Here is a 132,501-nt window from a genome sequence, read left to right on the forward strand (position 1 = left end):
GATATTGGGTCTCGCGCACTTTGCCAGATCAAACGGTGAGGTTTTCGGTGCCATCTTGTCCCCTTAGCACAGCTCTAATGAGAAAGAAAATTCCACGAACTGGGCGAGTTTGTCTCGATAATGCGAAATGAAAAATAATCTCCAACCTTTTTTGATCTTTCTCCGCAGTGCCTGACTTACCTGCAAGGCAGGAGTTTGCGGAGACTGCCGCTAGATTCAATTGCGAGGTTTTTAGCTCGCCTATTATCAGTGCGATTGTTACCACCCGTGACTTACTAGTAGCGAGTGATGCTTAACTTGGCGACACTTCGGCATCTCGAATCAAGGGATCCGATCTACCTCGTACTGGTTCCCAGTGGATCTCGGTACCGTACCTCGTAATAGTTATACACCTTGATTTGGAAAGTAACCATGGCACAACACATGGGAGACTCCTAATCTTCCATCTTGTCTAATTGCTAGACGCACGCCGCTGAGCTCACTCTGAATGGGCTGGGGCAAATTTACGCCAGCTCTTTGCCTGCCCTGGCATACTTGCACCGAGTTCATACTTTGTAGGCCACAAGCTTTTTCATGCTCGGCGCCAGAGCACCGTTTTATGCTCCCCTATGTCTTTATCACTTACAAAAAAATAGATTCCTCCCTTCTTTCCACCAGGCTTTGATCTTGGTCCGTTGACGTGACGCCAGGCTACCCAATATTACACAGTGTGTCGCAGCGTTGCTCCCAAGCACCCGTTAGCTGCTATGACTACTATCAAATGCTGTTGCCAGTCCAAAAAGCTTTGAAAAAGAAGAAAGGTAAAAAATGGTGACCTGGTGTTCATGTCGGTGGTGCTTCATCGCCAACGTCTCGAGGTGATCCCCCCTAGTATCACCTTCAGTGCACGGCCGTGACAGGCTGGTACTGAATCTCGACCAAGTGATCGCAGCCAGGTACCTAAGATCGCCGATGATCAAATCCTCCGTCTTTTTCTTCCCTTCGTCTCAGCACCAGCAGAGCCTCCCGGTGTGACAGGAGCTGGGTTTGCTTTGGCGGAGTCTGGCGGTCCCTGGCTCACATCTTCGGCTGATAGTTTGACGATCCGGAGCTCCATCAAGTCTTGATACTCGGTATTTCCGAGGCATTCGCGTAGTGGCATTTCAGGAAGGGACTGAAGCTTCGATTGAGCGTTATCCGCTCTCCTTCTCCACTCCTTGTGTTTGTCTTCCCATGTCTTTAGAGATTTGGTGACCTTGATAGCGAGATCTTGTCCACTTTCGTCTCTATTCCTATCGTAGTGATGTGGGAAATGCCAAACAAAACGGGAATCCTGATCTTTGGGAATGGTGAAACACCGCTCTTTTTCGCTTGGATTCTCCAGAAACTCACGTACAACAGAGCAATGAGGACAATTTGTCCGATCACACTTGCCTATGTCGTCGGGTAGGGACCAATTATGCGGTTTTGGGGGCTCCTTCTCCACCGCCCTCTCAATATATGTAGGGATAGCTTTGGCGTAGAACAGAGAAGCCTCAAGGGGCTGAATTTTGGTGATGTCGACCAGATCCTGCAGGAGTGGAATAATGAAGCGGTCAAGGTCGTCTTGCTGGATTGTCGCAGTGTCATTTGCAATCTTTTCAAGTAGCTGTCCCGCCTCAGACAAATCTTCTCCTGAAAGTCGTCGATAAAGAGACACGACGACAGCGACGTCCTTCTTGCTTAATTCGTCACGAATTTACCAAGAGGACTCTGACCACGACGAAAATGGGAAGTCCTCATGCTGAAGTCTCGACTTCCTATATGACGAAAATTGGTGCAACTGAAAGGAAGACATAGCTGCATCAAAGATGGGCGAAAGAAGATGTTCCACCACGTCAGATTTTTGAGCCGTTTGAGCGTAGCAAAGGGTCTCCACGAAGAGCGCGCTTACGAAGGCTGTCTCGTTCACAAAGCGCCTAAGGAAGGTATCCATGCTATTTGAGCGAGAGTTAGCCAACATCCTAACAAGGACAACATTAGGCCTCAGTCAAGGAACTCACCATTTCCAGAGCCTTGCATCCCCATAGGTATCCATGATCTGAACCACAGCTCCCGCATCCTGGGGAAGAACTTCTGTGATCGAATTCAAAGCCTTGCAAAGGGTTTCCACCGCCCATTGGTGAACGGCGCTCTCTAATCTTCCTCGAGAGTCAGGTTCAGCAGAGCCAGATCTTACACCGGAGCGGAATGCTCGAAGGCCACGATCAACTAGGTGCAGTTTCGAAATCCGAGAAAACGCTTTCGTGGAACTGGAATATCTTAGTGGAGGGTGTAAACCGGTTTACAGGCAAGCTTACAAGTCTTTCGTTTTATCGAATCCCAGCATGGCAAGGTTCCAGAAGGTGGACTTGTCGAAGCTTTCCTCCACAGCATCAAGGGCTGTATTGGCTAGCTCAAGGTTGTCGATTCGTAGTAACTCTATCGCTGTGGGGCCCAAGAAACCATCTTTCTGGCGACTGTCTCGATACCGCATTTGAAGATGCCTGTTGCATGTCTGTTCAATCATTTCACGAAAGAGGGAATGTTCACCGTCGTTCTGACCCTTGAGGTTGACAAACAGTCGATCAAGGAACTTTGAGTAGTGTTCAAGCTTATAACCACTACCAAGGAGGAACCTGGTCATCTGGTCTCGACGAACAATGACAACGACCTAGACTGATTGTGAGTACTAGGTCGACTTCAACTCGGCGCAGGACGTACAGCATCATGGTAAATTTGGAGAATTTCAGCATACTGATTGCCCAAGTGTTCGCCTCCCCATTGTTCGTCACGGTCACGGTTTGCATAGACAGATTGCTGGACGAGGCAGTCATCCGATATCTTCAGGGAATCTTGAAGCTTCGTGCCCAGTAGAGTGACAACATTATTTAGGCAGAGCTCTTCGTCCCCTTCTTCCCTGCAATCCTCGTCATTGCTTCGGCTCACAGTCAGTTGCAGCCGGGATAGGAAAATACAAAAGCGACCATTTGACTGGCAAGCTCGTTCAAGCTGAGAGCAACGGTAATAGTCGTCACCTTTCAGACAGTTTAATCGAAGCCCTGCGCCGGTATACTTGTGTTCAAGGACATAACACATGAACTGTGGTTGGTCTTGCATGGAATACCATTCGGTGAGCACCCGGTCGATGTTGGATTGCTCAACGTCCAGTACAGCAGCTGAGAGTTGACGTGGAACAGTGGCGTTGATGAGGTTGTATGTTAGAACGAATCGACAACCTGATTTAACTGGCAATATCTGTTCCAATGAGTTGCAATACAAAACCTGATCGCTGTAATGCCCTTACCTCATGTGATACATCACTATACCTTCAAAGACCAATTAGCATGAGAATATGTTGGATGAGGTGCCGGGATTACCAAGCCAAATAAGAGACACCGTAAGAAGACCACTTGTCTGTCTCGAGAATTGTCTCTTCTTCTCCATGAATCAAGCGCACTGCGCCGCCAGTGTGCTCCGACGGTAGGCAAACGACCAGGGTTCCAAACATGTTCTTGGTCTTCTCCGTACTACACGAGGTTAGTAACTCTGTAAATTGTCAGGCTTCGCACTCGGGACGTACTCTTTGTGAGGTTTGAAGAAGGCCCCCTCCTCATACACCAATAGTTTGTAAAGCTCAGCTTGTACACTGCCAGCACCCCCAGGTATACCCAAGCCGTTGGAGACATGTTCGAGAATCTGTTCAAGCCAGGTATCCCAACCTTTGTTTTCGAATGACAACCCTTTTCCGTCGATCTCCCAAGTCTTCCTCACCGTCTCATCCACCAGCGTCTCCCCTCCCTTGCCAAAAGGTGCTTGACGGCTCACTCGAATAAGAGCATTGGCATCTTCACGAGATAAGGGTAGTCTGATAGGACCGACACCTTTGACGGCCAGACCAGGAAGAATGTGCTCGACGTTGTGGTCAGATGTTGCGAAAGACCCCGAGCTATGTATTCCACGAAGACAACCCCGGATTTGAGATCTCAGGGGGTCGTAGGGTTGCTCTTGCTCTTGCTCTTCGTCGGAGTTATATTCGGAGCCATACTCGTAGCCATCTTCGGAGCTCATGGCTGCGAGTGACAATATCAATGCACGCCTTGGACTGGTGAATAACCAGGAGTGAATGAGAAAAAGTGAGAAGAAGCTTGCGGGTCAGAATAGAGGGAGAGGAGAGGAGAAGATGGGATTTTGACGGCATGAGCAGGAAAGCTGTTTGTTTCAGGGACCGAGACATTTAACAAAGCGATCATATCCACATTCCACATTTCACATTTCACATTCTAGTGTATGGTTCAAGGAAAATAATTTGTACATGGACGGGCCCACGCATCAGTCGCGACCTGTTGTTTGGTGTTTGATCCTTTCTAACCAACCAAAGCAAGTGATCAAGTTTGACAGCCAGGCAGCCGCCAGGCAGAATCAGGCAACCTCGTCGCCAAGGTCCTGTCACGTCCAGGCCGGGATGGTGAAGCCATTACCTAGGTTAACTATAGTGGATGGTGAGTTATCGCTTTGATCGAAAGATCAAGTCATCTCTAGTGGATAGATGACTTCCTTAGACCTCTATCTACGCTCACCTTGTCACATTCCAGTGCTGAACCAATACGCAGTCAGCAGTCTTTCACGACAATTTCACCACTTAAATACCCATCAGCATGTACAGTAGAATTTTAAGGGTTGTGACATACGGTCATATCACAGCCTGTCGTCAGCACGAGACTGGATATGATGATAGTGCCAGGCGAAGAGAGATAGGGGACACTTATGCACTGGGCTGGGCGTTGCCATCTGGCCTGGACCAACGTGGTAAAGGACAATTTGTGAAGATTTTATCATGAGCATGTCAAGTACCTCAGTGTCACCTTAATCTGCAGTGAATGACACACTGACACTTGAAAAGATAAGTTTACTTTCTGTTGGTAGAGATAGGTTCTCAGGGTATATAAACCACACAGATTCTTGCCCACGTTTCATCTTTTATCATAAACACAATAGACATTTCTGTCGCTGGCAATCAAACAACTTCTCAACACGGCAATTGCTCTCAGCCGTATCGAAACTTCGTCAACATGGAACTCATCTTGCTTCCGGTCCTCCTTTTCTTGCTGGCTCTCGCCAATGCCACGGCAATCCCCTCATCTCTCTTGGGTGTTGAGACCATTGTCGATCTGGCAAGACGCAACGAAACCTCTGGCTCAGCTGCACTCGCCGATCCTCTCACCTTCAACATCAGTCCTAACGCCGCCGGTCCTCCGTGCGGAATGACCTGGGAAGTCAACATCAATGTCAAGTCTCGTGGCTCCATCGGCGATACCAGCACCTCCTGCAACGCCTTGTACAACTATGTCACCTTGCCGTCCTCGTCCGTTCCTCAGACCATCAGCAAGGATGTCAACTTTGTTTACCTCTGTCCTGACACACCCACACCGATAGTCCCTGAGGGGTACGGGTACCGCGACATCAAGTTCATCGTCAAAGGAGGGTCAGATTTCCCGAGCACTCAGAACACATTCTTGGCTCAGTTGCAGGTCTTGAACATCAACGACAGTCCAGAGACGGATATGAACATGCCGGTTAAGATTGGATACACCGTCACCAACACTGCGGACCCGTTGAAGCAGCTCAATTTGCAGTACATCTATTGTGGTTGATGTCCCACCAGCAAGGATAGACACGACCAAAGGCAGTGAAGACACAGAAGCAAAGTTTTGAGTACAACTTGGAAATCTTTCAACGGGCAAAGGAAGCGAAAATGCATACAACCTCGAAGCACTGGATCAATAGGTCCTTTTGCTAGGGGTACATAGCTGGTGACATGAGCTCGAAACTGGCGTTGACTAGACATTACAGTGGATTTTCTGATTGCGCAGTCTCGGCCGGCAAAGCGAAATAGATTTGCATCAAGATCGATGGCTCTTTCGATGAATACTGTTCGATTCATGTTCATGCTTATCGTAGATGGACGTCAACAATAACTAAGGTGCTAGGCAAGCTATTTGTAATTAATAGGTGATTTCAACGCCCTCCGCACGGGAATGTCTTCCGATCGCCCCAACCACAGCCGTAAATTTCGCATATCGTGTTTCTCCGCATCTTCCTTTTGTCTGGCCTTCGACACTCCCTCTTCACGCACCCTCGATACACCTACACTCCTTTAGAGCATCCCCTTGACATACCCGAGGGAGCTTTATCATGGCAGACCGAAAATCCGCTTACGGCACCGCTGCCGCCTCCGACACCGACTTCCGCCGCACCTGGGATCGCAGCGAATACGAAGCAAAGGCGAAAAAGGAACAAGAAGAACGTCGGGAAGAAGCCAAAGCGCGCTATGAAGCCAAACTCGAGGGCAAGAAATGGCACAAGCCCGTGGATTTCTCCTCCCTGGAGTCCACGACTGCGCGTGGTTCGAGGTTGGACGTGGCGAGCATGGTCGGAAAGAGCACGATTGTACCTGCAGGCGCGGGAGTCGGGAGGCGGGGAAAAGGTGCAGGATTTTACTGCGAAGCCTGTGATTTGACATACAAGGACAACGTCCAGTACATTGAACATCTGAATTCGAAGCAGCACCTGATCAACACGGGGCAGTCGGGACAGGTGAAACGAGCGACGCTCCAAGATGTTAGGGAGAGGTTGGAAATGCTCAAGGCGCGAAAGAGGCAGCAGGAAGAAGAGGCGAAAATGTTGGGCGAGCTCGACATTCAGGCGAGGATCAAAAAGGCTGAAGAAATTGACGCGGCAGAGCGAGAGGAGAAGAGAAGAAAGAGGAATGAAAAGAGGAGGGCGGCCAAGGAAGACAAGGGCGTCAAAAAGGAGGATGAGTGGGAGGGACGGCTGGGAATCATCTCTTGACCTGAACGGCATGAAGCCATGCATCGAATGCTATTTCATGGCAGATCATATTCCGCATGATGGTCACAATGAGGAACGGTCTCCTCAACGGCCACTCGACCTGTATTGAGTGCGTCCACCTCGACCGCACTGTCACCAGTCCTTCTCCGAATCAAAAATGTACAAGCGGACAAAGCTATCAGCAACGATTCGGCGCCGTCTTTGCTACAGCATCTGAGTTGGGCTCCATCGAAAGGAATCCTGTTTGATGGAGCGGGTGCCCGCTTGTCCACAATCACACGGCTGGAGTGTGTTTTCCTTCACCAAGTCCTTAAAAAGAATGAGAGGATACGAACTCGCAGCATGAAGCACGACAAAAGTCGACCACACGAATCACTCATTTGCGTTGGGTACATCGCTATCCAAGGTATAGATGTCTCCTACGCGGCAGGGGATCCCCGAAACCAACGACTAGGCTATTTGACTGCGGTCAGGACTCCTGCAAGTACCCCGACCGCGTCATCAAACATCAAACTCCAGACTAATGTCCTCTTGGCAGTTAAAGTCTCGTGTGACAATGTCTCGGGCACGAGGATTGTGGACCGTAGCCTTGCCGAACAAGCAGCGCCGCCTGCTGCGGCTCATGAGAACATCGAACCTGAATATCCTGACGTCATTGGCTGGATGTTGGATCCATCATGGATCGATACAGCCTCGCCGAACAACACGACAGAACCTTTGCAAATACCAATTACCACTCTATGAGAGACGTACCCAACAACCTATAGGCGAACCCTCAATTTTACAGGGTTGCGCTATGTAGAATTGCAGCTTTTTCAATGACCAAAACAAGAGAAACTGTCAAAACTGCTTGGCAGCATCACCGACATCGCAATCCACGAGTGACGCATACATTGTCCTCGATCATCATGCGCCCGCATTTTCTCTTCTGATCGAGCATCCCGTGTCTCGTGGAAACCCCACATCGCGATCAGTGACAAACCCTCTCTGCCTTTCAGATCTCCAATGGTTAGACGTGAATGCGGTGCCCGTCTCTTGCCTTACCATCATCGACGTCACTTCTCCTCGGTTGAGTTGGTGGAGTTATCTGTTCTCTAGTAGGTATTTCAGTGCCTCTCTGCCTTTGTGGTTACTTCATTTTCTGTTTACTCACGATTCATTCTCAGATCCCCTCAGACCTCCAACTTTGACTTACCAACATCAACGACCGCATCCTTCCATACAACATGGCTGCCGATCCGTATGTCCCTGCCCACTCCTCTCCTGCTCCACAGCTCAGCTCAGCTCAGTGGGCGACTGAAGGATCCTCCATCCTCCTCCCTCATTCCCTTCATCATGACCACTTGACGTTTTCAAGAGGCGAGGCAAAGAACTGACTCATCTCCCGGGCAAAACACAGGTACACGGCCAAGAACAAAGACGAGCCAGGCCTCGAGGAGAAGATCGATGCCCTCAACGACTTTGTCAGATCTTCCAAGTTTGGCATGATGACCACGCGCATTGCGGACTCTGGCCTGTTAGTCTCGAGGTGCATGGCCCTCGCAGCTCAGGTGTGTCACATGTCCGAGATCCTCGCCACCAGCCTTCCTCTGGACACCCTCCCCATGAATCCAGCGCGAGCGGATGAAAGATTGAACGCAGAAGAGAAGCAAAAGCATATTACTGACCACCATGGGACCATGGGACAGGAATCCGGCGGAGTCGATCTCCTCTTCCACACAAACACCGAGTCCGGCAAGACATCGGACCTCTCGTCGGACGAGCACGTCAACATGTCCTTCCTGAATTCATCCGGCAGCTGGGCCTCGATCTCCGGCACGGCCAGCATCATCACGGACCGCGCCACTGTGAAGAAGTACTACACACCCACGCTAAAGACCTGGATCGGCGACCTGGGCGACGGCCAGCACGACGGCAGCGAAAACGACCCCCGCATCGGCATCATCAAGGTCAAGGCCCTCACGGCGACGTACGCGCTCCCCAAGGGGACCATGCTCGGCAGGGGCGTCGAGATGGTCAAGGGCGCCGTCACGGGCGAAGTGGCCAACGTCAACGAGCTGCGCGAGATCAGCGAGCAGGAGTTGCAGCAGTGGCGCAGTTCACACTAGAACGGGAACTAGGACCTCCTCACACATATGAGCACGTGCACCGTTACTCAACTTAGTTTCCCTTCCAGCCTCTTCTTCTCCACTATGCCTCATACGGCGAGGGTGATAGGGAGGTACGGCGGAGCTGGATCATTGAGCTCGCCAGAGCCCAGAAATGGACATTTGTACAAAGTACAAAAAAAAAAAAAAGATAGCAGCAAAGACGGATGGTCTTGCTGAGACTGATCAGGTCAGGCCAGAACCACAGACAGAATCAAGTAAAAGCCAAGTCAGACATTTTCAGTTGCCTTTTTCATTTCATTTCTTTTCTACAATGTAGTGTTGCGAAGAGGAGATTTCCTTTCCTTTTGCACTCCCTGCTCCTTTCCTTTCCATTTCTCTATCATTTTTCGTGACTGATATTTGCACAAATCCCATGCAACTCCCTCGCTTTTCCACGTTTTCTTCGGTTGGTTAGTTCGGTTTGGTTGAAGGTGGTGCTTTTTCCATTCGTCGGCAGAATCCCTCTCCCTCTTTCTTTAATGTCTCTCTCCCTCAATCCATCTCGTTCGCTGGTCCCGGATTGCACCACCACCACCACGACGAACGAGAAAAGCGACACGGCCGACAAGTCAAAAACACGCGTAATGATACACACTGCAAAGAAGAAAAGAGGAAATGAGGGGGTATCCATCAGTCTATGTACATGTACAAGAAAATCTCAGCCGTGCATGCCGTGTATATTCAGTAAAAAGTGTAAAAGCCGGAGGTCCACGAGAGCGCTGTACTGCCTGCGAAGTTTCTGTTTGCCAGATCGTGAGATTGGGTCAGAATGGATATTCGTATGAGTGGTCACTTTAACAAGTTCGCTATCGGGAGGTGAGTTCTTTCAAGTATGTTGCAGGCAATCGAGATGCGCGATCGTAGTCATGAAATCCGATCAAGGTTGTTTGTCTCCTCTCATCCCATAACCCAAACACCACCTTTTCAAGGCCACTAGAACGCCATATCCATGCAATTGTTGATGATTAACACACGTGAAATGAATAACTGGTGGTCTGTTCTGAGCTTCGTAAGAATTGGGGCTGGGCAGGTGCTTGAAAGTCGCCGCTTTTCGCAGTTCCATCATCGGTCATGGCGTAGCTAGACATGGCACAAACTCTTAGACAAAGTGGTCCATTCTCAGATGGGCTTCTTTCGACCGGCAAAACCGGGGTTGATAGGCGTCAGACACTCACTGCCTCAACAGTGCCTCCAGGGACATAAGTCTGTCGGCTACAGCCCGAGAGATCTTTCACCGGAACCTTCGTTCACCACCAAATCTGCCACGACCACGGTCGTTGAATGATGAGTTATCCTGACCGAACGTGCCCCTGCCAGCGCCGGAGGCACCTTGTCCGAATGGATCGCGTTCGTCATACCTGTCGCGACGACCTCCAGGCCGCGATCTCGGACCAGAACTAAATCCAGGGCCATGTCCGCTTTCCTCTCGGAACGTAAGGCCTTGGACACCACCATATCCTATCTTGTCAGCCCAGCTTCTGGTCACAGAAGGCGGCGAGTCAAGGCCCCATCCGTACGTCGCAAGTTCGTTCACTTGGTTGACAATCTCTTGTCTCGAGGAATTTCCAGACTGGTTGAGCACAGACAACAAGCTCTGGTATGCCTTTGCCTTATCAAGCCTGGAAACTTGCCTGACGCCAGCCTCCACCATCTGCATGATCTTGGCAGTTTGTGGTGAAAGTTGCGTGGGTTGAGTCATGTCCAATTTGGCCGTGTCCAGGCTCGTATCTTCGTAGATATTGTGGGCGTGGATGCTGTTGGCTAGCTGTCTATAATCGTTCCGCTCATCATTTTGCAGGAGCAGCCATCCTTGGCCCGGCTTGCCAGCACGGCCAGTTCGGCCCAGGCGGTGGACATAGTCTTCTCTTCTATGAGGTGCGCCCACTTGGATGACATGCGACACGTTGGGGAAGTCCATCCCCCGAGCAGTGACATCGGACGAGATCATCAGTGCGCAGTCGGCATTCCGGAATGCTTGCGAGTTTGCACTTCGTTGCCGCTGATCTAATTGGGAGGACATTTCGATGATCTTGCAGGGGGCGAGGGGGTGAGGAGCAAACATGCCTCCTTTGGTTGATGGGTCGCGCAGATTTTTCATGGTTTCGTATGCAATTTTGACCTCATTCAACGACCTGAAGAAAGCAATTGCTTTGAAAGGCATGTTGTTTTCTGGGTCTCTCCTATGAGCCTCCATAGCGTTCCATGCGATCTCAGTTAATGCTGGTATCTGATTCTGCAGGCCTGGCAGAAAGACAATGTGTTGTGGTACGGACTCGTGTGTGGCAGCGTCCTCAGGGTCAACAGTCCTGACGAATTTGAAGTCTGGCTTCATGGTCTCTCTCACCAGGCCAACCACGGATCGGGGCATGGTGGCAGAGAACATGAGCGTCTGACGATGTTGGCGCGTGTGTTTAGGCATGAAACTCTGGATCTCTCTGATTTCTTCGGCAAATCCAATATCGAGAAGTCGATCGGCCTCATCTAACACAAAGGTTTGAATGTTTTCCAGGTTGAGTCCGTTATAGGGGTCGGACAAGAGATCCTTGACTCTTCCCGGTGTACCAACAAGAATATGGCAACCCGATCGCTGCATAAGCTTAAGATGATATTGTTTCTGGGTACCACCGACGGCCAATTGCACCTGGACGCCAGTGCCTCGGACGATCTTCTTTGCCTCCTCTCCAATCTGCTCGGCCAACTCGCGGGTGGGGGAGATAATCAGGGCCCTGGTGTCTCCGATTGACGGTTGTCGACGGCCAAACTCAGGATCCCGAAGCATACGTTGCACAATGGGCATCAGGAACGCCAAGGTCTTGCCGGTGCCGGTTCGAGCTTGGGCAATGACATCTGTGCCATCTAGACACTCGTTGATGGTCATTCTCTGGACTTCCGTCATTGTGTGGATATTCATCTTGTTGACCAGGGTGTCAATGATTCTCCTATCAATGACGCCTGAATCTCCAAGCTCTGAAAATTTTGTGAATTCTCGATTGACCTCCGATATATCCTCTGCGCCAAAATCTTCCGCACGTGCATGGTCTTCAGCGAGGGCCTGTTGTCGGCGGGGGAATGCCCAGGAGAAATGTCTGACACCGAGGGATCTACCGGATATAGTGCTCGAGATAGGAGGAACAAACTGTGTCCGCGCGGAGGATATCGAGAGGGATGGTAGGGTCCGAATTGCTCTCAGAACATGTCGCCCATGCCTCGCCGCGCCATACATGATGGCAGAGAATGTGAGGGTAAAGTGGAACTGGGAAAACGATAACGGCAATCCTCCACAAGAAGTAAGGGGAAAAGAGGGGGGAAAGAAGGAATGCAGGTAGATTGTTGGTAATGGAGAAGGTATACGAGGTAGAAAGGCAATGAATGAACCTGATTCCATGCGGCGATACAAAATTTCTACGGGACTCGCTAAACAGCTGCGGCGATTGGACCCTGCAGTGGAGGATCCGCTAACCTCTTTAGTACAATAGGGGGATTGCAACTCACCAAAACTTATCCGCAGCCAGAAACTCGTTCCATTGTATTCGATATTAGTTATTGTATCCCTTTTTCCTCAACTGTCCATATATTGCCACAGCGTAACGCCTTCCAAAGGACCGACATCGACATTATCAAAAGGGTAATGCCCAATCTGAGACACGTATATGCCACGGTCACGATTGTCGCGTACCCTGAACCAAGCATTCCCACTCTTGAATGGCATTTGTCCCTAACCTGATTCGCTAAGCATGCATGATACTAACAGTCTCCCCTTTCGAACCTCTAATTCTTTTGACGGTATTATTGAGTGCTGCAGAGCGGGATACAGTTGGAAAGAAAGAGCAGGTATTGTTGAGGAAACGCACTGATTGCATCACACTGTCAATATGGCTCTTGTGAGCTGATCGTGGTCGCACCGTGAAACTGAACTCTGTCCGAGGTGTGCCAGCTTCTGACTTTCAAGACGACATATTGCAAGCCCGTATCGCCAATTTGTCTCTGCCTCCGAATACAATGTAATACCTCTACCATCTTGGCTAAGCACCAAGCACGGTGCCTACTTTCCACTGAGCATTCCCAGATTTATCGACGACCGATTTCGGAGCATGCTCGAGATTGCGCGCTTAAGCGTGGTGATTCGTGGCGTGTTGTGGTTTGGCCGGCCGTGTACAGGGAGGGATTCGTCTCAACGTTGATGAGGATCCCAAGGCTTGACACCTTCGGTTAAACAAAGGCAAAAGTGGTTGGAGATGGTTGCACCACCATGAAGATAGTTCATGCCTCGGTTGATGGCGTAACTACTACAACATTACTCACCACTTGTTCCTTTCGAGGTTTTCGTGCAAGTTGATGGATTCTCGAGGATGCCGATTCAAGCCTTGAAAAGCCGCACTTTCCGTCGGCTCATCGGGTCACCCAGCGAAGCAGAGGATATCTAGTCTCGCAGGGCCGTCGTGGAGCTGATATTCGCTGTGTTTATTATTCGCTCAGCCCTGTTTTTGCTAGACTCGGCCTGTTGTCCGGCGAGCCAATCGAAGGGGGGCTGAATCGATGAGGATGGCGAGATCAATGGATCCCCGCAGCCAGGTCCAGCAAGAGGACGAAGGGCGTCGCAAATGATTCGAGGAAGTCAGACGTGGTTCAAACCCTTGAGCCTGGCTGTGGAGATAGCTCACAAGTCCGAGGCGTAATCGCAGATTCGTAGACCTCTGGTATCTGTTTGGGACATTTTGCCTCTGATCATGAACCCCGTCGGCACTTCCCCACGTTTGACTTTCCCAGTCTTACTTCACTTTCACAGTGAATCCGCAGTATATCAGCCCGAGTCTCTTCCTGTTGGCCTCTCATCACTCTTTCTATCACTCCATCGCTCCATCACTAAATCACTAAATCACTAAATCATCTCGTGGCTCTACCACATCTTCGATCCTCTACCACTGTACCCATACTTGCGCACCAAGACACATCTCATCCACCATGGCCCCTCCTACTGCAACATACACCGAGACCAATGTCCCCGCTCCCGGCTTCGACACAGCGGATGCTCAGCCCGCGGGAACTGCACCCAACGAGCCCAAGTTGAAGCAAGGCAATGCCGAAGTTCAGATGCAGAAATTCCCTTCTCCGCCACGCTTCACCGATAAATATGAGGAGAGAGAATATCTCAAGGGTCGTCTGGCACTCGCTTTCCGTCTTTTCGGAAAGTTTGGGTTCGATGAAGGTGTCGCAGGCCACATTACTTTGAGAGATCCCGTCGATCCCACTACCTTCTGGGTGAACCCGTTCGGTTTGGCCTTCTCAGAGATCAAGAGATCTGACCTCATCCTCGTCGACCATGATGGGAAAGTCATTGATGGAGGCCCGAACAGATTGCTCAACCAAGCCGCATACATGATTCACGCAGCCGTCCACAAGGCCCGACCAGACGTCAACTGCGCCGCCCACTCACACAGTATCTATGGCCGCGCCTTCTGTGCCCTCGGTCGACCGATCGACATCATCACACAGGACAGCTGTGCGTTCTACAATGACCTTGCCGTGTACAATTCATTCAAGGGTGTGGTCCTGGCCAAGGAAGAAGGCGAGAACATTGCCCGCGCGATCGGAAACAAGAAGGCTTGCTTGTTGCAGAACCACGGTCTTTTGACAGTCGGACAGACGATCGAGGCCACCATATTCTGGTTCTGCTCGCTGGAGAAGTGTTGCCATGCCCAACTAATGGCTGATGCGGCTGCAGCTGGTCGTGGTGGAACAACCGTTCAGATCGATGACGAGGATGCTGCGTTCACATACAAGTCCGTGGGCACGCCTCGAGCTGGTTGGTTCAGCGCGAAGCCTCTGTTTGATGTCATGGCTAAAGAGGCTGGGGATGAGTATTTGCAGTGAGGGCAGGAGACACAACCTCTTGCTTGACTGCAGGCAGAGAAAACGAGAGTCGCGGAGACCAGGGTGGTCAATGACCTCACTCAAGCCTTACTAGTTCCATGACAACATGAGTTTCACTATCCATACCCATAAATGATATCGAATACACTGTATTTCCTTCAAGTGCATATTGTTGACCATGATATCTCCTGAAATCGGGGCACATACACTAGGACTCAGTAGTATGGTGCAGTCCCTATATGGCCAATGTGTCTGCCTCACCTGGAGCAGTCCGAAGATGGGATGAAACTTCCCGGACCTGCGCTCGCATCATCCCAGACGCAGGAATATCCTGATGGCTAGGCCCTGTCAGCTCATTGTAAAGTCAGCCTCGCTTTTTTCCTATCAAATTAACCGTGGTTCAGCGGCATCCTTCGGAAGAAGTTCCCCTTCGAAACCAGAGGCTTATCGATATCCACCTGTTTCAGTTTGCGTGGGGTAGAGATGATCGGGGATGGATGGATGTTTCGAGCGGAAGAAAAAGTGCGGGATAATCGTGCGCGTGCTCCACTCCACCAAAAATCCCGGCTCTCCCTCGCTCGCTCGCTCAGCTGGCTCGTCGGGGCTTGAGTGATATACCCGCTGTCTCCTGCTGGGCTGGTGAGCTACTTGGCTACCTCAGGTGAGGTGTAGAAGTCTGCCTCATGGGCCAAGGCGGCCGAGGAAGAGGGCAAAGACTGCAGAACAAGCCACCGAAATACCAAGAGGAGGGGGTTCGGCTGTGGGGAATGGATTGCCGGATGGCACTCTATCCGGAACGAACTATTACGATATACTCGGACGAGTACGAGGTAGAGCTTGCATGATAGTTTGGCTTTTAAGTAGTACCATTTCTTTACAGGTGACAATTTCTACCAGAAGTACACCGGAGACAAAACACTGGAAAGTTACTACTTCTACTACCACTACTACTACCACTACTACGTAAATTGGGACTTTTGTCGAGTGTGGACGGACAAACTCTCTTGTACTGTAGATCCGAGCATTCAACCAGAAAAAAAAGCCACGGAAAGAAAATGGCCAACAAACTCCCCCTTGTCGCCGTCTTGCTCGGCTTCTGCGCCGTCTTTTGGCAGCTGTTTCTTCGAGAGGTCCTCTTCAACGCCGTGGGGTTGGGTCGCACGGTGCAACCGGTCACAGACTTCCCATACCAATGCCGCCGAATAAGCGGCGACCCAAACCTTCAGGCCTGTGAGGATATGTGGCTGGATCGGGGATCCAGAACACTGTATCTGGCATGCTCGGATTCGCTGGCGAGAAAGGAGTGGATGCCAAAGTATGTGGACAAGCTGACCCGTTGAAGAACGTGCTTTTTGACTTGATATTGGGGGCGGGCAAAATTGTTAAGAATGATAACAGTATTCATCGTCTCAATGCCTCCGGCCGAGCGTTGCAGGACCATATCGTCGCCATGGACATCGATAGCCCGACCAGCTCAGGGGGCTACACTTACCGTGTTCTCAAGACGCAGGGTTTCTCCGGTGTGCACGGCGACGGTCGTATTCATGTCGTCGGCATGACCGGCACCACGTCTGCAGATGAATCCATCGTTCAGTTGTGGTTGATCAACGCGAGTCCCTCTGTTGATTCAGAAACGGGAGAACTGCTCGACAATGCGGTCGTTGGGGGCAACTCAACCATCGAGGTCTTCGCCACCGCACCGCGTTCTGCTAGCATGAAGCATGGCAAGACGTATGCTAACTCCCAGATTGCGACTCCCAACAATGTCGCTTTGACAAAAGATGGCGGTTTCTTCTTCACGAATGATCACGGCCCTCACAAGGTTGGCTTGGTAAGAGAGCCTCTCAAAGGCACGGTTTCACTCACTAACTCTGCGCAAAGCAACATCATCTATCTTCCTTTATTGGCACAGGGGACGTCTCATACTGCAGCGCAGCCGGTGTTTGCAAAAAGGTCGCCTCTGGGTTCAAATTCCCCAATGGACTCCATCTCGGGAGCGATGGTCTTCTCTATGTGCCCAGCGCGGCTGTCGGGGGCATCACCGTTTTCAAACCAAATGCAGACGGTTCTGTGGTCAAGGTGCACAAGATCGACCTTGATTATCCCATTGACAACCTCTCTGAGGATGCCAATGGAGATATCTTTGCCGCGACTCTGCCTAAATCGCTCAAAATGTTGGCTGGGTTCGACGATCCACTCAATCTCAAAAGCCCTCCGGCTACTGCATGGCGAATTCGGAGGTTGAACAGAGAGATCCAGGACAAGTATGAGTATGAGCTGACAAAAATCATCGAGGACGCGGAGGGGGAGGAGTTGCCTGGCACGACGACTGTGATCCACGATGCCCAGACCGGAACATTGTTCTTGAGCGGTAAGTCATGCGTCTCCCACGGTATCGAGGGTCGATTTTGAGTAATTTCCCATAGGTGTGTTTTCACCATTCATCACTGTTTGCAGGAAAGTCTGAGCTGAGAGCCCCCGGATGTTTAAAAGTACCTGAGACCCAACGGCGCCATGTAGGCCATACTATCTGGTCTGGATTAATGCCACATGACTGTATCGGTCCAGTCTGGATTGAAAATACCCACTGGATTCGAAGCATTTAGAACCAAGTGAGCTTGAATAGTGACGTGCGCTGGTCCAGGGACAGGATCGACAACAGCCAAGCGCCCCTGTTGATCTTGGTTGGCATGCATACAAAGTAGACGGCAGACGACGTCAGCAGGCTGGGCAGTTGGACTTTCCACAGTACTTGGTACTTGGCCCATGGTGTATATGGGAATTTAATGTGTACTCGGTAGGTATCTACATCATGTACTCGGTACCTCTGGTACCTCGTTCGTGGAATAATAATAATTGGATGATGACGACGAGGAAGAAGGCGAAGACGGCGAGTCGGCGCCACCGACTGCCGACCTCCGACCTCCAATGAAAATGCATGCACGGTGAAGCGTCGATGACTTGCGATCTGCGGCCTGCGATTCCCCCTGCGCAACTTCTCCTCCCACCACCATCTCATCCCAAAGCCCATCCCATCAAACGTACTCGGTACAGTATGTTCTCATGTCGTTGGCCCCCTCTTTGGCTCCTTGGCTTTTTGTCCATCAGGCCAACGGCGTTCGACCATTTGTCTCTCTGATCCTGACGCCTAACCCTTCACGTCGTTGTCATCGTTTGTCCTTGGTTTTCATCTCTCGGGCACCGAAACACCAACCGCATCACCCGTATCATGCTCTTGTTGCCCTTCAGCCTCTACGGCGGGGGAGAGGCCGCCTCCTCTGCCTCACCATCCAAAGTCAGACCTCCTTGGCAAGCCACATTCGTAACCTAGAGCCCTGAGCCCCCGAATCTTTCTTGCGGGGCTTGTTCGTCCCCTGCATGCGGGCCACTCAAGGCACATTCGTCAAGCTGAACACCAGCAGCAAGGAGCCGACATGCTTCATGCACGATGCCCGAGAACCGAATAAATAGGCCTAGAGCTGACTCTGAGTATTTTGTAAGACTGTCAGTGCTCTGTCAACCTTCTACTGAAGCAAAAAGAGTAAGAAATCGACCTGATCACTTTGTAGAGTTCGGAATCTGCTCATCAGGCCTTCTATATCCTCACATTTCCCCACTGTCCTGCAACTATTCAAACCACCGATCTCGACCGTGAACTCTTCTCAGCCCCCTCCTTGTGCCGTGCAACCCTCGTCCCACGAAGGCGGTTTGAGATCTATTCACTTGAGCTACACAGTCCCCGTTCGCGCAATATCCTCTATTCAAGATGTCAGCCTCGGCGCCAGCACCTCCAACCATTGTGATCAATACTCCTGGCGCACCAACATCGACCGTCTCTGCTCCCAGAACCGAGCCCGCAAAGGTGCGACCTCAGAAGCCCGCCCTTGTCAAGCAGTGCTACCTCTGCGACGAGCAGAACCCTGGCGACTTCTCTCCGACCACCAAATTCCTCGAGACTTGCCTGCTCTGCTCCCGCCATTTCTGCCCCATTCACAAGTCTGTCAGCTGGGACCAGGTCTGCAACATCAATCATGCCGAGTACTACCGCGAATGTTTGGAGAAGGCAAGGCAAGAGTTAATCGCTCAGGGGAAAACATCCGAGGCAAACAGGCGATCTCTTGCGGAGGTATTGATCAATGAGGGTATTTATCCGAGTTTGGGCGAGCGGGAGAAGGCTATTTTTACAACGAGCCCCGTCAGTGAGAGTGAGTCGAAGCAGAACAAATCCCATCAAAGTTGAACAATCGTGCTAATGTCTGCGGTGTAGCCAAAATGCAAGAACTCGCCAACTTTCGCTCTCTCGACGCCGCCCTGTCGGGAACTAGCACACAGCCCAAAAGCCAGTTAATTGAAGAGAAGGACTTTGTCGGGGCAGATATTGCTGTGTAGAGAGGCACCGAGGAGAGGATACATCCCATAATATACGGTGCTTAAGCATCGCACTAGAAAGGCGATGAATGACCAAATGTATCACGGTATATCTCAGCGGCGACGGATTATTGCAAGGGCCCATGAGGTCCATTTTGTTCTCGCTCTCTCTCTCGTTACGATGTCTGACTTTGCCTTTGCGCGACATTGATGGAGCAAGCACGAGTGACAAGCATCACCATTTATTTGAGAAGATATGAGAAAGAAAGTCCGTCTCAAACGTCTTGAAGAATTTGGGTTCCTCTACTTGTACAAGTAGAGTCCGCTCCATCTGCTTTGCTGCTTCAGCCCCGTAACCCGTATGTTCGACTTGGCTTTGTGCGGCGACCTCAATCCCTGAAATACTGTCCAGTCCAGTTCCTACACGTGAGCCCTGAGCCCTGAGGCCTGGGTCCGTCACCTCTGAAGACCTGTTGAACCTATTTCGCTCCACGACGGATTGTAGATGGAAAGAAATCCAGAATGCACCATATCCGGCCCGTAGCCTACCATCGCGGTAACAGACAGACAACGCAATAATGTGCTCCGGAGCCTGTATTTTTAATCGACATCACCGAAGTAGAAACACCGTATGTGTGCCTTTCAAGGCTGTATTCATGCGCCCAAGGCCCATAGAGCAAAACATAAAAAACCAAACAACTTCGCTTTCAGTGCGCCATTCCAATCGTCAATAAGAAGCATCTCGCGCACCATTCCACTGCATGACTTTATTCCTGTTCCTTTGGTTTTTCAGGCACAGACGATCCCTTCGAGAACGCTCATGGCTCTCTCCCCCTCGTGTTCAAAAATCCCGACCACCCGCTCCGCCTCCGCTCTGAGGCCCTCCTCGGTCTTCTTAGCAATGTATTCGATCCATCCCTGTACTGTCATATCCTTCTCGCCTGTGGAGAGTTGAGCGCCCGTCAAGCCAAGCAATATATCCGCATCGGCCTTCTGCGGCGATGTGGGGGTAAAAATCAACTCAATATCCGCAGGCGTCCATTTTGGTATCCCTGGGCTTTCACCCGGAGAGCTGGAGATTGGAAGTCGGCGGCTGGGAGTGGATGAGCTGGGAGGTATAGGAGGACGTTCGGATGCAGGCCGCGTAGAGGGTGGCGCGTTTTCAATGTCTGAAGTTGAGGGGGAGGGAGCAGGAGAAGAGTTATTGTGAGCTTTTGGCATCGGCGATATGAGACGAGTAGAATCGATCTTGCTGGATTTAGGTTTTGGTGTTGCTGTTCTAGCGGCAGATGTGGACAGGCGTGTCTTCACAGGCGTTGGTGATGCTTGAGGTGGTGGGCCAACAGGACTTAGATGACGAGGCTCATTGGAAATCCGTGGAGGAGTGTTGTTTTCGTTCAGCATTGGATATGAAACCTCTGCGGGGGGAGTAGGTGCTGGGCTGGGTAGAGTGTGTTGCTCTTGAGATTGAGCTTCTGGATCGAGAGCCACCTCGTGAGCATGCGTTGCGACTGGCTCATGCACGCTTTCCGCAAGAATTTCTATTTCATTCATTGCCTCTGGTCCAGATTGGGATTCTTCCTTCTTCGTCCGTGTTGATCTGGTGGTTTTTGTTCTCTTTGATTTCGTTGCTTTCGATCGGCCACCGGCAGCTTTCCGCTTAGCTTTAGTGGTAGCAGTTGATGCCGTTGACATGACCGACATGACCGACATGTTGCTTGTATCTATAGAGTCATCGAGGTCTGGTATTAAATCATTGGCAGTGCTCGGGGCTTCTGACAGAGAGGTCAAGTCTTGCGTATTGGACTGTGTTGACAGCCGCACTGAGGCCTTTGATGAACGTGACGCTCTTGATGTGCGGCCTTTCTTTGCTTTTGGCCGCTTTGCTGGTGCGGTGGTTCCTGCAAAATGGAAAAAAGGACAACTTGGCGACCGCCGATAGTGTTCGTCAAAAGGGTCATCCTTTGGTTCCCAGCCATCAAGGGACAATTTGCAGTATACGCAGGACACATAATCCTCGCTTTCTGGTAGCGGTGCAAAGTGCCACCCTGCTTCCACCATCTTTTCTACCTTACACTTCCAACCTCTTTTGGGCTCATGTGGCCATCCGATGGCGAAGGTGGCTCGACGTGCGTCTGCATACAGCTGGTCCGTAGGGTCTTCCAACGTGCTGGTGTTTTGTTTCGCATCTTGTGCGGTGCTCATCAAAATCGCCCAACCGCAGTCGCTTGAATGTTTTAAATGTTCTCCTATCGGATCGTCATCCGGCTCCCAGCCATCAAGTTGTCTTTCGCAAAGGTAGCAGATGGTGTTATCATTGCTGGCACTAGAGGGTTTGTAGTAGAAGCCAGCTCGAGCGAGTTCTTCTGGCGTTGGGGTCTTGTGTGGCCATCCTAGCTTTGATCGCTTTGAAGGTGGCTCGAAGGTCGCAAGCCGCGACTCGTACGTAGCGTATTCCATTGGAATATCGGTGAAGTTGTGAAATATAATGTAGGAAAGGTAAGGAACCGTTGATTAAAGTTGAATGCTGCCACTGTTTGTTGATTCTGCCGAATTTGGCCACGTGCAGCTTGGCGGGGATGACGTGTAGTCTTCGGGTGACTTTCCTCTTATGTCGCGTCAGATTTCAGCCCATCTCTGCTGTCCTGCGCATACCTACCTTGGTTCGTAGGAGATCGCCATGACTTCTTAAACAATGTCATAGGGATCTCAAGAGACCCAAGCAATGGTGATATACTTGAATCCAAAGACTCTATTTCCGCAAGAATGACCTTACGGGTCGTGCCCAGCATCTTGGGCAAGAGGGGGTTCCAGGAACTTTACGGACCCCCTCGACGACTACCAATCCTCGGCGCCGCTCAGCGACTCCCTTTCAACTTGGCCATCAGGCGATATGCTACTGTCGAGGGAGAACACAGTCGCGATAGCGCTCCACCTCCAGGATTTGATGCCTCCAAAGCGAAGCAGAACCCCAATGCGACTCCAAGCCAACAGTCGACGACCAGCAAACCCGACTCCTTCGAGCAAGCTCCTTCATCCCGGAGCTCCTCCAAGCCTCCTTCTTCGACTTCAACCCCGACTGACTGGGAAGAAAATCCTGACCTCAGCATTTCAAAATTCTCTGAGCTTCCAGGCAAGGATTTTGGTGTCAATCAGCATATCATCATCAATGAAGAGTTCAAAGAGGCATTGCGGCAAATTCTATGGAAGTTTCGAGCTCCCATCCGCTACGCGTTTGCGTATGGCTCGGGCGTCTTTCCCCAAAGTGCGGGAAAGAGCGGAGGCTCCCAAAACCTGCACCCAAACCCTCCAGAAGCTGTGGCTAAAGTGCAGGATGGAAACCAGAAGATGATTGATTTTATCTTTGGGGTCTCCTATTCCCAGCACTGGCACTCTCTGAATCTACATGAGCACCGAGATCACTACAGCTGGCTAGGGTCTATGGGGTCCTACGCAGTGTCCAAGGTTCAAGATTCCTTCGGGGCAGGAGTGTATTTCAACCCTTATGTCACTGTCAATGGAACTCTCATCAAATATGGAGTGGTAAACTTGGACACGCTTTGCAGAGATTTATCGGAGTGGGACACGCTATATCTCGCAGGCCGCTTACAGAAGCCTGTGAAAATTTTACGGGACAATCCAGCCGTCCGCCTCGCAAATCAGGTCAACCTAATTGCCGCAGTTCGCACCGCACTGCTCCTCCTCCCCCCCGAGTTCACCGAAAAAGAACTATATTCGACCATTGCGGGAATCTCATACATGGGTGATCCACGAATGAGCATCGGTGGCGATGACCCTCGAAAGGTCGAGAATATTGTGAAGCACCAGTTACCCAATTTCCGCCGCCTGTACGCGCCATTGATTGACAACCTTCCCAACATCTCGTTTAATGATCCGGCCTGCTCAAACAGAGACTGGCTTGATGATCCAACCGTCAATGCCAACCTGGCTCAAAACATGGATCCTGTAACACGAGGGCACATGGTCCGTCGTCTTCCCAACGCCTTCCGGAAGAAACTGTACTTTGAATATCAATCCAAATTCAGAATCCCAAGAGGCGAGTTCAACAAGATGCTCGAGAAGACCAAAGATGAAGACCCAGATCGCATTCGTCGGCGAGAGGGCGGGCCTTTTGAGCAACGAATCGCCCAAGATACCGAGGGCGGTGGATTGAGAGAGGAAGTCAAACAGGTTATTGAGCACACAATTCGGTGGCCGAGTTTTGTGCAAAGCGTGAAAGGGGCAGTGACGGCTGGGTGGTCGAGGAGTGTCCGGTACGCAAGGGAAAAAAGGGAAAAGGGCAAGAAGGGTGCACAGGCACTAGGGGAGGATGCCGCGAGAAAGAAAACTGAACCGTAAAAAATCTACATGAAGGCGGGGGCATTTTCTTGTGTGTGTTTATAAATGATGGAAACCATCTGACGAGAGCAGCTACTTTCCTGCGCCGTCTAGAATTACTATAAAGTACAAGAGCATTTAGCAATGCCCCGAGACCAACGAGAAGGTTTTTCTTCCCTTACCAGCTTGTTCAGTGAGACATAGGTGTTCCCCCCCTCGCAGACCGCTGTTGCCCATGCCCACCCTGTCCCGACAGCGAGTTTGTTAGTTCAACCACCCCTCTACAAACTCTCTTTCTCGTCCACCTTCCCATCGGCCCCGTCGTACCCGTTGACAAACTTCTTCCCGGCCTTCCAGAGCACGTAGACCGGGATGCCGACGCTCCAGGTCCAGACGGCGGAGCGCAGGTAGCTGGCCCGCTCGCTGCGCACGGTCATGTACAGGATGCTGTAGAGGGTCCGGGCGACGAGATACTCTGCCGCGCAGGTGTTGAGCTCGCAGGCGTCAAGTTTAGCGTGCGTGCCTGCGATCTATATCGTGACGATGGACAAAGACACACCCATCACGTTAGTTTTTGATATGGAACATGTGGGCGGGTTTTTCTGGTGGCTGTTTTGCATGGATAGACATGATTTGGACTGGAATGAAAGCAGGTGGAGCACGACAAACAAAGGAAGGAACAGGAGGATCCGAAAGGAGTTGCGTGGGTGCGTGCATGTGGGGAGGTGAGAGATGCGAAATAAGCCAGGGGCCAGAGTCAAGGGGCTGGTTCATACCATCGCAGCCGCAAACAGAGGAAACCCCTCCAACGCGTTCAGATGGCATCCCCGGGCACGCCAGAGCACGTCGGCCGTGGCCTTGGGCAGCGTCGGCGCCAGCGTCGAGAGCTGGGCCCGTGGCACCAGGTTGGAGTAGGCGTAGCCTGACGCCTTCATCAGTTTGGAGAAGAGGTACAAGTGCGGCGGCACTGAGAGCATGTACGCCATGGGCACCGAGTGGAGCGCAAAGGCGTAGGAGGAGAAGTAGGTCGATGTCCTGCTGACGGGCAGGGCCCCTGCCTTGGTCCGGATGGTGGCATCGGAGACGGCAGGGTCGGTATGCATCATGGAAGAAGACATGATATGGGCGTATGTTTGAAAGTTGACGGTGAAGGATGGCCACGGGGCGGGATTTGAAACGAGACAGGTTGTTTTGTGCAACGAACGACGTTTGTCCTCTCACACACATACACACACGCACACACATATATACGCCAGGGTTCATTATGCACCGATAGACACCCAAGACATGGTTGCGTTATGCTACCGGCGACAGCATAACGTACATCACGCATCTCTCCGTTAGTGGTTGGACACGCGGCCTATCAGAGTGGGGCTTCGTGACAAGACGCGCGGAGATCTATATCATTAACTTAGCTGGTTCGGTTCGTTCCATGCAGTGTAATTATGTGAATATCTTACAGTCCAGACGTAGCTCGGCAGGTTGCTGCCACTTTTAGCGGTCAGTGCCGCCGCTTTTTAAAGAGGTCGCCTAGATGTCGCCTGGATCCACAACCACGTGGCGGCTAGTCCGTGCGCGTCTATATAAACATCCAACAGACAGCAAACAAGAAAGAATATTTCTACCATCTATCACCCCATCTTTCATCGCTCCCCTGAAGCATCTCTCTGTCATTCATGATCAGCATCACAAGATGGCGAACCAAAACCCTTTCGGCCCTCAACTAGATTTCGACCTCATTGCCGATGAGCTTAGGAAGACACAAAATCTCCCTGCGGTGACCAATGGCGACCGAATTCTAGCTTAGATTCAAGCCCTTCATCGAGAATTCACAGTATTTCGTCAAGAGGCTGCAGAATTCCGTCAAGAAACTGGTCGGGAATTCGCAGCCATTCGTCAAGAGCTTACAGAATTTCGTCAAGAAACTGGTCGGGAATTCGCAGCCGTTCGTCGAGACATCACAGGTATTCGTGAAGACGTGGGAGGCATTCGCGAGGACATCACAGGTATTCGTGAACACGTCACAGGTCTTCGTGAGGACATCACAGGTATTCGTGAAGACGTCGGAAGCACTAGCTTGGCGATACGCGCATCGTATGTATATATATAACCTCTCCATCCCTTGGATTTTGACGGTACTAATTTCTATAGGAATCACAACAATACAGCTCGAGTTCAAAACACGTACCTTGCAACCAGCTCGGACCCTCTTTCACCATTCGTCAATGCCTCGACTGCAGACCCTATCCCAAACTTTCCTGGATCACCACAGGAACTTGGGCAATTGACTACGAACCGCATTAATCTTATCTTGCGACAGCTAGGTCTTGCCCCTGGCCCAGGGATGGATCTGGCGACAACGAAGCAGATGCTGAGAGTGCATATTGGGTTGACAGAGGTCGCCGGCCGACCGCCTCCCTGACAATGACACAGGTCTAGTGAATTCAAGGGAGGGTGGGAGGCGCTTGAGATAACATGTCCAGTGGGGACAGGGGAGATGCTCAGGATAATAGCCCGAAAGTCCGTTAACGAAAGGGAGGCGTTTGAGACAACAGCGTCGGAGGTCATAAACAAAAGTTCAAAGGCTCAGGGGCAGGGGCAGGGACAGGGGCATGGGCATGGGCATGGATCAAAACTGTTTTGTAATGATGAGCTACGATCAATGAGCACCAAATTCATGAGTTGAACGAGCAGTGAACTTCACTGCAATCACTTTCCAAGAACAGATTCACTGTCCGTCCTCGCTCTCACAATAAGAGCAACATGTCCGACGTCCTTTATGGTAGTATGATTTGCCTCCACGTCTCTTGTCACAAACCATACCCACCCTTTTCATTCTTCCCTTTCCTCTCTCCCCGGTTGAGCACCTCTTTACTTGTCAGGTTGCCTACGCCTTCGAGCAAGCCACCCTTGCCGAACTGCCCGCCTACCCCGTTATTAACGTCGTCCTGGATGGCGTCTACGTTCTCGTCGCCGGTGATTTTGGTCTTGCCCAGGTTATCTACGTCGCAGTTCAGTCAGCAAAGGAGCACACCAAAACGGGCTAGGAGCCCTTGGCGGTGGGTGAAGTGTTCTAGTGTCTCGTACCTTTGGCGACGTAGCTGGTCTTGTTCTCCCCAAACCAGCCGAGGACTTTGTCTTCAATCCACGGCACCCACGACTCGTATTGCTTGTTGTACCAGTTCTTTGCGCCTTCCATGACGTAGTGAGCGTTCAGCGGGGGAATTGAAACGCGCTCCTGCCGCGGGTGAAGTGCTATAAGGCTATCGCTGGTGCAGCCCCAAAAAAATTAAATGGAGGCCTCTGGGGGAGACTATGTGAAGTGTTGGTTCGTTCTTGATGGGGTTTGCGTGGGCAAGACAAATACCGAGTCAGCCAGAGACGGGCACATCAAATACCATATAGAGCCTTGGAATGAGGGACGATCACGCATGCAGAAATGCCCGTTGGAGCCACATGGGCAGTATGATGCCATCATGTGCGAAAAGAGAGGCATGTGGCACGGGAGGCTGGCTGGGGGTCTGTGGCTGGTACGTCACCTCGATCTAAACATGTTTGTGATCCTACAGGTATGGCTTCTCATTGGGCAGAATCAAGTTCTCTTGTAAAAAGGAAACTGGAAGAGAACAAGGGATGCAGTGCAGGTGGAAAAGACGTGGATGGTTTGGTGTGGTGGGTGGAGGTGAGCGATGACGTAGTTGGTGCAAGGGTTACCCCTGCTCTCACAAGTCCTAGACACGCGCGACACGGTGAGGTCGACAGGCGCCTGAAAATCGGGCATCAGGCTGAAGAGCTGGCCAGGGAAAGACAAATTATTCTCCTCTATCGAAAAACCACTGGAAATCAATTCTCCCAGAGTAAAGTGGCCCGAAAAGGGAAAAGCGGGGGTGCTCCCATGCACCCTCCATGACAGGTCCGAAAACTCCTGTGAATACCAGTCGAGAAGCCACAAGGGGTAAGTTGATGCGCCAATAATATACAACAAAGCTCCATGGTAGAGGACAAGACCTGCCTCAGATTCCACACGCCGGGGAAAAAAGTGAAGAGACACCAGCAGCCCCAGAGCCTAACGCAACATCAAGAAATCCATTATGGTCTGTGGATGGGCCTCATCGACTATGACCAGCCCAAGTCACATCTGGGTGCCCCGTTTCAAAGGGCCTGGCAAGGCCGATGGGGATGTTGCCTTCAGTTTTTGGCTCGTATGTTGCTCCATGGGATCCGTGGCCATTCTGATACGGATGGCGGTTGTGCTCATCCATCTCTCGTCGAAGAGAGGCTGGGTTGGACATTGGGTTTGAGGTGAGGGTGGGGTTGGAGCAAGAACTGCACTGCATTGCTGGCTGAGGCTGAGGTTCGAACCCGGGCATGTCAACTTCCCCCCCACAATTTCCGACAATGTAGATAATGGCTTCGGTGACCGCTTGCTTCTCTTGTGGCGATGGGTTATGCACATCAATAGGGGCATTGTGAGCGGCGCCGCAACTATGAATGTGGCTCACTGGCCGTGGTTCAAGCGGGCTGTGTTGAGACATAGCTCTGAGTCCTTCCGGACCAAGTCTGACGGATATACCGTTCCTGCGGAGCACCACAATATGCTCGTATATGGGCATGTAGGGGACACCAGCTGAGAGAGTCCAAGCTAGGGCTGGGCGTTCTGTTGTTGATCGAAAGGAATCCGAACGGTGGCGAAACGTGCTCTCTCTTCGCTGAGGTCTGGAGTTTGGAGGCGGTGAACTTGGTCTGTCATCATCGTCGTGTCGGACAGGCTCCTTGAATATTTTGTATGCCTCACTGTGATAGCTTGAGACTGGAGTCACGGATGAATATTCACTCTGTGACCTTGTATCATCGTTATCATGGTGCTTTCTGCCAGTCGACCGAACTTCACTGTGTTTCGGCTTAGCATGGATGAGTTTTTTAGAAGAGTTGTTGCTGGGCATCTTGGCTATGGCCTCGAAATCATTAAGTTGTTGTCTGTTTATTTAAGGGGAATGGGAGTCGATCAAGGAGTGGTTGCAAAAGCACAGAGTGCCTGAGGAAAGCAGCTCCATGTTATAGACTGGTTCTGCGGTTCGAGGCAGTACAAAGGCAACTGGCAAGGCTGAGCGATACAACTAGGACTTCCTGCACGTTGCCCTGCGGAAAAGGTCTGGACACGCATGTCAGAAATGCGCCGCAGTCCGCCTATTACGACAGGGGTTAAAGCTGCCCGGTTAGTGAGGGCTGGAATATCAGGCCAATCGAGCCTGGAGATAACGGAAGCCACAGAGACTTGGAGAGTGAGGTGGCTTGAGCATGATCACGCGCTGTTGGAAATGGTACTTCGGGGTAACAAGGACAGCGTAGGGGAGTTCCGGGACGTTACACAGACGTGAATGGGGGTGTGTGAGAGCACCTTGCTTCCCAGTCACTGTACAGACATGCCGGGCGCGGACGCTTGCAAGGGTGAAGCCTCACCTTTAGGCGAGACTTGATAGGAGTTCTGCTGCAGTGGCGCCTTGGTAACTAGGCGGTTACAAAAAGGGGATGGATGGAATTGGGCAAGACAAACAGCTGCACATCCCAGCTCCATGGATGAGAAGATGTTGTGGTCGATGCAAGGCAAACACAGTGGAGGTAGCCTTCAAAAGACGAGAAAATTGCGAGATTCAAATGACGAGGTTGTTCATGTGCCCGTCACGTGCACTGTATAATCACGTGGTGTCTATCGCGGCATTTCCTCCGCACGACACCGTCGGTCGGCATTTGCTGTTTTCCTCAATCTCTCCACAATCTCAACAACCGAGACAGACGAAAAGATGCTGCTGCAAGGGTCCTCCACCTTTCACAAGCATCTCCACCCCTTTGATCGCCAGACATCGGTCTCTGCACCGACATACACCGGGTGGCCATTGGCATTTAACCGTAGGAGAACGACACGAAACATGTGTCGGCAAGTACTTATTTGACGAGAATCTTGACTACCTTTCCCTTCTCAGGCATCGCTCACTTGATTGATGTCCCTTTTGACCGTTGCTTTTGCCCTGCTTCTTGGACAAGAGACATCCGCGTTGAAGGTAGCGCGCCAAAAACGTCATCTATATGACTCGGCAGTTGTGACCCTGTTCCTGTTCAGAGTCCAAGGTCTTCACATACCGTGACGAGTATCTATCTACCTGTCTCGCTCTCCAGAACTATCATATACCAGTCGGGCGACAATGGCGGTCATGTCAACGGCAAACCAGTTCCCCCAAGTGGGCTTCATCGGTCTCGGAGCAATGGGTTTTGCCATGTCAACGCACCTGGTCAGGACCGGCTTCCCAGTCACAGGGTTCGACATCTACAGACCAACGCTGGACCGTTGGCAGGCAACGTGTGACGAGATCCCAGAGTCCCGCGCCAAAGCTGCCAGCTCGCCCGCAGAAGCTGTCAGAAACGTTGCAGTCGTTTGTCTGATGGTCGCAAACCACCATCACGTCCACTCCGCACTATTCGATGATAATGGAGCGGTCCACGCCCTGCCCAAGGACTGTACGGTTATCATCCACGCCACTATACCCCCTACACAGCCATCTACCGTACGTGAGCGGCTGACGAGTGAATTTGGCCGTCCGGATGTTCGGCTCATTGATGCACCTGTGTCTGGTGGCGTCGCAAGATCAGTCAACGGCACGTTGACTATCATGGTATCCTCGGACGACATGAAGAATCTCCAAGAAACCAGCGCCAAATCGGTCCTCGAGAATGTCGCCAGTAAGGGCACGACGCTGTTCCCCATCCCTGGCGGCCTCGGCGCGGGACAGTCGGCCAAGGCGCTGAACCAGGTCATGTGCGGTATCCATATCCCCTCGGCGTCAGAAATCATGGGCCTGGCGGCGATCAATGGCGTCGATACACAGAAGTTCTACGACGCGCTGACCACCAAGGATGCTTCAACAGGGAAGACGCCCTTGGGCTGGAGCTGGATGTTTGAGAACCGCGGTCCGCGGATGCTGAGCGCGTCCCCACCCATGGCTTCTGCGACCGCCATCATCAACAAAGACGTGGGCATTATCCGCGACGAGGAGGTGCGGCTAAGCGTCGAGCTACCGCTACTCAACGCAGCTAGCGAGGTCATCACGCAGGTGATGAAGACGCACGCTGCCGCCGACGACAGCTGCATTGCGCAGTACTACCTCGGGTTCGACTCAGACCGGGCTGATCTGGTGGTGCAACGGGCCGGGAACCCTGTTGCGGCGATGGGTGACGAAGATGCCCAGCAGCACATGATCCGGATGCTAGCCACAGCGCACGCCGTTATACACCTGGTGTCAGCGTATGAGACGACGCAGTTCGCCCGCGCGCTGGACTTGATGCGTCCCGAGCAGAAGAAACAGTGGTTCAACATCATCTCGGGTGCTGCTGGTGGTAGCACGGTCTTCTCCGAGGTCATCCCGCGCGCCGTCGCCTTGGACGAAGCCACCACCGCTGGCGACGGGAGCAGCATTGAGGCTGCCTTCCGCAAGTACGCGCGCGACAGGTTTGGTGGCGCCGCCGACATCGTGCCCAAGATCACCGAGGTCATTGACGGCGCCAAGAGGCAGCAATACGAGCCCAAGCTGCTGGAGGCCGCGCTGGCGAATCTGAAGACCTTGCTTGGTTAAGTCACTCTCGGGACAGTCTCGATTGGAGAGCTTCTGTGACGGTTCGAGCAGGATAATACTGCCGAGAGACGCTACCTCACGAATGCCTCGAATTGAAAGGCAGTATCACTTGTAATCGATTTTATCCTATCCCACCGTCTACCTACCTATCCACCTATCTAGATCGCGAAGGGAATGGCACAGGGTACGAGGTAATGACATGACGCTGCTACACTGCGCTACTCTACACTCCACATGGCAATTACACTTTCAAATGGCGCCTTGGTCTCTGTTTCTAAGTCCCCCTTTTTGGGGTGAGAGATATGAATTGGTTGGTTCATGACGACGTGCGTAACACAGACGGACAGACAGACAGAAAGAGAGATATACACATATATACATGCCTAGATATACCTATGTAGGTATACACTCATGTATGTACGTATGTATCCATGCCCGACTGCTCCACGAGACACGTCTCCTGACCAAGCATCTTTTTATCTGCACTCTTCCATTCAAATTCCGCTGCTGGATAGCTACCTAGGTTCAAGCTGTTATTTAGCTCAAACTAGACAGCGACAGCCGCCAGCGGTGCCTTGATGGTGTGTCTGCGTCTGCGTCTGCGTCCACGTCCACGTCCACGTCCACGTCCACGTCCACCGAACATGGTCGGGTTGGACGGAAAAGGAAAGCGAAGATACACGCCTGCACTGCGCGCGCGCGAGTAATTCCAGCACCTAGATAGATGGATAGATAGAACGAACGCATGACCCACATCGTTCATGTCGAGAGGGTATCAGGAGTGAGTGGATGAGTGAGTGAGTGAGTGAGTGAGGGGCGCAGCTCAACTCGGGCCACAGGCTCTTGGGGTGCCACGCACGCATGAAATCACGCACGCACGCGGAGTGACTGACTGACTGATTCCCTCTCTGTCTGTCTGTCTGTCTGTTCCCGGATTGGATCGGATTGGATCGGATTGGATCGGATTGGATTGCATAGTCGTTGCATATCCAAATCTGTTTCCTTCTCTGGTAACATAACTAGTTATCTCTGATCTGAATGGCATTTGTCGTTGTATAGTCGTCGTACATGACCCGAAAGGGTTTTGTGGATAGTTGGGGGGGGGGGGGTCATATATCATTCATGAACAAGGTAATCAACGACGAAGAGGAAAGAGGAAAGTCAATTCGTGATGAAAAGTAGTGACTGGGTGGCTGGGTGGCTGGGCTGCGCTCCAAAATTGGGGGCGAAAGAACACAGCTGGAGGCTGCGGCTGAAGGCTGAAGGGCTTGCCAGGCACTACCAATCAGCGCCAGATATACAAAACAATATGAGGCTGAGGCTCAGCTGGGTCGCCTATGCAATCCCAACTCGAAACCACTCAACCAGTACAAACCATTTGGACCACACGGATATTTTGGTCGATGCACAAAGTCCTAGGTGTAGGCGGAACATGCTCCCCCAAAAAGTAAATCTGGGAGCGCCTCAGGAGTCATCGGAATTCATGGCAGGAACAAAGCGTGATATCTCCAGTCGCGTGGGTCAAAAGGAACAGCTTCAGCGAGTCGTAGTGGTACATCTCGTTCGGGCAGAAAACTTTTTGGGGAGCTGCACGCCTACCTGTCTTGGTGGATCCAATGCGTAAACAAAGTGGAAGAGGTACAGCCACAAAACATCGGTGTTCTGCAGCTGAAAAAAAAAATGGCAATGCAACTCTTCGGGACGGGAATTATGGATCTAAAAGGGGTGTAATCGCCCATCCAAGGGAACTTGCGCAATCCTCATACCTACCTGCGCATTGCGATAGACTCCAACACTTATATTGTGCCCGCTGCGAGACCGTTGTAAACCGTCACATCTTTGCTGGTGTGAGACAATCTTTGAGTTTCATCCTAAGGTCGAACGCTTAGGCGTTAACACAGTCGAAGGTTCGTGTGGAGATGGATGCGGTATTCCGAGGTATACGGAGGCGCAGGCCCCAGAGGGCGCTTTGCTATCCCAGCAGTCCTCGAGCATCGCTCAACGCAGATCGGAAGGGAATCGTGGACGTTGCGGCCAGAAGAAGGGACATCGAGTTGGTGAGGAGGCTTCGACGAGAGGTGCACGGCAGTTCCGGTGATCTTAGTCTTGTAAAGCATCTCCAGGCGTTCCAACTCATTGCGCAGCTAAACTTAAGGTACGAGGGTGGTTTGGAGAGGCGCTCACGACCGTGTCAGCCTCATAGGGCGTCACAATTGTTGGAGAACAACTCCCCGTGCCAACAGCAGATGGAGTGTGGTTGGTGCCACTGTAACTTCGAGAGCATCAAGATGGATCGTGTCAGGGTGAACAGCCCAAGTTTGGGAGGAATAGCAGAGTCGCAGGTAGGAGCTGGTAACTTGCCGGAGGAATGGAAGAAGGGGAGAGAGTGATGTAGATGACGGCGATCGCCCAACGACCTCCTTTGTATGTTGAAGTCTAGCATCCTTCAGCCTCAAGCCGTCAAAATGTGGCTGGTGCTGAAGGGTTGCTCTCGGCGCCCATCCTCGAGCGCTGGGTAAGCCGATAGATTGCATTGTCCCGCTGCAGTTCGTGGCCGCAACACATGGAAATGGGTGCCCTCGATTGTAATTGGATACGGGTGGAGTTGCTCGCCGTTTACCTTGAACGCAAATGGTGACAGTGACTCCGCTTTCATCGCCCGATCGTGTCAAGCAAACCCAACCGGATGATACCGTGGTAGCCCCTGAAAAAGACAGCCTGGTGGCCCGTGCACCAATCAAGTGTTCCCAATGCTATGGCAGGTCCATAACAGCACGGGCAGAGGATGGTAAAGGCAAAGCTGGTTGGCTCACAGCTGCTGATGCTCAGCTCCCTCAGCCAGCCACAGCGGCTCTCATCATCCGACGGGTTGACAGTCAATAAATGGGTTCTCGGGGGCAAGACACTTTCGCTTCCAGGAAACCGGTTCGCGATACACGCCGCCCCTCCACGCTGAATGCCGCAACATTATAGCTCGATCTCATTGTCAGAGATCTTCCTGACACGTTCTGGAAAGTGGATCTGACATGTTGAAGCGGACATGGAGGGATTCCTATTCGCCAGGAAAGTCGTGAGCCATGATTCGTCTGGAGTCAACGACATTTGAGAAATGTACAGCTGAATACTGCCTCCTTGTGGCTCTCAGTCTCTCGGTTTATCTTGTATGCCAGCGTCCTGTGTAATGCGAGACTTCTCGGCGATAACGTCGTCCAGACCCACAGCGTAGCAGAAACAAGTTTTTGGAGCGACGATTAGGAGAAAGCAAAGTGAAGGAGATAGAGTGTGGCCCGACAAGGATAGGCAACGGTCGTGATGTCTGCAAATGGCTGGCAAAGACAACGGGTTCAGCTTGAAAGGTTCGCCGGCAAACGTGGTCTCCGCTGTCGTGGTTAGAGACGTCTCCCAGAGTCAATATCATGTTCGCATCGCATCGGTTGTTTCCGGTTCTGCCAACATCGACTGATTATAGATGGTCCGATGCTCTTGCACGTATTCTCCATCCGAGGCCGGTATGCGCCTGCGACAGGAAAGGTAACCTTGAGCCGCTGGATAGGAGGTGATAGGAGCGCTGGAAGAGAGCTGTGGGCCACAGGAACTCAATAATCTCGTCATGGTGCGTACAGTCGAGTGGTGTTGGTACCGATGGATGTAATGCTCACGAACCGACGTTAAGAGCAGAGGGCCGATGATTGGCTGTCCGCTAGCTGCGCTGGATTGGGGAAGAGGGGAGATGATGATGTGTCTTGTTTGGGAAGACTTGACGCTCAGAAACGAGAACTCTACTTGGTTGTACGTAAATCAGAACGGCCTGTTCCAATACAAAGTAGTCAAGGTCGTGAGGGACGTCGCATCAGCGCGCGAGAGGAGAGGCGACCTTTCCCTTCCCCACAAAGTCAGTAATCACCAACAGGGAAGGGATACTTTTGGCTGTCAATTCCCTCAGGTGGTCATGGATCTTGATGGGTTCTTTAGTCAAGTCGAAAACTCAATTACCAACGTCAACCAGTATAGAGGCAAGGGCGTGGTCGGGTTCAGCTGGTCACCAAGTGCAATGATGGCATGAGGGGAAACAAAGGTTTCAGCTCGGCATCACCGACTGGTCGAGTTGACTTGGTTTGAGTTTTCCTCGTGTTCAAAAACTCGGCGAACATGGATGGTGCTACAACTGCAGTGGCACCAGGCGGTGAACAATGAAGAGGAGGAAAAAGGAAGCGAGGGCGAAAGAGAGAAGCATGACATTGAGGTGGCACATGAGAGGGCTTGTTTGCCTGCGATATGTGCGCAGACGGACTATGTGCTACGACATGTGGCCCAGCTGAATTGCTATTACTGGTAGACGAATCTATGTACTGAGTACCGAGGAGAGAGATGAGCACATACGTCGCTTGCCATTATCGAGTCTGCCTAGGTAGCCATTCTTATATGTTGTCGACATACTGTATCTCATCAACATAAAAGAGGTCAAGGTGAAGGTAAGGTACGAGAGATGTTCGAGCGACGGTAACTGACATGTTGCAGGTGGAAATTCGCAGAGTGCAATAGTGCGTGCTCTCGGCACCTGGTACCTACGAGTACATACCTAATGAGTACCTAATGGATACTCGTGTGGGCATCCATGGCTGTGGTCCTTGGGCCCTCTTGGCCCCCTTAGTAAATTGGCAGCTCGCAACCTGAAACGAGTTGGCTTCCCGGACTCCGAAGTTGCTATCCTTGGTGTCCTGCCCTAAGGGACTTAGTCACCTAGAGCTGCTGGGTGCCTAGTAACCTGCTCTGCCATGCTCTGCCACGCCTTGCTTAAGCCTCCCCCAAACGGGGCACCCGTGGCGCCAAAAGTACCAATACACGTCAGAGCTCAATTGTTTGCCTTGGTTTGTTTTTTTGTTGTTGTTTACAAGCCACAAGCCACTCTCCCTCAAATAATGTGAAACGTCCACTGACCATGTTTCAGCCAGCTGAGGCACAACACTGTCACTCCATTACCCTCTTTGCCCTCGCCTGGTTGATCTTGGTTTCATCATATTCAATTCATCTTATTGTCACAACACATTCCCAAGCAGTTGCTTGAATCTCCTTCTATGTCCCATCTATATCCCGCTTCCTGTAACCCTCCCAACGCCAGAGCTCTGGCCGGCTCTGGCCGGCTCTGGCCGGCTCTGGCTCAAATTGACCACAGTCCCTCCCTCTGTATCCACCTTACATCCTGAACATCCTGTATCCATTTTCAAAATACGGCCCGACACGCAATAATCACAGGACCGGGCACTAGGTACTCGGTACTTGTCCTTGTAGCAGCTTGGGTGATCTAATCCCACTAACGTCAAAGTCTAGACACATCCCGCCCAAATTACCTGCCTGTTCTATCTGGTGTCATCAAAATCGTCAACATGTCGTGTTTCAAGTCGCCCAATCCGTCATGGTGGCTGTCTGTGCGTCGTGGCAGCCCATCTCCATGTGGCTGATCACCGCAACCTCAAGTGGAGCCTCCAAGGCCGTTCCGTGCCCCCAAAATGCCATGCCACCAAACTGACATATTCGGTTCAGTTTCAGCCTCGATAACTCCTTCGCATCAGCCAATCTGCCCACGGTGCCCACGATCAACTCGCAATCATATCGTCACCAGTGCAACTTCCGAAAGGATGCGCCATTTCCTCGAAACACATTCCGTCTCTCCCGTATCGCCTGCTTTCGCTTATGCCATGCCCATCATTCTCTCTTAACGAGCCAGCAAGCTTCCTTGGGCACTCCTCTCCACCCTGCCTCGCCCGCTTTGGGTAGCTTCTTCCCACATTTGGCTTCGCCAAATCGAACTCCAGTCTCCACCAAATCTGTGCTCATATCCCGTCCAGCGCCACGAAGCGCCTTAACCGACATTAAACCGTCAGCTACGCCGTCATGGCCTGTGAGCAAGGTCCCAAACTTAAGATGAAGGAGGTCAGGAATCATGGCAATGACAATTCGTAACATGGCGTGAGCTATCTGGTGGTTGCCTGGGAGCGGCTCATGAGTGTGTGGTCTGATCGATGCACTTGTACCAGCGTACGAGGGCGGATGAGTACTCGTAGATCTCGTCGCCAAACCCGCCGATGCTGGGAAGTCCAAGACACATTCTCAAACTGATCCTGTTGATATTGCTGCTACCAGCGTAGTACCGGGATGTGGAGGTCGCGCAAATAACATCGCGCAATCATAATTAGAGCTTGACGGCGTGCGTGCGTGCTTGGGATCTCAACTGGGATCGTCAAGCCCGCGAAAATACCACCGCCACCTTAAAAGTGCCATGTCGACAATGCTGTGTCCGAATCGCTCGCTTCATCTCCGAGCCCTGCCAAGTAGCTCGTGTTATTACCGCGTTTCAGATTTTAACACCTCATACCGAACAGGATTACTATCCTCGCTCGAGCCACTGGTAGAGGAGCCTGTCAATTTCCTCCTTGGGCTGGACCCCGCTCCGCCGCTGAGCTCATCCCTGCGCTGTTGACGACTACTCGGTCGAGCAATGTTGCGTGCGCCCAGTTCCTGGTCGCGCGACGATGCGTCACTGTCCTGGCGCGAATGCTGCGTAGCCCTGTTTCGATGACCCGGGCTCATTTCGCGTTCTCTGGACGACCGGGATGACCTGGGCTGCGATGGATCCGATGGCTGAGAAGTAGGGGGCACGGGTACTGCATGCCCACTCGCCGTCTTCCGTTTCTTCGGCGAGTTCTGGTACTCTGAGCGTAGATGTGATCCTGCGTGCTGTGAAAATGGCGACCCGTGTGTGCTCTTGCCTGAGGGCGTCGGCGGCTGGTTTCCCGCCGAAGAAGAGGTCGGGTTGGGTGGTGTCCAGTGATGGAAAAACAAACCCGGGCCAGACGGTTGCTCCGCTGCAGGAGTCTGCGCTTGTGGCATTTGATGGACTGGTGGTCGGTTTGGCTGGCTGGTTAACGAACCGGGGACAAAATCGGTAGTGTTGAGACGTGAAAGTGCGGTAGGAGTAGCTGTTACTGGCCCAGATATAGAACTGCGACTTTGGCTTGCTTGTACAGCGGCTGGGGCTTGTGAGAGTGGTGGTGGTGCTTGTAGAGGTTGATGAGCCGCGTAGGGATTCGACTGAATCATTCGATCTCGGTGGATGTCTGGCGACATTTGCTGCTGCTGCTGCTGTTGTTGTTGTTGCTGTAGTTGCTGCTGCTGGAGTTGCTGCTGCTGGAGTTGCTGCTGCTGAGCTTGAATCTGTTGCTGCTGTTGTTGGTTCTGAATCGTCAAGCTTGCGAGATACTGTTGCGCCCACTCCAAGGTGTGAGCAGGAAGACTCCCACCACCAATACCCGCGAAAATCAGAGGAACCATAGGCGGAGGGATCCCTCCTTGCAAAGACTCCCGCAGCATATCCTGCTCAATGCGTCTCTGGTCGAGTCGTAGACCTTCCTGCCGCGTCCTCTCCTCCTCTTGCTTCCGGCGATCTTCCTCAGCCTTCGCATGGAGCCAGCTTCGCATCGACTCATCCTGGCCTGCCCATTGTGAAGGCGGAGCCGGGAGATGTCCAAGTGGAGGAGCGGTAGAATGTCCCCGTTCTGGAGGAGGAAGACTGAGTGCCCCAGAGAGACCAGTAGGTAGCGGGGGCAGCCCTCGGTGAGAGTTGTTCATCCTCGAGTCCTCTAAGAATGGAGGTAAGTTGCGAGGGGACGGTGGAGGTGAATATCGCGAAGGTGTCGGTTTAGGGTAGATTGGATAGTCATGGGGTGGTTTTACGTCGTTCTGCTGCATATGGTTAGGAGGGGCCAGTGATAATAACATGGAGGCGGTTGTCGAGTGGTCTGTTCGAGCAACAGAGTGGTATGCTGGCGGACATGCAGGACAAGGAGATGACTGCAAGTGCTCGTGCTTTCTGGTTTGGTGCACACCCTTGTGGAGAGGGGGTCGGAGGTTGTATAATACTCAGAGAATAGAGTTGATCGAGGCAACCGTCAGTGACGTTCAGCCACAAAATCGTAGGTTGGTAACAGTGGCACCTTCTGCATCAGAGGCGTCCAGATTGTGTTCCTCGTACAGTGAAGATGAGCGAGTAGTTATGGGGTGGAAGGTGTGGATGGACCCGGTCTAGCAGGGTGTTGAAATTGGGGCTTTTCGCGAGAACCCCCAGAGTGACAAGAGCCCTGTCGACTCGAGTAAATTGGTTGGCGAGAATGGATACTGGTCTCAGAGGCCAGACTACTCGTAGACTCTGGGAATAGACAAGAGGGTTACGAGTGTGCGGGAGCAGAGAGAGTTTGAGAGTGGGATCTTTGCTCAACCGACCGCAGCAGGGACCAGACCAGACCAGACCAGACAGAGGTATAATACAACAGTGCAAAGGGTCCGAAAAATCAGAACAGGGTCTGTACCTGAATCCAAACGGTGAACAAGCAGAGACTGAGTGGACCGGAGAAATAACAGCTTGTTAAGCGATGTGAAGGGGTGAGGTCAGTCCGAGGTAAGGGTCCGTTCGAAAGCGACAGGATAGGGATTCTCTGATGCACAAGAATGAAAGAGACGGCCGTTTTGGGCTGGTGATAGGGCCGGATGCGAGCTTTTTCGGTGGGTAGGTCGTGCGGGTGTGTTGCGAGAGGGCACAGAGCGGATCGAGGGCCCTCTGGGGGGGAGACGAGGGAGGAGGCTAGAGAAAGGTTGAGGTGACGAACCGGGATCTGTCCTGGGGAGGATGGAGTGGCGTATCAAAGTGGGAGAGGCGGGACTGAGAGGACGAATAGATTGTAGAAAAGCCAGGTATGGAAGGGTTTGGGAAATGAGGCGGACTCGAGCAAGATGGGGAAGACAGAGGTGTGGGAGAAGCGTAGAAGGACTGGTTATTGGGTGGTTCGGTAGAAAGACTGGTATTGGACGGTGCAGTGATGGTATTCCTGTTCTCGAGGGCAACTAACTAACATTTTAGTCGGACCAGAAACGGCAAGCTATGCCAGACATGCTTTGAATTGAGAGAATAACAAAATGGTGGCTCAGCAGGGAGACGCTTTAGAGGAGCAGCGTGCGAGTTTCCCAAAGGGAAATAGTAGTCACAGTCCGGGAGGGGGCAGTCCAAAAGTTACAAGAATGGAGTCTTGCCGAGTTGAGTAAGGTAGACCGGTGAGCAGCATGGAGAGTTGGAACAAGGGAGCAGGCGAGGCAGGGAGCAAGGGAGTACGGAGTAGGGCGAGTAGGATATGGGCTTTCAGCGCCTCTCTCACTCTGGGTCTCTGGGTCGAGGAAACGAGCGAGAGAGAGGGAAAAAAGGACAGAGGGCGGAAAAGAAGGAAAGGTGCAGGGATGAGCCCGGAACAAGATCTGCTGCGACGTGCTGTACCACCTTTGGGGTGTAGTCCGTGTGCCAAAAGTCCGGATTCCTACAACTGGACACGCCTTCGACCTCGTATACAAGACAGGGTTTTTACGTAGCATAAAAACCACCTAGCTGTGCCTAGTAGTAGGGACGTTTCTTTTGACTGGTACACACCGGAGTACCTACCCTAGTGCTGCCCGTATTTTTTTACACGCCTCCAAAACTTCTCATCCACGCTGCAACACAGCCATTCCACCAACCATCCATGCCACTCGCAGCCACAGTTGTCATCCTTTCATTCATCCTCCCCCCCTTTTCATCTCAGATCCGTCTCCAGATCTGACTGCTTCGAGAAGCCCTGCGCCCTTCTTTGCTTTTCCAGTGAAGCTGTCTACTCGGCTCTCGGCAAGCCCTTCCTTTCCTTTTCGTCCCTCGCGATCCTCAAGCGACGGCTGTCTGCGGAGTCGGACGATGAATAGCCAAAAAAAAGAGGAGAGATGCTGCGTTACGGGAAACACACATTGAATAATCAAGGAGCCAAAAATCCGTTGAAAGACTTGTAGACGGCCTCTGCTTTAGAGTTCTCATACATGTACATGACACTGTGCTAAATGACTCCGACAACTGATCATCCTCCGATTGCGTCTTTTGCCTCGTGGCAATGTCACCCCTACTACGAATTCCCCTCCTCCTCCCCTGTCAGGGTGTGTCGATTGTCGGCTGTGGACACCACTGTTCAGCACCGCTGAACCTTGTCTCCATGCCACTCTGGTAGCACAAGTAACAAGGAAAGTCTAGGTGAGAGCTTCTAGTAGTAGTGTGGATTTTGGAGACCCGGGTGTCCATCGGGGGAACAGCCTACGGGCTTATGGCGGCTGTGCTACAGATACCCTCCGCCTACCGTCTGCCCACCATACCTGGCAAGGGTGGGATCTTCCATGCCTAGAGGGAACAGTTTGGAGCCTAGCACGACCTCCCGAGATCCAGAGCAATAACGCTCCTTGGTTTTTTACCTAGACATCACGACCCTCTTCCTACGAAAAGCCAGCTTGAGATTGTACCGTCATGATCACCCAGGTACTTCCCCGTTGTAGGTTTTAACTAGCCGTTGGAGGAATGGGGCTCCCCACCAGCCCACCAGCCCACCAGCCCACCAGACCTGCCATCCCTGCGCCAAAAAAACCACGTTGCCGTTGCCGCCGCCCGCAAACGTGCGTGCCATGCGCCCTCAGTAGTGAACGAACATGCCTCCCCTTGCAGCCACGCGCTTTTTCATGTCGATCATAAATCTTTTCCACTTTTGACGTCTTGGGTACGACATCGGAGCAAGAATTCAGGTGGCCTTCCGAAGTGCTCTATGATTCACCATACCTACGATCATTATCCTCAAAAAATACACTACATGAACCCCCCCAGACAATGGTTCTTTTTGATCCGTGACAAACGTATGCAAAACCAACAATAATCAGCACTTGATTTGCTTGTTATCTCGCTAGTTGTGGGAATGGCAATGCTGACAGGGGCCAACAGACGAACGATGCCACCACCCGTAAAAGGCTTCAAGTACGAGTTATTCACCCTGACACCAGCTACCATTCTAAGACGCAACATTGCCAAAGCGGTAATTACTTCGTCCGTGCATCCCTACACCTTGACAACAAACTCTGACCGTCGCCTATGGCTTCTTGGCTCCCATTCGCACTAAACAACTGACGGACGGGCGAAACAACGACCGTCGCAATCAAAGAGGAGGGCGTTGGAATTTATTAGCCACAAAATGCGAAACACTAGGTGGGAGAGCTCTGGTCGTAGACTGCACCTTTCGGTTTGATCGCAATTCTACCCAGTGCCACAGACCACAATATAACAGCCACAACGAAGAAACCCCTAGCTGCACCTTTAGCTGCATGGCATCTTCGGTGCAGGCTAGGCATTCTGGCAAAATCCTTGTTCAGTATAACATTCGCGCTGTCTGGGGAGAGCGAACTTCAAGTCGGAGCGTTTCCTTGGACAACGCCAGGGACAATCCCTGTTTGCAGACCAATGGGGCACTGCACTGCGTCCAAGGGTCGATAGCAAAAGCCCCCGAAACGACAGGAAACCTGGTTGCTTTGGACGAGCGAGCACAAACCAACAACCGGAAAAGGCATGGCCTGGATGCAGGCGTTCTGCATTCCCGCTTCGCTTGTGCGCAAATCGGGGGCCCAGCCTGCAGACCACAAACGTGACGCAGAAATTCTCCGACGGGCATTCACCAGCTGAGATGACACGCTCAGAAGAGCTTGGGACGGCGTCGCTTCCTGCATAATATGGCCTTTGTCAGCTACGGTTGAAACGGAGTGGTGTGATACCTTGCCTGAATACCCCAAGGTGGCCCAGTGCTCTATCCCTGTTACCTTTCGCAAGCTACTTTTATCGGTACCAAACACCGGCTTTTGACGATGTCCACCCCCAGTCGCTATTTGTTCCAGTCTGTTGCAACACTGCCTCGTGTTTGACAACCTAAAATTCGAGAGTACGGCCCAATCAGGAGCCTTCATATCAGCCCAAACTTTTGAGGGCTTTCAAGAAATTTGCTGTAATAGGACAAGGGATGGAGAACGTCATGATTGCAGCCACCAAAGCAGGAAAAGGCCCGCCAACGCTCGCAATCTAAACTCCCGTAACCGCGAACGCCTTTAAGAACCGAGATCATTTCGGTCAAGCCTGGGGCTCACAGCCAATTCAACAGTGGGCGCCAGGACCCTCCGTTGGCGTCATGAAGCGTCTCCGACAGGCCCAATTTGGGCTCAGTCTAGTCCAGCTTGGGCCGGATGCGTTCTGGGATGACCTCCACCCTGTCCCAAATCAGTTCAGGATCGCCTTGTCCTTTCAATTTCTCCAAGCAGAGAGAACCACTTGGGAGCATTCAAGGTGCTCACTAGCATCCAAAGCCGTTTTCCACCACGGATGGTCTGAGCGCCCTCTGAGAAAGGATGCGTTGGAAGCGAGCCCGTCGCTTCGGGCTACTTAGACTGTCCGCAAATGATCAGCACAGGCCGGCGAGAGAGCCCAAAACTGCCCGGCGGAGCCCGCCGCCGATGTCCACTGCTTGAGACTTGTTGAGCCACAGCTCTCCAATTCCATAATTTTCTTTTTCTAGGCGTGAGGAGGAGCTCTCCCGGCAGCGACAACCTTAGTCACTCTGCCTTTCGAGCATGGTAGCTGACTTCTGGGAAGCCGGCCTCCACGGGTAGTCTGCGGACGTCCGTCCTCTGCCGTTTCGGACAGAAGACGAATGAATGAGCATCGCTTGCCAGAGTCATGTCAGCCCAAGCAAAGCCACAAGCATTTTCCTTGTTGACAAACATGCCAGAACCGACCGCCCGGAAAAGGCAACAGATCGTCCTTCCGTGCATACTCTATTTACTTTATGCCTGCACCCTAAGAGGTCATGGTGCAGGAGATCTGCGCGTCAAACTCCGGCGGCGCATGCTTGACGTACTTGTAGCCGGCTACTGTTGTACAGACCCAATCTGAAGTGGGCTGGGCTCACACCCGTTGGACTTGGTCATACAAAAAACAGAGCACTCGATTCTCCAGCCATGTGCTCGCTCTAACACTGATCGTCACACGAGGCCACAGGGGTTGCAGCACGCGATTTTTTGCAAGCGAACTGTTGATCGACAGTGCCGTCTTCACCCCTATTTTCACGCTTGTTCGTCGAAATTGGGCATGGGATCGTCCTTTGCGGCCAGCTAACCGATGCCCGAAGGACAAGCTTCTATCCCATTCAGGCAGCTCGGCTTATTGTCATTGGAAGTCGCCACAATACCCTGTACAAATGTCGCCTCACCACCTGTCAGACAGGGCCTTGTCTGCACCAACTGTGTCTCTGTCCAGTACAACAACTTGTTGTCATACTCGCCGAGGTGGTGCTGAGCTAAGAGGTACTTTGCAGTGCGCTGTCCTACATGCCAATTAGGCGACGCAGAGCCAGAGTTCCCCCTTCTGCGCCTATGAATGACGAAGGCGGCGTAACACGCGAATGTTTATTCAGTCCATGTGAAGCATTGAAGGGATCGTCCCTGCATCGAGTCCCAAGACTTCGGGTGTACCAGTAAAAGAATAAGCTGTTGGCTTCGGACCATTTCCCTTTTCTCGAAGCGAACCAGCTATTTCAGCTTGGCAAGGAGAAGATGCTTTCGCCACGGGTTTCGTACCCTTGAGCACTGGAAGTCAAATGGTTGATGTCAAGCCACAGATTGGTTTCCAAGATACGGACGAGTAGCACTTGCAGGACGTCCCGGCCCAGTACCAGCAATCACTAGGAACAAGCACACAAGCCACTGACTTCACCAGTTCCAAACTCAATGCAAAGACCCTTGGACCCTTGAATGAATGCTTCCGGACTTTTGGTTTCCGCGCCCCAAGCATGACAACGACAAAGAGGCCATCCTATTCAGGCTGTAAGGCCTCCGAATTGGGACATTCTCCCGCATTGGCTTCAAGTTGTTATCCAATCCAAAGCCGACCATGTCGCGTCCGAGGACCAAACACGGATTTGTGGAGCCTGGGAATCAAATAGCCGCTGAATATCCTGCTGCACAACCGGCAGAGGACATTATCCATCCCTCACAAGACCTTCGTATTCGTACGAGTTACGTGTCGACGAACCACGGTCTCCAAACACAGGAATCAAGCATCATTGATTGAGGTCTGTCCCTGTTTGCATCTCTCCTGCCATCCAGGGAGATCATCCTTTGCTTAATCATCGTCATTTCCCATTGGAGGCGCAAAGAATCACTCTATTTGTGCCTGAAGACTGGGTCCTCGAAGGGGATCTACACCCTGCTTTTCGGCTGCTCGCTCATCGTTCACATGGCCTGGTCGATCAGTTGCACATCTCACCCATGTCAACATGGGGAAAGATGTCAATCGATAGTAGCTAATTGGAAAGGTTCTAGCATGCAAAACAACGGTTGTGAGCTTGGCACTAGAGTCCTCTAGCATATTTCTTGTTTAGCGAAGTTGCTTGGAGCGAGACGGAGGGTTCGACCCGAAATGGGTCGAAAGTTGTCCCGATCTCTCAAGCGAGGCAAACAACACTGACGCTTCTCTGGTTTGACACTGCTGCTCTGTCAAGGCTTGCCCGCCGACTTGTACCATGACTAATTGAACGGCCAGCTTAGCGGTTGTAGTGCAGCCTTATTGTCGTCAGTGGCACACGGCCGAGTCGACTGCCTCATCAACAAACATTCCTTAGCTGATGCCGCTCTGGTCAACACTGGAACTTGGATGGGACGCCCTGGTCGAGCTGTTTCTCAGAGACGTCTTTACTGTTGCTGGCTCGCGGAACTCCAAGATCCGAATCTTCCAGGGGCTACTCTCCGAAGACAGTTTCACCGACCAACCCTCTCGATGTCACCTAGCGGGAGAGATAGGCGGAAAGACAGTGAGCAGAAAGGACTTGAACTTGCAAAATCAAAGGCACTATCTGCTCCATATCTAAACAGATGACCATGGACCCAAGGGAAAGAAGACCATCGTGGTAGCTGAATCTCGACTCATGCCACTCAAACGAGGTACTGATGACCTGCCATCTCATATTTCTTCGGCATAAGAGAGGTAAGTCTGATTTGACCATGTGCGGTTCTGACAACCACGTAGCTTTCAGATTGCCAATGGCAAGTATCAAAGCTGTATGGGAACAAGGTCAGCAGCAGCAGCAGGGGGACTCACATATAGAAGGGCGCCCTGGCCGTGATCGAGTCTCGTCTGTAGGATATACAGTCAACGAGAAAAGATTACTCAGTGAGCCAGTCATTCAGTGTGTCGGTACTTCCTGCTCGAACCCCAAGGGAACTACTGGCCATGCAGCAGGGAATGCTACCTCTTTCCAGCATGTCAGACAAGATTGTGCATACCCCCGTAGATGTAACACCTCCATTTATACATTTGCTGGGATGTAATGGCCTGTCCGATTTAGTCAGGGAACGACAATCCTTCTGGCCAGTGCTCGTTTCCATAGATTGCGACGTGGCAAACACATGTATTGGATACTCTCGGCTCATTCATCTCGCTCATCCACGCTTGTCCACATATATATATATTTGTAAGCCATTGTATCACTCACCTCTCTTCGCTCTTTACCTACATATAAGGTAAGAACACAAGGGTCACAAGAGTCGGGAATCCAAAACCGGAAGGTGGAAACCTGGCAGATATTAGCGATTATCAATATACTCATATACAGACATACATATCTCCTACCTCTTACAAGCTCATCTCTCCCCATTACTGGATCCTATCCTATTACTTGCAAAGGCGTTCATTCATCTACTGTATGTAGTGTGTCTCGTATGATCTTTTCACCCGGCTGAAGAGGGAAAAAGGGGGAAAAAAAAATCCGTCTTGGTGAAAACAAAAAATACAACATACATTCCATATATATTCATGGGATTTTTCTTGTTGCTTTTTTCTTGTTTCTTCTTTCATCGTCTACCGGATCTTGGATCTTGGATCTCGCCTACTCCTAGGACCCCCTTCCAATCCTTTCCAACCCCAACACCCCTTTCATCGCTCAGGCCTTGATCTTCCCATTATGAATCTTCCATTCTGCTCGTGCGATGCGCATAAACAGGTCTTCATCTTGGATGGGGATCCAGCTGGTCAGCACTTTCATGGCGTTTTCAAAGTCGCTTTCGAGAAGGATGTCGCGCATGCCGTCGATAAGCGCGGCGGAGGCGGCGTGGAGGACGTCCAACGTCGTCCCAAAGGGGACAACCTCTTCGGCGTCGGGTGGGGGTTTGTCTTTCGACGACGACGTACCACCATCACCACGGCTTGGAGGAGGACCAGTGGATGAAACTGGTACCGTCATGTCGTCGCCCAGCAGCATGAATACATCCCAAACCCTCAACTGCGCCGGGAAGGGAATGGCATAGTTGAACAAAGTGAGATACCACCTCGTCCCGTACGCCGTGGGCCCGATGTTCAGCGATTCCAACTTCCTCGCCACTTCACCTTGGCCCAACCATCCCTTTTCAAAATCATCCAAGGCAGCCATCAGCCCGCCAAAGCCGGACCTGTAAAGTTCTCCAAGGCCGCGCAGCTCCCACATCCGTACAAGCATTACAAAGGCCTTTTCTTCGTCGTAGTATGCTAACAACGTCACCGCGAGAGCAGCCATACCCTGAACATATCCGGTCGAAGGAACATGCAGCGACATGGCGTGCAGAACGCGGAACAGCAGACGCTGCCCACCCCTATACCGTCTCCTGAACATGATATGGGACGATATCGTCCGTGGCACGTCCAGATCGATCTGCACATCATCCGGGCTTGCTTCACTCTGATAGGAATGGAATAGCGAGATCAAGTCGGCATCGCTAACGCAATTTTTCCGCTTTGATGCCGATGCACTGAGAAAACTGTGCCACGCTGTTGCACGCCACTTGTCGGGGATGCCTTTCCATGTTCGCTCGACGAGTTTGGGGTTTGTTGTGTCAAAAGTATATTCGCTCGCTGAACCGGCGCCCACCAGGGGTAGCCCTGTTTTGGGATCCTTCGCGGGCGTTTTGGCCTTTGCCATTCGCCGCCATTTTGCCTCACGCTCGAGCTCTTTCCTCCGTGCTCGCGCATTGTCGATTCGGACGTGGCCGTTCTCTACAACTGATTGTGCAGAGTCTGGGAGCGTAAGCATATCCATTGCTGAGTCCATCAGGCGGCGGTTTCTCGACCCCGGTATCGGGATCCTGGTGGAAGCATTTCGCCGCTGTGGTCGAGCATAGGCACTTTGAGAGCTCACCGGACGAGGTGGGGTGTTTTCGGGACTAGCATGTTTGCTCTGCAATGACCGCAAAGATCCATGGGCACTACTGGGAGTGCGGCGAAGAGTGTTTTTCCTTCGAGGTGTCTCACTAGCTAGCTGTAAGCTCGTTGATACCCGGGTGAGCCGTTGGCCCTTGGATTCGTCGGCACCGTCAACAGTCGTGGTCGGCGCTTTGGCGATAATAAAGCCGTAGCGGTCCACATCTGCATTATCGACATCCTTCCAGTCTTCCAACCCACCGGCAAGTTCGTTCTCCTCGCGCTCGAGAGTCGTATAAGAATGAGAGGCCGAGGTTGCCATGCTTGGTTGCCGCGGGTTTTTGGCGTCCTCGTAGATATCGGTTGTGGAAGTAGCGCGTGAAAGCGACGGGTTGCTGACACTGCAGGTATCTGTCACCAGTGTAGATTGCCACCGAGCTCCCATTTGCGCGGCCAGATTTACGTTGGAGTCCGTGTCGTATTGACCGTCCGTTCCTGCGGCGTAGAATGCGCGGACCTTTTCAGATAATAGTTCTTCGTCCGCGGAGAGGATCTTGGCTGGCAGACGTGCATGGGGAGTCCTCGCCACAGCTGAAGGCGCAGATTGTCCGTTGCCGGAAGCGGCCTCTGGGATATCGGGCTCTCCATTCATCCTTTTTTCCTCGTCTATGATCGGGGCAAGGTTCGGTGAGCTTTTGCGGTTGGACTGGTTGACTCTCCTCCCATCAATGAGCATGCTCCCTCTCTTGGAGAATTCTATGCTAGTTTCAGGAAGCAGTTCTTCGCCGAATCCAGTTGTAGGAAGACTGAAATCCAAGGATAGACCATTGATTCCCGGGGACGTCTCTTGTGTGTCTCTGCCTGTCTCTTTGAACGATGTAGCTGAACTCGACCGGGAGGGTCCCAATGACAACCATCTCCCACTCTCGGATGTGCTGATGTTGCTGCTGCGGTCGGCAAGCGACTCTCGGAAGGCAGTCTCGTTGACGCGGATCTGAGGAATGCTGAGCGTGGCCGAGGTTAGGCTGGATATCGTAGGAGTTCTGGTAGCGAGGCTCAGAGTGGTACTGGTCTGACTTTCTCTCGCGGAGATTGAGCCTGTAAGTAGAGTACGAGGCCCGTCTCCATCTTGCGGCGACGCGTTGGGGTTGTATCTCTTATTGGAGGAGATGGACGCGGAATCCCCTGTCAGCGGAGAATGTTGCGCCCTGTCTGGACCCAAGTCTGCGATTCGATGTAACGAGGAGATTGAGCGCGTGACCGGGATGGGAGGTTTGGATGGTCGTGTTTCGCTGTAGGGCAGCCCTTGAAGACTGTAGTTGAAGCTGGAGGTGGACGGGCTCACAGACGCACTGTGATCGCCCATCACTTCACCTGCCTCGCCCGGCACCCTCCAGATCTCCAAGCTTCAGCAATGTGGCCAGTCACCCAGTGAATCCTGGCACGCCTAAACTCAAAGGTCCCGGGGGTTGCGGCGGCTGCGGCATAGGCGCCGGGGGCTAAAGGACGATCGCAAGGGGGCCTTCGTATACTCCGTCTGTAGGATTGGCAGTCAGCACCCTATGTTATGGTGGTTTCTTTTTTTTTTCCTGGTGCGCGCAATGTTCCCTTCTCTTTTCGCCCTGTTGAAGTCGTGGGTGCAAGTTGGGACAGAAATATTTTTCGATGCTCCTTTTCGAATGTTGGCTCGCCCGTGGAAAAAGGGGATATTCGACGTCATGATCCAGTCAAGCGAAGCGAACTTGACCAAAGTTGAAGTGGACAGCGTCCCCTATTCTGCCCTGGTGGGTTATTGGAGATCTCGCTTGTAGACTTGTCCATTGCAACGATAATACCCGGTACTTGCACCAAGGGTAGCGCACGAACGGTATCATTTTGCAGAGGGGAAGGCAAATTGCGTATATGGAAAAAGACACCGGATTGCAGGTTACACGGCTGGTGGGGGAGCCATACATATTGACAAGAAGCACTTTCTCATTTAACATGGGGATTGTGCAACATGTGAACACCACTGAAGGTCGACAATCTGCTTCTTGTTGTCTCTACATGCTTGGGAGATTTCTGGTCCGGGTCGATTACTGGGCCACTATCCTTGGTACTCTTTCAAGCTACTTGTACTGTGATTTTCGCACTTTTTCTCCATCTGATTCAAATAACGGGCCTCAACCATGCCAGACATGGTGGGGATCAGCATAGGAAAGGCTGCAACCCACTTCGCGCAGGAGGATATTTGCACTTGTCGACCTGTCTGGAATGTCCCCGGCAGCTCATTCAACCAAAAAAAAAACAGCGAACAAGGTGAACGGGTGTGACGGTAGTTGGATGAGGACAGGACTTTCAATGGTGAAGATCCTGCTCGATACCCACTTGCTGGGCTGCAGCCGTCTTGCGAATCCCTTAGTTTTCATTTTGCGAAAGGAAATGGCACGGCGACTTGGATTTCTTGAGCAAGAGGGAGATGGGTCTGAGGCGGCGCAGAGCTCAAACGGCCGGAACACGGATTATTCAGCCGGAGCGGGAAGGTATGGGCGTGTGGTTGAATTCGGACATTATTCTACCCAAGGACTCGATCCCTGCAAACATTATTTCTGGTGGCTTTCATATTATGTAGTAACAGGCTTGTAGAGTAATGTGAGGAGGTTTTCCTCGCAAGGCTGCGGAATTGGTCTGGCTTATCTTATCGCCACGTGACAAGATACTCCGCAAAACTTTTTTTTCGAGTCGCTGAATTTCGTTGCGAATAGGTGAACAAGCGATCATTCAATATGACTGCAGAGTTGAATGTCGGCTCGATGCTGTCTACTTTGACTGCTGCCCTGCAGTCTGCTGCATCCGCATTTCCAGAGTCGGAGCAGCAACTGCTACCACCCGCAGACGGGATATCCCTCCTCGACATCAAGAACGACCTCCTCCTCTCGTACATTCAAAATCTGGCCTTTTTGGTCATTATCAAGCTGCGCAATGGCCTCACGGAAGATCCGTCGAGTGACCTGGTCTCGGAAGTCACTAAACACCTGGTCGACTTGCGGGTGTATCTGGAACGGGGCGTCCGTTCTCTGGAGAGCAAATTGAAATACCAGATCGACAAGGTCGTGCGGGCGGCTGAAGAGGCTGATCGCAGGAGTGCGCAGAAGAAAGGGGTGGATCAAGAGTCACAGAAACGACCCTCCAAGAAGACACGCAGTGAAAATGGCAATGTCTCAGACGAGTTTGAATCGGGCTCGGAAGAGTCCTTGGAGGACGACGCTGTTGAAAACAATTACACCGAGGGCGACATGTCCATGGGACCCAGGCCTGCTGCACTCCTGAAGAATGTAGATACAAGCAAGAAGGAAGATCAAATCGTCAAGTCGCGATCAACGACCACTGGCGCATACAAACCTCCACGTATAACACCCACTGCAATGCCGGAGCCTCCTTCACAGCGCGACCGCGATGTCCCCGCGAGAAAACGCAAGTCGCAGCTCCTGGACGAATACATCGACGAGGAACTGTCCACTGCGCCACGCGCGCAACCATCGATCGGTTCAAACAACACTATTGTCAAGCACGGACGTGGGGCTATGTCGTCGAAAGAGCGTGACAAGGAGCGAGAAAGGATCGAATACGAAGAGCGGAATTTCGTCCGATTACCTGCGGAGAGCAAAGCTGAGAAAAGAAAGGCAAGGCTGCGAGGCGAGATGGACAAGAGAGATCTGTTCGGGGGTGAAGACTGGACCGGCCTGGGTGGATTGGGCGATCGTATTCACAGGAGCGTCGCGGGGAGAGCGAAAGGCGAGGGATCTAGCGTGCTTGACCGAAGAGCGAAGAGAAGGAGAGACACTCAGGATGGACCCAGGTCCGATGGTACCAGTGGTATACCCATCGGTGAGAGTTTTGAAAAGAGGAGGAGAATCTTGCAGCAGCGGGCGGACAAGAAGTCGAGAAGGAAGGGTTGAACAGGGGATTGATTCACATTGTGAAGGGTCAAGTCGCCTTGCTGGTTCGGTGCGGTCATTGACTTTCAGGATCGAGGTGATTGATACCTGCTGGATGGTTGCTGTACACAGCGATGAACCAGCTCCTCGCAGCGATTTAGGGCCAGGCTCTGTCTGTCCGAAACTATCCTCCTCGCGACCACTACCGACTATTGCGTTCTTCACGACTGCAACATGGCGAAAAGAGCCAAGAATATGTGAGGGCAGGGCAGGACCACCACGCCTACGGAGAGTGAAGCACATTGTTGCGAGTATGGCACTTTTAAGATCCGGGGCTCCTTACCTGCAACTGCCGACTTCACTTGCTCCCCTTACTCGCCTCGTCAGTACGACACAGAAGCAGACAGATACCGCGCCTTCAACCACATCTCAAGGTGACGTTTTCTGACAGAGTCATCCAGATACAGTAGAAGGGCCGTTCGAAGCTGACACCCCAAATCGAACTTTACAAAGTCACAACAGCCAGTCAGCCAGCCAGCCAGTTAGTCAGTCCAGGGAACTGGCGGTCCACTACCCGACTCGAGAGAGCCCTACCGTCCTGTGACTTGTCTCAACACCAGCGCCGAGGCGTGCAGCCATACATCATACATCATACATGGTATTTTGTCTGGTCAGGGATTAATATTCCTTCCCTCGCATGACGCGGAGGCGATCGATGTTCTCGCTGGAGCGGAAAGGGAGATGGGGATATAATATGATAGTAATCAATGACACCCTCTTCCTCTCCCTCTCCCTCTACAGCTCTACAAGTCAAGCGCAGGGCGTTTCAGTGCTTTGGTTGTGTTGAGTAATCCTTTTTCCCGCCTTGCGCCATCCGCCTTCCCGGCAAATGCACTCCCCCCGACGATGTAGGATGAGATGATATTACATGAGATGAGACGCGAGGACACGGCACGGTAGGTTAGACGGACGGGGTACGTAGAGACGGACATGGCAGAGCAAGTGAATGTGATGAAAATACCAGGTAGGCACGCAATGAACTCCATCTGAATGCTAGGACAGCTAGATTAATCACCTACTAGGTAATTAATAAGTAAAGATCAATCGCCATCTCAGCTCTAGCGGCACCAGCCTTGTGTAGTTGGTGTACACGCTATTACTCGCCAAAGTCATGGATGGCCATTCTTTCCCAATGTGGTCCGTGGGCGGGAGGTGCAGGGATGTGTACGAGGTATGGTGGTTACTACCTACTACCTAGGTACTGCAATGTTGTGTTGTGTTGTATTGCCTTCGAAAAGGCCGAATCTTTGTCGGATGGACTTGGGTCCGTGTCATGGGATGGGATGTGATGATGACCCAGACACATGCATACATATATACTGCCTCATCTCCCTCGTTGGCAGACATATGAAATCCTCTCTTCTTCTCTCACGGCAAGCGGTATCGATACACTCCCACAGGTACTTGGTGAAGTACGATCGAACACCATTTCTCATACACTCCTCCACAAATTAACAAGTCACCATGCCTCTCTGGCGCATCTTCTCCCATCCGTCAATCTTCAACACCTCCCAAAGAGAGGCCATCGCCAAAGCCCTCACTGACCTCTATGTCTCCGTTGGCCTCCCACCCTTCTACGTCGTCGTCTTATTCATTGATGTAGACGAGAAGGGCGTCTTCGTGGGAGGCGAATCGAAAAACAACTTTGTAAGAATAGCCGTTGAGCAGATTGCCAGGGTGATGATGGGACCCGAGACCGAAGAGGGAAAAGCCAGGAGGAAAGCGTGGATGGATCGGATCAACGAGGTGTGTACCCTGTTCCCTTGCGCCAATCCTTTGTGGACAGATCTCGAAGTGAAAAGAGTCCACCTGAGAGTTCTTCGCTTGTCTGCCACCTTGACTCGATTTTCCTCGAGCGGCATGTAATAACAGAGCTGTACAGGTCTTGAAGCCCTTCATCATCGACAGGTCCGAGTTGGAGTGGGAGCTGCACATCTATGAGACACCCCGTGATCTTTGGAGAGTTCAGGGACTGGATCCTCCACCTCCATCCTCGGAGGCAGAGAAGATGTGGTCGGAGAAGAACAAGGCTGTCCCATATTGAGCCGAGCAGTCCCGATTTCCGGCATGTCATTTGTGCATATTGGTGACGAGATATCGTTTCGAGGGACATATCCTGCAGAGCTTTTCTCACGCGAGCTTCGGAGCAAAATACCAGAGTGCTGTGAGCGCGGAGAGAACGGTCACGCCGGCAACTTGTCGAACCCACTGCGTATTTTCTGTGACTTTCAAGCTTCCGACAGTATGTCGTTGCTTTGTCGGGCTCCTTTTCGTCGTGCTGTTGGTGCTTGTTCTTCGTTGCAAAGCATCGGCCATAGATGTCGCGTTACTCTCCTGCGCGACCGCAAAAGCCTCATACTCCTGCACCAGTCGTTTTAGGCCTTCAATATCGTCCTTCAGGCTCTCGATGCCCGAATTGTTACCCTGGACCTCCACACTCTGGACGTTCCCGAAGAAATCGACGACCCTACGACTCCTCCCAGCCTGCTCCCCCCCGGGGAACAAATCCCACCTCACGCCAGGGTTCGAATGAATCTTCTGCACATCGTAGCTGTCGAACAGATCACCCAGTGTCTTGTCCGACGTCGGGCCCGTGACCTGCGTCTCCAAAAACTCCAAAACGTAGTATGTCCAGCGGTCAATGACCGCGACGCCGACATCGTTATCGGCGTGGTGGGAGTAGGAACTCTCGTCTTCCTCGGACGAGCCCGTCGCGATGATGCCCTCGGCGTAAAACTGCCGGTAGAGCGTGTTGGCCTGACACGTGTCGATCATGAACAGCATCTCGTTGTACCGCTTCTTCTCCCTCATCTGCGAAAAGGCGTCGGCCAGGTCCCAGCTCGAAATCTCCTCGCTGTCCTGGAACTTGAGGAACTCGCTGCCCCCGTGGCCCGTCATGTAGATGAGGATATTGCTGCCCTCGTCCGTCTGCAGTCTCTTGCTCGCAGGGACGCCCTCCTCCCAGCGGTCCGTCAGCAGGCGGATAAAGTTCTCCACCGTGACCTCGTAGCCGCGGTAGTCGACCTCGACGTTCTCGCCGTACAGGTCCATGCGGCGGTCCGCGTTGGAGTAGACGGTCCCGGAGAAGGCGTTTCGCGGGTTACACGCCATGTCGTCCGGGAGGAGGAGGAGGATCTGAGAGTCCGGGATGCCGAGGCGCTTGACCGTGCGGTAGAGCGAGAGCGTGTTGGCCAAGTGGCGGTAGTTGAACCAGAAACGGGAGGTCGACACCAGCACAGCCCAGTTGGAGGTATGAGCGGCACAGGTGAGCGCGACGAGGGCGAAGAGCGCCCATAGTGAAGGTATCGGCTTCATGAGGGCCGTGTGGTCAAGCCTCTCGCCCTCGAGCGAAACAGTGCGTCTTTTTACGTAGAGACTGTCGAGGCAGAAGGAGAAGGATGATGATGAAAGGATGGCATCCCAGTCCCCTCTCCCTTTTTTTCTATTTCAGGATCACCATACGGGAAGTAAATCTCGCAATGTGGATTGGGGATGGATGAGTTGGTAAGCAGCTCGGCAGCAACAATGGAATGTCCGGAGTGCAGCCAGGGTGTCTTGTCGGAGAATCTTTGTTCCGAACCCCTTTTTGGTCATATCTAGAGAGAAAGAGAGAGAAAGAGAGACAGAGAGAACTCGATTGATCTATGCGTAAAAGTCCATGGATGGATTCATTATGAAAAGCAGCGATCACTATGAAAGCACCACACTTGCTCTGCTATCTCCAGCGCGAAGTCTTGCGTGGTAGGGCCACCCCAAGACACCACCCCCTGATAAACCTGGCACCCCAATAAATGCTGTCAACGATCCTTGCAGTGTCGTCTATTTAGCAGCCGCTTCACCCTATTTTCAAACACTTGTCTCTTTGGTCTCGACTACACATTCCGCGCCATTCAAAACTTCAATCTGTCATAGGGAGGTGCCACTTCAAGGGAAAATCCGAGTTCAGCGATGCAGCCTTGTCGGTCGATGATTCGATTCTCTGCTGTGGGGTGGCCAGAGAAAAGCCAGTCTTGAAGACATCCACAGAGCGTCTCGAAGGATTCCAACGGCATCTCTATCGGATATCGCGTCTCATCAACTCCCGCCATGTGATCCTTGTGGTGACCGCGAAGGAACAGCCGCAGCTTGAAGGGAGCCCGCGTGCCCTCCCTGCCCGGTCCGGTGGATTCCAGGCTCATGTTGTGTACGGTTTGGACTTTGTGCATAGCTCTGACAAAGTCACGTATACCGCCACAAGTCTCATAAACCCAGTCCGCTGCGCTGCTTGGCAGCCGAAACCTCCATGGGATATTGGTATTCATCGGGTCTCTGAATACACTCGCATCCCGAGAACCAGTACTACTACTAGCGGGGATGCGGTAATCCACGTGCACAATGATATCCAGCGTTGACAAGGAGAGGTGAGAGCCGGCCTGAAAGATGAGGAATTGGCCAATTTGCTCGAGGTAAAGTTCCAGCTTCTTTTTTTCCCCAGGTCCGTATAACTCCACGTGTATGTTCAGATGCCTCATGTTCTTGAACGCCGTTGTGAAGGCGCCGAACGCGGTATTCCCGGGAAGTTGCATTTTTGGTATATAGACAAGCATAGGCCCTTCTAGCGAGGCCATCACTGGGCGACCACCGTTTAAGGACTCATTCCTGAAAGTCTGTGTAGGCGATGCATTTCGCAGGTTCTCAAATGTCAAGCCGTGGAAATTGACTGTCATGGTGAAGACATGCTTCTCGGGGAGTCTCTGGACGTGGCTGTGGAATTGTCTACACGAGGCTGCAAGGCCCGCAAGGCCAGTGCTTCGTCGCTCCTTGGGAACGGATGGGGCCGCCCATGCAAATTCAGGTCTGAAGTTCGTAAAATATTGATTTGGATTCCGGCGGACGGAGTCTGCGAATCGCTCCGTATCGCCCTCGAGCCCTTCGACACCTTTAAACCTCCACATGGCTTCAACTTTTGCGAGAACCAGGGTCCTCTTGTTCTCACCAGCTTGGAACGGCGTCGGTCTGGGGCCATGATCGAACAAGAGATATTCACAGATGTGAGCGAGGATCTCATTCGGCAAATCCGTGAGTTGTTGAGGACGATGAATGGGTGGCTCGGCGGGTTTGGGGTCCATGATCGCAAGTTGATCTGCTCTTGCTCTATCCATCAAGCACTGCTGACAAGTTTGAAGAGGACGGCTTCTCAAGAGATTGAGGAGATTGCTGAAAAGGGGATGGACCGATCAAGGGAAGTTTGTAGGCTCTTATGGCAGAGCAGAGGCAGAGGCAGAGAGTTGGGGCGTTGTGAAAGTGAATTGAGCATATAACAGGTCCAATTTTACTCACTTATATTACTGACAGAGTACGCCACGACACTTGAATGACCCAGAGACAGGGCAGTAGAGCCCGAGGCAGTAGATTCAACAACGGTCAAGGATGTGATTGTGAATGAAGATTGAAACAAAGCCGCTCAAGACATCTGGGGGCAAAACAAAGCCAGAAACAGAAGTGCCATCCCCCCAAGGATGCGGCATAATGACCAGGTTTTTGCAAAGACAAACTTTTTGTTCCAATAACTCAGGGTATCTGTGGTAGGTAGTGTTGATGTCAACAAGCCAGGTGACTGGTTTTTTGCTCACACAATAGCTCTTTCATCTTGTTAATACAGGGGTGCTGGGTTCCTTCTCTCCACTGAGGAAGCGCCCGTCAAAGCCAACAAAGAACATGGGGTGTGAAAGAATGGTCATGATGATGGCAAGCTCACAGGCTTTATCTCGTGCCAGGCTTGAACATAACTGTCATTAAGCGTCCCCTTTCGCGCACAATGAAAACTTGCTTCCTCCTGGCAAGAGAGGTTATGTTTGCTAGTAGCGAGCCTGGAATCCCAGGTGTCGCGGAGGTGTGCCTTGGATGGTCACGCTGATCCGACTCCTCTCGTTGCCGTCGATTTCGTAAGGAGAGGGTGGCTTCGGTGGCGCCTGGATCTCGAAGACTTGGGTCCTGGGGGCGTCCCTCACATTGGCACTTGTCGCGTCGAGCGCTTTCGTTTCCAGCTCATATCTCGGAGGAGGGTCCCTCGGGTTTCCTCCTGCCATTTCTACCAGCCGTCGACGGCGTCTCGTTCGAATGTATAATGCGACGATCAAGGCTCCTCCAAGGATCAGGGCGCCGATGCCGATGCCGATGCCCGCACCAGCAGCTGTGCTGAGTCCCTTGGACGCAGGTTTAGTAGATGGAGGAGCGGTGGTGAGAGGCGCTTGTCCCGTAGTATTGGGGTTGAGAGGGCTAGACACAAAGCATCCGTTGTTAGATTTTTGCAAATCGCAGGTATGTGGATTGGACCTGGGTTCTCACCTGTCAAGTATCTGCAACACGCCATTAGAGGTGAGATAGTCCCTCGCCTTAATGAGAGCCGCGTCGACATAGAACTGACTATCCACCTCGGTCATGGAAGCGGATATCTTCTCCAGCGTGGGAATCTTGGTGTTGTTCTTGAACTCCGACGAGTATATCACCGGGCCTTGAGAGATGCTGTATTCCAAGATGGAGTAGAGGTCGGTTTGCGAGAGACCATCCCATCCAGTGAATCCAGCCGAGAATCTCGTCGAATTGGGCGCAAAGATGGTGAGATCCGACAGCGAGTTCACAATCTAGACGTCCTTGTTAGCCTATGCGGGCATTTGCAGAGACGATGGCCCCTCGCTAGTGACCTGGCACCTGGTCACTCACCTCGACTGCGGGCGAACTGGGCTTGAGGAAGCCTCCTATGCTCATCAGCGCCACCAGATCCGTCAATCCGACCTTTGTGGCGGTTGCCGGAAATGATAGCGGAATTGTGAGCACCGAGTCGATTATGTGGATGAGGCCTCCCAGATAGAAGATGTCCTTGGTCAGTCAGCATTCTCGTCGATTGATATTGGGTATCGAAACAACCTACAGCCTCGACCACACGAGATTCGGCCTTCACTCCGCTCACAACCGCGGGCTGGTTGTTCAGGGCAGTCAATTCCACCACCTGGCCGCCCGTGACATTGGTGTAGTTGGGATGGGTCAGCAGGGTAGGCACAAATAGTGGCTGTAGGCCAAACGAGGCCGACGGATGAGTTCCATGGACGATGTGGTATTCGAGCAACGCCCGGACGGCATCGGTATTGTTGGCCAAGTCTGGATTCTCATCACCAAAGGCGGCCAGAGCTTGATCATTGGGAATGAGAACTGCGAGACGACTTAGTCTGGATCATGAGCAACGAGAGGTCCGGGTCTTCAAACCACTGAATGTCCCTTGATTCAAAGTATCGACCAGATCTGTAAACTGCTCCAAGAGTCCGACGAAGGTGGAAATACCAGTCTGTTGCTGCAGGATGGTGAGAACATCTTGACTGGCCGCAAAACAACAGGCCACCAGGCTCAGCGTGGCGAATGCTACCCGGAGCAGCATCATCATGGTACATTTGCAGAGCACTGGCAGAGGGCAAGAAACATGACTCTACGGAAAACGCCAGCGGCATGGATATATGAAGTGGGCTCGAATGAGGATGGAGACCTTTATTATTTGACGGCCACGCACGGCCACGCCAGTTCGTCGGCTCCACGACGGAGCTCCATAGGTGAGCCGTCTTGCTGCCGATACACTTGAGACGCGGTCTTCAGGAGATTGTCTGAGACGCAAGACAACGCCCGAATGGTTCGAGGGTTAAGGAGATGCCAGAGAGGGAGAACATGGGTTAAGGTTTTCGCTTACAGCGTTGGGAATGGTGGGCAGACAAACGAGGGGGCCTGACGACGAATTTGATTCCTCGTACGGAGGGGAAATGCCGATGTGATGGATGCTGGAGAATCTCGGGGGCCAACGAGCAAGGGATCTGACCGAGACGAGACTCTTCTCTGTACCGAGTAAGGACGCCATTCATGCAGGAGGTTTGTTTGTTGCTGAGGCCCTACTGCCCGTGAAATCCCTGTCCAGAATGTCCTTCTTAGCCCGTGTTTCAGCTGATGGACTAGTGCCCGTCCTGCAAGGCACCATCGATGGTGTCGACATAATACTGGATGATTTCCCGCCGGCGCAGCGCCATGCAGCTTGGTGGCGTCCAAGTGGCCGTTGAAGGGTTCCAGGTGGACAAGCCAAAACCATGCAGTAGAACAAAGTCAACCTGACAACTTTTGATGAATAGTCTGAATCCTTCCATTCGTGGGCGTGGAAAGTCGCCGTGCCCAACGCAGTGTTTCCGTACGCGTTCAACGTGTTCGTCTCCAGCACAGAATATTCAAAGACAATTGAATTATTGCCACAAAAAGTAAAGGTAAAAGAAAGGACGATCGACAGAACTGGCCCCGTTGATGTGCTAGGCAAAGAGAAATCTCGCTTTTCCCGAGAGTTTTGTACCTGAAAACCTTCCAGCGTTTGGCGAGGACTTGCAATTTCGCCCTCGGCGATATCAGCTTCATTATTTGCGGGCGAAGAAGGAAACAACAATAATGAGTCCTCGGTATCTCGATTGTCGTTGACAGTAAATATGTACCGAGTACTACTCGTACTCCGTACAAATGAGGCGTCTGTGGTCTCTTTTCACCCCCATCTCTGCAGGTACTGGATTGATCTGAGCGCCGCACCTTGTTCACCCGTGCGCCATGACAAGCCAGCCGTTGCTGATCATGCTGGGGGTTGTAGTTCCTCACTACATTCGAGAAGATTGCCCCTTTTGAGCCGACATACACCAGTAATAGAGGGTGGAAGACGATCAGGACGACAGAACAAGGAAACGAAATTGAGGCCTTTGGAAAATCATCATCAAAACATGCTCCATACAGCTAGATTATATCAATATACGAGTAGACGACGCAGTAAGGCTCCTACTACAGCCCTATAATGAACGATGGATGCACAGAACCAGTTTTCTTCATCTTGTCTGGAAGGACAATGCCCCTTTTGAGGAGCCGTCTGTGCTTGAATACCCGATTTGGGCAACATTCAGCCTTGTCGCCAACGCCACCATGACCACCAACACCAACACCAACATCGCCAACTGGTCAACTTGCTTACTCTTTGTATCCATCAATCTAACCCACTGTAATATCCAGTGCCCATCCAGGGACCAAAGTGGCTATAATCCACTCTTGTTGGGTCTGTCAATGACTTCCCAAACAAAGTGACACAAACAACTAACCTCAACGTGGATCGTCCTCCTTCTCCCTCTCTTTCTCGATGACGAAACTCGCCATCATCATCACCATCATCATCACCATCATCATCACCATCATCTTGACCGTCTTCGGTCTGGCAATCTTGTCCCTGGTCTGCATGCTCTACAAACCACCAGAATGGCTAATATGCTGGGTCCAGAAGCGCTACCCGACCGTGCTGTTCCACGTCCCCACGGACAAAAAGATCGTGGCCCTGACCATCGACGATGGACCCTCGTCGCACACGCGAGGGATCCAGCGCCTCCTCAAGGCCCACGGTGCCACGGCCACGTTCTTCCTCATCGGGTCACACATTCCGGGGCGCGAGGACCTTCTTAGGGAATTGCTCCGGGACGGTCACGAGTTGGCCAACCACGCCATGTTCGACGAGATGTCGGTGCGCGTTCCGGCCGCAGAGCTTACGCGACAGATCGAAACGGTAGAGAGGCAGATTGCGGAGATCTACACCACCACCACCACCGCCACGGCAGACGCAGATGTTGGGGCGCGTGCTGTGACGCGGCAGCAGAAACAGCCCAGATATTTCCGGCCCGGCAGCGGCTTCTTCACCACCAAAATGCTCGCCCTCCTGGCACAGCCGCATCTAAACTACCGGCTGATTCTGGGCAGCGTCTATCCCTGGGACGCCCAGATTCCGTGGCCGAGGTTGAACGCGTGGCATATCCTGAGCAGTCTAACGCCAGGCGCCACTATCGTCGTTCATGACCGAGCGTGGACGGCGCCCATGTTGAGAATAGTCCTGCCAGAGATGACGAGACGAGGGTGGAGGGTAGGGACTGTCACGGACCTGCTAGGCCACTCGATCAATGGCGGCTAGGACTGTAAGAGAGCAGACGATGAGGGAGCATCGTTCAACAGAGGGAACAGCCAGCCTTCCATGGGAATGTCATGACCTTTTCTTTCGCAACCTAAACAGATTGTATCCCTCACGCGCCTTGTATGACTATGTACCTTGAGACAGGGTCCCCCATCGCCATGCAGAGAGAAATCCAACAAACTCGCGTCGAGCATCCAAAAAAGCACCCGGGCTTCACCGTTTCCATCTTAAGAGCCCCTCCCCCCCAGCGAAGCACTCTGCAAATCATCATCTTTCATCCCCATCCGAGGTCGTAACAAGAGCCATCAAACTTGCCATACATGCTCAAAGAACGGAGGCCTAAACCAAGGTGTGTACTCTCATACCCTCCAATGTACTCGGTCGACGTCCACAATCACATCCTGTATTGCCGTATATCACCGTCCAACAACAGCCTTCAGACTTAAACCCTCCAAAAACCCCGCAAGGTCCTCCTTCTTCACCTCGACAATGCAGTGATCAAACGAATCAATCTTGACGCGTGCATTAGTCTCCTCGACAACTTCTTGAAAAGCAATACCAAAGCGATTGTGGCCGTATCCTCTCTTCCGTTTCCTTTCTTGTTCAGCTTCGTCTTCTTGCTCGTCATCCGATTCCGAATCAGGCTCCGATTCGGATTCTGTCTCATCTTCATCTGCATCAGAGTCGTCGCCGAGTAGTTCTCTTTGAGCTTTCCGTGCGGCTCTCTTCTCTTCTCTGATCTTTCTCTTTTTCTCCCTTTCTTCTTCCCTTTTCTTTTTGCGCTCCTCCTTCTCCTTTCTGCTTTCGATATCTTCACCGCCACCGATCCCACCGCCCGTGCCTACAACAACATACGTCCCTCTTGCCTCGTCCAAAGCTGCAAGGACCAATGGGGTTGGTGGTTCTGTGCCGGTTTTGTCCCGCTCACTCACCGCAATCGCCTCACCGACCCATAACGCTAATTTTACCAATGCCCCGGGACTGTTCGCAAAAAGTACCAAGTCAGGTCCTTCTTTGACAACGCCCATACGAAACGCACGCAAATGGCGGATCTGGTGTTTCATAAGCAAGGAAGAGCCTGTGCGGAGGATTGATCGTAGCAGATGCTGCGCTGCTGGAATGGCGGCGATGAGATGAGTAGGGTGGTTTGGTGCGAGAGCGTCGTAAGCAGCGAAGAAGCGTGGCAGAAGCGTTTCTGAACGCTCCGGGATGTCATCGGCGGCGTTCGTTTGTTGCGAAGACGCCGCATATGATGTCGAGGAAGTCGACACTGCCGAGGATGTGGGGGTGTTGTTTGTGCCGACATCGAGTATTGCTCCTAGAATGACGCCCACGTCGACGGCAGAGAGTTGGGCTTTCCAGCCCCAAGAGCGGATGAAACCCCATCCTTCTTGTTCGTATGCTGCTCGCCCGGACCCGGAGGGCACAAGATCGTCGAGACCATAAACACCAGCATATTTCAGCAGGCGGTCCCGGAGAGTCTTCTTCAAATCCATGTCCATATGGGTATATGTCTGTTTGCACTGGGTCAAGGATACCCCCATCTTCGCAAGGAGTTTGTGAAGTCGCTTGATCCCGGACTCGTTCCAGACATGTAGTCGAGACGCAAGATAAGGCGAATGCAGCATGCTGTCGTACAGAGACCAATGCCTCAACAAGAGAAATCGCGGGTCTGGTGTCAGTCGAATGGACGTGTCGCTAGGTGAACCTGTGCTACCACTACTAGGAGATATTGAAGGCGATTGGTCTGCAGGTGGGGGATTCAAGCGTCTGACCTCGTCGCGGAGAAGAGCATATGTCTGAGAAGACCGTGTAGTCCGCCATCCTCTATGGTGCTCATGCGAGACGGTCACTGTTCTCGAGACGGATGTTCCTAGGCCAGTAGATGTGTGGCCAGACAGCTCGAGTGATGTGACACCAATGATGGCAAGCCACAAGATGTCGTTATCTTCGCGTCCTAGATCTGATGCCAGAGAATAAGCTAGTGTAGACACTGGCTCAGAGTAAGAAGTGCCCAGACTGTTGTATTGCCGGAGCACCGTTTCATGTTCTTCCCGCAACTTTCGTAACCGTCGACGTAGCTGTACTGCTGTTTGCGGTTTCGGCGATTGTGCTTTGGACACTGGGGATACTGGTTGGGAGGACGAAGGGCTCCTGCTTCGGGGTGACGCGATAGATGATCCCGAGTTGCTCCTCCGCCGTTGGCGTGGCCTCTCTTCATCTTCTTCGCTGTCCTCGTCTTCGTTATCGCGGTCAGACCAGGACTTCCGTTTTCTCGACGAGGCACTGTCTTGAGTTTCATCGTCCTCTTCCTGTTCGTCGTCACCGTCACTCTCATCGCCGTCGACTTGAGGCATTTCAGCTAGTGCACAATACGCGTTTCTTTCCGTTTCCAGGTCGCCTGCAATATCTCCATCATCGAAGACAATAATACCGCCCTTTCCGGGCTTGTAAGACTTTTGAATGCAACCCTTCTCCACCCCACGCACGCGTGGTCTCAGTTCGTTGACGACGTCGCCCGATGGCGCCTCAATCGGCTGCCCGCCAAAGACGTTGTCCAGGTTATATGGTCTTCTTGCATCCAGAACCCATACTTCAACCCCACACATCGTCTCATTCGACTCTTCGTCCTCCAGGCCTAGAAGAGCTCCCAGGTCAACGAGGCCTCCGACACCGAGACAAATAACTAGTCCACCACTACCGCCTTCGGTGGTTTTCATGGGCCGCACCAGTTCTTCGCCAGCTCTGGACAGGTCTGAATATCCCGAGACCGGCTGTATTTTGTGAGGGATGTAGTCGCGCTTGAGAAGCGCGGTGAGGATGCGACACGCGCATAGTGAATCAGGTTCGAGCGCAACCAGTAGCAGGACAGGAGGAGAAAGTGGGTGGTGGGAGCGGATGAGGTTTGTGTAGAGCTGTGAGATCAATGGACGCGGGAGGTACATGGCAGGACTTGAGTCGCGAGCAAGACTGGTCGGGGTTTGGCAGTTGTATTCCGGGGCATTACGAGGAGGAATCAGAAAAACATGATGGGTGATGTCGTTATTGGAAGCGTGTCCTAGAGAGTAATGATCAATATCCAACAGTGATCGTTAACTTGCGTGTGGGTGCTGTCTGCGGGTGGGTGGGTGTATGTGTGTTGTATGCTCGAGTTTTGTGAGGTGTGGATGTTCCAGCGGATCTAGTTGGTGTCGCGTGTAAAGACGCGTTCCCCGAGTTTGTTGCTAATAACGTCATGGCGGATTCCCAGTGCCAAGTCAGACCCGCCTGGCCGCCAAGCCACTCATTGCACTGGACATTGCCAGGAAGTGGTACTGTAGATATCAACATCATTCTAAACAAAGAACTACAAAAATAGCAGCAAACAAAATGTCGATTGAATAAGTACAAAACCCGGCAATACATCTTGGAACAGACACCCGCATATCCCACAAGATGCCCGCAAGAAAAGAACAAAAAGGCTGCACTATCCCTCAGATCTGCATGCCTACTCACGGCGATCTGGGCTCGAGCGGCGCAGGATTTCTCTCACTACCACCTCTGATATACCATGATGGCCTGGTCCGGTGGGGTGGAAGACTCTCCACTTTTTTATCTGTGGCCATTCAGGAACGACTTGAGGGTCTGGCATGCCCTCGTCATCACCCAAAAACTCTTGAGACGCAGACCCGACGAGGGAGAGTGTAATATCAGGTGGTGGCATGTTGAAGAACCAAGTGTCGCTTCGATCAATCTCTGGTTCTTCAACCCCAGGCTCACAAAATCGATGGCCATCAAAAGCACCGTCGATGTCCAGATAAACAGCGCCATGAAGCTCTGTCGTCGCTTTGATCACGTCGTTTAACATCATCACTAATTGGTTGAGTTCCCTTCTCTTGGTCTTCGTCAGGTAGTCCAACGGTCTGGTTTGGCTGAAAGTTGCAGTGTCACAATAATCGGTGTCCTCATTAAAAAACCTGGCATAGCCAGTAACCATCAGGAGTGCGCCAGGTTTCAGATGCTGAACGGCTCCAGAGATGATATTCTCCAGGTTGAGAAGCGCAGTGGTCTCGATGATCTCTCTGGCCTTGACAAGCTGGGCTTCACAACCTATCGATGGCTGCCAATGATAAACGCACTCATTCAAAACCACAAAGAAGTTGACATCATTTCCACTGGCTGTCAGGGTGACAAGGTCCGAGTCGCCGATATACGGGACTTGATCTCGCAGGATGACGGTACTAGTCAAACCGCCGCATGCAAGATGCTTGAATTTCGCTTTGTCGATGTTGATCAGGGAGTTGTTGGCGACTTGGATGGGATATGCGTCAGAATAACGGCCACACCGAAAATCCGCATACGGTGGCCATCCAGGGGTACCTGCTCCTGCTCCTGAAGCATAAGAGTCCCCAATTGCCGCGTAGGAGCGTATTGGTCGATGTGCAGTGCGGAGGTGAGCAGGGATTGACTGGCCGCAGAAGAGAAGGAGCAACAAGGGAGGTAACCAGGCGGATGCCATCGAGCAGGCTTCAGATAGTACTCGGATATAACACGCCGCCGGCGCTCAGACCTGTTAACATCATATAAACCTCTCCCCAGATATCAGGAGGAATGATTCGTGAATAGGACGAGAAGCACGAGACAAGATCACAAAGACATGTAACAGGGTGTCGTCGAGGTTGCCTTGACTGCTGACTCATTCACGAGCCGCGCTACTGTCAGACAGATCAATCCGAGGTCTCGAAGCGCGCACGTGGGAGAAATTGCCTGTCAGACCAAAACTTATCAGTCATGAACGTCATGGACCGTGCAGCGTCACCTGGTCGCTGGTCGCAGGTCGCAGTTCTCTTTCTCCTCAATCTTACCATCCATCCTAGTCTCGATTGAGCCTGGATGCTGTTGAACACGATCCCCCACAAGGTCTTCAGTCTCAATCCGATTCGTGCCTTGTGTCAAACTTCTGTATTGCTATCATTGTACAAATACCCAACGCCCTGTCCTCCTTGCACCCGCTGTCTGCAACCATCCGATGCCAGGCGCGGAATGAAGCGATCTGCCACCGCCAAAGCTCGTCCCAAACTTCCAGATTATTGCGATGTTGAGCCACGGCGCGATGAGTCCGGAAAACCCATCTGGCCTGCTCCGGAGGCTGCTATGGAGGAGGCAAGAGCCTTTATAAAGGAATGGTGTGACCGACCTTGCCACAGACTCCTTGTCCAACCTTGAACTCGTAAATGGCAATGCTGACTAGAGCAGTGCAGCAAGTGGCAAGAAAGCACTCATTGTTCCCGACAAGGACGCCGATGGCCTCTCATCAGGTGTCATCCTACATCGAACGCTGACGGACCTCGGCCTTGATCTGTCCTTGATCGATGTCCACCTGGTTCAGAAGGGTTCTACCATCCATGCTCAGTCGGAGCGTGAAGCCATGGCTGCGAAAAGTAAGCGAAGAACCGAACCTCATTGATTTAATGCATACCCTGACACCATTGATCAAGAGCCGGCATATGTAGTTGTCCTCGATCAGGGATCAATAGCAGCACCACCCGTGGTTGATCTACACTACACGAAATCTCTGATCATTGACCACCATTTGAGTGATCATTTCCCTGAAGGTGCTCACGTGGTCTCAGCCTGCCATTATCCGCCGGTCGCAACATCGTCTCTCCTCACTTACGAGATCTGTAAGATTCTGGCACCTAACATAGCTTCCTCCTGTGCCTATCTCGCTTGTATCGGCACGCATGGTGATCTTGGAAATACCTTGAAGTGGTCTCCTCCGTTCCCAGACATGAAAGAGGCATTCAAATTGTTCACCAAAAAATCTATCAATGATGCAACCTCGCTTGTCAACGCACCCAGGCGAACCGCGAAATATGACGTTATCACTGCGTGGACAGCTCTTCTCGCATCAAAGGATCCCAAAGACCTGTTAAGCAATGGACGACTCCAGAGCGCACGTGCCGAGATCAATACGGAGGTAGAGTTGAACACACACACACCTCCAAAATTCAGCCCCGATGGACGAATCGCTGTCCTGCGGATCAACACACCTGCGCAGGTGCATCCAGTCATTGCCACTCGGTGGGCCGGATATCTGAACTCCAAAGCTTTGGAAATAGTCCTTTGCGCAAATTCAGGTTATCTCCCTGGGATGGTCAACTTCTCTTGTCGTATCGCCCGATGCGCAAGGTCAAGAGATCCACCTGTCAATATCATTGACAGCTTGAAAGCTGCTGCAGATCTGTCATCCGACGGCCTCAGAGCTAGGCTTGGAGAGAGCTTCGCTAGAGGCCACAAAGAAGCCAGCGGTGGGATTGTGCCTGTTGAAGCCTTCGAGGAGCTGATGGCCCTGCTTAAAATTGGTGAAAAGCCGCAGAAGAACCGTGATGATGCGGATGAGCCGAAAGCAAAGAAGGTCAAGACCGTCGAAAAGAGTCCACAGAAAAACACGCTTGTGAACTATTTCCGGAAGCCATGAATTGCCCTCGATTGCCCGGTGCATATTCCATTCGGTCAACTGGATTAGGCCTTGGCGCCTTCCACAGATCCCAGTGTTTGGTATGTATCATGCAACTCCCGCAGGACAGTTGGCAAAGTCTCCTCGAGGGCCATATTGACAAGCCACTGAAACATCATGGGATCCCCGCCAAAGAGGGGACCACCCATTCTTTCAGACAACCTCTGGGGTAGATGGGCTTCGAGATAGACGTTGTAATCTCGGACATATTGCCTTATGGGCGGGGAATTTGCATCCTCAATATACGGGGTGCCTGGACGTTGCGCATCGGGAAAGAGTATGTCGAAGATTCCATACCACACCGACGTGGTGTCTTTGCGCATCTTCCTGCGCTTGACTGCTTTATACTGCTCGTGGGTCATCTTCTCCTCAAAGGGACAGTCTTTCAGATCACAAGCTGGCCTTGCCCGCGCGTGAAGCTCGCCGTCGCTTTCTGACTCGAATTCGGTATAGCAGGACGAACAAAAGTATTCCGGCCGCCGATGGACCCGGTAAAGATGCTGCTTCAGTCGGGGGATGCTTGTCAAGCATACACTTCGACATCGACGATACGCCTTTTCATGCAGATTGGGGTTCATTTCCGAATATCTATTTGGATCATATTTCGCATAGGGACAGGCAAGAAGACCTTCTGCATCAAGATCTTCCAGGATGGGACTCTCGATGCGCGGTCTCTGTGGCTTTCTTGACTCATCATCGCCGTCGACTTTTCGGCGTTTGTTCTTTCCGGACGATCCTGACACATTGTTCACCTGCTTGTTCGATGAACAAGACCCCGGGGTGGACTGGATTCCACCGTTGGAGCTTGTGGGTGATTCTTGCGAGCTCTGAGGAGTGTGTACGGTCATCCCTCCTCTGTAGGAGACGAACTCTCGTATCAAGTCTTGCCCGATCTCCAAAACGAGGTCTTCGATTTTTTGCTGACTTCCCATGTCGAAGGACGGCGGGGACTGAGAGTTGAATACAAATGATTCCTCTCCGGAGGATGCAATGTCCATCTCTTGGGGCGTTGTTGAAGGGAGAGCAAAGGACTCCCCGCCACCTTTGACGCCTTCATGGGTCCCCATGGTTTCATCCTTCCCATCATAGTCACCGAAGAAACTGAGGTCCTGGTATAACAGTGGTGAACTAGCCCTGTCACTATCACCTCCGTCGGTCGCGTCGAAGGCGAACAACAATGGTGATGTGACCCGAGGTCCTCTGATGGGCAGCCGGCGCGTTGCGATGTGCAGTGATCGCGTTGATGTCGATCTGGTGCAGCGAGCAGCTTCTCCTTGCTTACAGCCGTCGTTGACGCTTCCGGTCATCCCCTCCAGGACTCCCTGATGCCAACCATCTTGGTCGACCAGGGTGGAGCGCGAACCCATAGCCGATGTTCGAGTAGATAGGCCATGGCCGGGGTGAGACTGTGAGGGAATGCTCTTTTTGAAATCACTCGAAGAGGCTTGAGCTACAGCCTCTTTCTCCGGGACAGGCAGTGGAAGCTCCTTGTCTTCATTCGCAAAGCCTGGCTCCCAGCAAGCTCCAGAGCTCCAACCCAGACGCGACGGTGGTGATGCACTATTGTTGGGAGATGTCCGAGGAATGGTATCTCGACGGCTCCTAGGCTCACCACCTACTAGCGTGTAGCTCGTCGATTTTGCGCTTGCTATCGGATCTCCTGCAACATCCAGAGAAAATTCTGGCCGCACTGGAATGGAGCTGCGAGGCTCTTTATATGTCTCAGGAATGGAGCGTGGTTCCGCGGCCGCCAGAGGTCTAGTTCGACGATGTGACAATGGGTTTCCAGTACTATAAGAATACATTTTCGACCGATTCGGAGCCTAAGAGGTGGAAGGACAAATAATTTGTAAACCTGGACGACGTTGGCAAGCGGCGAAATTTTCCGGGATATTATAATGATCGGCGCGTCACTGGTGAAGACAGATGATGGGAATATGTGGAAGGGAAGCAAAGAAAAGGAGCAGGAGCTAGAGTGAGAAGATATGGGCGGAAGTGGGTGCGTGTCGAAACCAACAGGCGGTGCATCAAGGTCCAGGCACACAGCACGGATTGAAAGTCACAGATGTGTGTATTCGGTACCGCGACCTTTGCAGGGAGTTTCGCACAGCCACGAAAAGGCGTCTGAGTACGTAGAGACGTGCTATTGGCCGGGAAGTCTCAGCTGGAATGCATAAGCGCCCATCCGGGGAAATGGATTAGGCATGGCAGAGGGCGAAATATCAACTCGGCAGTTCTCGGTCTGTGGCGGGGGACATTGGATTACGAGGTCTTCCATCATCCTTTTTTTTTTCTGGCCGGATTCATCCATCTCGGTGTTTGACCAAAGGGAGTCTGGTGGGAACGAATCCGCTGCGGGTTGTAACGCAGGTTCAGGGGTATACCAGGGGTGCGCCTTCACCGCAACTCCTAGTCGGGCAAGGCTGAGAGAGATTGGGCAGCAAGAGTTTGCCTGGATTTCGGAAAGCTTTGACGGATGCAAAAGAGGGGCGGTATTGGGGACGAACAGTGCAAACAATCAAAGAAAACAAGGGCAGAGGGTCATTAATTCCATTATTTGGATATGTACTCACTTGGTTGGTGTCTGTTTCCTCTCTCTCTCTCTCTCTCTCACACACACACACACACACAAAAACATCTCACTCCAAACCACCAACCACCACCACCGCTCCCCCGGAGACCCGGAGGGCCTTGAGTCCTGTTGACCAAATCTCTCGCGTGCGCTCACACCTGATCGCTGTGCCTCCTGCGGACGGTGACCATGACGTCCTTTGGCTGGTGGAACCAGCCCTGCCAGACGGACCACTCCTTGCCGTCCATCTGGAGATCAAAGTCGTAGTCACGCAGGATGGCCGGGAGTAGCTTGTACATTTCGGTGGTGGTGATGTGCTTGCCGATGCAGATGCGCTTGCCGTAACCGAAATGGATCATGTGACGTTCCATGTGGGCGGCCGCCTTCTCGCCGTCGCGGAACCAGCGCTCCGGGATGAACTGTTCGGCGTCGGCGCCGAAGACGGCCTTGTCGAAGTGCACCGCGTTGGCGTTCATCATGACCGTCGTGCCGCCGGGGAAGAAGCGCCCGCAGATCTCCACCCCCGGGTACGGCACGACCCGCGGCAGGCCCGTGCCCAGTGACCCGTGCATGCGCATCGCCTCGCGCACCACCGCGTGGAGGTAGGGCAGCTTGATGGCGTCGTTGTACCGCACGGGATACTTGAGGGTGCCGTTGGCAAAGGCCTCTTCGATCTCGGCGCGCACTTTGGCGAGCGTCGGCGGGTTTTTGTGCAGGTAGTAGAAGATGGCCGTCAGCGCAATGTACGTGGTGTCGGAACCCGCCCAGATCATGGCCCAGAGCTCCGTGGTGACGTCGAGGATGCCAAAGTCGTTCTTGGGGTCGTTGGCGATGTCGATGAGTTTGCTGAGCACGTCGTTCCGGTTGTACGGTCTCCCCTCGGCCATGTCGTCCAGACGCTGCTTCACCGCTGCGTGGGATTGGTCAATCACGGTGAAGAACCCCTTTGCTCCCGCGCGTGTCGCGGGATAGATCATCTGGGACAGAAAGTACAGATTGCGAAAACCCCACGGTATATTGTTCAATGCCGCAGCAGGGTTGGGCATGACGTCCATCAAATGACACCAGTTGTTATAGTCGACTAGAATGTATATGTCAATGCTGAACTAGGGTGGTCTTGTTTTCTCTCTTTCGACGAGATTGGGAACTTACTGTTGTCTCTGATGAAGCCAAACCCACCTTCCCGCCCATAAAAAATCTCGCCAATGATGTCAAAGGTGTATTTGCGAATCCAAACGGACACGTCGAAGACTTCTCCGGTGTCGGCAAAGTGATCCATCTGCTTGCGGAAGAGGGCGATTACCCTGTCCACGCACGGCTCGTACTCGAGCACAGCAGCTTGAGTGTACAGGTGCGCCACCGTCCGTCGTCGCCAGGTGTGAGCTGCCTCATCCCGTTCGGCGAAGCTATCCTTGCGCTTGGAAATGTGCGTCAGGAAATTGTTGTAAAAGTCGCCCTTGGTAAATTCATATTTAGGACCGTATATAGTGTCGACGGCCGAGGCGTCGGCGACTGAAACCTGATTTGGGGCAAGCCGGACAAGGTAGCCATATTTCTTGTGGATCGGGAGTTGGTAGTCTTGACCCCGGCCATTTCGCACGGCTCGAAAGTACCAGAGACTGGTGATCGAAGCCCAAAATGGTCCGGGGATATCCCTCAACGGGTGGAAGTAGCGATTGTAGACGGCGCACGCAAAGACATAGGCAATGATGCTCGGAATGAAGATTTGGAGCCCAAATATAATGTTGTCCTTCGACAAGAGGGGTGACAACAGCATTTTGTTGTATACGTAGCACTGGTACACGAGGGGAGGGACTGTGTGAGGGAGGGTTGCACAAAGAGAAGAGAACGAATAGGCGCTGAATGAATACAAGCATGTACCTTGAGGTCACCTCACCCGAGTCGAACTCCACGAGACCAGCCTGCCCACCTATCGTCACCCTCCACACTCCTCTCCATGCATGCAGATGCTTCAGGGATGATCCCACATGAGGACATGGAATGCGGTTGGCTGTTGATTCATGTTTTCTCGGTACAGCTCTTCGAATATCCTGCATGGTCTGAGGATCGGGCCAAAGGGTTCGATGATTGAAATACGTGGCATCTCCCTGACGCCTCGTGTGAGAGCGTCATCACTGAATCGAGTTAGCAGTCAACGGAGGGATGAGGGCGAAGAATGCCCACAGGGCCAACAGGAATTGAGTGTCTATGCCCAGGGCAGCCCACAGGCTGCGACCGAGGTCTTTCGTCCGTCTTCACTGATATGGCCTGCTGAACCTCATTCGACCGTCACGCACGCACAGGGGACTACTGCACTTCATGCAGGTGTGCACGCTGCAGGCGGCAGTTCGTGGAATGGCGAACTAGAGATGCTGGAAAAATGCGGAGCCGCTGATGGGATCGATTGACTCTGAGGGTTCTGGGAGGGTGTAGGATGTGCATTCGATGGAGAACATGTGTGCCGTCAACAAGAAGTCGTGTAAGAATCTGATTGAGCGAGAGGCGCCACAAGCTGCGTCTGACGATTCCCAGTTCCATGGTGTCGGGACCTTGACGGAAAGTCACGCATCTGCCAAGATTTGGCCAACACGACGAGCACCAAGCAACCACGAACTCGCACGAACAATTCCTGTACTGGTGATGTACATAAGACTTGCACCGAATGAACCTTAAAACACCCTGTCATAACTCTTTCTACCTAAACTGCGAAAACGTCCTTCTCGTCTGTCGGCTTTGCGGCTAGCTCTTCACGGTGCCATCCCAGCGCTGACTCTACGAGTGATGGAGATCGCACCGATCATTCCATGCCAAGTCGCCTTCAATCCCCCGTGCCAATGCTATATTCCACCATATCACGTTTCAAATGATCGACAAGGCAATGCCAACACAGGAATCTTCTAAGGAAGAAAGCTTTATCTCGGCAGGATATAGCATCCACGGGACGAGTCGTGCACGCAGACAAGAGCTAGAAGCAAGGGCGCCAGGTGATGCTGGAGATCCCAAGTCAAAAGTGATACTACCATAATTCGAAACCCCTCAATATCTGCAACGTCGAGGACATGGCCAGGAACAGTTAGAATCGAACATTCGCAGACCGTGGTCATAGGGCAGATTAAATATCCAATACTGCTGCGTAGATCAGGCATGTTAATACCGTCAAGAGAGCTTCTTTCAAGATGACTTGGTTTAGAATCACTGAAAATAGCGTGAACCCAAAATGGCACGGACCCAAGCATACTTTCGAGTCTTGGTGGAGGCAAGCTGGCAATGGCTGGCGGTAGACAGCCAGCCAAACCTCCAAACGCCCATAAATGACTACTACCGGACAGACCAGCAGCTCGTACATATTTTGAACCAGAAACGTCCATGTTCCTCTCGCTATTCGTCAACCTTCTTCCCCATTTCTCGTTCAGGAGATGGAACGAATAACGGAATTGGCGGGTGGTCATCGGACCACTCTCCTCTCAGACCGGTTTCCACAATCTCTGGCTTAAACTTGGACAACGGCTTCAGAGTGATTTTGCGGTCGGGGCGGCCTAGTGGTGTCTCCAAATCAGATAGCACCGCTTCAGACACCCTAGCGAGAATAAAATGCTCTTGCGCGTTACAAAACCTTGGAACGGATTCAGCCGGTTTGTCTTCCTCTGCGTCTCCGTCATGGCTGTGATTGTCCAAGAGGCAAAGCAGGTAGTGGCCAGTTGCCACCCCAGTGCCCGTGATTTCTACGAAGCCCGTGTCATCCCAACGGTTGCTGTCACCGGCACTTTGTTCTCGAGCCAGAAATATGTTGTCTAGATTGTGTCAGTGGAATCCACGACCCGCAGGTGGCTTGTCGACAGCTTGGATTCCACACTTACCTAATGGGACGAATAGGAAAGCCTGGTCTTCTGTGCCATTCTCGCCTGCTTTATATCGTATCCCGAACAAGGGGCCGGTATTGATCGCTGTGATGTCGTAGAACTCTCGGACACTCAGTTCTGTCTCTAGAGGACCTAGGACTCGGCCGTTGAGGCGCAAGGCCAGCGGGGTGCTTTGATAGCGTCCGAGATCAAGATCTGGCTTGATGGAGAGATATTGGCTCCAAAGCCATGAGTTCACCTTGCCCAACGTCTTATTGTTCGCACTCCAGTCGGCCATCCGCAGACAAGCGGCGAATTCTTTGTTGGGTATGTTCTCGACAGTCCTCAGGCTCCGATCCAGGTTCTGATCGATCAGAAGCGTAAATGGAAAAAGAACATAAGAAAATAGTCACGGATACATGTGAAAGCCTCTCCATTTCTGGGTCGCCGCTGATCTGCCACGCCGAGAAAGAGTTCGCCAAAGGGGATCACGAAGCTCCCCAGCATGCCTGGATACCACGAACCATCGTGGCGATGTATGACAGGGCACCTCGTTGCTGCTGGCTGGGGCGACGCAACCTACCTGCGACCACTTCGTCTTCTGGAAAGATGTTACGAGGAGGACAACCCGCCTTCGGCTCGGGGAAGGATTTGCCAGGGTCGTTGACCACTGCTCCAACTCGTTCCATGATCAAGCCAACATCGTAAAGAGGGAAGAAATGCGTGAGATCAGCCGCCTGTGTTTCCACTTTCTAGAGACCGCGAGTGACAGCTCGGCCGTTGGAGACGCCGAGGCAGCCAAGGTCGACAGTCTCTATGATGATATCGTCCTGGAGAACAAACCCCAGGTAGAGCTGGATTGTCAGAGGATTATGAAGGATCCCAGTGTGCAATGCTTGGCTGTCAATGGGTACTCGTTTGACCCTGTACCACCTTGCCTCCGCTGTCAGCGTATCTACTCAGGATGGAAGCATTGGAAAGACCACCAAGCACGATCAAAGACGGCAAAGGACGCAAAGGAGAAGATCGAGTACATCTCAGCGCAAATGGAGTCCGCAGCAGTCACAAAATCCCACACGGACGTTTCCTACTGCGCCGAGTCAGTCGCTGCAGCGAAGCTTTACTCACTGAGCACTGAGAAGCCGGTTCTTCAGTGATACCCGACTCGCTAGGGTTAGATTGTGTCTCCCATGACCTGGAACAGAGCTCTCGTTCATGCAGAGTGTGATCCAGCCCGGCTAACGCTCAATGGTCGGCGAAGAAGGCCAGGTTGAGGCTCGTCGGATTTGGAGCACGGATTATCGGCAGCGATGAGGATTAAGGTGAACATTGCGCGGACCCTGAACGTAAGCGTGACGTGGCAGCACCAGGCGTTCCTGAAAGCAGCGGCGAATGGATATGTGAACAGTTCCGAGTAGAAGACTGATTCGAGTCGCGTGGGAGGTCAGAGAGACGAGTACGAATTAAGTTCTGTGCGTCTCGCTTCCATCCGCAGACCATCGCCTCAGCCTCACTAGCAGACTACATAGTGACTAGCCATTCACTTATGTGGGGGGTGCCCTGTGCTCCTCATTCTCAAAAGCCCAAAATAATTATTGCATTGCAGCCCACCGCAGCGCGTCTGGACATTCCCAAACCTTTAATTACATACAACAGCCACTACCCACTGCCTTCACAGCGACCTGAACGACACATTCGACAACCTCCCTGCATACGGCGACCGTCATGGACTCTGTTGTTCTTCGGCCCTTGGACTCCATTGAAACGCACCTCAACGCCCTCGTCACCTCTTTGACACAAACCAATACCTTCGCCAATGCGCCGCAACTCGCCCAAGACCTCATCGCCGACGACGACGAGCTCGCCTCGTCCCTCTCCCTGCTGCAACGCCATCAGCAAAACTACGCGCGCATACTAAACCTCCGTGCAGAGGCCGCCACGCTGCAAGAACAGTTAAAGGACACAATTCGAAAGTGTGTCTCCTTCAGACAAGAGATCGGCCAAATCAACCCGTCAATTCTCGATCTGGACTCGGATGAAGATGGAGAAGACGAAGATTCGCAAGTTGCAAGAGTCGACTACCACACCCTTCTCACCTTCGCGGCGAGGATAGGCAAACACAATACAATCGCGGCGAGGGAAGCCGAAGCTGAATCTCTACGGAGGAAGATTGCCGCCAAAAACAAGGAGCAAACGTCGCCCCCTGCAGTTGCAAATGGCCTCGAGGCACCCTCGGCCACGGCCGAAAGCGCACCTGAGGGAACAGAGGAGGCCAGAGATGAAAACCATACCGCCGAAACAACTGCGGAACTGATGCGCATAAACAACACAATCGCCGTGCAGCGCGCACAAATGGGCGTGTCATTCCCTGACGCGGGCATATTACGCGTCGGCGCATTGGGACAGCTCCAGCTATTCTTGGAGCGGCAGCGACAACATTCGGGGGTTGATGCGGGTGCAGGACAAGAGGAGGCCAAGGCCGTGCAGGAGGCGTTGGAGAAGGAAGTGGAGAAGATGGTCAGAGAGACCGAGGACATTGCAGAGGATACAGGGACAGCTGGGGATATGGAAGAGGACGACACCACCGCCACCGCCGGTGGCTGGACAAGTCCGGTGTTGAAGCGTGGCTTGACGTTTGAGGGAGAGAGCAATCAAGATGCCCCTGCAAGTGCCGGCCATCCCTCTACGGGTCAAGCGGCACTTCCTCCAAAGCCGCCCAAACCACCGCAGCCGAAGAGGAAGCTCGACTTGGACTTTCCCGACAGCGACGAGGAGGATGAGGATTGATGCAGATCCCCCCCTTTTCAGCAGAAGCGACTTGTTCAAATGCAAACTTTTCAAGGGATTTATTTGCCCCATATCCGACCCAACCACTTCAGCAGAATCAAAGGCCCAACGGGGGAAGAAGACGCTCGATCGTCCGAGACGGATATCCATCCTCTCTTACTTCTTGCTTCTTCTACGGCAGGGCATACTCGTGCAATAGACACATGCTATGTCACGTTCATATGTCTGCGCTTGCAGCCTCGCCAACGCTTGTTGCAGAGCAGGGCAGAGTAGACAAGGACAGAGCAGGGTCGAACAAGGAAAAAATGTCTCCCCACTTGAAACTATTCTCTTTGGCTTTGTCGTATCTGTGAACGCAGCTTCATAGGTACCTGCCTACCTACCCATCTATCTGGGTATTCCTGTACATTGTTGTCACTATCGTCACTCCTGATAGACCATGGATTATTGCTGACAGACGACCTTTGAAACAAATGTTCTTGTATCTCCTGCCCCTCCTGCACCGGTTCCATGCTCACACCACAGCTCTGATTATCCCACAGACAGCACTTCTCTCCGAAGGGGTGGCCATACTCTCCAAATCCTTCGGCTCCCGCGCGTTATTCCTTGAACCAGTGAAGTTGACTATCCATGTTGTTTGTACAAGCCTACCCTCTCTGTCAGTCTTCGGTCCCCAAACCTCCAGAGCTGTGCTTCAGACACTTACTCTCTCGTGCTTCACCAACAACTCAGTCTGCACCATCCAGCAAACTACATCTGCCACGGTCTAGCGCCTGGTCCTGCGGCTCCCCTTGCGATTTCTCTGTCCAAAACTTTTCACGTCGCGGTGCTTTGGAGGCTCTGGAGATGGACTCTTTGGATCAAAATCATAGTCTCCGTCGGTGTCGTCGTCATCATTTTCAGAAGGAGTCTCACTTCCAATCAGATCAGACAGTGTTGGTGACTTTACCCGCTGTGCCGCTGGCTTGTTGAAACCGTGTGAGGATAACTGATCGTCGGGATGGTAGGGAGGAGTTGGTTCGTCTCGGATAGAACGGTGTGGTCCACCTTGTTTTGTGAGTGGCATCATGTTCCGGGAGAAGTTAGCCTCATCGCCAGATGCGGCGGGAGTGAATCCAGCGGACGGTGTTTGTGGTAGCTCTGAAGAATGGTTTCGCCCTGCCTGGGTTGTCGTGTGATATGGCGACTGGAAGGTGTTGTGTCGTGTCTTGCGGATTCGCGGTTCAACCGACCTAGTCATGGTACTTAGATCCACGTCGGGTCCGTCTGTGGTGCTGTGTTGAGTTCTGGCAAGTTTTGGGGTAGCAGCACCGGCCTCCTGGTCAGTATCATCCAGCGCAACAAAGTGGTAAGATGGGGAGCTCATCATGCTCTTGTCCAAGTGTCGCGCCTTCTCAGCGTCTGTGTCACCAGGGTTTTGTCTTGCAGTATTGACCATGGGATTATCATCGCGGAAGAGACCCTCGCGGCGATAGAATTGTGGATAACGGGGGTATTGCTTAGTGTAGAAGGCCAGTTGCTGTTGTGCGCGAAGCTCTCTTTGTCTTTCTTGATGCCATGTAGCTTCTTGTTCCACCCGTCTTTGGCTCAAGATATCTGACTTCTGCTCCTCCAGCTTCTGCCGGATGTACTGCGCCTTCTGTTCGTCAAGACAAAGCTGATAGCGTCTTGTCATCTCGGGGTCAGTTTCTAGCTTGTGCTCGGCAACCCCTTGGTAGGACATGATCTCCTCGGGCCTCTTTCTCGTCATGATACCGTACCTCAGGTTGGAGAAGGACTGGACCCACGCGTTGCCGTCTTGATGCATGGCTTCTTCCAAAGGGGGCAGCAGAGGGCTTGTGCGCGGAGGAGGATCGCGCTCGTCGGTCAACATCTGCTCTTGTGATGGATGATCCATGCTTGAAGCACAAATAGCTGTGGCGTTGGGTGTGTGTAGGATCTTTGGGTAAGGGTCGATGGATGGCGAGACGATGCAGGAGAAGTGGAAGTGACATTTTTATATTGTGCCAGGTAGAGCGGCTCAAGTGAAGACAGCAACGCCTTTGCCTGAGCGCGTAGTCCAGTCGACCGCCAAGTTCAGTGCTAGGGTACAGTCGGTCAAGGTCGGTTGCGGCAGTCGCTGTCAACATCTCAAACGCGACCTTTTGCTGTGAATCTGGTCAGCGCTGCCGCACCCCAAACAATGACCATGTATCCACCCAGCAGTGAACAAAGGGGGAAAAGAAAATCACACCCATATATATTGTAATGGACAAATTTCTGTCAGCAATTCAAGAGCTGGTACAATGGTACATTGGTGTAAGGCTTGTTCACACGCCCTCAAACTCTCACCATTGATCATCCTTTCTGGATCCCATCTACCTAAGTCGCCGCCGACTGAGAATACCCTGAAGTCCATTCAATCTGCTGTTGTAGGAACTCTACTAAGCGAGCATCTCCCTCGATCAAAAGTCATGGTAACTTCAGGTATGATCATAGGTTCATCTCTTGCGCAGGAGTTCAGGGAAAGGGAAAAGGAAATGATCATGGGATTGTAGAAGGCACGATGGACACGGAAGCGTCCTCTTCTGTTTACCATTTTGAATATGCTAAAGGAAAAAATAAAACCTTACCAGAGGGTCGGGTTTTCTCATACGTGAGTTTTTGCAACCTGAGATAAGTGGAGTATGTGTGTGTATATAGGGAGGGGGTTCAATTCAGGGTCAAAGAAAAATACTTATTTGTTTCCTTGTGAAATTTCTTTCTTTCTTTTGTTTTGATAATGTGCGAGGAAAATCACTACTTAGCATAACAAACCCAAGTGAATCATGTCTGTCAGTGAGAATTAGTTACCTCCAGCTCAAAGGTCACTAGCATTGGAGCATACAATCCTTTTTCCTATTACCACTTGAACTTACTTAATAGTTCTTTTCCATATGGCAAATTGACGGACCTGACTATTATTGATAATGATAGCCCTATGATGAAGAGCATCACAATCAGGCCAGCCACATATTCAACATGATTTGTGTTGTCAGGGGTGATCCGTAGTGGAATGAATTTACTGAAGCTGAACCCTCCGGCCATGTTGTTCTTTATACTGGGGATGAGGGCAGAGTATATAAGTGGCTTGTACAAGTCAACTATAATAGTGATCTTAGAGTATTAGCTAAGTAGTCATGATAGGGCCGAGAAAGAGCACGACTTACTTACCTATATACTCCATGCCCGAGTGCCAGGCCAACATTACTGTTAGGAAAGGGGCGTCAGCCTTGTTGGGGAAGCGGTCTCCAATTTCGGTCAGCGACGCTAAAATGCAGGATCACAATCCCAGATGCATGAATAAGTAGGAAGATTGACAGTCAAACGTCGAGATTGGAGTCATGAGTTGATTCAAATGGCTGTCTAGATCATCAATTAAATGAGTACGTAGAAGAATGGAGGCAGTGGTGGAATTGTCGTTAGCTCCCTCGCTTTCCCCATCCACTGAAAAATCCTCCGGTGCTTGCCGTCGGTGCATGTGTAGATTTGGGAGTTTCTTTTGGTGGCTGACTTGCCGCCACAGCAGGCGTCGTTGGTGACTCGGTCGCACTGGCTCGCGTCGTAGGGGAGGATGTCGATCCACCCAAGATCTTGCGCAAGGCATCTAGCTTTCCTTTGGTCTCCTCCAACTCCTGTCGTGCCACCGCCTCAGCTGTCTTGGCATTCACCAACTCCAGCAGTAGTGTATCATTCGAGATGGGCTCGTGGTTTTCAGTGGCGAGGACGGCTTGGGCGTTGAGGCTGCTTGAACGCTTAGAGTAAGGCCCAACACTGCTTGATCGGGGCAATTCCGGTTTGCCCAATTTCAGCTCTCGCAGTCCAGATTTTGGGGGAGGCAACTTCAGGTCTGGGAATTCAGTGACAGGGGTGTAGAGGTCGGCAGGTGAGTCTGGCACCGAGTTATTGCGGGAGCGCAACTCGCTGACCGTCCTTTCCAAACGCTGCTTGTCACGATGCGCATCCTGAATCCGAGCTCGAGCATCTCGCAGCTGCTCTTTGAGAGTGTTTTGCTCTGCTTCTCGCTCGTCAAGTTGTCTCATGAGATCTCGACACCTCGTTACCTCGGCATCATGCTTCTCCTTCAACTCCGAAACTGCGTCGCGGAGCTGGTGTTTGGATTGCGACACGGATAGTCGCTTGGAGCCGTCCCGACACAGTTGACATTCAGCCTGAGCCATGAGAATGTCAAGTTCCATATCTTCGTCTGTGGCCTCCGAGTTATCCACATCCACCAATTCTCTGATATCGGTCGTCTGCCGTTGTAGTCGCTCCAGCAATTTCCGGGCAATCTGCCGATCCTCTTCACGTTCTTCTCGCTCTTTCTGAAGCTCTTGGGCAAGTTCCACATGCTGCCGTTGAACTTTGGAAAGTTCTGTAAGCAAATCTTCGATCTGGTTATGGAGATTGCGATTGCTGGAATCGGGAGTAGGTACGATTGCAGAATGGACGCTGGTGGCAGCGGATACGGTCGATTTCGGCGGTGCTTCTTCCGAGATATCTGTGGCAAGTGTACTGATGTCTGTGTTGGTTGTCTCAAGCGAGTTAAGGGTCGATGTCAGACTTTGTCCTGAGGACGATTTCCGAACCGACTTGTTATTTCCTGGGATTGTAAGACTCAGATTCTGGGATCTAGATGGCGCGTGGGACGAGCCTGCCCAGAATCTCCCCAGGAACGAGGACACGGCACCTTTCAATGAGGGTGCCGCCGTTAAGTTCAGCGAGTGCCTGAAATTTGCCTCCAGTGAGTCAAGGGACTCTCGGCTCACCAACCCAGTCAATGACACAAAGTCCGATACCAGATCATCTGCATGCTGTGCATAAGTGTCCCAGAGACTTCTCGACAGCAAAAACTGCATCGCGTCCTCAAATTCGGTGGAGGCAAGTAGCTTCTTCTGGTTCCGTTGCATCAGTGACAACGCAACCCTCATCAGCGTTTCTGTTGCTCCTTCGGACAATATCACATCGTAAATTCTGAGAAGCATAGGGAGTGGACAGGTGACGGCGAAAAATGACAGGAACCATTGTGACACATATAATGGTTCGACCTTTAACTCCTCAAGATGAGCCGCCAGTTGTGGTAAGTGTCGAATCAAAAGTTGCTGGAACTGGTATATTCGAAGATGTAGTCCAGACAAATCGGGTAAATAACATGAACGCAGGTCATAATTTTCCATAAGCCTACATTGGTGTCAGCTTTCTCAATGAAAAAGGAGCGGTGTTCAGACCTAACAAGGATGCAAAAAGCTTCCGGTTCGCTCATGTGCATCAGGAGTGGCCCAACGACGAATCCAAGGCCCTGGCAATACCCGATTTTGCTGTCGTAAAGTGAGAAAGCTTTCAAGACTTTGCCGAGCATTCTCTGGCCATCGCCGTCCTTCTCCCTAAACATGTCCACGTTGGGAAAGCTCCTGCCCACATCTTTTCCAATCAATCCATCGTAAGGCGAAGGCTCATTGGAGAGTCTCTGATATTCTGAATGTAGAAATCCATCGTGAGCTTGAGCAATACTGGGCCAGACAACACCACGTAGCGGTGGTGGTACACCTCCTCGAATCTTGTTGGATGTCAGAGTGGGTAGTCGTTGGGCTGTTTGAGTATAATCTTGAACCAATGCTGCCCAAAATTCCAATTCTGTCATGGGAGGAGCAGGAAGTAGCGAATACCTCAAAGATTGGCGCTGGGGACCATCGACCATTCGTTTGAGCTGCTGTACCGAAGGAGGGCGGGTGTTTTTGCGCGGGCGCGAAGGCGTTGTGATGCCGGCTTTAGGATTGGTGGCTAATGCTGCATTCTCCTTCTCCAAACGCGCCAGCAACAACGTCGTCGACTACCTCTTGTTAGCCGCAGTTATAGCCAGAGATATCGAGAGCTCACCTCATCCGTGGCTTCATCCCTCTGTTCCTGTTCCTCCGATTTTTCAAGACCCTCCCAGTTAACAGAATTTAGCGAAATTGAGCTTTCGGAAGTATGGGAAGAGGATCGACTGGTGCGAGATGAGGGCGGACCGCTGCGAGGCTGCGAGGCCTCTTGAGAGATGTCTGGTTCAGCGATGATGTCGAGATCGGGATCAAAGGGTATATCCGACAGTCGCACTGAGACCATTGAACTGTGAGGTAGAGGTACATTCTCGGGTTCTATATCACTTCCATTCTCGAGCATGGTCTCGGAAGGGACTGGCGGGATGGCTTCAACTTCGGCCATGTCGGTTGTTCCTGGGAGCTCTAAGGCAGTCTGTCACCCTTATAGAAATAGCGATATACGAGGCGGGGGTGATAAGAGAGGCCCAGATTCCAAGGGCGAAAGAGTGAGCACTTGGAGTGGTTGATACTTGGGAAGCTGTGACGGCCCGCAGATATTACAACGAGAGACTGCTCGCCAGGTCTGCCAGCGACCGTGCGAGGGGAGTGCGATGCAAAGAAGCAAGGAATGGCTATCGTCAAGGACGATGAAGGGGAGGAGGAAAGCGAGCACAGTCCATAGGTACTTTAGGTCGGACATGTTTGAAGCAGTAGTGGGCCAGGGGGCTTCGAAACTATGGATTCGGCACTAGTCCGCCGTGCCCGCCAAATTGTCCACACCCAATGCTTTGATTGCCCACCATTCATGCAATTTCGGCTCTCTGCATGCTCCCAGAGTACCGAGTCCTAAATCATGAGAAGGAAGGACGCCATATGATGTATATTGTCCCTGCATGGAACTCTTTACAGATTGTGTATACTCAAATATTGTGGCCCTGCAGGAAGGGTGAGTTTTCAAGAGCGCGCCTTGGAGAAGAAACGCGTCAATGGCGTTGCGGGGAGGAGGAGGAGGTGGTGGTGGTGGTGTTGATGGGTGGCCGTATTGGCGAAGCATTCTGACACACTTCTAAAGCCGCAAGTGCAGTAACGAGGAGCGAATGTCACGCGATGAGTTACTGCCCCAGACGAAGAAAGGGCTACCTATGAATTACTGCAGTTAGTCGAAACTCGATCTGACAAAGATCAATACCTCATGTTCGGAGTATTATTATTGTTGAACTGGGGCGACACTGCAAAGTCCGCGGCACAGAACTATTGGACACTTAGTTGCAGACCCGCGGTTCAGACTTTCGAATATGGAGCAACAGTTTTAAGGGGCTAACAATGGCTCGTTGCCACAGCACAGGCAATGTCACAAACTATCATCGATTGTGTTGCCACTAATTTGCAGACTCGCATAGTACTTTATGAATCGTCGATGTGATAGATAGTCGTCCCATGAAAACATTCAACTGGCTTTGAAGAGCGGGAAAATGCAGTACTTTCGTATTAGAGATAGTTCAGGATAGGTATTTCCTATATAGGCTTAGTTGTGACGCGAGCTCTTGGCGACTGTGGGGCTTCTCTACTCCCCTTCAAGGTTGGTTGTGTCGTTGTTTACAAGGTCAACAACTGCACTGGCGTATCAGAAAATGCACTGCTGAGTCTTCCAGAACCGTCAAGATAAGAGAGATAGTAACATCTCTCTGCGCCGCATGTATTGACAGCCGCATTTTCCTCGACCCAACTGCTGGGCGTTCCTGATTCACCTTTCTCTCCGATTACACCGGCGTGATGGACTCCTCAATTTTCGACATTGATGATGGCTCGGACTTTGAACCCGCTACTGTATGTTCCAGCGCGTTTTCCAAGAGTGGAACGCAGTTCTAACAAAGCTACTCAGAAACCCAAGACCAAACCCGTCAAGAAAGCCTCTGAGACCAAGCCCGCGACAAAGAAGGCAGCAGCTCCAAAAGCGAAACCTGGCCCGAAGCCAAAGACCACCGTTCCTAAGAAGCGCGCAAAGAAAGACTCGGAAGATGAGGCCTCAGATGATGAGGCCGGTAACCCCTTCAACGATGAGTCCCTGCTTGAAGACACTCCTCCACAGGCAAAGAAGGCAAAGCCAAACCCAAACCCGGTCAAAGGGAGCCACAAGAAACCTCTCGGTGATGTCGTCAATGAAGCTTTAGGCCTCGATGGAGCGAGCGATTCTCCACAGCCTCAAAAGAAGAAGAAGCGCGTCTCAGAGCAATACCAGAAACTCACGCAGTTGGAACACATCATCAAGCGTCCCGACACCTACATTGGCTCAGTCGAGCGCACAGAGAGACAAATGTGGGTTTACAACACAGAGCAAGACTGCATGGAGTTTCGCGAAATATCTTTCGTTCCCGGTATCTTCAAGATCTTCGACGAGATCTTGGTCAATGCTGCAGACAACAAGCAAAATGACAAGAAGATGGATGAGATCCGTGTGACAGTCGACCGTGAAAAGGGGGAGGTCAGCGTGTGGAACAATGGCCGTGGTATACCTATCGAGATTCATTCGAAAGAAAAAATCTACATTCCAGAGATGATTTTCGGCCATCTTTTGACCGGCTCAAATTACGACGACAACGAACAAAAGATCACCGGTGGCAGAAATGGCTACGGTGCGAAGCTCGCCAACATCTTCAGCACGGAATTTACAATAGAGACCTCCGACTCCAAGCAGAAGAAGAAATACAAGCAGACTTGGACCAAGAATATGTCCGAGATGGGAAAGGCCAAGATTACTGATTCCAAAGGGGAAGACTATACCAAAGTGACATTTTACCCCGACTTTGCGAAATTCGGCATGACGGCCATGGATGACGATCTCGAAGCGCTTTTCAAACGTCGAGTTTATGATCTTGCTGGCACCTGTAAGGGGGTCAAAGTCAAGCTTAACGGCACCATGATTCCCATCAGAAACTTCAAGAAATATATTGAAATGTATACCAAAGCCATCAAGAAGGAGCGAGGCGAGGAGGCGGCAAATGACAACTCTGAAATCATCACAGAGTCTCCCGATCCCCGTTGGGAAATTGGCTTTGCCGTGTCTGATGGCTCGTTCCAACAGGTGTCATTCGTCAACTCAATCGCCACTACCTCAGGGGGTACACATGTCAATTATGTTGCTGACCAGATCGTCAACCGTCTCATGGACGTTGTCAAGAAAAGAAACAAAGGCGGTGCCCAAATGAAGCCAAATCAGATTCGCAACCATATCTTCGTTTTTGTCAACGCCCTTATTGTCAATCCAGCTTTCACTTCGCAGACAAAAGAGCAACTGACCACAAAAGCCAGTCAGTTTGGAAGCAAATGTCAGATTTCCGACGAATTTATGAAGAAGGTTGCAAAAACCGAAGTCGTCAGCAACATTCTTCACTTTGCACAGCAAAAAGCCGACCAGATCCTCAAGAAATCCGACGGGAGCAAACGAAGCCGAATGAACAACCCGAAATTAACCGATGCAAATAAGGCTGGCACGAGAGAAGGGCACAAATGTACTTTGATTTTGACCGAAGGTGATTCGGCAAAAAGTCTTGCGATGGCAGGACGTTCCGTGGTCGGTCCTGACCTATTTGGTGTGTTCCCGCTACGAGGCAAGCTTCTCAACGTCCGAGATGCTTCTATTGACCAGATCTCCAAAAATGCTGAGATTCAAAACATCAAGAACTTCCTGGGTCTGCAGCACAAGAAGGTATACACCGACACCAATGGTCTCCGATATGGACATCTCATGATCATGACGGATCAAGATCATGATGGAAGTCATATCAAAGGGTTGTTGATAAACTTCTTGCAAGTTCAATTCCCTAGCCTGCTAAAGATCCCCCAATTTTTGGTCGAGTTCATTACGCCCATTGTCAAGGTGTGGAAGGGCGACCCAAAGAATCCGACCCAATCTCGCTCTTTCTACACCATGCCAGAGTATGAGGCATGGAAAGAAGCTCATAAGCACGAACGTGGATGGGAGAACAAATACTACAAAGGGTTGGGAACAAGCACGGCAGAAGATGCTCAGCAATACTTCAATGACATCGACAAGCATCACAAAGAGTTCGACGTCATGAAGGATGACGAAGCTGCTTTGATCGAACTTGCTTTTTCCAAGAAGAAGGCGGACGAGCGAAAGGAGTGGCTGCGGCAATTCAAGCCAGGGACGTTTCTGGACCACACAACCAAAAACATTTCTTACACCGATTTTGTCAACAAAGAGCTAATCCTGTTCAGTATGGCCGACAACATCCGATCCATCCCCTCAGTGGTGGATGGTCTGAAGCCCGGTCAGCGAAAAGTCATGTATGCCTGCTTCAAGCGCAATTTAAAGAAGGATATGAAGGTTGCTGAGCTGGCGGGTATGGTTGGTGGTTTGACGGCGTATCACCACGGTGAAACATCTCTCCAGCAGACTATTGTTGGATTAGCGCAAAACTTTGTCGGATCGAACAACGTCAACTTATTGGAACCTTCGGGCCAATTTGGTACCCGAAACCAGGGCGGTAGCGATTCTGCAAGCGCCCGTTACATTTTCACCCGGTTATCGCCCTTTGCAAGGAAACTATTCCACCAAGCCGACGAACCCCTGCTCTCCTACAACCTTGATGATGACAAGAAGATTGAACCTGAGGTATACGTACCGATCGTCCCCATGGTCCTTGTCAACGGTGCCGATGGTATCGGCACGGGCTGGAGCTCTTCCATTCCGAACTACAATCCAGAAGACATTGTGGAAAACCTGAAACGAAGAATGGCCGGTGAAGAGTGGAAGCCTATGCAACCCTGGTTCCGCGGATTCAAGGGTGAGGTCAAGGCTACTGGGCCTGATAGATATCAATTCAGTGGTATTATCCGCCAATCTGGTGACACTGAAGTTGAGATAACAGAATTGCCTATCCGCACATGGACGCAAGATTTCAAAGACCGCTTGGAAGAGATCCTCAAAGCAGAGAAGACCCCATCGTTCATTAAGGACTACAAAGATTACAATACCCATGACACGGTACATTTCATCATCCAACTGGACGAGAAGCACATGAAGTCGGCCCTTGAGGAAGGCCTTGTGGAAAAGTTCAAACTCACAAGGTCAGTGGCAACGTCAAATCTTGTGGCGTTTGATCCAGAAGGCCGTATCACAAAATATGCGAATGTCGAAGCCATCATGGACGAATTCTACAGCTATCGTCTGCAATTGTATGCCAAGCGCAAGGAGTGGCTTTTGCAAGAAATGCAGAAGGACCTCAGACGGCTCATGAATCAAGCTCGGTTTATTCAGATGATAATTGATGGGAAACTGAGTATCTCCAAGAAGAAAAAGGCTGTGCTCATTGCAGAACTTCAAAAGCTTGGCTTTGATGCGTTCCCAAAGACGCAAGATGCAGCTAAACAAGGTGAGACCGAGCCCGTTGTCGATGAGGATGATACCGAAGAAGATTCGGTTGACGCCAGCGCCTACGACTATCTTCTCGGCATGGCTCTGTGGTCCCTGACACAAGAGCGAGTTGAGAGACTTCAACGACAGATCGGGGACAAAGAGGAGGAAATCGATGTTCTCATGAAGAAATCGAAAGAGGATCTCTGGAAACATGACCTTGACGAATTCATTGCGGAATGGAGGTTCCAGCTGGAGGACGAGCACAACCGCAAGCGCAACATCCGCAAGGGCCGTCGAGTCTCGAAGAAGTTTGCTACAGCAGCAACGACAAAGCCCACCATCAAGAAGCGAAAAGGGCTCGGAGATGCGTGGGATGACGACTCTGATTTCCAGGAGTCTGCTCCCAAGGCAAAGAAGAGTGCGCCTGCTCCGAAGCCAGTTCAGGTTGCAAAACAGCGCTCCATTACAGCGTATGCTGCGCCGAAGACCAATGCCTTGAAGAATGCTTTGGAGAAGCGAGCCATGTATACTGATGGTGCCAGTGACCCTATTGAGGAGCCAGAGGACGGCGGTGCAAAGTCTGGCGATGATGGCTTTGCCAACGGTGTCAAGGACGAGTCTGACCATGAGAACCCTATCCCCAAAGCTGCACCCCGGCAAGCACGTGCGGTCACCAAAAAGCCGACAAACTATGCATTGTTGAGTGACTCTGAGAGTGACAATGGAGATGACCTGCTCGCTGATCTTGGCGACATGGTGAAAGGTCTACCAAGCAATCTCAGTACCGATAGCGGTGCTGAAGCGCGTGCCCTTTTCTCCAATTCTGTTTCTCGTCCAGGCAGCAGTCACGGTTTTAAGCCGGCTCTTAAGCCAGCTGCAAAAGCCTCGATGGATCTTTCAGATGATGAGACCGACTACAAGATGCTTGCTCCCCAACAGTCACCGAGAAGATCAATCATTGTGACAAATAAGGATGACACCAATTTTGTCCAGGATTCCGACGAAGATGAAGCTCCAACGAAGCCCACGAAGAAGCCTGTAACCAAGAAGACAAAGAATATTGTTAGCGACGATAGCGAGAGCGATGTCGCTCCGCCTAAAGCAAATAAGAAGGGACCTGCCAAAAAGCCAGTGAAGGATGAGCCAGTGAAAACAAAGAAGGCGGCGCCGAAGAAACCGGCGGCGACAAAGAAGGTGGAACAATCTCCAGTCGCCAAGGCTTATGCTAAAAGACTTGCAAAGAAGAAAGTGGTGGATTCGGATGACGACATGGATGCTCTGGCAGATGATATTCTGAAGTCACCTTCAGCCTCCGAGTCGGACGAACCGGTTGCAAAGAAACCGGCGGTGAGGCCGGCCAGGCGAGCGGTGACTGCAAAGAAGCCTAGCGTCTACACTTTTGATGACGATGAGGACGATGAGGATACCGGTTTCCGTGACGATGGTTCCTCGGCGGCATTTTCGGACGAGTGATTATGTAACAATGGCGACGGTTGGATGGATGAAGCACCGAGACAGTTGAGTGGGACATGGTTGGATGAGATATGAGATGGATGTGCATATGGATATCGTTTTGGAGTTCTGTTTTGGCTGCAATCGCATGGAGCTGCGGTTGGCACAAGATATCGTTCCGTGGGGATGCCGTTTTTTTCTTTGACGACTCGACGTTGGCAAACTTCTGAATCTTTCAAGACGACAATGCGTAATGGTCCCAATGGTTTCGGCGGGCTCATTGTTTTTGTAGTTTCAGCTGAGTTGGGCGGTATAATTGTCTCCAGTAGAATAAGACGAGCGAGGCCGAGGAAAGGAGCAGCAACAGACAAAAGGCAAAACGAATTGGAAGTTCCCGAAGTTTTATTATGTACGGGCTCGACATCTTTCAGCCCTCTACTTCGCTGGGATAATCACATTGATCCTTCATCCTGAGAGATGTGCAATGCGTAAAGTGGGTTGAGTAGAGCTGCTGCTTGAGGTCATCTCTACAGTAAATCCGCACAAGGCTGACAAGGCGCAACACGCAAAACCGCAAACTACTAATAGAAAGACTAGACGAAACCATAGTGCAAGCGTGTCGTGCACAGCTAGTATACGATAGTGCACGACAGCACCTCGGTATTGGTGTTTTGCGTGCTTTCATCTAGGGTCTGGGCCCCAGGGAGGCCCGGCGGCCAGGGATTTCAATTTAATATTAACCTCGAGCTTTTTCTAAACTCGGCAATGCTTGGCAACTATAATATGAAGACAACAAAACAAAGACTCCATTTACCCGCATTGCTGTATCGTACATGTCTCCACCGATCGAGTGAGATGTTCTGTCTTCTTACCTCGAAATGCATCACCCGCAAAGCGACCAAGATACCAATCCCAGAATATCTCTAGATCTTGACAACCTCGAGTTCCTCGCTGCTGGCAAATCAAGAATTGTTTACGGGATTGACGAGGAAAGAATTCTGAAAGAATACTATGGCGAGGAGAACGACGCTGATGTTGAGCGTCGCGCGTTTGCCCGCCTCGGCTCACATCCAAATATTGTGAGATATCTAGGCGCCACAGAGGAGGATTCCATAGTCCCCGAACGCGGGCAGCCCCTTCGGACATTGTATCAACAGACGAATGCAGATCAAATTCCGTTGTGCAGAAGAGTTCGCTGGTCAATGGACGCTGCAGAAGGAACGTGATATATGCATCAGAATGGGATAGTTTATGCTGACCTTGGTTGTAACAACATGATCTTAGTCAGAGATTGTTTAAAAATCATCGATTTCGAAGGTTGCAGCATTGACGGCGAAGAAGCTACATCGTGTTATGAGTGATTCAGTTACCGACGACCAATATCGCCAATCAGTCAGAAGACCGACATTTTCGCGTACGGCTGCTTGTTATACGAAATCATGACAGGCAAAAAACCCCGTACCATGAACTTGAAACACTGGACGATCGAAGACGCCTCGTCGAACAACGATATACGAATGGCCAATTCCCGCAAGTCGATCATCTGCCGTTTGGCGCGATAATGCAGGGTTGCTGGTGTGGAAATTTCTCTTCCATGCCTGAGGTGCTTCAGGCACTCGAAGCGGCCAGCTCAAGATTTGATGGCCAAGCCGATGACAAGTGGGAACCCCTTGGACGACTGGGCTCGCTAGTAAAACCTCTCCGTGTCTACTGGAGAAGAATCTGGTCATGCTGGCGATCAAGGATCTTGGACATCTTGTTCGAGCTATTGGAAATAAAAGTGTCACATACACTCTTGAGGGGGCCTAGTGTATGGGTTCAACCCGAGAGCAAGATAAAGGGGTCTGGACAAGGGCCCTGAAGTGGCAGAAGGGGTTTTGCGAAAGGAAATAAATCGAGCGGGGAACTCGAAACGGCGACCTGTTCTGCAAAACCCCAAGACTGAGGACATCAACAGCAGACTGGTCGCTGCCACAAACAAGCGGCGCAGCTGAGGCAGCTCTCTTGACAATGCCCAGTGGTCTCTTCAACCAGACTCAATCGCCCAGTACTACCCGGTATCAATGATAAGCACGCGGGAGAGGTTCAGATGTCGTCAAGGACAGAGAGGGGTCCACGCCGCAGAGATTCTCAGTGGGGGAACTCTTGCTCAAAGAGGCGTACACAGCAAGTACTTTAAGAGCCTCGAGAGTCAGGTAGCCACATGGTTGTCTTTACATTTGCCAGGGGTGGACAGATAGGTATATCGAAACAGACCGATCCCTAGCTGCGCCTTAGCGCCACGAATTCAAAGCCAGCGAATGAGGTACCATCCATGACAGGAATACGCATAGCAGGGGAGTATGATAGCATAGGAGTGCGGAGAAGAAGCGTATTAGGAAAGCAAGAGAAAGAGATTGAGAGGCGTGGAAGTGAAGTCCGGATCTTCCCAGTTTGGGGTCCTTTCGGCTACAAGAGGGCTAGCAGCTGTACGAAGGCTGTGTACCCCTTCATGGCCGCGACCTGGTGACTGCATCCCTAGGGCGATGGGCTCTGTATCTTCCGTGCATCTCCTGACGCAAGAATTTCTTTGTCTGTTCTATGACCATCGCAAGGCTGACCAACCAGTGGGTCGACTGTACCACACGTCAATGCAAGGTACCGGCGGCGGAGAAGGGAGCAAGGTCAACGTCTGGATGGCCAGACCAGCGACTTTCTTGATGGCTGTTAATTCCTCGGATGGAAGTTTCTGATTTGGCCGACAATTCGCAGCTGTGTTTGCGATCCAGGCTTACTCCCAATCGAACAACGTGGCTCGAGGCATCTGGAGAATGGTCTGCAGGTATTGCGATCCCGGCCTCGCCCCTCTGGAAAGAGTCTCCTACCTCAACTAATGTCTGTCTTTATCTCAATGCTAACAATTGTCGATCTACGCTTTCAGCCATTTACCGTAATATGCTAGGAGCTCGGCTTGCAGTTGACCTAGCCGTGCGGGCACGCGCAACATCGATGAACTGAGCTTCAGAGTTCTGGTCTTTCAGGGGACTTGAGCCTCGCCTCTGCGCCATTCCGAACCCTCAAGGACGAACTCCTACACCGCTCATCTGGCTTGCCAGCCAAATTCACTACCGTGGGTACTTTGATTCGTCAAGAGGAACGGTCATGGGGAGACCGCCTCGTCTACCACATGGCCTAGACTGGCTGCCTGCCTCAGCTATTGCATGTGTCCAAGGGCATGCTCACCCGCTTCTTTTCTTTGTATCTCAGAGTGGAACTGAAACGGGATACAACCATGACAAGGCGATTTGTGCAGGTTATAAGATTCCAAGCTTTGTTGTGGCGTCTTTTCCAGGCTGTTGTTTGCCATTTGCTGTACCATCAAGCAGGATCTTTGTGCCAGCAGATATATCAAACCATCCTTGCAAGTGTCAATCTTTCCACCACCTCGTATCTCTTTTCCATTCACGGTGAATACTTATCTCGGCATGGCTGCGATACATTCTCTTCTCAACCCGGTCAATGACGGAGAAAACTACGACAGTACCAACGACAGCCGGGACGAGGTGTCTGCCCACGACAGCCAAGCCTCAGTAGCATCTGACACGGTTGAAAATGGACCAGACAAACGCGTTCGAAAGAAGCAGAAGATGTGCAAAGACGCTGCAGTCTTCAAGCCGGGGGTCATCAAGGGGGAATGTCGATACCCACCCGACGAGTATCAAGACGAGCTGCTTGAGGCCAAACATCAGATGTACGAAGTCTACCCGATGGGTGACATAGCAACATACCCACGACACATCCCCTACAACAGTGAGAAGAAGTTGTTTTGGGACAAGACAGGCCGGGAGAGCTTTGAAGGTACTTTCCCAGGGGCACTTGATACAGATTGTCCATCTAACCTTGTCTAGTATTCCAATATCAGTTCAAGATACCAGGAGAGTCAAATACATACACAATGCTGTGGGACTACAACATTGGCCTAGTCCGTACCACGCCATTGTTCAAGTGCGGCAACTATTCGAAGGTATGCAGTGGACCAAGTGATGTACGTCTGAGCTGACGGAATGCCTGCAGACAACACCCGCGAGGATGCTGAGCAGGAATCCCGGATTGAAAGAACTCTGCCACAGTATCACTGGAGGAGCTCTTGTTGCACAAGGTAGGCACCATCTGTACGATTTGCGGCTGAGATTGAGGTTGACATGATGTCTAGGCTACTGGATTCCCTTCGATGCGGCCAAGGCAATGGCTGCCACCTTTTGCTGGAACATTCGCTACGCACTGACGCCGGTGTTTGGAAAGGACTTCCCCAAGATCTGTCTGTCTCCCGACGCAGAGAACTTTGGGTCCATGCAGATCGATCCAGAGATTACCAAACGCTGTGCTCTGCAAGTTCGACAATACCGTGAACTTGAGAGCCTGATCACAACGGGGCCATCGTCGGGCACATCCAGGCCTCAGACACCGCAGACGCCTCAAGTTCGTCCTCAACTCAGAATGATCTTGCCCAAGCCATATAAAGAGGCTGATACCACGAGTGAATACTCGACGGACACGAGTCGTGAGGACAAGTATGAATTGTCTTCTCCCTCGCCGCAAATTGCCTTTACCAACCCTTGGTCTGCGGTCAACACTCCGCGTTCTCCTTCGCCCAAAATCTCTTTCAATAATCCATGGTCGCCGTCCAGCACTACTCGGTCGTCTTCGCCGTACGGGACATCTCGCAAAGGTCGGCTGGCTGCCAATATCCCTCGATCGCATCCCCCTCTTGACCTGTTGCCACCCCCTCGGAGGCCGTTGTTCTCCAACAATATACCAAGTGGTGTCGGGGCAGAAGATTCGGCTCTCGATATGTCACCCAGATCGGCTGTGCAAGCCATGGAGGTTGATGAAGACTATGATGGAGGCTCAGATGACTCTGATGATGCAAAGGAGAAGAATACTGTGATGGCAAGGAAGAAGTCCTCAAGGGGATTTACCGATACCAAGGCTGCCTATGTGTTGATGAAGCTGAAGACGCAGGGAGAGGTCTTCCAGGCGAAAGAGAAGTGCTTGAAGCGTCGAGCTTCCGCATAAGGGCTTGGTGTTTGTCAGATGAAGAGACCGTAATCTGTTGCTGAGATGATTGATGGCTTGGAGGGAAATTCTTCTGCTACTTAGATTTGCATCAACACACTTTTTCTTCGTCTTGCTGATGTGATTTTAGTGGGTGCCTTCCATTGCTGCTGGCTGCCCCAGGTCTGAGTCAATCACATTCTCTTCACTTTATCTTTTCGCTTCTTACGCCCTCTTTTCACTCGCTACATCCACTAGTTGATTGTCTTTATCTCTACCACAGCTCTTCAGCGTTGTCCTGCAAAGGAGAGCTGGGTCTCTCTACAGGCTTGTGCTTGTACTTTTCTCACTCACTCATCGATCTGTAGCACCACCTCCAGAACCCACCACCCACATTCACGATGTCCGCTGCAAATTCACGAAACAAACTCTACACTTGCCGATACTGGGCTCTCGGGCCTCGGTGCCCAAATGTCGATGCATTTGGTGCGGTCGTCTGCGAGTTCGCTCACTGGGACACTGGTCGGTTGGCCAGCTCAGTTCAGCAAAGAGGGACTTGCCTACCGTGGAAGCATTTTGGATTCTGTGGGCGAGGAGGAGGCTGTTGGTATGAGCATCAAGAGACAGGGGTTACGGGTCTTTATCAAGGCAGTATGGCTACTACGAGGGGAAAATAAAATAGGGCTAACAGTATGCAGCTGTCGAACTGGCGGGCTTCGAGCTCCAAGTTGCAGATGCTGCCACCAAGGCTGGGTTCAACACTTTCAATCATGAAGCCCTGTTCAATCTCATCTGGGCTGTCAAGAGACTGGCCTTGCAGGCGGGAACTTTCCATTCTAGCCGGAGTCGTCCACTCAACGATCCCATATACCCTGATAGGTATCGTCCTAGGGATGTAGATGGCAACGCAAAGGGAAAAAGAAGTGCAGTTACCATACAAACCTCGGCCAACCATACCGTCGAGTTGAAATTCCACCCTGTCCAGCCTCTGATGAGAAAGAGGCCTTTGCAGGACTTGAAGGAAGAAAACGTGATCGACTTGACCTTTTCAGATGATGAACTCGAGGGCGCAGACTCGCACAACACCACATTCAAGCGTCAGAAGATAGTCAACAGGAGCAATTTTCGCCTTGGATTCCCCACCGCCATTCATCGGAAAATGATGCCTTTCACTTCTGTCGGAATGTCCTCGAAGCCACCCTCTAAATCTGCCCGCAGACGTGCAAACAACCTGGCCCGGGACTCTGCAGCCGCTTCTTTCCCAATCTTGCCAAAGGCGGTTCTCCCGGCTGAAGACGAGATTTGCAAGCAACTCCTTTTAGTCAAGGCCAAGCTCGATGATGCCAGGCGGAGCATGAATGCATGCCAAGGAACGATGAAGGCATTATTTGACGTGCATTATGAGAGATTTGATGAGGATAGGATGATGGACGCTCTTCAGAAGCTGAGCGGCTATATGAATAAGGTCTATGATGGTAGCAAAGATGGTGCAGAAGAGGCAGAGAAGGCTATTGGATTGCTCAGGGACGTGAAGGATAACACTCTGTGAATGAGACAACTTGTGGGACATCTGAAAGCAACAATGGGTGACAGGCGTATGGGTTTTCTACCTGCGAAATGGGAACTGCAAGAGCAGAAAGGGTTCAGGACGAATTCGCCGCGAGGGGAACTCGTTGCGTGCGGGTGTGTAGGTGTAGTGTAGGTGTTTAAGATCTGTTTTGCGGCAGATGGTTGTAGCTGTGAACAAAGACTTGACATGGTGATTAATAGCAGAGAGATTCTTCATACGAGGCTGGCATTATGAAGCATTAGGAGGCATATGCGGGGCCAATTCTCGGCGTTGAGGCTGCGCAGTTCATGGCTATTGCTGGTGTTTGAGATCTTGACACCACCATCTACCCTCGCAATCCCCAGTCTCATGATGCCAGCCGACTGACTCCAGCCATATCGACCTCATTGAGATGAGAAACTCTGTCGCACTTCTCGACTGCTCCCGTACGACGGCTCCAGTGCGACAGCCAATGAATCAAGGGGTGATTGAAGAGTGGCGAATTACTCCCATTGGGCGTGCGCAGGGCTAGATACCGTCACACTTGCAATCACCGCTGGGCTCGTTGCGAATTACGACCCGGGCCACCGCACTATACCGTACTTTGCATGGGAGAACATCATGCGGAGCGACTCAATCATAAGAGGCTCTACGACACTGTCCCTTGAACGAGCGGAAAGTCTCGTGTCAAGATGGCCTGTGTTAACACCACCAGGCGGGAGGAGGGTGGCAAGCGCTGTAAGTGGCCTCGAAAGTCCAGAGCACTGGAGAGTGAAGAAATTCATGTGGTACCGTGACGGCAATGAGGGAACATATGCATTCTGCCGTACCGTGGTAAACATGGAGATCAGATCAAGTTTGTCGACAATCGGGACTTCACATCTGCGATATTCACCCACCGCGCAAAATCTTAACGTTCGTCGGATCGCTTTGGTCACCTGGACGATATTACCCTTTTCACGCGCTGCAACGAGGACAAGTCATACCGACGAGATTCTCTTTCATTGCCTGAATCAATGACCACGACTATGTCCAGCCGCAAGCACGTTGTCCTGTCGCAAGCACACTCTTTCCAGTAGTGACACCGTCACCATCAGAGTCAGCGCAGCTTCATCGATTTCATCCTCTGAGAGTCGACGACAGTGATCACCCATCGACGTTCCGACAATGGCCACTCAACAGAACGACAACAGTGGACAAACTAGTCTGGCGATTTCCCCTTCCCTCATCGTCGGCATAGTCATTCTCGCCTCGTTCGCGTGCACCATCATTTTCGCCAGTATTTTTCGCTACTGCCGTCGCGGTCAGTCCGCTTTGATCGATCCTGAGTCCATGAACGAAACAGACGGGACCGATTACTACAATCCCAACAAACAACGATCGGCAGCGCAGGTCGCGAGGTTGAGAGAGGTCCGATGGATCAATAATATGTACGCGTGGGAAAGAGGCCGGCAGGCACGGATGGCTATTGGAGAGATCAGACCGACCACCATGCTGATGGGACGGAAAGGAGAGAACAAGAACTGGGATGAATATACCATCGCAGGAGACAACTCGTGGCAGAACGTGAGTTTCGTCGGAAATTCTCTTGCCCCGTCATTTGAGAAGGTGCCAGACACATCATACTGACATCAAGGTGATGTTAGGATATGGGCACTGGCAACGCTAAGGGTGGATGCTCCCATGCTCCGTATTTCTACAATGTCGAGGATCCCTACGCACGGTCTAACTCGCAGCAACGTCTCAGTCACCTCGCCCCTCCAACAGACCAATTCCGAAACTCTTACCAGTCCACTTGCAGCGGCAATGGATATCTTCCTCGTTACCCGTCTGCACTCCTCCCACCTCCTGTTAATGGTCGACGTGATGCACTGCTTCCTGGAACAGTGGCCCAGAAAAGCCCCCTGAGGAACGAGTATCAATTCGAAGGCCACGATCAAGGTCCAAGCGCGACGATTAGCCCCAGACCACCTTTCATGCACAATATGGCAGAAGATGTTGCTATGCATCACTTTGACGGTCGTCAAAGTCCCTTTGTCAATCCCAAAATCACAGTCAGCGATGAAGGCCAGGCTACTGCATACATGCGATCTCCACCGACGCTAGCATACGATCACAATTTCGAGACTGTCGCGCTCGATGGCAACGCTGAGATTGCTACGCACAACTGGACCGCAGACACGAATCAACGCAGTAATTTGAGCCCAAGCCCAGAGGTTAGAGATCATAGGCCCTCGGTGATTGTAACAAACGACGAGCCGTATCCCCAACTCCAACTGCAGTTCTTGCCACAGTCTCTCTCCCAGCAATCAGTCAGTGTGTACGATGACGGAGAGGTTGGAAAATGCAATGGATCGAGTGAGAGTCTGGTGATGCATTCTTTGGGAAGGGAAAGCCAACAGAACAATGAACGATTCGAGGAGAATGAGAGGAACGCAAACGGCCACAACGAGATCCGGCGAGAAAATGTCAAAGACATGATTCAGGAGTGGGAGAGGGCGAATGGAAGCTTTGGCAGGAGTCACTGACTGCCACCGCATAGTACATCGGGCAGTCGAAATGTTCTGCTGATAGGTGGGGAGTGTCCACTAAGAAGTCGATCAAAAATTCAAGACACAAACCCAGTTGGGATCAGGATGGATGTGCGACAAGTTGAGCTACACACTGAAGGTGCCTTGGGATAACAGCGACAAGCCTTTCTGGCTGGAAAAAGTATTTGCTGTGCTCGGTGGAACAAGATGCAGAATAAGGCTGTGGCCCCTGAAATACAAGAACTCGCAACATCGTCTCCGGTTTCTTCGCCTTCCGCTAATAAGGCTTGCTTGACTGATCTCACTGGGCCTGGGAATCGTGTCTTTTGCAGCCTCCATTCGGTGTCGTGTTCATTTCTCTGTCCGCTGGTCGAACCAAACTACGTCCAAAACCCTCGTTTTGAAGACCCTGTGGATTTGCCCTTGAGGTGTTTCTGGTTGAGGACCTTTCAACTCCACCTCGTAGTCTCTGTCGCGAGGACTTGAACATCCATCCTACTGTGAGCAGCCTGTAAGGTATAAGAAGGTTCAGTTTCTCTCGCGACGACCTTGGCGTCCTTCATCTATGTAGGATGGTATCCTACGTTGCTTCCCACAAATATTCGATCTACGAGGCGCTCAGACTTCCTCACATCCTTTCTCTGATAAATACGGTACCTTCTCCAAGTACTCTCCTCCACCGCATCTCAAGATGCGCTTCTCTTTTCACGTCGTCGCCCTTGGCCTTGTCACCTTGCTGTCGTTGGTCAGGGCGGCTCCCTTCAGTGCCGTGTCCGTGGTACAGGCCATTGGTCGATTCACGACCATCACGACCTCGGTCTTCGCCGAGCCGACAAGCGTGTCGAGCTCGACGGTGGGGTGTGTGGCGGACACTGGTACTCGTCATGCAGAGCCAACGACAACGCTGGTCGCAAGGGGGGAGAGCGCCACACATACGCCCAGCCCTGTGTTGGATAAGGACTCCAGCCCTCATCCGCTTGGGCGTCCGGACCTGGTCGTTCCCACATTGGTAACGGCGACGTCCACGGCGCATGCGGTGGACGTGGCTCCGACTTCCTACAGCTGGTGCAGCCGGTGCGGTCTTGGCCCTGTGATGATGAGTGCTGCGGTGCCAACTACTTTGGCAACAACCTCGGTGTCGGCACAGGAAACCTACACGAACGCACTTGGCGAGGACTATGTCGACGACGTCTTCCCGAGCCACAGTACCAACCACAGTAAGTCAAGTCGAACTATCGGCCAGATCAGGAAGGCTCACTCGTGGCAGCATTCGCCATCAGAGACGTCGCCGCACGGATGTCGTATTCAAAAGGACCGCCAGACGAGGGCGTCCGACGGTGTCCACACGGTCAACACGCGGTGCTGAAGCCAGGCCAGGGCGAGTTCAAGTCCAACGGTTGCGGGATCGGCCTCTTTGCAGATCCTCCTCCTGGAAGTGGAAAGTTTGGACAGTGCTGCATCGAGCATGGCAAGTGTGTTGGTAAGTATTTCCCCCAAATCTCCAAGACTGCCTTTTGTCCCTCAGACTGCTGATTGGTGTTTTCCCTCTGCGTTCCTCTCCCTGTAGCCGAATGTCCCACCGATGAACTCCGTACATGCAATGATGCACTTCTAAAGTGCATGAACGATGTGTGCGACCACCAAGGTGGCGTCTTTGGGTGGCTGTTGAAGGGGTGGTGTACGGTTCAGAGGGATGTCTACGATGGGTCGGTTCGGGGTCCGGGGTCGAGGGACCATTTCATGGAGGTGTCACAGGACAGGTGCAGATGTGTTGACGACGGTACTTAGGTATCTGGGTAGTTGAGTGTTGAAAGAGTGAGTGGAAGTAGGTAGGATTGAATGCGTGTGGCGTTGAATTACATATTGTACCAAAGTCTCTCGTGGAGAAGATCATCAGTCTTCCCCGGGAATCGTCCGCATGCTCTACATATTTCCCCGCCCCGGCTCACCACAATTTCCAATTACTGAACTTATCCGGGCATGCCACCTTACGAGTGAGACACATACCTTGGACCTCGACCGGATATCTACGTCTGTTCCTCTCGACTCTTGCAATCACTCCAGTCGACCAGCCTGCTGAGAACACAGGTGGCCCAAACATCCGCGCTTTGCTGCGCCCGCGGGATTCTTCCTCATGTCAGGCCACGTCCCAACGCTACCCCGGGCTGCCTGCGGCTCCTGTCACGCGCGGAAGATAAAATGCGATCGCCGTCCCGGGGCCTGCAGCGCCTGCTTAAAGATCCAAATCCCCTGCCGATATCCCCCGACTGAGCAGCTCATGAGACGTCGCATGCCGAGGGGGCCCTACAAGAAGAGGAAATCACGGCGGGGGAGAGAATCGGAAGATCTGGTCAAGACGATGACAGAGGGATGCACAGATTTGGGAGGAGACGCTGTCGCCAGTGCTGGCCCGAGCTCTCCGACTTGTCCTGCGGCCTCGCCAGGCTGGGGATTATCTGCGGATGCGCAGGAACGTCGATATGAAGACCAGGGAACGTCGAGTCAGAGTTCTCGGATCGCGCCCACATGCTCTGGGTTCGCTGACAAGACGCCTGAAATCTCTGGTCATCTGAGCGAAAGAGGTAGCAGCTTTTCAGCTTTAAACTTCGCGACTAACGTTGATCTATCGGCAGGGGCTTCTATACCCTCGGATCTGCTCCCCGCAGAGCCACTGAACTCTTGGTCGCTCTGGTCTCAAGTTCTCGAGCTGTGGGCCGTCTACAGAAGCCACATTGACCCCGTCGTTAAGCTAATCCATTGTCCGTCCTTTTCAGAACACATTCTCCGTGCAGCATCCGACTCTTCGGCGGCCGATTGTAGCCTGCGGGCGCTTGTTTTCAGCATTTGCTATGCTGTGGTCGATGTTCTTTCCCCGGGCGAGGTCGAGACTCGATTCCGGCAGAAAAAGGCCATTCTCGCGTCTCTGTACATGCAAAGGATGCATCAAGCCTTGGAACAGGCGGCATCCCTCCACAGGTCCTCTTTATATGTCCTGCAAGCCCTTGTTCTTCACACAGTAAGTCTGCAAGCTTGGTGAACTTATTCAGCTCAAAAGTCTGTGTTTAGATCTGCCTTTTGCGGAGGTCTGGGGACGATGTGCGAGTGGGCACGGCTCTGCTTGATCGGGCCGTCTCAGAAGCGCGCCTCTTGCTCCCAGAGAGTGGTGACAGCCGCCGCGACGACCTATCTCTTCTTGACATGCAGCTCTGGCGTCGCTGTTGGTGGACGCTATACGTTCTCGATTACCACAGGGCCCTAAAACACGGCCATGCTCCAAGTACCATCTTCCGCTCACAGCAGGTTGCGCTACCGTTAAACCTGAACGACATCGACCTAAACCCCACCATGCGACAGCTTCCGGTCCCCAGGAAATCAGTCACTGAGATGTCCTATTTGCATCTTGTCGTTGAATTGACTAGGCTTGACGCTACATTGCGATATTTCAAGACCGGTGAGCCGGGATCCAACCATCACCAAACCCTCGGATCCACTATCAACGAACAGGTGCGAGAGGTGGAAGTTAATATCATATGGCATTGCGAGACTTCTCGCCCGTTTGACTGGCTCATGTTATTAACTGCGAAAGCAATGCTGGTATGAGTGGATCTGCAAAACCTGGCCTTTATATACGTTCTAATGCCAATGTCCAGAATCCGATCGAGATTAAGCTGCTTGAGTTGGGACAAGAGACTTATACGATCGACAAGTCCCTAAGCTGTGCCGCCCGGGCCGATCTCTCGGAGAGGACCTTCTCACTCGGCCTTGACGTGGTGGAGTGCTGGTACATTTTGAAAACTAACCCAGATCTGACATCGTGGAGTTGGTACACTGACACTTTCGGCCGCGAATACGACGCGGGTTACATCAAATCAGAACTGGCTCGTCGACCAGAGTCAGAGCAACGGGCACGCGCCCAGATACTGCTCGAGCTAGAGTGCAACAGGAAAAGCTACGCATGAAGGGACCTAGCAGGATTGGGTTGCGTTACTCAAGGACGAGAATGATGTCCGCATGGTGATGCGCACGAGTGGTCAGCGCTCATGGATTGAATAAGACGAGCTATCAACGCTGCGGATTGCCCAGCATTTGGAAGAGCCAGAGAGATTTATAACACCCTCGTCACGTCTCACGTTTCGTGCCGTTCCCACCGCGTCTGTCTTGGCATTTCTGTATCTGTGCGGACTCTACACTAGAAACACGGCTCCGGCTCAGCGATCGCTCCGAGAATATTTGAGATCTGACTGCCGTCTCTGAATCCTCGGCCTCGATACAGCTAGGCTCCGCCATACCCCGGACCTTCTGGAATTCGGCACCGAATTTCCATGGGTTGGGACTAGACTAGACCCGATTCAATCCGATTCAGTATCGACTCGAGTCGACAACCCATGATCATCCAACAAAGTATCGATGTGTGATGTCGTAGTCTTGGATGGTGGACATACAAAGAAACAGTGCACCGTCAGTGGTATTTGCCGCGAACGTGAGCCGGACATATTCATTAGGGAGACCAGCTAGCTGATTCAAGAAGAGCAAAGGATCGATTTCATAGCTACCCGTACCCGTACCCGTACTCGTAACAATACAAGCAACAGGTGACAGGTGACTGGCGGACAAGACTGATGATTTCCTGCTGGGGAGTTTCTCCACTTTTCATAGTAATCCGTGGGCCAAATGAGGATACAGTGGAAGAGATGTCAACTAACCTAACCCATTATGGATTGTTCTCACCACACACACACACACACCACACATCAAAGACCCCGCTTTTCGTCCGCCATCATGTCTCGTCCCAACTCCCAGCGGCCTCTAGGGAGATTCCAGGGTCGCGTGGAAGGGGATTTGTTATTACCCCTACTCAGTCTCTGACCGAGAGATTCACGTGCAGAATGTGTAGCTAGCTTGCTACCTTGCTACCTAGCAGGTCAGAGGGGTCCACCAGGGTATAAGACGATCCTACCACCTCGGACGTCCCTAATACAAATACTACGAGAGAGAGAGAGAGAGAGAGAGAGAGAGAGAGAGGAAATCCGAAATCAAATCACGCGATGAAACATGACCATTCTGGGAAAAGACTCCAAGATCCTCATTGCGGGCGCCGGACCCTCGGGTCTCGGGCTGGCACAGATGCTTCGCAAAGAAGGCATCAACTTTGAGATTTTCGAGCGCGATGTGTCCCGGCCTCAGGGCTGGTCCGTGGGGCTTGATAAGTTGGTTATACCAGTTCTTTCTTTCTTTCTTTTTTTTTTTTCCCCGGTTTGCGGGTGAGTGAGGTCTGATGGAATCTGATGCCCGTGAATATGAAACAGGTGTCTGGACGAGCTGGAGCGACTCCTCCCTGGGGACATTGCCGGGTTCGGCACGCTGAGTCCGAACTACGCGCTCAAGAGGCTCGACTCGTTCGCCGTCATGGACGGGACCACGCACCAGGTCGTCGGGGTGACGGGGTCAAAAAGCCTCGAGGAGCACGGCAGCAGGATGTTCTTCTGTCCGCGCGAGAAGATCCGGAATCTCTTGACACCGCACACGAACCTCCAGACGGGGAAGCACGTCACCGGCTACAGCGACGACGCGGACGGCGTGACGTTGCACTTTAAAGACGGCACCACCGCCCGAGGCGCGCTGCTGGTCGCCGCCGACGGGGCCCGGTCCACGGTGCGAAGACAGCTGCTGGAGCGCAGCCCGCTGATCCCGACCAACTTTGTCGTGATCCACGGCGTCGTCCGGCTCGGCCAGGACCAGTGGCGGCCCATCCTCGAACACTCGTCGTGTGGCATCCTCCTCGGGACCGACACGTGCAAGTTCTACTTTCTGCTCATCGAGCACTGCGACGGCGACGGCGATGGCAATGGCGATGCCCTGTTCAACTGGAACGTGTCGTACCGCAGCGACGACGTTGCAGCCGACGACAGCTGGGCGTCCTCGGCCAGCGCGGAACAGCTCCTCCAGAAGGCGCTGGCGGTGATCAAGGACTTTCCACCCTTTCTGGTCGACGGGATCCGACGCACGCCGCTCGAGGGTATCCAACGCCCGCCGATCAAGTTGGTCGAGACGGTTCTCCCGGATCAACTCCTGCCTCGCGGCAACGTCACGTTGATGGGCGACGCTGCGCATTCAATGGTATATCAATCTTTCCACCCTCACCCTTGGCCACACTGTTTAGTTTCTTGAACCACCACACACACACACTCGTACACACATCCCTAGACACACACAGGACGCCCCTCTTGCTCCTCTTCCCATTCCCCTCTTTCACTACGCTTTCACAGGCACTACTTCTTCCCCTTCCCTTTTTCTTTTCTTAGTCTGTCTGCTGAAAAAGACCTCACCCAGCTCCCCTTCCGCGGCATGGGCGCCAACACGGCCCTCCTCGACGCATGCGACCTGGCCAGGGCCATCATCCACGGCGTCCGCACTGCGAGCTCAGTCGACTCGGTCCTCCAAGCGTATGAGAGGGTTATGGTCCCGCGGGGACGGGAGCATGTTTTGGCATCGCATGCAGTGGGGGAGGGGGCGGTGGCGAGTGAGTTGGCGGGGGGTCGTCTCGAAGAGGGTTCGTCATAGGAGATTCGAGAGACTCGAGAGAGATTATCAGGAAGAACGAGGGAGGGAGGGAGAGAAAATACGGATGATGTATTTTCCATAATAAACACTGTAGATGTTTTCAAGGTTTTGGTCTTTAATGAGATATCCGAGAACCTGGAACTCGACCTCTTCTCTCATTTTCCTCTCAACATGGATCCCAAGTTCTAATAACCCGGTTACACACTCCCTCAACTTGGAAGTGGCAGGATCACTTTGCATGCGTGATGCCGTGTCTCAAAGTCCCAATCCCACCAAAGTATATCTCGACCGTGTCCCCCTCCTTCAGGAACCGGGGCGGTTTCATCGAAAACCCCACCCCGCCAGGCGTGCCGGTGAGGACGATGCTCCCCGCGTGGAGGGTCGACCCGCGGCTGAGGAACTCGACCAGGGCGGGGATCTTGAAGTGCAGCTCCGCCGTGTTGCTCTGCTGGCGCAGCTCGCCGTTGACTTTTGTGTGGAGGGCGAGGGCGTGGGGGTCCTTGAGGACCTGGGTCAAGGGGTGGTCAGTTTGTTGGTTCCAGGTCGCCTTTTTGTCAGGCAGAAGAAGGCAGAGGAGATAGTGAGTGGGGGGGGGGGGGCATTGCACTTACGTCTGCAGACACAATGCAAGGTCCGACAGGGCAGAAGCCGTCGAAGCTCTTCCCGTACGTCATTTGAGGGGGTGGGAATGTGCCTACGAGGTTTGGATCCATGGCCCATTTCCTATAGAGAGATCGAGAACATGTCAGATCCAGACTCACTTGACTTCGGGTTGGTGGGGACACACGACGGCGTCACAAGGGGACGACAAGGGGGCAACGAACCTCGCAGAGACATCATTCGCACACGTATAGCCCAGGATATAGTCCATGGCGTCCGCCTGCGAGACGTTCTTCGCGTCTTTGGCAATCACAATCGCCAGCTCGCCCTCGTAATCGGCCTGGTCGTCTTGGATGAAGGTCGCGAGCTCGACGTCGTCCCCGTACCCGGCCAGCGCGTTGGACGTCTTTGAGAACATGGCCGGATACTTGAGGGGTTCGACTCCGATTTCGCGCACTTGTGTCACCCCAAATCAGTATGAGATCTGTCTTTGTATCAGGGGTCGGGCCTTGTGAGCCAACAGTGGCCCTAGGGAAGGATTGTCTTCTTCGTACGGTGACTGACGTAGTTCCCTCCAATGCATCGAATGCTGGGAACCATTTTGTACGTCAAGGGACCCAGCAGCTTTTTCACGCCGAGCACGCGGTCCGTGACCTGGCAGGTCGGAAGCAATGGGTCGCCCGTGACGACCCTCGCGGTCAAGGACGCATGGTTTGCCGGATCGCCAATGTCGAAATCCGCGGTCGGCACGATCGCGTCGCCAAAGTAGATCTGGTCGTCGCCGTCCTCGGCGCCGATGAATCGTATCAGTCTTGTCCAGGGGACCTTCGAGGGTGCTGCCATGGCTGAGTTCCAAGTATCGCCATGGTGGAAGACATGGGTAAAGGGGAGGAAAATGTCTCGTATTTGTGTCAGGAGAGCGCCTCCACCTTTGCGCTTACGCGGGATCTTTCCACATTTGCCGCAGAGTAAGAAGCATCAGTGCACATAGCATATAGCCTCCCTCTGGCACGGGTTCCGGGACATGGTTCCCATACCCCAGAAGATCCCGACACGGCAAGTTTAGCATGAATCCTCCATGCGCCATGTGCGATCCTTGCTGTGTTCCTGAAGGGGAATGGTTCTGCTTAGTTAGAGAGTTCGCTCAACCAAGGTGCCAATCGCCAGAGCATGCTGGCAGCGTGGCCGACAAGGAGACAGTCAGAAAGATCATATGTCTTCAGGAGAGACCTCCAGTCTACAGCGGTTTCCCATGTTCTTCTGGTTTTGGTGACGCAGACCTCGTCGCTAGACTCGCTACGTCTTTGTGATCCACACCTGGATTTCGGCCCCGAATTCTGCGTCCAGACGTAGGGAGGAGGACGAAGTCAATCCCCTGCACATAGCCTAGTGTAGACTTCTAGAACGTTAGCTTGGTCACTGGCCTGACCATATCTAGTGCGAGAAAGTGAATGCCCGGATGGTTTTGGTCTCTATCGTGCTCGGTGTTGACGTCGGACGATGCTGAGTGTCCACATAACCCGGAACACAAAGTATCCCCCGGCGGATCGGGACTAGAGTCGACCCGAGTAGACAAGGCAAGGGAAGGAAGACCAAGATTGGGAAAGTGTTGTTACAGCAGTCTGCAAGACTTCTGGCAATCTTCGTGTTGTAACATGATAATGTGACAATGTCAAATGTGAAATGCAACGATCCTCATTCAATAGACCGAGTTCTGGTCTGCGTGGCATACAACTAAGCGTGGCACGAGCACCCCATACTGATTCACCACATCAAGGCCTTGCACCTACCATTCTGGGAAATGCACGAGGCCCAATCTCGATACGCCGCTTGATCGACGCGTGATCCTCTCCCGATTCCACCCGCCTCTTCAGGTCCTCAGGGTCAAAGTCCGTTCCCACAGGGTTCTCCATGAAATTGACCGATGAGATGAACCGATGCTGCTCCTCAAGATCGTCAAAGTTGTCCACTTGAGACTCCAGCTTGTTCCCGTCGGGATCCACGTAGTACATGCTTGTAGTCGGGCCGTGGTTCACACACCACACGGGTTCGATGCCCAAGACCTTGCGCTGCTCCCACACCTTGACGAGGTCGCTCAGATCGTGGAACGTGAACGCGATGTGCTCGAGGCCGGGTGCAGAAGGTTCGCCACCTGACATGCCGTCGAAAGTGATGATCCCTAGCCGGTGATGTTCTTCATCATACTTCAGAAAGCAGGCGCGGTCATTTTCGAACTCGACCTGGGCGCCGAGGAACTTTTTGTAGAAGTCGACCATTTCCGTGAGGCGCGTAGTTCGGAGGACAACGTGGGCAAGTTTCCACGGGCTCATCACGTCATACTGTTTCGTAGCCATTGTGCTCAACTCGAATCTCGGAGAGGACGTTATGTTCAAAGTCCGATTTCAAAGAACGAGTGGTTGTTTGTGGGACTGCGAATCTGCAGCAGAGGAGACGATGGGTACACTGAGACTGGGGAGAGCAGGGTTTTTAGATTTTGTCTCAGCGGATTCCTCTTTGCGGCTTTTAGAAGCCCTTTCGAGGGCATTCGAAGCTCAAGGCGCGAGGTCCCCTGATCCTTCTGGATGGTGGCATTGATTGCGTGCTCTGAACTGTCAGAGTCTTCGTATCTCGATTACGCGACTCACTGATATTCGGAACCGAAATTTCGAGTCTAGAAAATCTAGTATGCGCCATACCAAAGTATAGTGGCGGTCAAGCCCAAATGGAAATATACAAGTTTGGAGGAAATGACGGGGGAATAATGCATGCTCTTTAGCATTCGGCACCGAATGTTATTTAGACCGACTGACATGTAGTCATTTGATCAATACCGGCGCCTTTCATGGCTTCGCTTGTGTCCGCGGTTGGAACGGAGTTGTTGTCCCGAGTACTTTGGACGCGGATGTTGTAGCAAGGCAATGAGCATAGGAATCCTGACCGCCCTTACCGCAAATGGACTAGAGGCTACAAGAGTCTTGGCAATCACCCAGCCTCGGTTTCTCTCGTGGGCCTCAGACTTGGCGAATCTTGGCGAATCTTGGTTGCGGCGTGGCACTGCGTCATAAGGGTCTTGCTCCTCATTCCCCACAACGACTTTTTGGCGAAATATGACGTGCGACAAACGTTCAGATTCCGTGTGTCTCGAAGGAAGTTCAGCCTTGGGTGGTGACTACCTAGGCACCTAGGGACGGATGTCAGCAATGGTACAGTACAATAGAACGGTCGATTCAACTGGCAACATCCTTTGAAGCCAAGTTTCGACTACGGGACAGAAGAGGTTAGCAAGGAGCAATATATGTCAAAAGACCACTTCAGGTCAAACATCAATAGCTGTGTTCTTTTCATCCTCATCACTGTGCAAAAATACCAGGTATAGGACAGTGGCCAAGCCAGTATCATCAAGCTCGTATCGACATTCAATGGCTCCTGTCCCGTCCTGTTCTGTCCCGTCCACTACAGTATCATTATATCAACCAAATCACTATAAATACCTATGCGCATATGCAGCCCGTCCCCAACGCCGTCGCTCAGTGGTATATGCATAAACTCTCATTCAAAAGAAATCAGATCCTAACACTCATAATCGTTTTTGCTCGCTGCCCAACGAGCATCCCATATAATCAAAGAAAGTCACTCGAATATGCTGCCCTGAAAGGGCCAACCCGGAATGAATATCTCATCGTAGCAGCCCACCAGCATCCGAGATGCTCAAGTCGTCAGGCCCGCTGGGCCTCGCTGGTCGGATAGGTTCCTCGTCCTCCTGCTGCGAAGGCAACCGATTCCGATGGGAGGATTTTCTTTTCTCAAACCTCATCGGCGAACGAGCGGGACTGCTCATCCGTCTTGGTGATCCTGTCGACGTGGAATGGAGCTCGTCCTCTTCGCGTATCCGTAACGGTCGGGCTAACAGACCACCGATATCGGAAAGGAAGGCTTTCGAGCCCGACCGGACTCCATGCTGATGAGGTTGGGATAAGCGACGGGAGACTTCTTGGACCGATGCCTGGCGAGAGCGAGAGATTGGTGATTCACTGGGTGGGTGATCGACGAGGCCGCCGACGTCGAAGAATCCCATTCTGCTAGGCGTGTCGGTTTCTATATACTCGTCACCACCTTGTGACTCTGGTGGTCGCTCGAGTCGGACTTTCAAATCGCGTAATCTAATATCGGCTGTCGAGGTGCTGCTGAGGGTATCGAGAGAAGCCTTTTTGCGAGTACGAGATGCCTCTGCAAAGTTCCATCTCGACGCGAATGGAGTATCTCGATCTTGGTCGCCCGTCTCGATCTTGACGTCGGCCGACTTTGGTGGGAGAGCCACAGCGGCGGCTTCAGCCAAACGGGGCGTCTGTTCCATGTAGGTACCGTGCCGCAAAATTGCAGGTAATGCGACGCCGACACCCCTGGCGAGATCTTCATCAGAGCCCCAGTGGTGGTGAGTGGTAGATACAGTCCGAGTTCTCGTAGGTTGTCGACCAAGTGAACTTGTGTCATCAATAGATGCCGCTCTAAACTTAGCCTTCTTCACACCTCTGTCACGGATAAAGCTGCCAATAACGATGGCATTTGATACTCCTGCGGCGGCTAGGATTTCTAGTGACGCCAATAGCGATCGGTACTGCTGTGACGAGCGTCGTGAGATGGTTGAAGGGACTCGGAAGGCAGTGATGGCGATGAGGATGGTTGACAGAAGGAAGAGGAGGACGAGCGAAATCTTTTTGCGGAGGCGCATCGACGATTGCCAGACCAAGGGAATGGGAAACACGATCAGGACCACATCAGAGACAATATCACACACCCCCATGACGATCAGTTGTACCAGGCCCTCTCGACAATGGGAGCCCGGATCTGGGACGACCTGCCAATAGTGCGAAAAAGGTTGACATTCGGTCAGCGTGCCGATCACCACGGCAATGAAGGTAACGACCAGGAAGCCATAAATGAATCGGAGTCCGACTTCGTACGACTTGGCCCACGACCTTCCGATGAGGCGCTTGAGGAACTCGAGCACGGTGAGTTTAGCAATCCAGATATATGCCGCGTAGAATATACGAGCCGCCAGGACCAATCTGCTTCCAATCTCGCGGTGATGTATTTGCAAAGATGTCAGTCCTTCTGTTTTTGTGTTATTGGTTCCCCAGATTAACACGACATGGACCAGTCCCATGCGAATCATAAGAGGAATTATGCTGTAGAACATGATCCAGTCCTCCCGAAACAGTCTTTCGGTGCGCACCCATCGGCCGAGAACGCGGATCAAGATGGCTGTGAGGGAAAACAACGTGCACCACCAAGACACGATCAGAGTTGGGTTCGTCTCGATTCGCGACTGGTAATCGGGGGGGTCCTCGTGGTATATGCGACGTTCAAGGAATTCGATTACGGCCATTTCGTATTTCTTTGGCCAAGAGAGCAATTGGGTCGGGTTTTAAGGTGGGAGTTTCGAGAGACTCGTCATAGCTTCGAGAACGACTGTCAAGGCGGATGGTTTCTGGAACTCTGCACCAAAGCCATGGGACGCTGAGGTGCGCAAGAGTTACGCCAGGCGCATACGAACGTGAGCTCGAGTGACAGGAGTGGTGGCAGATGTTGGAGGAAGGTGCATAAGAATTAGCAAGCGTCAAGTTTCGGAGCTGGAGAGGAGGACCGATGTTGGAGTGGTGGTGGTGGTGGCAGAGTGTAAAGAGGATGATGAGGTGGAAAAAGGGCGGCAATCAGATGGATTGGCGCAAGAGCCATGACTGGGCGAGATACAGATGAGGGTCGAGAACGGAGTACGAGTCTGGAGGAGTTTAACAGACTAGGCCCTTGGAGGATAGCGAGGGTTATCTTGGTCGCCGGCAACGAGAACGAGAGGCCAGACATGATAGGGAGTGGAGAGTGGGAGACGCCGAAGCGCAGTGGCGTAACTGATAAGTACGGAGTGCCTGGCTCGCTGGGGAGGAGTAGTTCGTCCATTGAGCTGCCACTAGCTTGGACTGAAGGGTGGCGGGTACATACAAGTAGTAGGTGCTTGTACCCAGTACAAGTAGCACTGAGAGTGTGGTGAGAGTGGGATGGTTGATAGCGAGATATGACTGGTGGAGGGTCGAAGTCGAGTGTGGGAGCAGAAGCAAGGGATTGGGGACCTCACACTCTTGGAACCCTTCGGGGCACCCCTAAGAACAAACTTACTAACGGCTCTAGGCACTGTAGGCACCAGTTGCGATCCTAGAAGCCGTTATCAGTGGTTAATCAACCCCCAGTCACACTCGCCCACACGTTGCCCACCGGTAGTTATAAGCAGCCAGTAAGCAACACCAACCCGGCCGCTCTCCCGCCCATGTATTTGAGGCCAGATACTCCGATTTACGTGAGCCAGCAAGATGGATGCCCCGTTCTTTGCTCTTCTTTTAGCCATCTCTCTTGTGAATCCTACTCATACAGGCACAGAGCACAAATAGATACCATGCGGTATCCATCTCGTCCTCCAGAAAAATCCCCGTACCATGGGCACCATGGGCTTCATAGGTAGAGATAAGAGTGTGGGTGCAGGGACTCGACCAAAACCCACACACAAGCCACCAGACCCTCATTTCCCCCAAGGGCTGGAACTGAACAATCTCCCGCACAGACGTGGGCGCCCGGACAAAGTGACCGAGGAACGTTGCCTTTCGCTGGTGGTCGATCCCTGCGCAGTGAGACTTTGCGCCTGCGCAACTCAAAAGTCAGAACACTCTCTCTCCAACTCCCTCGCACCCTCACTACTTACTCCTCCACCCAAGGAAAAACAAAAGTACGAGGTAGTCGCCTTGTCGCTATCACTTCGATGCCCTTCATTTTACGTACTGTGTGCTTTATCTCTTCAGAACCCACACCTCTAAATCTCCCTTACTCCTTTTGCTCTCCTCCGTGCGGCATCCTCGCTAACACCCCTACAGTACCACAATTACTGTCGCGTGGTGCAATACTCACCTGCCCGGTCTCCTACCGATGCACATGTCCAGATTCCTTCTTGGGCATAGTCCGAGCCAGCGCTCGAGCCCTCTCGCCTCCCACGCGCTCTTGCTCCTCGCTTGTAACGGACCCTTTTCTCTCCTCATCATAAACCGGCCCGTGCTAATTGGCCCAAACTCGAATCCAACACCAGCCTGTGGGACTCTTTCGATGGCTGAACAATTGTGACAATGTGCCCATGGCGCCACTTCTTCTGAGTATTGTCTCAACCGCCGGAAGAAAAAGAAAAAAACAGGCCCCCCGAACCCGCACAATAGAACCCGCACAGTTTCTATCGTCATAAGTTCCGATCACAATTGTCCTAAATGATTGAGGCACAATGTGCATTGGAGAAGGAATTCTATTCTAGCACTGTGACACTCTAGACAACAGCCCCGGCATGTTGTCCTCTTCTTTTTCTGGTACAGAATTGCCTGATGCAGAAGCCAATCCACAAAATTAGGATGGCTACCCCTAAAGTAAGGACTGAGACCAATGCCGTCTTGCCCACACGCACTGACCAGACGGACACAGCCAGTGCCGCAAACGCTAACGCCGCCACCGAACCCAAGGGTAGAACCAGAGCTGCGATGAGGTTCACATATCGGAAAACCTCGAATCGAAACCGGGTCCAGTGCGTCTCTTTGGTCGTTTGCCGCTTTTTGTACCACGCCTTGTGCACATACATGGCTGCGAGCAAGATACTGGCTAGACTCAGGTCCATTGTAAAGAGCACCCAGCTGATTGCAATGAATGTCCGGGAGTGCTCTGGAGGAACGTCCGGGTTCTCCGTCGTCTCGGGAACAGCTTGGAAGATACACTGGAATGTGATGGACCCGCCAAAGGCTGCAAAGGCAACGACAGCTGCGAAGAATTTCTCGTAGAATTTATCTTCGCATGAGCCTGTAGGAGACGTCGAGGAGGAAGCGCTGCTTCTGGTCGTGGCCCGAGGCAAGCCGGACCGCGCTGGGGCGAAGTCCTGCGTCTCAATTGGGGGCACATCGCGCGGGGCCTTGAGCTTGTTGTGCGACGATGCCAGCTCGTCGAGGATGAGCTGAAGCAATTGCTCCGATTTCGAATCGGTGTGGTCCACGACAAAAGTGCGCGAACTCCGGCCGCTGGCAACGACGGGCGCCAGGTACTGCATTTCGGAGCCGCTCGACATTTTCTTGCTGACTGTTGCGACGGTATAATTATGAGGTTTGTTCGTATATCGAGGAGTTCTGTTGTGATTGCTTTCGCAGCTCCTGATGGTGATAGTGCTGCTGAGTTGCTTGGAAGTTGAAACAGCCTGTCTCGATGGTCGACATCCTCATCTATATACACAGGTCTGGCATCTCCTCTCTCGTGAAGAATTGCACACTCGTTCAAAATCATGACCCTGCACCGTCTGCGCCTGGACAGTCATCTGGATGGAAATGGGCGAGCGTCGATGGCTGAATTGAGGCTGTCCACCTATGACTGTCAAAAGAAGGACGTCTCACAGCCTCCCTACTTCACCGGTTTTGATACCGGTCTAGACGCAAGGATTGACGCAAGGGCAAAAATGATTTTGTTTGGTTCTCGAGCTCTTCTCCCAAGACACCTCGTTCAATCCCTGGAAGGCTGATGGCTGCGACTCGCACGCAGATGACTCCTGAAAATGGGCGATTCAGCTACAAAGCGTCGCTAATAGTCAGTCAGGGGGGCGCGGCAGACGCCTGAAAAGGGGCCCATGAAGACGAGCAAAGAGGTAGGCTCGCAGTGGCTGGTCAGAAAAAAAGAGGCAGACAGCCTGATTGACGATTATCGAAACCCCCCATTCCCAACAAACAGCTCGCATACCGCACCGTCTGATTGGGCCGTGATCTGCAGTGTACCCTTGTTTCCTCGTGCAGACGGAGAAGGATGTGGGTTGCTACAAATAACCCCTCATGTGAATGCATCACAGCCCTCCACATGACTGACTGACGTATGGGAGGAGCAGCAGCAGAGCAGAGATGCTGCAGACTGTTGCTAGGTAATCAACGTGCGTCTTCTCCATTTCCGCGCTAACGGGCATGACCACGAGGCTCTTCTAAGTCTGTATGTATGGCCAAACCCCACCACGAGGAAAAGGGACAGAGAAAAAGATGAGGCTCAGGCTGGGGTGCAGATGGAAAGGGACAGACAGGGCGGCAGGAGAGGAGGGCCGCCATTTTCATTCACCGCGATCCATCCCCGTCCGTCGCCTCCCTCCCAATTTGTACACCCAGCCTCGCTCCGCGGAAACACCATTTGTGAAGATGGATGAACTTGGATTTCATGATGGCGCATCATGACGCATCATGGTACATTATGGACAACGTGAAGGGATCGGGATGGAATGGTGACATTACGCTTCAGTGACGGATATCCATGTGGTTGACAGCCTAGCGTGTCCGATCAACGTTACATGTCTCTCAATCCATGCCGTCCTGTACTCCGTCATCCATCTTCCATGGTAATGTTACACAGTGCCAGCTCCGTATTCCATTTCAAATCAGAAGGCAGAAGACACTCAAGAACATAATATTTCACGTCTTCATATAGGCTGACCGCAAGACTTGACTGCGATTCGCCCTCTCGTGGGGAGAGACCGGGAGCGGGTATTGTTCTCGCCGGTCTCATCTCTAGACGCCCTCCATCCGTTGATTCTTGAACAGGTTCTCGCCGTAAATCTCGGTCCCGTCGGCCTCCACGATCTCCGTGGCGACGCTCATCTCAAACGCGTCCTTTGGGAGTGTAAATCTCGGGTTCTGGGCGAAGCAGATATCAAACGTCCTTTCGGACCCCATTCTAGGTCCGCCTGGGTCCAGACAGATCGGACCCCAAAGTTCCACTCCGTTGAGGACCCCGCCTTGATGGTGGAACATGTGTTCGAAAAGATGGTGCTCCCCTTGGTAGACGGATGTCACATCCCCTATAAGCACACATAAAAGGCATCTGTATACCCGTGTATTCTGCCGGCTAGACGATATGTGAGATTTGAAGAGCAGAAGAGAGCGCCAACGTAGATCACGCGTCGCATGGGCTTTGTCGTCAAAGCGTGCTCGGCCTCGATCATCTCGGTCTGCAGGTGTCGCAAACGAACATTTCCGACAGTAGCAAGCCCACTCCAGATTCTTCATGGAGACCTGAACCCCCTTCTCGTAGATGCCTTGCTGGATGTAATATGCCCCTTTACAAAGGCCGGCACCGGCCATCACATCGACGGGTGAGAGGGTTAAGACTGGGCTGATAGGTGGAGTCATGACATGAGATCTGTGGGGATCGTCCACAGATCTGATCGAAGGTGAAGTGGATGAGGTGATATCTGAAGCCGGCCGGGAGGTGGGCTGTGACAGCATTGAGCCATTCTCTTTCTCCGCAGATGAAGTTCGGTGTAACTTTTTGAAAACGTTCCATGACGATTTTCGCGGAACTTGGCCTGGGCAGGGATGCGTCCCAGACTCCAGAGACTCACTACGACTCTTGCGTTCGGGGGTTGCGGGTGCCTCGAAGACCTCCTTCATCTCGTCTGGCGCGGGTCGTATTATTTTAGCTGGTAGCTGCAAGCTAGGCAATGTTAGAGGCTTAGGTTCAAGGTTCGAGCTGGCGTGATCGTCCCGTTCCGAGGGTGTCTCAATGACCTGCTTCGTTTCTTCCGCAGCAGGTACCGGTGTTCTCACTTGCGAGTTTAAGCCACAAGATTTCTGTTGGCGCAAATAGAGTTCATTGAGAATCGTAACCGCGCGTAGTCGGGCAGTGATGGCAGAATCAATGCAGGCTTCGAAGTCCATGATATCGTCATCTTTGCTAGCGAGCATGAGGTGGCGCAAGAACGATGCTTGAACTTCGATGGTAAGACTCTGGAGAGCTCGATGAGCAACGTCTTCAAGACAAGAGGTCAGCGGCACGCCCGCAAAAGGAACAAACCCAGAATGGTGCTCACCATCACCTTGTTCGAAGCTTGACCCAAACCGTTGTATCCCCTTTGCTGTGATCTTCTCAATCTCTTGGTGGCCTTCTTGAAGTGACTCTTCCAGGGCCAAGCTTGGAGGTGAGGCGCCTTTGGCCTTGCGGCTCTCCTTAATGTTCTCGACAATGGAGCCGGCGTCCTTGTATGCTGTGATCAAGGCTGCTACCGCCCCGATCACAGCAATACCAAGCTCGGTGCCGGACATTATAAACGCGTTGCAGGAACGGCTAGAAGCAACTTCGGCTCACTTAAGTGCGAATGAGGTTGTGGTTACCGACCGTGGCTGGCCATGCCTTTACTGCGATGACGGTGGGGTGGACGGCAGAGACAAGTCCGCACGCAAGGGGATTGTCAGAATTGAGGATGTTCGAGAGGCATGGTTGTACTGGTTATGTTGATGGTCATTGTGAGGCGTGATCTCAGGTAGAACAGGTCAAGAGGATGTTTTATGAGAGCGTGCGCGTGAGCCGCCGCTGGGTCTCCATGGGTGTGAACTGGGTATTCTCAGGGACAAGTTCCATGTTCCAGCACACACCACTCCATCTAGGCTACACTCAGGGATGAGTGCTCCGTGCACCATTTCCCGTCGTGGTCTTGGGGCTCGTGGACAAACAAGCCTGGGCGGGAGAGGCAGCCAATTGCAGAGGCATGTGGCGGCATGCTAGACATGAGTCCGTCAGTGATGGGGGGGCGCAGTTTGCAGGCGATAGCTTCGCCCTGCGCAAGGGTGGAGGGCAGCTTGGTGTGTGAGGAGTCTGTGGTGAATGCAGACTTGTACATAACAAGTACTTGTATGTACTAGCCTCTCGGATCTGGAGGACAAGAAATCGGCATCCCAAGGTATCGATGGGCACGTGTGTAGCAACAGGACGAATTGCTGGTTGGCGAGTCCTTGGAACTAGAGTCGGCTAGACTTTGCGAGGGAGGATCGCAGGCGTGGCATGACGAACGACCCACAACCATGGGGCCACAGTGGACAGTCAAGAGTCACGCAGCCAAGACAAGTACGAGAACCTAGTACAAATGCTCAGCCTCGTTGGCAAAGCTCCTATCCTCCCTTCCACTTCTCCTCCTCATCCTCCTTCGATACCCCGTTATACCCATCCTCTACCCCGTATAGCCCCCAACATATGGTTGCATTGATCCCTGCCGCCGGTGAGGCATTTGTGTATCCCTCCAACGAGCCATTTCACCCAAGGTCATTGATCCACTTACTCCCCTTCTATTCATTGGCAGGGGTCGAGATGGACGTAAAATGCAATCCTTCTAGAAACATTCACTGATATGACCACGAGGCGCATTCATCGAGTCTTTTCTACAGAGTACTTGTATCTTTATGTCCTGGCCACAGCCGAATTCATGCGCCTGCTGGTCTAGCTCCTGTGATTCTCACCACTCTACCTCCTCCTGTGGCATCTAGGTTACCTTCTTCCACCCAGCCGGGCACTGGTCCTCCCTCATCTTTATCTGAAGTCACACTCCAAACTGCTGGGAATCCAGCTTTCATGGGCCCCCCGGCTTTTTGACTTCCTGGGATTGCGAAACGGGGATTGGTGTGCAGAGCAAAGCCTCTCAGCAGACCTTGCTGGATTAGGCTCAGGACCACAGATTCCACTTCATTCATGGCGGGCGAATCTTCCCCTCCACTGTTATCTGGTACATACTGACCGATGTACTCGTCAATGTATAACCCTGTTTCTAGATCAAAACCGGTCTCGTTGATCGCTGCATCCATGTCTGCGAACTCAGGGTCAACGTATTTCTCCTCCGTCCAGGCCACGTGTGACCCAAATCCATTGGCCGTCGACCTAGTCCTCTGCTTGCCCAAAGCCCATGTCGCTGCGTGGCGGACATAGCTCAACCTGAGGAATGGTATTTTCTTCTCTTCGCCCATGTAGCCAGCGAGCAGGAAAGTCTTGCGGATAAGACTCCTCCAAACCAGGATCTCACATCGATTACGGAGCTGGAAGAGGATGGACCGTCGGAGGAACCACTGGCCGGACACGGTGTCCAAGTCCAATAACTGGTGGAACATCCCGAGGTCTCCAGTTTGGATGATCTTGCAGAGGGGAATGAATCTGTGTCCGATGTCACGGCCCTCTGGACGTGAGAGGAGAGTGGAGGAAGGGAAGCGGCCGAGGCAAAGATTGGCTGCTATCAGGTAGATCAAGATCAATTTTCGATGCTTGATAGCTTGGCGATGGCACTGTTCGTATGCCATTTGGAGCACCTTCTGTGCTCGTCGGAAATGATTGTTGGCGAAATGGAACCGGCCGAGGTAGTACAAGAACGTAACGCGCTGGGCTGCCGGATAGTAGGATAGTGGTGGCGACTGAACATCGATACTCGAGAGCATCTGCTGAGCGTTGCGCAGGCGGCGGCACTGTAACAGCAGCTTGAGACACGAGTTCGCCGTCAGGTAGATACCAACGCGTTTATCTTCTGGAGAAGGGCGAGTTGTGCGCGGAACTCCTGGGCTTCCAGCAAGACATTTGATGAAAGCCTCTCGTAGCACATTGGCCGCATCCTCCACAAAGCTCACCTTTCCCGGAGCACCTTCGGCGTCTTGCGTCGTGGCGAGACTGGAACCCCGAATCAGAGAAGGGTTTCGATCCAGATTAGTGGCAATTGCTGCAAGGGTCCGGGAAAAGGAGAGCACAATCGGTATCATGATAATCCCATACTTGGTATCTCCTAAGGCGATCACACATTGACTGTCGAGAACATCAATACAAAGCCTACAAGGGGGTTCTCAAGGTCAATTCACCTTGTCAATTGGCGTATCTTGGTTGCTTTGGCTTGATTGTCTGCCGATGTGAAGTCCCGAAGATAGCGAAAATACTGGATGATGCATTCTGAGAACGAAGTGCTGAATGACCCGAATTCGTCCTGCGACACGGTCTGTTTGCATCTTGCCACAAGCTCTCCGTCTCTTTCTGGCGGGTGGACTCGATTGAGCTCTTGATTGAGGTCCGAATATGGCTTCTGACGCTCCGGGCTCAGACTATCAAAGTCAAGCTGAATGAGGTCGGTAATGCGTTGTCCGTTCTTGGTTCTGATGCTATCGACAATGTCCGTCAGAAAGGAGCTCAATAGCGACACATGAGCCCCGAAAGCAGCCATTCTCGGTGACAGTCACTGGCGAGGCTGTACGGGGTAGGAAAGTGTTTGAGGGTGCAGTCGCGGAAAAGATTTAACCAATGTTCCGCATACGCGAAGCAGCAACGTATTTTCATGTAAGTCGTCTATCCACCTCATACAAGAAATTGGAACAAAAGGCGACAATGTCTTCAATCATGGGGTAAACAATTATTCATGATGTCTTCGGTTGCGGGAAATCTAAATAAACACGGCGGTTCTCAACCGCCAAGGCTCTGGCCTCATCGCAGCCTCGCCGCAGCCTCGTTGCTCCCCATACGCCAATACAAACGTAGCCTCACATGGCATATACGCTACTCTAATCCCGTGGGAGATCCATCTTGGATCGTAGGATAGTTATCTCATCTTGCCTTAAGAAAGACACGATTTTGATCATCATTCCCTTTGTGCAAAGACCCTTCTGTCTCTAATGGCTCTCGACCCCGAAAGCCAGTCCCTTTATCCTTTGCGCTTGCCCCAGCAAGGGCCAAACCTACAGCAACTCGCCACACAAGACCAACCTTTCCCCGAGTCGTACTCAAATGGGAACGAAATCAATGTGGTGGTTAGCGAGACACTGCTTTCCCAGCTGGCGTGTCGCGAACAACCGCCGCAGTGCAGAAAGCGCTGGGTGGCTCTGTGGAGGGATTTTGTCCTTGGATAGTATGGACTTCTGTTGGGTATATCGCAGGATTGCCCTCCCAGTGTTGATTTCCTCTGACTGACCGTTCGGAAGAGCTCATTTCTCGGTCCCAAGAACCATTTTTTCTCTTTCACTGTGTCGAGGCATGCTGCCTTTCTTACTATGCTTTCGGACATTCTCCTCTTTTCTCTTGATCGATTTGAGCTCCTCTCCCTTGATTTCGGCCGCTTTCTTCACAGTTTTGGGCAAGTGTCGATGCCGCCTGATTCGCCGGATTTCCGGCATGTGGGCATATCTCCGGATCAAGGCCTGGTCATACTCGAGCTTTTGCCGTTGTCTTGCTGATTTGATACCCTGTCGACTCGATGCATCAACTCGCCATAGCCTCACGTTGCCATCGTCCGACCCGGACAAGACGTAATTGTTGTCCGGAGTAAAGCGACAGCTGAACACTCTCTGCATTCGTTTGGTGTGATAAACATCTCTGGAATGGCCTCGATCTCTATTCCACAGCCGCACGGTCCGATCGTATGATGCGCTCACGAGCTCTTCGCCCGTTGGACTAAATTCGACGTCCATGACCGCCGCCACGTGATCTTTCAATACGTTCAGCGCCCTGTCCAATTTTCGCATGTCGAAGATGTAGATATTGTGATCCTCGTTTGCGGCAGCAAAATTGAACGCCTCCATTGGGTTCCAAGAGATGGCATTGGATGCCAGTCTCAAAACGACCTTGGACAGAGCCGAAGAGGTCCGGAGATCATAGAGAACAATGGCTCTATCCAATGCCGCTGACGCCAGAATAGATGTCTCGGTTTGATTGAAAGAAACAGCGGTGATCGTGTCAGTTGATGTCGGCCAGCGCAGGACCTGGGAGGGGCCGGAAGAGGGTCTTGATAGGTCATAGATTGATATTGCACTGGAAGATGCAGCGAATGAAGAATGATTCCGGTGATGGGAGATGTCAGTGAATGCTCCTTGGCCAAGATAAGTTGTCAGAGGCACTCCATTCTGCTCTCCGTTGTATGGATCCCAGACTTTGACAGTCTTGTCGGTGGCGCAAGACAGCAATTTCCTTTCTGGAGTCCAACACAAACCTCTGACCACATTATCATGAGCTCTTGCACTCCAGACTTCATCGCGGCTTGCCAGATCCCATACTTTGACCACACCATCACCACTTCCGCTAGCAAGTCTCTCCAACGAGCCCGGGTCTTTTGCCATAGAATAGACTCCGTCAACATGGCCCTCACCCAACTGTCCGATGAATGGCGAGGCAAACATGCGTTCCATTTTGACAGCATTGAGGGCTCTTGTATATTCCCTGGCCCGTTCGAAAGGGTGATGGCTTGGGTCGAGATTTCGAGGTTGTCGCACGGCGCCCTCGCCCGGGGGCGCGGGCGGCCTCGTGAGGGACTTGATTTTCTAGAGTACGATTAGCTGTGCACGGATGAGGAAGGATGGGAGCACCGACCATATCGGAAACAACATATTACAGGGTAGTTCGACCACAGTAGCAAGACAACTAGATTCAAACAGATCAAAGAGTTGAACTCTTTCGAGGCGGAGGGTTCTGGGCGCAGGAACTTTTTTGTGGAGAAGACGCCGCACAAAGCTGGGCGGGACCCTGTCGTCACCAACGAGGCTGACATAGGGCGAGGCTGGCCTCTCGGAGCCTGCGAGGAGATTCGCCAACCGCGTCTTTTCTACGCCTTGCGTGGCTCTATCGCAGCCTTTCCAGTCCTAAGCTGCACTTTACCCTCTGTCAATTGCTTGCACCGTAACCCTATATTTTGGTCATATCTCACTGTCTTCTTCCTTCCTCATTTTTTTTCTCCTTTCACAAGATGGCGCCTCCACCTTCGAACGAGACAAAGGTCAACGAAGCGCGGAAGCTGGCCAAAACCGATTCAGCGAAGGCAGAGAGTATCTACAAAGATGTACTCGCTCAATCTCCAGGCTCGGACCAGGCTGCTTTGCAAGTGTATGAAAACGCTTTAGTAGGCCTTGGGGAACTGTACAGAGACAACAAGCGCTCGGAAGACTTGTCAGCGCTGGTCAAGACGAGCAGGTCAACACTATCGTCATTCGCCAAAGCGAAAACAGCGAAGCTTGGTACGTTGACAAGGAATGAACTTGATTTGAGGTGCTAACGCTTGCGTCTAGTTCGGCAACTACTCGATTTCTTCATTGATATCCCCAACACTCTTGAGATCCAAATAACTACTACAAAATCATGCATCGAGTGGGCGAACTCCGAAAAGCGATCCTTCCTTCGACAGAACCTCGAAACGAGACTTGTTGGCCTCTACATGCAGAAACAATCATACTACGATGCCCTCACCCTGCTTAACGGTCTATTGCGAGAACTGAAACGGTTGGATGACAAGCTGGTCCTCGTCGAGGTACAACTACTTGAATCTCGGGTCTACCATGCTCTCACCAACCAGCCCAAAGCACGAGCTGCCTTGACTTCTGCAAGGACGTCTGCTGCCTCGGTCTATACTCCCCCTTTGCTGCAGGCTGGGTTGGACATGCAAAGTGGTATGCTGCACGCCGAAGACAAAGACTTCAACACCGCATATTCATACTTCATCGAGGCACTGGAAGGCTATCACGCTCAAGATGACACTGTGCGTGCCACGTCTGCATTGCAGTATATGCTGTTGTGCAAAATCATGCTAAATCTGGTCGATGATGTCAATAATCTGCTGTCGTCCAAGCAAGCGCAAAAGTACGCCAGTACAAGTCTGGAGGCTATGAAGGCAGTGGCAAGAGCCCATTCGAATCGGTCGCTCGAGGAGTATGAACAGGCATTATCCAACTACCGCTACGAGCTGGGCAGCGATGTGTTCATCCGCAACCACTTGCGACGACTGTATGATGCCATGCTGGAACAGAATCTGATCAAAGTCATCGAACCTTTCAGTCGGGTTGAGATCGACCACGTCGCCAAGATGGTAGGGCTCGACACGCAGCAAGTAGAGAGAAAACTATCTCAGATGATTCTGGACAAAGTCATCATTGGAGTGTTGGACCAAGGAGAGGGATGCTTGATCGTCTTCGACGAGGCCGAGCGGGATACTGGCTACGACGCTGCCTTGGAGACAATTGAAAAGCTCAGCAACGTGGTTGATGTACTATACACCAACCAAGCTGCACTCTTAGAATAGCAGCAACTCGCAGTTTTGTTCTTGTTGGTGAAGCTCAATTGCGCCCACCAACCACATCTATAGGCCACTTGCTCTGTCAGCATCTCCAGACTATTGTTCGAGCTGAGAGCATATTGGTGGGTGGACGCAAACCGACTGGAGCTGAGCAGCACCAAGACATCTTGGCTCTAGAAGCAAAGAATATGAACGAGGCGTGGCATTGCCCTACACCCTGCCTCGGATATTGTTTGGGCGAGGAATGTGTTGCCTGGGGAGCTCGGCGGACCGAATCGAGCCGTAGAGTCCGATTGAATCCTTCGGAGGAGATCAAAGGGGTATTTGTGACAAGCTCCGGGTGGTGGTTCGGACACAAAAACAACCTGAACAGGCAGAATGGGCATTTTGCGGTTAGGTAGAGAATGCCGAAGTCTAGATCCCTTAGCAACAATGCGGCCGCCGTGAACGATAACGATGGCTTTGTCATTTGACTTTGTGACTGGTTGTCAACGCTTCTTCAGGTCCCCGGCACGCGGAACTTCAGGCGTCAAAGCCTCAAATCACTCCAGGGTGCGACTGATCCCCACGTGAGGCTACAAGTACAAGACCGATTTAACTTTCGAAACCTTTTGGCTCTCCAGAAAACCTGGGCCTTGTGAAACATTGCGCTCGAGGCGACACCTCCAGATTGTATGCTCTGCGCCCTTTATCCCCTCGGAATTCGCATACCACCAATTTCTACCATCCAGATCGCATTCTTATCCCGACAAGGCCCCTGCCCCGCGATCGCAATCGTAGCCGACCACACTCCTCTCTCAGCTCGCCTGAAGCCGACCTCGCGCGTCGCATTCCGGACCATTCTGCATCACGATCCTGAGATTAGACACTGAAAGTCGGGCCGTTTGGCCTCAGGTGGGCTAACAAAATGGGTCAGAAGTGAGCGCAGTGATGCTGCTCGACTCCGGAGCGCAGTCGCCGACGGTCACTTTGGGCTGACTTGGTTTCCAGACAATCAAAACTGTCTCCTCAACAACTGGAAGAGCTCCAGAAGTCGACACATTTCGACAAGAAGGAATTGCAACAATGGTATAAGGGTATATCATATCTAATCCGTGCCGAGCACATGGTGCAGCACCTACCCCATCTTCTGGAGATGCGAATTGCGGCTGAGCACGTCTTCTCCTAATGCAGGATTCTTGAAGGACTGCCCCTCGGGCATGTTGACCAAGGAAGAGTTTCAAAAGATCTACCGACAATTCTTCCCCTTTGGCGATCCAAACTCCTTCGCCGACTACGTCTTCAAAGTATTTGACTCGGACAAAAGCGGGACGATCGACTTCAAGGAGTTCATATGTGCCTTGAGCGTGACAAGTCGAGGGAAGATGGAAGACAAACTTGACTGGGCGTTCCAACTCTACGATATCGACGGGGACGGCAAAATTAGTTATGACGAGATGCTCGCGATTGTGGAGGCGATCTACAAAATGGTGAGAATGCCTGATTCCTTGCTCTTCTGACCCTTCCACGGGGCGCTAAATAGTCATCCAGGTCGGCTCTATGGTTAAATTGCCCGAAGACGAAGATACGCCAGAAAAGAGGGTAAGGAAGATTTTCAGAATGATGGACAAGGATGAGAACGGGAGTCTTGATATGGCAGAGTTCAAGGAAGGAAGTAAACGGGATGAGACGATTGTGTCAGCTCTCTCGCTGTATGACGGCCTGGTATGATTGATTCGAAGGAGTCACAAATTCCCAATCCTCCCTTTTCCACTCTGGCATTACAGCAGTGGGAGACATACGAAACGCTGGCGCTTTTGGTGTTCTCCTCAGACTCTTGGATCACAAGCCGGTGTGCTTGATCTGTCCTTGGAGCCGGGGCAAAGGAGGTGGTGCTTTTTTGGAACATTGCAAGCTGCAGCCACGAGGCTACATGAAAGAACACGCGCGACGAGTGGCATTGAACTGCAAATTTTGTAAACGGGACTGAGCGTCAGAAATAAAATGTTATAAGCTTTATCACAAATCGAACCCATGTTAATTTTGACCGTGTCAAATCAATCTCGTGGTGGTGGTTTGTGTCGACCAAGTTCGCGCGGTCCCGTGCCTCCGAAGTCCGTGAGACTTTTTGCTGTACATCGCTCCTCGCCATTCCACTCGGATACATAACTCGAAAAACCTCTGGCATCTCAAGGAACGACACACATTCACGGACAAGGGACCTGAGACACCTTTTTATTTCTCTAGTGGTATTTGCGCGCCTTACTTTCTGCTTTGAAGCTTTACAATCTCCCCACCCCCTAAACATGAGGTGACCTCCCTTCGATCGCTCGCATATAAACACATCCTTGTGTCAGTCGAACCTACAACTCACTATGAGTCCCAAACTTCCTCTGCAGCTTCTCGGCTTCCTCCTCCTCAAGCAAGCTGCGTCTTTCTACCTTCCTGGCGTCTCCCCCTCGTCGTACTCCAGAGGCGATCAACTTGAACTCAATGTCAACGCCCTGACGCCTTCAATATCGCGGCACGATGAGCAAATCCACGCTGTGGTTGCCTACGACTATTACCACCCGGCTTTCCATTTTTGCCAGCCTGCAGGGGGACCCCAGCCCAGACGAGAATCACTGGGCAGCATCGTCTTCGGCGACCGCATTCAAAGCTCCCCCTTTCAACTGTGGATGGGATTGAACCAGACATGTAAGATTGCGTGTGCGGGCGACACATTCGATGAGAGGTCAACGGCCTTCGTCAATCAAAGAATCGAGGAGGCCTACAACGTCAATTTCTTTGTCGACGGACTCCCGGCTGCCGAACTACGAGAAGATCCCCTCACCCACGAACGGTTTGCGAGTCCCGGATTTCCCCTGGGTAAAGTGCAAGAGGACGGGACAAAGATTTTACACAACCATTGGGATATCATCATTGATTATCACACCGCGGGACTTCGTGGACTCAAATACCGCGTAGTTGGCGTCCTGGTCCAGCCACAATCTTACGCCGACTCTCGCCTCTCGGATGATGGCAAGGCCAGTTGCGCTTTCACATCTGGTCCTCTTGTACTAAAGGAAGGGGGAGGAACACCAGTCACGTATACGTACAGCGTTTATTGGCGTCCCTCAGACACGGCTTGGGCCACCCGCTGGGATAAACTGCTTCATATCGTTGATCCCAAGATCCACTGGTTCTCTCTCATCAACTCTGCTATCTTTGTCGTCTTCCTGATCGGCATGGTCAGCACGGTCTTGGTCCGAGCACTTCGCAAGGACATTGCTAGATATAATCGACTGGACAATATCAACTTGGACGATCTCTCGGGGACTTCCGCTGTCGACGAAGACGTACAAGAAGACTCGGGCTGGAAGCTGGTGCATGGCGACGTCTTTAGGCCGCCTCGCTATGCCCTACTGCTGAGCGTTTTACTTGGGAATGGTGCGCAACTGTTTGTTATGACAGCTGTAACAGTCGCCTTCGCCATGTTAGGATTCCTTTCACCTTCCAACCGCGGCTGGCTCACGTCCATCGGTCTTCTGCTCTACACCATCTTTGGATGCATTGGCGGGTACGTGTCGGCGCGAGCATACAAGAGCTTTGGTGGCGAGAAATGGAAACTCAACATTACACTGACCCCAGTCTTCGTCCCTGGAATTGTGTTTGGGACATTCTTCCTGCTCAACCTCTTCGTCTGGGCAAAGGGAGCCAGTGGCGCCGTGCCGTTTACAACAATGCTGGCTATCATTGCGATCTGGTTCCTCATCAGCGTCCCTTTAAGTGTAGCTGGGTCATGGTATGGGTTCAAGTCGCCGGCGATTGAGCCCCCAACCAGAGTCAACCAGATTCCGCGACAAATTCCGCCAGTGGCGCGCTCCCTGCGACCGCTCCCCTCGCTTTTGCTCACAGGCATCCTACCATTCTGCGCCATTTTTGTGGAACTGTATTTTGTCATGACATCGCTGTGGACGAGTAAGATTTACTACATGTTTGGATTCCTGTTCATCTGCTATGCGTTGATGGCCATGACATGCGCTTGCACTACCATTCTGCTGGTGTATTTTCTGCTCTGTGCTGAAGACTATCGCTGGCAGTGGAGGGCATTTCTAGGCGCCGGAATGACTGGTGGGTATGTTTTCCTGAATGCGTTGGGGTTCTGGGCGACTAGAGTCACCTTTGGAGGACTCACCGGAGCGGTTCTTTATGTCGGCTACTCTGGACTGCTCAGTTTCTTGGTTGCTGTGCTCACAGGTAAGAGATTTAGGAGCCTCTGTTTGTGGTGCGGATGGTTGGGTTGACTTCTTTTCACAGGCACCATCGGATTTATCTCGTCCTATCTTTTCGTCCTCCGCATTTACGGGTCGATCAAAGTGGACTGAGCACCAGCAGCTTCTTGTGTTGTATATTTAACGGCGTGGAGTTGGGGAAAATGGAAGACAAAAGACAAAAGCACATTTTGAGACTTTGGCAACCGCTGATATCAGGCTGGATGTACAGTTTGACAGGAACGTCGATGAAGGTCTCGAAAGGATGACACTCTCGGATAAGAGATGCCGCCATGGCCGGAAACCAGCATACGTGGAGTTTATGAACCTCACAACGTGTTACCAGATGTGTTTACTTCAGAGAGAGGAACTGCCAGAAGGAAATGGATCAGCAAAGGCGAAAGAAACGATCGTCGGGTACCCATACACGCTCCTCCACAATTTGTATATTGTCCGTCTGTACCCGTCCTCTTGTTGCGCTCTTGTACGTCGATCTGTGGGTCTCGAATATCGTCTACGGACAGATAGTATCTTGTTCGTCTTGTTTTGTTACTGGCCTTTTTTGCTCCTTTGGCCTATTTTTTCGACTGTGGCTAGAAAAGGACGAGGCAAAACGAAAAGGGCATTCCTTGTGGAGTAAGGTAGCAGCCATCGCTCATCAGTGTCAGGTTCAGGAACCGCTTGAAATTGACATCCAAGCCAGCCGTAACCGTCAAGGACTGAGATGTGTGTGGGCTTTACAAAAACATTGTCTACCACTGGCCTGGCAAGATCTCAACAGAGTTCTACTATGACCAGGACGTGCAAAGTGCCTGTGCGGGAGGACGATAGGTGATGACCAGGAAGCGATGTTTGTGTGGGCCGCTGACGTTGAGTTCGGACAAAGATGTGGACGGAAGAACGACTCTAGTGTTGGTGGTTGGTTACGTAGTGTGAGAATCTTGACGGTGGAAGTTGACGGTGCAAGAGAGGCGAGGATGCGCAGTTACACCATGCAGTCTCCCCTTGTCTTACTCAAGTTTTGGAGTGAGATATTGTGCGAGACCTTTCAAGACGAAAAGAGACCGAATTCCGCAGATGGGATCCTAGTCGGGTAATTGTAGAATAAAAGGGTAGACATTGGCTGTTGACTTGGTGGAGGTGTTGGAGTTGCTATAGCTGAGGTGATAGGACTGCAAGATTGACCAGCCGGGAATACCGACTTAGTGCCAGAGATCAGTCAGATATTATCTAGGAACAACCCGTTCGCCCCCAACGAGGAGAACAAAACGGCCTGGTGATGCAGGTGGCTCGCTGGGTTTACAGGGAGTGGCAGGGGCTGCAAGGGTGGCACCCGGTGGCTGTTCCTTGGAGGGTATCCCCCCTCCCCCCCTGGCACGCCCAGGTTAACTTTTTGGGTACTGGCCCTGCCTGGTGCTGAATGAGGAATCGGGTGGGTGCGGCTGCCCTCTCAAAACTGGCCCTGGGGACCCTAGGCGGTCTTGGACACCCGCCGACGTCACTGTGCAGCAAGCCCCGTTTCCGCAAAGCCCAGTGGCCAGGCCACAATGGCCTGTGTCGTCGATTGTCTCGGTTCTCTGTCTCTCTTTTCTCCAGATCAAACTACCGGGACACGACCATCACACGCCCTTGTCCAGTATACGAAAAGACACATCTCACAGCGCTTGACTGAAGGAACTGTCTTGCTGGCTGACTGACTGATTGAGTGACTGCATGTTCCGCCCACTTCCATCTATTCCCTCGTCGCAAGTACCACCACCCGCCTTGCCACACTGACTCCGTTCGGATCTCGCGCCCCCTCGTCCACACGCCCACGCACTCTCTCAACATTCAAGTTAAACTGTCTTCAACAGTCACCATCGACTATTTCGCTACCGCCATCCATAACACCATCAGCCTTACCCTCATTTCAGGCTCGTTCGTTGCCTAGCCATCACTTTAGCATTCTCCTGACGACGAACCTCTACCCTCTTGACTTGGGTTGTCGTGGTTTTCAAAACGTCACTACGACTAATCTAATTGATTGATCCTCTAATACATACGGATTTCTTTTGTACACTATAACGATCGGCCGCGCAAACATACCTCGCGAACACCTCTCTCACCGCAATATCAACAAAGAAAGGTCGTTTCCATCCTACTCTCCATGCCTGCCTTTCGGCTGCCGCGAGGTTGCAGACACCGTAGTTGGACGATCGAGTGTCTGCATCCGCAGTCATGAAGTCGTCAAAATCTCAGCGCATTGGAATGCCCCCTCGCGGCCGATCTTCACGGAGCAACGACGGTCATGGATTGGCGCCACGATCGGAAGAGGGAGGCACAGGGGAGAGACGAAGCGCTGGGGACGCGTCTTCCAACGCCCCTACTGTGGTTCATCACCAAGTGACAAGTGTCTTGACACGTGAGAATTCATCTGGGATTGAGGCCATGCGAAGAAGAATGAGTGCCGCGCTGGCACAGAAACAACAAATGCGCGCCGCTGCTGCCCACACAGCTTCCAGCGGTTCGTCTGACACCACGAAACAGGACGACTCATCCGAAGCCTCAACATCCCTGCAGCATGCAGAGTCAAGTTCGGATGAATCGGTCAACACCGCTGCCCTCTCAACAGATTCTGCTCGGACCATACGAGCCACATTTGACATGACGCCGGGAGCTGTCAGGACCCCATCATATCCATTCCCTCGCATGGCTCTGCGACTCAATCGTAATACCAGCCACCGCTCAGGACCTTCGCACAGACCGTTCACACTCTTGTCACCAACCAACGAGCCGCCATTAAGTTCAGAACCAGTGCAGCCTCCCCTCCCGCAACGCCAAACATCCTCTTCGGATCTGAGTACGCCAATTGGTCAGACCCCATTGAGTCCAGGTTTTCCCGAAGACCCCAATTTCCCAGCGCCGGACTTGTATGATATTATCCTGATGCTCAATGCAGAACCAGGTTTGGATATGTGGTGGGTCAATGTCACCGAGATTCTGACCGAGGTTTATGGTGCCGAGCGCGCATCACTGGCGGTGCCTGGGGATATCACCGATCTCGAAAACGTTCCGTGGGGCCAGAAGGCAACGTACAACGTCAATGGCAGCGAGGGGGTGCCGCCGTCGCAGTTTGATTCTCTGGCCACCTCCGAAGCTGATATAACCTCTCTAGGTCGACGGCCAGAACCTGCTAGCCGAGTTGCCAGTGACGTTAGTTCTGCGCCTCTACGTCGACCGCCTCTTTTGTCCCGGCATTCCATTGCGGGTCCGGCTCCAGATCCATCTGCGAGGGGTGCTCGCCAGAGACCTGCCGGGCCTGTTCGTGCCTATAGCATGACACCTAAAGAACCAGTAGAGGAAGCACCGACGAGCTCACCGCTTATGCCCAGGTTGACCAGACAAGCTGCCACACCTCGATCAGTGTCGGTGGCAGAGTTGGACCCCTTGGCACTAAGGGAAATGTACAATTCGTCTGGGTCCGGTTCGTCGACACTCAGATGTCATGTCCATCGTTCGATCCAGCCTCTAGAA

General features: G+C 52.2%; 53 protein-coding genes across 53 annotated transcripts in view; 28 read left to right on the forward strand and 25 right to left on the reverse strand.

Moving 5' to 3' along the window:
* Positions 1-54, reverse strand: part of Z517_07261 (histidinol-phosphate transaminase) — a gene marked incomplete at both ends in the record, with an annotated part of 1,373 nt that extends 1,319 nt beyond the window's left edge. Inside the window, one exon of the mRNA XM_013428999.1 lies at positions 1-54. This exon is cut by the window's left edge and continues 32 nt beyond it. Within this exon, the coding sequence (XP_013284453.1) occupies positions 1-54 (54 nt within the window).
* A 901-nt stretch (positions 55-955) lies between these two features.
* On the reverse strand, positions 956-4,068 carry Z517_07262 (uncharacterized protein; the record flags this gene model as incomplete). Its single annotated transcript, XM_013429000.1, has 8 exons — positions 956-1,700; positions 1,722-1,937; positions 2,022-2,270; positions 2,319-2,671; positions 2,722-3,255; positions 3,305-3,326; positions 3,378-3,527; positions 3,581-4,068. The coding sequence occupies 8 exons, from the start codon at positions 4,066-4,068 to the stop codon at positions 956-958; spliced, it is 2,757 nt and encodes a 918-aa protein (XP_013284454.1).
* Positions 4,069-5,069: 1,001 nt separating this feature from the next.
* Positions 5,070-5,651, forward strand: Z517_07263 (uncharacterized protein; the record flags this gene model as incomplete). The annotated part of the gene is made up of 1 exon (XM_013429001.1): positions 5,070-5,651. One exon carries the CDS (start codon positions 5,070-5,072, stop codon positions 5,649-5,651), a length of 582 nt encoding a protein of 193 aa, XP_013284455.1.
* A 541-nt stretch (positions 5,652-6,192) lies between these two features.
* Z517_07264 (uncharacterized protein) lies at positions 6,193-6,849 on the forward strand (the record flags this gene model as incomplete). Its single annotated transcript, XM_013429002.1, has 1 exon — positions 6,193-6,849. One exon carries the CDS (start codon positions 6,193-6,195, stop codon positions 6,847-6,849), a length of 657 nt encoding a protein of 218 aa, XP_013284456.1.
* Positions 6,850-7,191: 342 nt separating this feature from the next.
* Z517_07265 (uncharacterized protein) lies at positions 7,192-7,593 on the forward strand (the record flags this gene model as incomplete). The annotated part of the gene is made up of 1 exon (XM_013429003.1): positions 7,192-7,593. One exon carries the CDS (start codon positions 7,192-7,194, stop codon positions 7,591-7,593), a length of 402 nt encoding a protein of 133 aa, XP_013284457.1.
* A 482-nt stretch (positions 7,594-8,075) lies between these two features.
* On the forward strand, positions 8,076-8,957 carry Z517_07266 (uncharacterized protein; the record flags this gene model as incomplete). Its single annotated transcript, XM_013429004.1, has 2 exons — positions 8,076-8,089; positions 8,249-8,957. 2 exons carry the CDS (start codon positions 8,076-8,078, stop codon positions 8,955-8,957), a joined length of 723 nt encoding a protein of 240 aa, XP_013284458.1.
* Positions 8,958-10,230: 1,273 nt separating this feature from the next.
* Positions 10,231-12,222, reverse strand: Z517_07267 (uncharacterized protein; the record flags this gene model as incomplete). Its single annotated transcript, XM_013429005.1, has 1 exon — positions 10,231-12,222. One exon carries the CDS (start codon positions 12,220-12,222, stop codon positions 10,231-10,233), a length of 1,992 nt encoding a protein of 663 aa, XP_013284459.1.
* A 1,739-nt stretch (positions 12,223-13,961) lies between these two features.
* Z517_07268 (uncharacterized protein) lies at positions 13,962-14,870 on the forward strand (the record flags this gene model as incomplete). The annotated part of the gene is made up of 1 exon (XM_013429006.1): positions 13,962-14,870. One exon carries the CDS (start codon positions 13,962-13,964, stop codon positions 14,868-14,870), a length of 909 nt encoding a protein of 302 aa, XP_013284460.1.
* Positions 14,871-15,925: 1,055 nt separating this feature from the next.
* On the forward strand, positions 15,926-17,282 carry Z517_07269 (uncharacterized protein; the record flags this gene model as incomplete). The annotated part of the gene is made up of 3 exons (XM_013429007.1): positions 15,926-16,185; positions 16,269-16,701; positions 16,752-17,282. The coding sequence occupies 3 exons, from the start codon at positions 15,926-15,928 to the stop codon at positions 17,280-17,282; spliced, it is 1,224 nt and encodes a 407-aa protein (XP_013284461.1).
* A 1,354-nt stretch (positions 17,283-18,636) lies between these two features.
* Positions 18,637-19,259, forward strand: Z517_07270 (uncharacterized protein; the record flags this gene model as incomplete). Its single annotated transcript, XM_013429008.1, has 2 exons — positions 18,637-19,075; positions 19,138-19,259. The coding sequence occupies 2 exons, from the start codon at positions 18,637-18,639 to the stop codon at positions 19,257-19,259; spliced, it is 561 nt and encodes a 186-aa protein (XP_013284462.1).
* Positions 19,260-20,027: 768 nt separating this feature from the next.
* Z517_07271 (uncharacterized protein) lies at positions 20,028-21,698 on the reverse strand (the record flags this gene model as incomplete). The annotated part of the gene is made up of 1 exon (XM_013429009.1): positions 20,028-21,698. One exon carries the CDS (start codon positions 21,696-21,698, stop codon positions 20,028-20,030), a length of 1,671 nt encoding a protein of 556 aa, XP_013284463.1.
* A 306-nt stretch (positions 21,699-22,004) lies between these two features.
* Z517_07272 (uncharacterized protein) lies at positions 22,005-23,597 on the forward strand (the record flags this gene model as incomplete). Its single annotated transcript, XM_013429010.1, has 1 exon — positions 22,005-23,597. One exon carries the CDS (start codon positions 22,005-22,007, stop codon positions 23,595-23,597), a length of 1,593 nt encoding a protein of 530 aa, XP_013284464.1.
* Positions 23,598-23,857: 260 nt separating this feature from the next.
* On the reverse strand, positions 23,858-24,679 carry Z517_07273 (uncharacterized protein; the record flags this gene model as incomplete). Its single annotated transcript, XM_013429011.1, has 2 exons — positions 23,858-24,106; positions 24,353-24,679. The coding sequence occupies 2 exons, from the start codon at positions 24,677-24,679 to the stop codon at positions 23,858-23,860; spliced, it is 576 nt and encodes a 191-aa protein (XP_013284465.1).
* A 590-nt stretch (positions 24,680-25,269) lies between these two features.
* Positions 25,270-25,998, forward strand: Z517_07274 (uncharacterized protein; the record flags this gene model as incomplete). The annotated part of the gene is made up of 3 exons (XM_013429012.1): positions 25,270-25,353; positions 25,384-25,670; positions 25,728-25,998. 3 exons carry the CDS (start codon positions 25,270-25,272, stop codon positions 25,996-25,998), a joined length of 642 nt encoding a protein of 213 aa, XP_013284466.1.
* A 388-nt stretch (positions 25,999-26,386) lies between these two features.
* On the reverse strand, positions 26,387-26,775 carry Z517_07275 (uncharacterized protein; the record flags this gene model as incomplete). The annotated part of the gene is made up of 2 exons (XM_013429013.1): positions 26,387-26,577; positions 26,664-26,775. 2 exons carry the CDS (start codon positions 26,773-26,775, stop codon positions 26,387-26,389), a joined length of 303 nt encoding a protein of 100 aa, XP_013284467.1.
* Positions 26,776-29,776: 3,001 nt separating this feature from the next.
* Positions 29,777-31,201, forward strand: Z517_07276 (uncharacterized protein; the record flags this gene model as incomplete). The annotated part of the gene is made up of 1 exon (XM_013429014.1): positions 29,777-31,201. One exon carries the CDS (start codon positions 29,777-29,779, stop codon positions 31,199-31,201), a length of 1,425 nt encoding a protein of 474 aa, XP_013284468.1.
* Positions 31,202-37,543: 6,342 nt separating this feature from the next.
* On the reverse strand, positions 37,544-38,977 carry Z517_07277 (uncharacterized protein; the record flags this gene model as incomplete). The annotated part of the gene is made up of 1 exon (XM_013429015.1): positions 37,544-38,977. The coding sequence occupies one exon, from the start codon at positions 38,975-38,977 to the stop codon at positions 37,544-37,546; it is 1,434 nt and encodes a 477-aa protein (XP_013284469.1).
* An 8,081-nt stretch (positions 38,978-47,058) lies between these two features.
* Positions 47,059-49,653, reverse strand: Z517_07278 (uncharacterized protein; the record flags this gene model as incomplete). Its single annotated transcript, XM_013429016.1, has 1 exon — positions 47,059-49,653. The coding sequence occupies one exon, from the start codon at positions 49,651-49,653 to the stop codon at positions 47,059-47,061; it is 2,595 nt and encodes an 864-aa protein (XP_013284470.1).
* Positions 49,654-51,052: 1,399 nt separating this feature from the next.
* Positions 51,053-52,225, forward strand: Z517_07279 (uncharacterized protein; the record flags this gene model as incomplete). The annotated part of the gene is made up of 1 exon (XM_013429017.1): positions 51,053-52,225. One exon carries the CDS (start codon positions 51,053-51,055, stop codon positions 52,223-52,225), a length of 1,173 nt encoding a protein of 390 aa, XP_013284471.1.
* Positions 52,226-53,728: 1,503 nt separating this feature from the next.
* Positions 53,729-54,308, forward strand: Z517_07280 (uncharacterized protein; the record flags this gene model as incomplete). The annotated part of the gene is made up of 2 exons (XM_013429018.1): positions 53,729-54,010; positions 54,147-54,308. The coding sequence occupies 2 exons, from the start codon at positions 53,729-53,731 to the stop codon at positions 54,306-54,308; spliced, it is 444 nt and encodes a 147-aa protein (XP_013284472.1).
* Positions 54,309-54,394: 86 nt separating this feature from the next.
* Positions 54,395-55,579, reverse strand: Z517_07281 (uncharacterized protein; the record flags this gene model as incomplete). Its single annotated transcript, XM_013429019.1, has 1 exon — positions 54,395-55,579. The coding sequence occupies one exon, from the start codon at positions 55,577-55,579 to the stop codon at positions 54,395-54,397; it is 1,185 nt and encodes a 394-aa protein (XP_013284473.1).
* Positions 55,580-56,154: 575 nt separating this feature from the next.
* Positions 56,155-57,372, reverse strand: Z517_07282 (uncharacterized protein; the record flags this gene model as incomplete). The annotated part of the gene is made up of 1 exon (XM_013429020.1): positions 56,155-57,372. The coding sequence occupies one exon, from the start codon at positions 57,370-57,372 to the stop codon at positions 56,155-56,157; it is 1,218 nt and encodes a 405-aa protein (XP_013284474.1).
* A 729-nt stretch (positions 57,373-58,101) lies between these two features.
* Positions 58,102-59,681, reverse strand: Z517_07283 (uncharacterized protein; the record flags this gene model as incomplete). Its single annotated transcript, XM_013429021.1, has 5 exons — positions 58,102-58,522; positions 58,592-58,887; positions 58,973-59,122; positions 59,175-59,452; positions 59,507-59,681. 5 exons carry the CDS (start codon positions 59,679-59,681, stop codon positions 58,102-58,104), a joined length of 1,320 nt encoding a protein of 439 aa, XP_013284475.1.
* A 1,758-nt stretch (positions 59,682-61,439) lies between these two features.
* Z517_07284 (uncharacterized protein) lies at positions 61,440-62,255 on the forward strand (the record flags this gene model as incomplete). The annotated part of the gene is made up of 1 exon (XM_013429022.1): positions 61,440-62,255. One exon carries the CDS (start codon positions 61,440-61,442, stop codon positions 62,253-62,255), a length of 816 nt encoding a protein of 271 aa, XP_013284476.1.
* A 416-nt stretch (positions 62,256-62,671) lies between these two features.
* On the reverse strand, positions 62,672-65,200 carry Z517_07285 (uncharacterized protein; the record flags this gene model as incomplete). Its single annotated transcript, XM_013429023.1, has 1 exon — positions 62,672-65,200. The coding sequence occupies one exon, from the start codon at positions 65,198-65,200 to the stop codon at positions 62,672-62,674; it is 2,529 nt and encodes an 842-aa protein (XP_013284477.1).
* Positions 65,201-65,742: 542 nt separating this feature from the next.
* Positions 65,743-66,753, reverse strand: Z517_07286 (uncharacterized protein; the record flags this gene model as incomplete). The annotated part of the gene is made up of 1 exon (XM_013429024.1): positions 65,743-66,753. The coding sequence occupies one exon, from the start codon at positions 66,751-66,753 to the stop codon at positions 65,743-65,745; it is 1,011 nt and encodes a 336-aa protein (XP_013284478.1).
* Positions 66,754-67,277: 524 nt separating this feature from the next.
* Z517_07287 (uncharacterized protein) lies at positions 67,278-68,715 on the forward strand (the record flags this gene model as incomplete). The annotated part of the gene is made up of 3 exons (XM_013429025.1): positions 67,278-67,420; positions 67,491-67,675; positions 67,733-68,715. 3 exons carry the CDS (start codon positions 67,278-67,280, stop codon positions 68,713-68,715), a joined length of 1,311 nt encoding a protein of 436 aa, XP_013284479.1.
* A 44-nt stretch (positions 68,716-68,759) lies between these two features.
* Z517_07288 (uncharacterized protein) lies at positions 68,760-70,559 on the reverse strand (the record flags this gene model as incomplete). Its single annotated transcript, XM_013429026.1, has 1 exon — positions 68,760-70,559. The coding sequence occupies one exon, from the start codon at positions 70,557-70,559 to the stop codon at positions 68,760-68,762; it is 1,800 nt and encodes a 599-aa protein (XP_013284480.1).
* Positions 70,560-71,478: 919 nt separating this feature from the next.
* On the reverse strand, positions 71,479-73,103 carry Z517_07289 (uncharacterized protein; the record flags this gene model as incomplete). The annotated part of the gene is made up of 2 exons (XM_013429027.1): positions 71,479-72,407; positions 72,479-73,103. 2 exons carry the CDS (start codon positions 73,101-73,103, stop codon positions 71,479-71,481), a joined length of 1,554 nt encoding a protein of 517 aa, XP_013284481.1.
* A 1,601-nt stretch (positions 73,104-74,704) lies between these two features.
* Positions 74,705-75,463, reverse strand: Z517_07290 (uncharacterized protein; the record flags this gene model as incomplete). Its single annotated transcript, XM_013429028.1, has 2 exons — positions 74,705-75,117; positions 75,184-75,463. The coding sequence occupies 2 exons, from the start codon at positions 75,461-75,463 to the stop codon at positions 74,705-74,707; spliced, it is 693 nt and encodes a 230-aa protein (XP_013284482.1).
* A 421-nt stretch (positions 75,464-75,884) lies between these two features.
* Positions 75,885-76,322, forward strand: Z517_07291 (uncharacterized protein; the record flags this gene model as incomplete). The annotated part of the gene is made up of 1 exon (XM_013429029.1): positions 75,885-76,322. The coding sequence occupies one exon, from the start codon at positions 75,885-75,887 to the stop codon at positions 76,320-76,322; it is 438 nt and encodes a 145-aa protein (XP_013284483.1).
* Positions 76,323-76,890: 568 nt separating this feature from the next.
* Z517_07292 (uncharacterized protein) lies at positions 76,891-77,952 on the forward strand (the record flags this gene model as incomplete). The annotated part of the gene is made up of 1 exon (XM_013429030.1): positions 76,891-77,952. The coding sequence occupies one exon, from the start codon at positions 76,891-76,893 to the stop codon at positions 77,950-77,952; it is 1,062 nt and encodes a 353-aa protein (XP_013284484.1).
* Positions 77,953-78,718: 766 nt separating this feature from the next.
* On the reverse strand, positions 78,719-79,849 carry Z517_07293 (uncharacterized protein; the record flags this gene model as incomplete). Its single annotated transcript, XM_013429031.1, has 1 exon — positions 78,719-79,849. The coding sequence occupies one exon, from the start codon at positions 79,847-79,849 to the stop codon at positions 78,719-78,721; it is 1,131 nt and encodes a 376-aa protein (XP_013284485.1).
* Positions 79,850-81,392: 1,543 nt separating this feature from the next.
* Z517_07294 (uncharacterized protein) lies at positions 81,393-84,174 on the reverse strand (the record flags this gene model as incomplete). The annotated part of the gene is made up of 3 exons (XM_013429032.1): positions 81,393-83,151; positions 83,199-83,800; positions 83,848-84,174. The coding sequence occupies 3 exons, from the start codon at positions 84,172-84,174 to the stop codon at positions 81,393-81,395; spliced, it is 2,688 nt and encodes an 895-aa protein (XP_013284486.1).
* Positions 84,175-85,544: 1,370 nt separating this feature from the next.
* Positions 85,545-90,624, forward strand: Z517_07295 (uncharacterized protein; the record flags this gene model as incomplete). The annotated part of the gene is made up of 2 exons (XM_013429033.1): positions 85,545-85,598; positions 85,654-90,624. The coding sequence occupies 2 exons, from the start codon at positions 85,545-85,547 to the stop codon at positions 90,622-90,624; spliced, it is 5,025 nt and encodes a 1,674-aa protein (XP_013284487.1).
* Positions 90,625-91,481: 857 nt separating this feature from the next.
* On the forward strand, positions 91,482-92,165 carry Z517_07296 (uncharacterized protein; the record flags this gene model as incomplete). Its single annotated transcript, XM_013429034.1, has 2 exons — positions 91,482-91,825; positions 91,970-92,165. The coding sequence occupies 2 exons, from the start codon at positions 91,482-91,484 to the stop codon at positions 92,163-92,165; spliced, it is 540 nt and encodes a 179-aa protein (XP_013284488.1).
* A 1,902-nt stretch (positions 92,166-94,067) lies between these two features.
* Z517_07297 (uncharacterized protein) lies at positions 94,068-95,658 on the forward strand (the record flags this gene model as incomplete). The annotated part of the gene is made up of 4 exons (XM_013429035.1): positions 94,068-94,440; positions 94,491-94,606; positions 94,657-94,741; positions 94,796-95,658. 4 exons carry the CDS (start codon positions 94,068-94,070, stop codon positions 95,656-95,658), a joined length of 1,437 nt encoding a protein of 478 aa, XP_013284489.1.
* Positions 95,659-96,108: 450 nt separating this feature from the next.
* Positions 96,109-97,186, forward strand: Z517_07298 (uncharacterized protein; the record flags this gene model as incomplete). Its single annotated transcript, XM_013429036.1, has 2 exons — positions 96,109-96,288; positions 96,329-97,186. The coding sequence occupies 2 exons, from the start codon at positions 96,109-96,111 to the stop codon at positions 97,184-97,186; spliced, it is 1,038 nt and encodes a 345-aa protein (XP_013284490.1).
* A 1,167-nt stretch (positions 97,187-98,353) lies between these two features.
* Positions 98,354-99,714, forward strand: Z517_07299 (uncharacterized protein; the record flags this gene model as incomplete). The annotated part of the gene is made up of 2 exons (XM_013429037.1): positions 98,354-98,752; positions 98,833-99,714. The coding sequence occupies 2 exons, from the start codon at positions 98,354-98,356 to the stop codon at positions 99,712-99,714; spliced, it is 1,281 nt and encodes a 426-aa protein (XP_013284491.1).
* A 694-nt stretch (positions 99,715-100,408) lies between these two features.
* Z517_07300 (uncharacterized protein) lies at positions 100,409-101,250 on the forward strand (the record flags this gene model as incomplete). The annotated part of the gene is made up of 2 exons (XM_013429038.1): positions 100,409-100,934; positions 100,961-101,250. The coding sequence occupies 2 exons, from the start codon at positions 100,409-100,411 to the stop codon at positions 101,248-101,250; spliced, it is 816 nt and encodes a 271-aa protein (XP_013284492.1).
* Positions 101,251-102,076: 826 nt separating this feature from the next.
* Positions 102,077-103,676, forward strand: Z517_07301 (uncharacterized protein; the record flags this gene model as incomplete). The annotated part of the gene is made up of 3 exons (XM_013429039.1): positions 102,077-102,733; positions 102,784-103,311; positions 103,368-103,676. 3 exons carry the CDS (start codon positions 102,077-102,079, stop codon positions 103,674-103,676), a joined length of 1,494 nt encoding a protein of 497 aa, XP_013284493.1.
* A 1,093-nt stretch (positions 103,677-104,769) lies between these two features.
* On the forward strand, positions 104,770-106,278 carry Z517_07302 (uncharacterized protein; the record flags this gene model as incomplete). Its single annotated transcript, XM_013429040.1, has 3 exons — positions 104,770-104,924; positions 105,024-105,834; positions 106,048-106,278. The coding sequence occupies 3 exons, from the start codon at positions 104,770-104,772 to the stop codon at positions 106,276-106,278; spliced, it is 1,197 nt and encodes a 398-aa protein (XP_013284494.1).
* Positions 106,279-106,507: 229 nt separating this feature from the next.
* On the reverse strand, positions 106,508-107,721 carry Z517_07303 (uncharacterized protein; the record flags this gene model as incomplete). Its single annotated transcript, XM_013429041.1, has 4 exons — positions 106,508-106,786; positions 106,890-107,001; positions 107,103-107,334; positions 107,433-107,721. 4 exons carry the CDS (start codon positions 107,719-107,721, stop codon positions 106,508-106,510), a joined length of 912 nt encoding a protein of 303 aa, XP_013284495.1.
* Positions 107,722-108,650: 929 nt separating this feature from the next.
* On the reverse strand, positions 108,651-109,232 carry Z517_07304 (uncharacterized protein; the record flags this gene model as incomplete). Its single annotated transcript, XM_013429042.1, has 1 exon — positions 108,651-109,232. The coding sequence occupies one exon, from the start codon at positions 109,230-109,232 to the stop codon at positions 108,651-108,653; it is 582 nt and encodes a 193-aa protein (XP_013284496.1).
* Positions 109,233-110,554: 1,322 nt separating this feature from the next.
* Z517_07305 (uncharacterized protein) lies at positions 110,555-112,264 on the reverse strand (the record flags this gene model as incomplete). Its single annotated transcript, XM_013429043.1, has 1 exon — positions 110,555-112,264. One exon carries the CDS (start codon positions 112,262-112,264, stop codon positions 110,555-110,557), a length of 1,710 nt encoding a protein of 569 aa, XP_013284497.1.
* A 1,968-nt stretch (positions 112,265-114,232) lies between these two features.
* Positions 114,233-115,015, reverse strand: Z517_07306 (uncharacterized protein; the record flags this gene model as incomplete). Its single annotated transcript, XM_013429044.1, has 1 exon — positions 114,233-115,015. One exon carries the CDS (start codon positions 115,013-115,015, stop codon positions 114,233-114,235), a length of 783 nt encoding a protein of 260 aa, XP_013284498.1.
* Positions 115,016-116,480: 1,465 nt separating this feature from the next.
* On the reverse strand, positions 116,481-118,013 carry Z517_07307 (uncharacterized protein; the record flags this gene model as incomplete). The annotated part of the gene is made up of 2 exons (XM_013429045.1): positions 116,481-117,721; positions 117,782-118,013. 2 exons carry the CDS (start codon positions 118,011-118,013, stop codon positions 116,481-116,483), a joined length of 1,473 nt encoding a protein of 490 aa, XP_013284499.1.
* Positions 118,014-119,165: 1,152 nt separating this feature from the next.
* Positions 119,166-120,931, reverse strand: Z517_07308 (uncharacterized protein; the record flags this gene model as incomplete). Its single annotated transcript, XM_013429046.1, has 2 exons — positions 119,166-120,522; positions 120,576-120,931. The coding sequence occupies 2 exons, from the start codon at positions 120,929-120,931 to the stop codon at positions 119,166-119,168; spliced, it is 1,713 nt and encodes a 570-aa protein (XP_013284500.1).
* A 754-nt stretch (positions 120,932-121,685) lies between these two features.
* Positions 121,686-123,066, reverse strand: Z517_07309 (uncharacterized protein; the record flags this gene model as incomplete). The annotated part of the gene is made up of 2 exons (XM_013429047.1): positions 121,686-123,014; positions 123,064-123,066. The coding sequence occupies 2 exons, from the start codon at positions 123,064-123,066 to the stop codon at positions 121,686-121,688; spliced, it is 1,332 nt and encodes a 443-aa protein (XP_013284501.1).
* Positions 123,067-123,436: 370 nt separating this feature from the next.
* On the forward strand, positions 123,437-124,762 carry Z517_07310 (uncharacterized protein; the record flags this gene model as incomplete). Its single annotated transcript, XM_013429048.1, has 2 exons — positions 123,437-123,704; positions 123,756-124,762. 2 exons carry the CDS (start codon positions 123,437-123,439, stop codon positions 124,760-124,762), a joined length of 1,275 nt encoding a protein of 424 aa, XP_013284502.1.
* A 901-nt stretch (positions 124,763-125,663) lies between these two features.
* Positions 125,664-126,466, forward strand: Z517_07311 (calcium-binding protein NCS-1; the record flags this gene model as incomplete). Its single annotated transcript, XM_013429049.1, has 4 exons — positions 125,664-125,674; positions 125,747-125,832; positions 125,930-126,225; positions 126,287-126,466. 4 exons carry the CDS (start codon positions 125,664-125,666, stop codon positions 126,464-126,466), a joined length of 573 nt encoding a protein of 190 aa, XP_013284503.1.
* A 644-nt stretch (positions 126,467-127,110) lies between these two features.
* Z517_07312 (uncharacterized protein) lies at positions 127,111-129,102 on the forward strand (the record flags this gene model as incomplete). Its single annotated transcript, XM_013429050.1, has 2 exons — positions 127,111-128,974; positions 129,035-129,102. The coding sequence occupies 2 exons, from the start codon at positions 127,111-127,113 to the stop codon at positions 129,100-129,102; spliced, it is 1,932 nt and encodes a 643-aa protein (XP_013284504.1).
* A 2,103-nt stretch (positions 129,103-131,205) lies between these two features.
* Positions 131,206-132,501, forward strand: part of Z517_07313 (uncharacterized protein) — a gene marked incomplete at both ends in the record, with an annotated part of 5,664 nt that continues 4,368 nt past the window's right edge. Inside the window, one exon of the mRNA XM_013429051.1 lies at positions 131,206-132,501. This exon is cut by the window's right edge and continues 4,368 nt beyond it. Within this exon, the coding sequence (XP_013284505.1) occupies positions 131,206-132,501 (1,296 nt within the window).

The sequence above is a fragment of the Fonsecaea pedrosoi genome, assembly GCF_000835455.1.
Source record: "Fonsecaea pedrosoi CBS 271.37 unplaced genomic scaffold supercont1.4, whole genome shotgun sequence".
Lineage (NCBI taxonomy): Eukaryota > Fungi > Ascomycota > Eurotiomycetes > Chaetothyriales > Herpotrichiellaceae > Fonsecaea > Fonsecaea pedrosoi.